The sequence below is a fragment of the Camellia sinensis genome, chromosome 7 (assembly GCF_055761805.1).
Source record: "Camellia sinensis isolate YWXY chromosome 7, ASM5576180v1, whole genome shotgun sequence".
Lineage (NCBI taxonomy): Eukaryota > Viridiplantae > Streptophyta > Magnoliopsida > Ericales > Theaceae > Camellia > Camellia sinensis.
The window spans coordinates 53,436,862-53,574,644 of record NC_138967.1 but is presented as its reverse complement, the minus strand read 5'-3'; the positions used below and the strand labels follow the sequence as shown (position 1 = coordinate 53,574,644).

The window sequence follows — 137,783 nt, the reverse complement described above, 5'->3', positions numbered from 1 at the left end:
AAACTTTATTCCGGTGTCTACTTCTCTGCTTCTCCTTGTACGTACCTTATTTTTTTCGCACTTTCCTTACTATTCTCAAGTATATTTCCCTTGCTTTAGGTAATTGTAACTTTTCTTTTGAGCAACTTTTGTTTTTGTCGACCCAAGGTGCCTTCTGATGTAACTGAACAAGCTTCATTTTCTAAATCTATGTCTTTTTTCTTTTTTCTTCTAAGTGTTTGGAAGTTTGCCTTTTATAACTACTTTGTGTATGCTTATTATCTTCATTGTCTTGTATGTTCCCATACTTAGATTTTTTTTTTTATCTTTCCAAGTCTGATGTCACGACCCAAACCCTGCCCTACGGGTTTAGCACCGTAACCGGCCAGTAATCCGAGATTACCGAAGTCCTGCCTAACAGTAAACCAGTAAAACAGAGTACAGGGCCTGGCGGAAGCCAATACAGTAAATGAACAATGTCCAATGAGCTGTGACAGTCTACACATACATGTACAATCATTCAGAATAGGGATCTAATCCCTATTAAACGGTATAGTAACAGTCTATACAGTCTATACAGTAAACAAAATAGTTACAGGGACAGACAGGGAATATTAAAACACCCCAAAGTCGAAGCTTGAACGGCTTAGAACCTCACAGTGAGGCACAGTGGTTGGCTGACAAAACAAAAGCTTGCCTGACGCTCCTAGCAGCGGTCCAGTGCCTGAACACCTACATATATATATGAGCAGTGAGCTAAAGCCCAGTGAATAACATAATACGTAAAGAGGTTTAGGATGAATGTCTTTTCAATATTTAAACAGTTCATTGATTCAGTATATCGGTCAGTCAGTTTGTGGCTCATATTGATGCCGTAACAGTCATTTAGAAATAATAGTAATCGTACGTGGCACATCCGTTAGCAGTACTAGTAGCAGTGTCAGTACAGTAGCAGTAACAGTAACAGTACAGTAGCAGTAACAGTAACAGTACAGTAGCAATAACAGTAACATTTTCAGAAAACAGTACAGTTCTTATGGACTCAAGAGGTGTCTCGCACAGATTCTAGAGGTGGCTCACTCTGTAGCACTTAGTTCCGTGCAGCACTTTGCTCCAAGTTTCACAGATTATAACAGTCATATGTGGTACATCCAATAGCTAAACAGTACAGTAGGTCTTAATAGACCGGGTCTTAATGGACCAAACAGTGAATGATGGCCATCATATCAGTAAACAGTAGTGGTTCCAACATGGGAACCGACAGAGATCTCTGTAACAGTAGTTGTCAGTAACAGTAGTTGCTAAGGATGCCACAATACAGTTCAGAATATAGGTCATACATTCATTCATTCAGTTAACAATACCGTTCAGAAACAGTTCAGTTTAATTGTTCATAAGATAATCAGTTTGAACATATCTTTACACAAATGTTACTCACAGAGTTCTGGGCTATAGTAAGCTAGAGCGTCTCTTCAGAAGTCAACCCTACACAGTCAACAGATCGAACACACACTAAGCTACACAGTTGGGAAAGATAATAACTTAACTCCTAATTTGCCTTGGTGTGCTCTACATCTATGTCCTCATTAAGATGTCTTAAACTAGGCCTAAGAATGCCTAGAATGGGAAGAGGATACAAAGATGCACTCAGAAAACATTTTCAGAAAATCAGAGTTCCCGCTCGAGCGTGGGTTTCCCCGCTCGAGCGGACATACTGAAAAAGGTCTCCGCTCGAGCGTACATTAATCCGCTCGAGCGGACTGTAAAACAGTGCAAGATGCTGGGAGCTCGAATTCTCCGCTCGAGCTTCACTTTCCCCGCTCGAGCGGGAGACCAAAATCTGGAAAATCCAGATTTGAACTCCAATGCTCAAATCAAGTTTCAATGCATCAAATTCGATCCTTTTGGGCTAATTTTCTGAAAAACACTTCAAAACTCATAATATAACATGTTTCAAAGATCAATTTGAGAAATTAAAGCCCAAAGGTAGTTCAATTAAACATGATTCCAAACCAAGTTTCAAGAACAACAATTCAAATGTGACATGCATAGCTTTAATCAACTTCAAAGCTCCAAGGTAAGTTCAAATGAGTCTAAACTTCCAAAAACATGATGAATTCATGATCTACTCTCAAGACATGAACATGCATGTGAGGAATTATGAACTACAACCTCAAAACTTAGCGATATAAACATGCATGCAACAATTAAGCTTCATTTCAACAACTTAAGCTAGTTCTATACTCAAATCACTACTTTTGACATGAATCATGCAAGAACAAGCTCAATTCATAACAAGAGGGTAATTACATTACCTTAGGTCTTGTAGTTCAAGAAATGAAGCTCAAATGGGCAATCTACACTTCAAATCTTCAAGTTCTCTAAGCCAATTCACAATGAAATCAAGTTATCTCCTCTCTCTCTCTCTCTTTCTCTCTCTCTCTCTCTCTCTCTAGTTCGGTTATGCTCTCAAAATGAGCTGAGGAAATGTTTTGAATGAAGTGTAATATGATTCAAAGATGGTCCATATAGTGGGCCACTAAGTGGTAGAATAGTAAATAAGTCTAACTCTTGTAATTGACCACTATTTAATCTAATTTAGTCATACTAAATCACATTTTAGATAAATATGCCAAAAAATCATATAAATTCCAATGGTCACAAACATCAATTAATTTCAGATTCGGCCGCCGATAAGGCCTTCAATCTGTAGTTTAATGCATATGACATAAACAGATAATTTGGCAGTCAAACAGATAGACAATGCTTTTAAACAGATACAGTCAGTCAGTCAGTTCTGGATTTCAGTCAGTTCGATTACCAATCGTAATCAGTCTCAGTTTAGCAGTAATCAGCGACGAGGGTTGTTACATCTGACAACTTGGTTCCTTACCTTGGATCAGAATATCTAGGGTACATTATCTTGGTTTAGAACTAATCAATTATCTCGGATTAACATATCTCAGATAATATCTCTAACATTTGTCTTAGATAACTTAAACTTATAAATTTTTTTCTAAAAATTTTCACGAGTGTTATACTCATTCATGCTTCCTGCCCTCTAATGTGAACCTAAGTGTCCCTTATGTTCACATAAAGGATTCATCACATGATTATTGCCTAAGTCTAACTTAGACATCCATGACCGAGGTCATCGTGTTTGGCTCGCCCAAACTAAACACTTAAGGCTTGACCTTAGTGTACTAAAGGTTGGTTTGGGATGTTCTAAAAAAGTGTACTTTTTGACTTATTGGCTTATATGGGTTGGGTTTGGATTGGGTTTTATGTGATGTGTTAAGATGATGTGACTTAAATAGGATAGTGACTTTTTAACTTTTTGTATTATTTAGTGTACCCCAAACCAAGCCTAAGAGTACTATCTACTTCAGCTTTTTGCACAAACCGACCAAAACATGGCTAGTTTCGCCATGTTTCACATTGAAACATTGCCCTATACTTAGTTCAACTCTACTAATATGGCATATCTAAGTTAATTGCCTTGTTCACTATGGGAACATCGCCTAATTCTTGCCTAAATATAATTTAGACATCAATGATCGAGGTCGTCGCGTTTGGCTCACCCAAACTAAACACTTAAGGCTTAACCTTAGTATACCAAGAGTACTAGCTACCTCGGCTTTTTGCACAAACCGGCCAAAATGTGGCTAGTTTCGTATTGTTTCACATTGAAACATCGTCTTTTACTTAGTTCAACTCTACTAATATGCCAAGTCTAAGTTAATCGCCTTGTTCACCATGGGAATATCGCCTTAAGACTTTTTCAGTCTTACCTCACAATCATAAACAACATTTTGTAATGAACAAAGTCGATAATAGTATTTTATTAATACTTTAGCTGAGGTTATTGACATTATTATAACCGAGGTCCAAATTTCATCAAGCCACATTCCAAGGCCTCGACAATCTCTTATCGTCAAGATCTTTTAATCTCAAGTAAGCTTTATTTTATCTTAACTCTGTTTACCTCCGGTAAGTTATGATCTTTTCAAAATCGTTTTCCTAAGTCGAACTCCTGTCTTCTCGGACCTACTTATCTAGGCCAAAATCTTATCTTCTGGATATAGGATCTGCTCACTTAGGCTAAGCTTTTGGCTTCTCAGACCTATTCATCTAGGCTGAGATCTTGTCTTCTAAGACCTGAGATCTGCTCACTTAGGCTGAGCTCTTGTCTTTTCGGACCTACTCATCTAGGCCGAGATCTTGTCTTCTAGATCTAGAATCTACTCACTTAGGTTGAGCTCTTGTCTTCTCAGACCTATTCATCTAGGCCGAGATCTTGTCTTATAGATCTGGGATCTATTCACTTAGGTTGAGCTCTTGTCTTTTAGAATCTGGAATCTGCTCACTTAGGCTGAGCTCTTGTCTTCTCGAACTTACTTATCTAAGCTGAGATCTTGTCTTCTGGATATGGGATTTGCTCACTTAGGTTGAGCTATTATCTTTTCAGACCTACTCATCTAGGGCGAGATCTTGTCTTTAAGGATCTGGGATCTGCTCACTTAGGTTGAGCTCTTGTCTTCTTGGACCTACTTATCTAAGCCAAGATCTTGTCTTATAGGATCTGGGATTTGGGATCTGTTCACTTAGGCTGAGCTTTTTTCTTTTCAGACCTACTCATCTAAGCCAAGATCTTATCTTCTGGATCTAGGATCTGTTTACTAAGGCTGAGCTCTTGTCTTCTTGAACCCATTCATCTAGACCAAGATCTTGTCTTCTGGGATTTGGGATATGCTCACTTAGGCTAAGCTCTTGTCTTTTCGGACCTACTCATCTAGGTCGAGATCTTGTCTTCTGGGATCTGCTTTACCTAGGCCATGCTCTTCCATCTTGGATTTACTTCACCTAGGCCATGTTATTCCATCTGGGATTTGTTTCACCTAGGCCATACTCTTCCATCTGGGATCTGCTCCACCTAGGCCATGTTCTTCCATCTTGGATCTGCTTCACCTAGGCCAATATCTTTTTTTATTTGAAGGTCGTATTCATATCCTCGGGAGTGCTCATGCCCCTTATTTTTGCATTTATCCCATTTAGAAGGGTCTTCATTCCGTCAATGTTGACGCATTCTCTATCTTCACTGAACTTGTCATTGCCGACATGTTGATCTTGCACGATAATGGCTATCTATTCTAACTAAATTCCCACAGACAGTGCCAAATTGTGGGTGTTGCTTTCCGACCACATAACAAAACAGGAAACTTAGCTGGAGAGCACACGGCAAAATAGATTAAGCCAACCACCTATCAACACTTTAGGGCACTCCACCCGAGGGCACTCTGACGATCAAGTCAGTCACTTATCTCTCAAAGATATCAAATCAAGTATTCACTACACAAGTAAAAGCATCACAAACAAAAGTATACCTTAGACCCATAGGGATGCCTCACTTTTATAATGATCAGTGTCCAACTTCTTCTAGAAGTCTTACTTCACGAGACTCTATCTTTTATAAGGATAACATCTATCACAACTCACACTATTCAGATTAGATGAACTTCCTCAAGAGTCCCATCTCTATCCAAATAAGTAGCTTGATGTTATCTAGGACTCTTGTCCTCTATCCGAATATCTCAGATTCCGGCATTACCATACCAAACCTTGGCAACACTGTAATCACCTCAAAAAACATGACTCGTCTACGTGGCACCTTAGCTACGTGGCGTCATTCTCAAAATACTTCCGCACAAGCTTACACATCAAGATGGCTTTTTTACTCTTTTATTCCTCTCTATGTGAAGTTGCAACCGACTATCCCCAATAAAAATGTCATCTTCAAGCAATATAGGTAGTGGGGAGCACAAAACTTGAGGTTCATCAGCAAGAAATGTCATTGTGGGAAAAAAACAATTGTAGCTTACTTTTCGTGCTCCTTTCGGATATGATAATCTTACAGGCGGGACTCCCGTAGTTCTGAATTTGATTCCACAAGTGCAATATGGAATAGATAAACACAAATGAGTCCAAATCCGGTAATTCTTTTGGAAAATCGATTTCAATCAAAATGCCAAAAATGGACTGCTTTGCCAAATTATAGAGTCGCCACCTAAATATTTTTAAAAAATTTAGGAAACCCGAGACTCATGCCAAGGGCCACTTGTTCGTCATTACCAAAGTGTCTCGGCTTGGGAACTTAGGTATGAGAAGGGAATGTCATGAATTGAGCACCCTACTCGCCCAATCAAATATTCGCCTGTACTAATTATGATGTGATTCTTATTTACATTATATACTCTTATTCCACTTTATTAGGCTAACATTGCTATGTGTTACACACAAGTATAGACTAATTAGCAAAAGTTGGAACACTTTGATTTTATGTTTGTTTGAAAAGAGATTTTGAATATGTACCACTTGAAAAAGTGATCCCATGTGTACATATGATCAGATCATCCCAATTTGAGGAATTATCCTTCATCCACAGGTATTCAAACAAGTATATCAATTAAGCACTTAGCTTCATAGAAAACATGCTTGATATGGCAACAATCACACACATGTGATATGCTAAAGCAATAAATGCTTACCCCAATATCTGAGGCGAGCCAAAAGAAATAAAACAATTAGAAAAATGCATGATCCTAACGATGCGAATGACTAATGCAACACATGTAAAAATGTAACTAATAGGTTCGGTTGTCTAATATATCATGTAAATCATTTTGATAGCATGCGGTGGCGCATGTATTCAAGGAAGTGATAAATGACAATGCCGTTAGAATGATGAACCAAACCTTATATATGCAAGACAGATGGTTGTAAATCATGGAAAATGCTAAAAGAGACATAATGTTTTATGCTATCCATTATAAGCGGGTAAATAAAAGGGAGAAAAAACAGGGATTTGAAGAAATACACGCATTATTACATATTTGCCATCGCGCAGAAAGATCCGAATGAATCTCCTAACTAACTAAGCTAATTATTACAACGCCACAAATTAATTAACTACTCTAGCTAATTAATTAAGTACAACACAAAAACTAATTAGCTATTCTAACTAATTAATACAAATTAATTAAACTACCTAATTAGTTACAAGTCCACTACTTTAGGTACAACATACTACTATTAAGCATAATGTTAATGAACCCCAAGAGACGAGGGATGGTTCATGTATGAATGTAGATTTCCACCCGAAAAATGCTCTATGTTCTGCTGCTAGAATGCTTTTGTTGCACAGTCAGAAAATTGAACTATTTTTTGCCTTAGCCTTTGCTCTGTTCTGCAGGAAAAAGGGCATTGCCTGGCTGAAAAAGGTAGCCAACCGGCCAGAAGAAGTGGTCGGCCGTACATTAAAGTAGCCGGTCGGCCACTAATGTTTGATATTGCCCTGTTGCAACAGACATGAAACAGAGTATTTTCAAAGGATGTTTGTCCACCCTGCCTCTTCTTTTCATCAGACAGATCAAATAAGGGGTAGGCTTGATTCACAAGCCATCAATTGATGCAAATTCATTGCATGATAACTTATGAATTAAGGGATATAATTTTGATAAATGACAAAGAAAGACTTATGAAACTCCTTCCTATCATGGAATTGATCAAGGGAAGTGGTTGACCTTGAATCTTGAGCCATTTTCATCACTAACAAGTATGAAATGATTCAAGATTCAATGGGTTCAACTAACGTCTGATTGAACCTCAAACTTGATTTTATTATCTTGTTCCATTTTAGCCTAATTTTATTACCTCTTTCAATTACCTTTCCATTCATTAATCATTTTAGCCCAAAAATGATAGTTAAGTCCACTAAATGGAGAAGAGTGTCAAACAAGAAGTTGTTTTAGGCATGAGAGAGATGTCATGCCTTTGATAATGAACCTTCTAAGAGATTAAACCATTAAGCACAAGGATCTTTATCTCAAGCATAAGTATGGAAAACACTAAATAAATGCTACTAACTCAAATAAGTTGGCGTCTAATACGTAAAACACCAAACCCATAAGGACCATTACACTAGAAGCATGCTATATAAAGTATAAATGAAACTAAAACATAAAAACAGTCCTAAATTAGGCTGAAACAGTGTTGGAATTAAAGTAAAAATAGCTAAAAAACAAGTTAACATAATGGAGCAATTAAGCTAGCAAACAAAGCCAAAAGAAGGGTGGCTAACCCCTCATTTTATGGGACTTCAAGATAGCATTTTTAGCCTTTGAAAACCTCTAAAAATCAGTGGGAAAAATCTCGAAAAAAAGTTGATAAAGATATGGGAAACACAAGGGCAAAAGCTTAGGAAGTAAGGTTCAAAGAAAGGTAGTTAAGCCCTCTACCTTTGATAGCTTTTAACCACAAGTTTCAGCCCATAAACACAGTTGAAAAATAGCCCAAAAACAGGAAGAAAAGATAGGAAAGAAATTGTGCAAAAGAGCTAGGACTTATACCTCTTAAAGAAGAGTCACCCTTTGAGTTCTAAACCACCAATTTCACATGCTCAAGAGCTAAGATGCAAGCTCAAATGCCTCAGCAAAGGGACCTCAAAAAAAAATTTGGTTTAGGAAGGCTAGGCAAGGTATGTATAGGTTGCAAGATAAAGAGAGAGATTTTTTTTTTTAAGAATTTGGCTTCACCAAAATTTTCTAACCTAATTTTATGAGAGGGGGTCAAGTATATATAGAAAATTATGTTAGGCTCTCAGAAATATCAGTATAGAAACAGCTGGTGCAGTGCATGCACCTGTGGAGACAACTGGCACAGCTGACAAAAATATCTAGTTTTACTGACACAAGTGGCCGACCAGCCATTAGTTGGACGGCCGTACACTCACTTCTGGCCGACCAACCACTAGTTGGCCTGTAGGCCTCTGGGTGGTTAGGCTTGAAAAACTGTTGTTTTGGTCAAAACATGGTGCAAGGTTTGTAGGCTTTTGAGGCTCAAAATCGAGGCTTTCTGTTGAGGAAATTGAGCATTTGACAAGCGTATAAATTCATCATCAGGTGATCGATCGGTGGCGTTCAAGTCTTAAGGGCGGTAAAAAATGGGGTGTTTGCAGCAACCATTAAAGTGGTAGAGTCTGGGAAGCCTTCGAAAGGTATGTTGTACTATGTATGTAAAAATGAGAGGTTTTGGGGGTGTGATTTTTGGGTTTGGTGCGGCCCAGTTGAATTTGCTGTCACCTATGGAAGAGATAATTTGCTCCCTTGGGGCATTAACATGTCAATGCCATAAAATAATCATAACCATTTATTTATGTGTGTCTCACATGATCCTGCACAAATGAATGGCTTGGATTATTTTGTTGCAATGCCACAAGCGGCCCAAATAGTTTTGGAAAATTACAATTAAGTATAAAAGGTTAAATGTAATTATAGGGGTAGAGTGCAACTCTTATTGTGAGTTTCTTGCATTAGGAAAGTTACAACCATTGTGTAATTAATTTTAATCTATAGCACTTAATTGTAATTTTTTCAATAATTTTCATTTGGAGTTGGATTCCCTCTCGTCGAGGGTGCTGTGTCCGAGCTCATGAGACTTACCATAGGTCCTATTTCGATAATTTGAATCATTCATTTTATAGGGTCATTCATACCTATTATTTATAAAAAAAAAAAATTAGGTTGATCTAATATTTATGGTATTTGTGTCTAAAAAAATGAATAACAAATGTGTTTTTAAAAATAAGCCTTTAATTTTGTGGCAAAGACTATAAATTGAATAAGTAATAATTATCGGGCTGATCTAATTTTTTTGTATGAATGATATATACAAAATACTATACAAAATAAACAGTTCGAATTGTAAAAATAAAATCCATGATAATCATATGGAAACGAGGAATTTGGATCCTCTTCTTAACCCTCAGTAGTGCTTCTTGCGAGTGACAACCCATATGGGGTCATGTCGCCCACGAAATGATGGATGGCTGAGATCTGTTGATTAAAAACAAAAAAACAAAAAATAAAAACAATTTTATCCAAAACGAAGCAGAACAATGATATAGAGAGAGGGACATGAACAGAAAAAAGAGAGAGAGAGAGATAGGGACACCAAGCAGAATGATGATAGAGGGAGAAGCACAACTACCGACAAGTTCTCCATCGTCCTCTACGGTCTACCATCGTTGTCCGTTGGAGAAAACCGAAGAGAGAAAAAGAAATCTTTTGAGAAGAAGGTTAGAGCTCAACCATTGTTGTCCACCAGAGCTTTCTCACGCCGTAGATTGAATCAAGTTCATTCTCCAAACTCGCTATTAGGGTTTTGATTCAGAAACTATATTTGAAATTAAAGAATTAAGGCTTTGATTTGGAGAATTTGGTTGTGCATGTTACAGTATGTTTGGATTGAGGGATTTGGTGAGCAAAGAAAAGAAATTGTAAGAATAGGAAACCCCTTCATTTATTTTGGATGATTAAGTATGTGAGAAATGATGAGAGATGGTGAGAAAATTGGTTTAATGAAACTTTTCCAATACCAAAATTACCATATAGTAGAAAAAATTGAAAAAAAACAGCTTATTAATATGGAATGCTATTTTGGTAAAATAAAACAAAACACTTTCTTTTATTTTCTCTTATTTATTATATCTAAACATGATAGGTGAAAAAAGTTATATTTTCTTTTCTTTTATTTATTCAAATACAATGGTGAGAAATTATAATAATTTCCTTTGTTTTTTTTACTTGGGTGAGAAACTACAATTATTTATTTTCTTTTTCCATCTCACGATTCAAATGGAGTGTCAATAATTCTGTATGGAAGATGTTTTCATAGTTGCAGCAAAGAATAGTGATGGGTTGGATTAGGATTTAGCTTCATATGGTTGAAGGTTTTATCTGTTACAAAAAAATTGAAGGAACATCCATGCCCACTTGCATTTTTTTTTTTGGTTTTGTATCTGCATATCTCTCTCTCATTCGTTTTTTCTTCGGTGTTTTGCCTCCTTTTTTTTTTTTTGGGTTTCAATCCCTCAAAACGGCGTCGTTGTGATTCTCACCAAAACCATCCAATTTGATTTTGTTTTTTATTTTTTCTCTTTTAAATCAATAGATCGATCTCAGCCGCTCATTTAGTGGCGGCGTGGCCCAATATGGGTGATCGCTCCGTAGCGAGCACCGCAAAGGGCTCAAGAAGAAAGGGCATCAACCTCCAATTCAAATTGAAACAAAAATGGGGGAATTACACTGACACGTTGTCAGTGAAAAATATTTACAAAAAATAAAATAAAATAAAAATCATTGTCAATATCAATAATTAAAATTAAACTAAGTTTGACATCTTCAAAAAAAAATTAAAAAGTCAAAAAGTCACTATCTTATTTAAGTCACATCACTTCTCTACTATATTACTTTAAACTCAACTCATATTTCATAAAAAATTAAAAAATACACTTATTTTATTTTATAAAAAGTCAAAAAGTACACTTATTTAGAATATTTCAAACAATTCCTAAATTTTTTCATTTTTATTATTTTTTTTAAAATAGTTTTTTCTACAGTTGTGTTAGTCCCCCCAAATAAATCAGTGACATTGTATTCTCCTCAACATCATAGCAATTTTGAGAGTGGTCTGTCACCCATGAACGAGTCATATGAATACCACCAGAGAGAGACCCACACTTTACAACTGAGAGCTCATAGAGTAGTTCTAGTTGTTGTTGATGACAGCACTTCCCTCTCACTCTCGCCCTTTCTTCACCAAACTCCTCCAATTCACCCACCAACAAAACCTCCAACAAGGCCAAGCCTTACACGCCCAGATTATCCTAACAGGTTCCTCTTCTTGCATATACATCTCCAACACTCTCATCAACTTCTACGCCAAGTGCAAACGCTTGACCCAAGCCAAGCTCGTCTTCGAAACCATACACAACAAAGACATTGTCTCATGGAACTGCCTCATCAATGGCTTCTCTCAACTGGGTTCTCCCTATTCCTCCTCCTCTGTCATGGACCTCTTCAAGCGCTTGATTAGAGCAGACAACTCCCACCCAAATGCTCACACTTTCGCCGGCGTTTTCACTGCCGTGCCGAGTCTTCTGGACCCTTCTGGTGCTGGGGAACAGGCTCATTCAGTGGCTGTCAAAATTGGGATTTGTTCAGATGTTTTTGTGGGCAGTTCTCTGCTAAATATGTACTGTAAAGTGGGTATTTTGTCAGATGCTCGCAAGGTGTTTGATAGAATGCCTGAGAGAAATTCGGTTTCTTGGTCTGCGATGATTTCTGGGTATGCTATGCAGCGGCTTTCTGCAGAATGTATGGGGCTTTTTAAATTGTTGATGGGTTTAGCGGAGGTGGGCGTGAATGAGTTTGTGTTGACCAGCGTTCTTAGTGCGTTTGCATTGCCTGAGCTCATTGAAAATGGGCAGCAAATTCATTGTCTTGGTCTTAAAAATGGCTTGTTATTGATTGTATCTGTTGGAAATGCTATTGTGACTATGTATGCAAAATGTGGGAGCTTAGATGATGCTCTTCAAACGTTTGAGTTGTTGAGCCATAAGAATGCTATTTCGTGGTCCGCAATGATCACTGGTTTTGCACAGTCTGGGGATTCTGAAAAGGCGTTGGAATTGTTTTCAAAAATGCATTTTTCTAGGATGATGCCTAGCGAGTTCACCCTTGTTGGAGTCCTCAATGCTTGTAGTGATATTGGTGCTTCTGGAGAGGGAAAGCAGGTGCATGATTATTTGGTAAAATTGGGATTTGAATCTCAAATCTATATCATGACTGCTCTTGTTGACATGTACGCAAAATGTGGTTGCATAGTAGATGCTAGGAGGGGTTTTGATTATTTACAAGAACCCGATATCGTTTTGTGGACTTCCATGATTGGAGGGTATGTGCAAAACGGGGAGAATGAAGATGCTCTGAATTTGTACTGTAGAATGCAAACGGAAGGTGTCTTTCCTAACGAGCTGACAATGGCTAGCGTCCTAAAAGCCTGTTCGAGCCTTGCTGCTTTGGAGCAAGGAAAGCAAATCCATGGCCGTGTCATTAAACATGGATTTAGTCTTGAAGTTCCAATTGGAAGTGCTCTCTCGACTATGTATGCAAAATGTGGAAGCCTTGACGATGGGAATTTGGTCTTTAGGAGGATGCCCATGAGGGATGTGGTCTCATGGAATTCGATGATATCTGGGCTTTCTCAAAATGGACATGGCAACGAAGCTCTTGAACTTTTTGAGGAGATGCGGTTTGAGGGAACAAAGCCGGACTATGTTACTTTTGTGAACATTCTCACTGCTTGTAGCCACATGGGATTGGTAGAGAGAGGTTGGATTTACTTCAATATGATGTCCATTGAGTTTGGTATACTCCCAAGAGTGGATCATTATGCTTGCATGGTTGATATGATGAGTCGTTCTGGGAGGCTCGAGGAAGCAAAAGAATTTATCGAATCGACAACTATCGATCATGGAATGTGTTTGTGGCGAATCTTGTTAAGTGGTTGTAGGAACTATGGTAATTATGATTTAGGAGCCTATGTAGGAGAGAAATTAATGGAGTTGGGTTCACAAGAATCTTCTGCTTATGTATTGTTGTCTAGTATCTATACTGTGTTGGGCAGAAGGGAAGATGTGGAACATGTGAGAAGGATGATGAACCTTCGAGGGGTAAATAAGGAACCTGGGTGCAGCTGGATTGAGTTGAAGAGTCAAGTTCATGTATTTGTCGTTGGAGACCAAATGCATCCGCAAATTAAAGAAATACGCGCAGAGGTTCGAAGATTAAGCAAGCTAATGAAGGATAAAGGCTACCAACCTGCTTCTGATTTACTTTCTGCTGATTTTCAAAGTCGAGATGATGGAGAAGAAAGTACATGTTAGGAGCAAGCATTTATTTATTCCATTTATTGGAAAATGACTCCATTTTCCCCCAATTTGTGAGGGCTTTATTTATTTATTTATTGTATACTATCCAAAATTTCGTGATTAATCATGATTCATAACCCCAGATGATTCTACTTAATGAAATTTCAGATGATTCAAGTCAAACTTCCTTCCCGTCCCCAAAAGGAATCCATTTCTTTCTCTTTCATTCAGGTGAAGATGCAGAATAGCATTTCTTTCTTGTTAATTTCCAAGGATTCATTGAGTTGCCCTATAGTTGACATGGTAAGACAAATCAAACTTAATCATTTTTGTCATGAACAGTTATTGTAGTCATTTCTTGATGTTTCAAGTAAGCTCATGATTTTGTTTCTATTCCCTTTCCCGCTTCATCAGTTGCCCAAGTGTTTTTATTTAATTGAATTCTTCATTTTACCCCAATATTTTGTATGTGTTAGTTTTCTGTAAACAACAAGAGTTAATCACAATTACCATCTCAATGCTTGTACTAAAATCTCATTATTTTTTTGGTACAGATGTGTATATTTCTTTGCCTAGGAGGAGGCAACATTCTTTCCATCATCCACACCATCATCTGCTTCTCCGCTGCTCTCTTCCTCCACGAAACACTGCCTCCCACCACCACTGAAGAAACTAAAGAACAACCACTCATTTTCCACTTTTTTAAAGTCGTGGCCATCATCGTAGCCTTCTATCTACTAGCATTCGATGTCTCCGGTGTTCATGGCCGCATGATTTGTTTAGTATTCACTGTCGGATTACTTATCCTCCTTGCAAGTCCACAGCTTGTTCCCCTGTACTTACATTGTAGTCATGCCTAACTCCAATTCAGATGCTGAAGCACAAATCAATGAGCCATTGTTTGTTGAGGAGGTTAGGAAAGATGAAGATGATGTTGTTGAGGTCAAGAGATGGCCGAGTATTGGAGAGGATTATACGATGTTTGAAGCAATGCAGACTTATGATTTTTGGGTGTTGTTGGTGTTCCTTCTTTGCAGGGTTGGGACAGGGATGTGTGTGATAGACAACATGGGACAGATGGGGAAGGACACTTGTGTATGATGATGTTTCCATTTTCGTGGCGCTTACTAGCATTGGGGGAAACTTTGGTCTCATCATTTCAGGCATGGTGTCCGAATACTATATCAGGTATAATATGATCACTCTTTGCATCATTGCTCATTAACATTACTACAATTTGTTGGAAACACACAAACACTTAGTCTGATCTTCCAATCCTTGTTTGCTATGTCATTCAGTGGAAGTCCAAAATGACTCATGGGATCAAGCAAGGGTGGGTAAATGACCTAAAAAACCTGCAAATCAAATTAACCTGACCTTTGTGAGTTGGGTTGATTCAGTTCTTAAAGGGTCACAATTTGGTTCTTAGTTCTTGGTTGATTTGGTTCTTAAAGGGGCACAGTTTGGTTCTTTATAGTCAGTGGGGGAGCCAAAATTTTGATTCATAGGGACATTATTGAGTTGTATCTCATGAGGCCAATCTCAATCCAACCGAATCCAATTCATTCGGTGATAGGAGGACAAAAAATAAGTGTTATGCCAAAATTATATGTTTCTTAATCAGTCATTTATGAACTCTATGGATTTTTAATCAGCCATTTATGAACTTTATGGATTCTTAAACAGTAACTCATCCTTTTAGACCAAATGAAAATTCTCTGAAAATTGGCCTTTTAGACCAAATGGGCAGCTTTTGGTTAAAAATGATTACATCTGGAACAAAGGTATGAATCACATAAAAAATTAGCCATCAATTCTAACTTTTCCAGCGCAGTAGAATACAGAGGGTTTCTTATCTAGTGCTAGTGCATCTGTTTTGTTGTTATGTATTATTAACTCCTACTTTCTTAATTTTGGGTTTCATTTAATTGTTTTCTTCTAAAACTTGCTTTTGCAATTTTAGGAATTGATAATTGAGCAATGGGAGAAGAATTATTAAATAAAATGTATTGTTAGATGTTCTTTGGTGGTGATGTCAGACAGTATGTCTGCTTTGTGATGTAGTTCTTGATATTAAATGTTTTATTGATCTTCAATTTTATGGAATGACAACGTTAAGTTATGCTTGTGATTTATTTTATTTTAGTTTTCAGATGCTAAGCTATTCCATTGCTAGGAGCTTTGCCTGGTGATACTAATGCTGATGCCAAAGGAGAATACTAGTTGTTATTGGATTTTAAATTTTTTTTTTTTTTTTTTGGAATTATAGGACAATATTGTATATTTACAATGCACCATGTACATATTTATATTATAATATTGGGTAAATTACAAATACACCCCTAAGGTTTACTTGAAGTATATATAGCCTCTCGTAATTTCAAAAATTACAAATACTCCATTGTCAGAATTTTTTATTTAATATAATTAATTAAAAAAATAAAATTCATAATTGCTCTCATATACAATAATAAAATTACTTAAATTATTAATTAAAATATATTTATAATATCATTAAAAACTGTGAATTGACTTGATGATTTGTTAATAAAATGGCCGTCGCAAAAAATAAGGGATTGTGCAGGTTTTTTGTGATGGCATGGGCCATCGTTAAAGGTCTATTATTTGTGACGGTAGTGATTGTTGTCACTAAAAAGTACATTTTTTTCATTTTTTGTGACAGTTAACTGTTTTGGGCTAAAGTGCATTTGCGATGGTAAGTCACTTTTTGCCCCGCCCCTTTTTGTCTTTCCTTTTTTCTGTCGTTACTCATCTCAAGAGGCTTTTGCAACATCTGGTACATCTTTTGCAACGGTTTGATTCTGTCGCAAAAAATCTAATTTTTGGTAACAAACAATGATTTGACCTGGTCAACGATTAGCCATTATCAATGCCTATATTCTTCCAACACACAATTGCCAGGTAACATTTAGTTTAGGGAAAGATGTTGCAGCCAACATATATGCCATTTGTCCAATTCTTAGGGCTTAGAGAAGGAAACAACTATACACTTAGGTGGAACACTGTCCCATTTGAGGTGGTTGAGTCATAAATCCTAGAAGAAAGTTAAGTGGGCAAAGGAGTGGGAGTTACAGGTTCTGACACAGAAGATGAAGAGAATCACCATCAGAAATGTGGCAAGAGGGTGGTAATCAAACGGAAGAATTAACTGATTGCACATGCAACTATAAGTAGCAGAAAATAAGGCATGGCAAAAGTCCCAGCACCAACCAACAAATTCTACTTTTCAGCACTTCATTTTGGCACAAAGCCTATATTTTTTACATTCCATTGCTTCAGAAGTTTAGGATGTCTACTTAGCTTTTGTAACTTAGCTTAGTTGTAGTTTTTAGACTATCAAGATTTGTAAACACTTTCCGTTCATCAATGAAATTGTTCATTGCGTTTGTTTAGTTAATCTTCGAATTCTTCACTTGAACACATATTTAAAACAGTAAAGTCTTTTCCATTGAGACGAAAAGAATTTTTTTAGAGTTTTCCCTTTCGCCACAAACTTTCATTTGATTTAGAAGTTAGAACTGAATGCACCACTCACTTTCCACTTGGATTGCATCTAATCTTGGCGCGCCTACAATTCTACTAAGGCCTCGTTTGGGAACCCTCTTTTTTAGCCAAAAAGTAAAAAAATTACTAAATTAACCAAAAAGCCAACAACCCATACAAAAAAGTCAAAGATTCTCTTTTCTCTCTACTTTTTGCACATTTTTTCGTAAAAAGTCAAAAAGTCATCCTAAACATACTAGTTTTTTTTAGCTCATATTTTAGCCAAATAGCCAAAAAATTACTAAATTAGCCTGTTCCCAAACGAGGCCTAAACCATTTATTATTTGTGCATTCGAGATATAACATAGTGTTAAAGAGATACAATAATTAAGATTATTTGATGGTTCATTTGAAATTCATACCCAATTTTGTTCGAAAATGAGGATTTATATTTTCGTATATTAATATCATTGAAAGTCATTTTCGTCAAGGAAATTTTTTTTTAAACACATTCGCTTAATTTGGTTTTGGCTCAAATTAACTATGTAATTAAGGATTAAACTATCCTTGTTGATATGCTGACATTACTATATTGTCCTTTCAAAGGAAAAATAAACCCATAATAAAATTTTGTGAAATTTCATGAAAGTGAAGCCCAATTATTAGTAATTAATATTTTATTACTTGATTAAACAATGGTACAAAATATTTAAGCTATCTTATCTTATACTAATAAAGATTAGCATTAGAATGTATAGATTTCGTGTAGATTATGGTTACTGTTACTATATAGAATAAAATTATACGTATAAATTGGTATATTAATTAGTGTATTAACAGTTGATGTGACATAATTTTAGAAGATTTAGATTTTTGTAATTTGTATAATAGGTGGAGTTCATAGTTTTGAAATGGTGATATGATAACATATGATGGTACACTAATTGGTATACCGATTGGTAAGTGTAGCACCACTGTACTATATATTATACAAAAAAGAAAAAAGTGCTTAAAAGTCTTAAAACATAACCCCCTAAGGTGGTATTTGATAAAGTTGAAAATTAAAAATTAAGTATTGAAAACTGAATACTTAATGTTTTAAACTGAAAAGTTATTTGATAAAAATTTAAGTGCTGAACTAAAAATAAATTATTTAATATGTGTAAAATCAAATTTTAAATTTATAAATCATATATTTCAATTTTTATATTGTGATGGTGGTAGTAATAGTGGTGGTATGATGGTGATGGTGATGGTGGTAGTGGTAGTGGTAGTAGTAGTGGTAGTGGCATGGTCGCGTTGATGATGGTGGCGGTGGCCATGGTAGAGTTAGCTATGGTAGTGGTAGCAAAATGATAGTAATATTTATGGCAATAATGATAACGTTAATGAAAGTGGTGGTGGCATCGTGGTAGTGGTGGTAGCAGTAGCGGTAGCGATAGTGGTGGCAGTGGCATGATGTAGTGGCAGCGGTGCTGGTGGTAGTGAGTTTATAGTAGTGTATATCAATACGTATGTTTAGTATTTATAAATTCAGTCATAATTAATTAAGTTTTATATTAAAATTTTCTTAAGTTTTAACTTACATTTTAAGAGGCACTTAAATTCTTAAGTAATACCAATTGTGATTATCAAATGAGATTAATTAATTATTGAGCATTGCTATTAACCCCTACTTTTCGTCTTAGAATCCCCACCTCATTTATTTATTTATTTTAATTCCAATGTTGTCCCAATCTAAAATTCCACTTTTACCCTCATTTCTAATCTTCTAAACCTAATTTTCCAAACTCTAACTTAACCCTAATCACCTCTGGCAATACCACCATCTCCAACCACCTCTAATTGCTGCAACCACCACCATCTCTGACCACCCCTCATCACTGCAACCTCTACCATCTGCGACCACTCTTCACTATCACAACCACCATTCCTTCCGACCATCCCTTATCACTGCAACCTCTATCATCTGTGACCACTCCTCACCATCACAACCACCATTCCCTCCATCGTAATCAGCCATCACCTCTACCGACAAGCACTCTCATCTCCTATTGCAGATCTGAATCAAAGAAGAGAGATCGACCCATTCAGCACTGTGTTATCGAACTAAAAGGATTCGCTCAGCACTATGTTTCCAAACATCCAGGATTCGTTCAACACTGTGTTGCCAAACATTCAAGATTTGTTCAGCACTGCGTTGCCGAACCCACTCCACCATCGTGACCTCCCTATCCATTGTGAGAGAGAGCAAAAGAGAGAGAGAGAGAGAGAGAGAGAGAGAGAGATGAAAACCTAAGGTAGCATTTGGTAGAGTTTTCTAAACATGATTTAAGAATAGAGTTGTATTTTGAGTTTGTGAGTTTTGAAATTATAATTTGAGTGTAGAAAATTTGTTTGGTTATGGGTTGTTAAAAGAGTTTTGAATTGAGTTTTGAGTTGAGTGTTGAATTGAGTTTTTAATGTTTGATGTGACATGTGAAATAAGAAAATTTGTTTGGTTATGAGTTTTGAAAAGAGATTTCAAAACTTAATTCAAATTGTTATAACTCATAACCAACACATTACTCAAAACTCTATTGAAAATTTTGATAAACACTCATAAGCAAACTTGTTTTAAAATTCAATTAAAAAAACTAATTATTAACAGAAAATAACATTAATCAATTTTTTAAATTGAAAATATTACAAAGGCAATAATTTTTTTTTTCAAAATAAATATTCAACAGAAAATTAGTCTACAACAGCACAAACACGTGTATGTATGTATGAAAGAGTTACCAATTTATTTCTTAAAAAAAAGAGAAAAAAAAAGAGAAGCCACTGTAGCGGTCAACCGGCTGGACATCTGGGAGGATGTCCGGGGGGACGACCGGTAGACTAAAAAATTCAAAAACTGTACGAAAATGTGAGAGCTTTGTGTTGGAAGTTTGCTTTGGAATGAGGTTTGCCAAACGTGAAACAGAAATGTGTGGTGGAATTAATTTTTGAAAACCCCATCCAAATGCTTTGTTCACGTGAAGAGGTGGAATTGTGATTAGGAAGCTGTACTAAACACAGCCTAAGGTTTTCAAAAGAAGATGAATAAGGAAAGAGAAGAGGGAGAAAGAATGTAAGAAATCACTCACCATAACCTGTGATAAAGGTTTTAATGGTGGTCATTGTTGATGGGTCTTTTCTCTTGCTCTGTTTCTCACTCATACTTGATTTGAATGCAAGAAAATAAAGAGAGACTCCAGATTAGAGAGAGAAGTAGAAGGGGTTAGGGTTTGGGTTTGGGTTTGGGTTTGGTTTTGGGATTAGGGATATAGTTGGTATTAAAGTGGGGGTTCAAAGAAAAAATATAGGGGTTTCATTTTGCTGAGTAGGGGTTTAAAAAAGTGAGTGGACCAAAGTAATTAGGTGGGGGTAAATATCAGCCTTCCAATTATTACTGTGGAAGGTAGAAAGATTCTCCACAGGAAAAGCAAGATGAGATTCTCCTTCCTTTACTCTGCAAAGAGAAACCAACTTGTTAGTGATCACTCCCGACTAGGAATGGTCGGGAGGACCCTTCGACAATCAAGTCAGAAATATGATTGGCCATATAATATTTGGTCAGGAAGAAAGATTTTCTTTTCCCTTTTTGTTCCCTCTTTCGCTTTTCCTTATTCTTCCTTTTATAGTGTTATTGTCTTGGCCTCAGCTGTTAGATTGGTATCTTCATCTAAGGGCTTTGGTTACTACCAGACTTTGGTCGGGCAAGTGGCCAGATTGCTTTGATCCTTTACCATTGGATTATCTTGCTGTGTGCGGCTTAGATTATGTCAGGTGTTAGTGGCCAACTTGCCGATTGCTCTATCTGTTCGATTAGGTTCATCGGATGGTTATGTCGTTTGAGTTGGTTAGGCCTATGCTCCTATCTCTAACGATTGTGATCCTTGCCGTTGATTATGAATGAATCTAAGGGTATCCTTGCATTCTACAGATCTCCTTCTAGAATGTGATTTTACTCAGGCTTTGGTTACGTGACACTGTCCCCTCGTCTGATGGACCTATTGATGATTTGGGCTTATCTCTTGATTCAGGTTGCTTGGCTGGACTTGAGCTTTGGGCCAATACCTCTGGGCATTGGGTCAATGTTTTTACCTCTCCACAATTACTTAATACATTCAATTTTAAGAGCTAAATCAAATTATCAAACAGTCCCTAAGTTAACCTCCAATGTATGGGCTATTACATATCAATTGTTAATTTGTTTATAAGAATCAATTAAGACCCAACTCCTTACAACAACCATGTTGGGAGATCTTTTAAGAGTTTTTTCAGACTTATTTTGATAATGCAAACCGTTCTATTATAAGATTTGTCGAACATATCATCAATAAAAAATCAAATTAATTAGACATCTATAACCTTATGATTAGGTGCTAATTAAAAAAAAATTATGTTAATTATCTATTTTTAAAAAACAAAAATAAAAATAAATGTGATTTTGTTGTGGAGCTATAGATGTCAAATTAATCTGATTTTTTGTATGAATAATCTATTTAACGAAACTTACTGTGGGGACATAATTTTTGGGTGGCGACACGTGGCCAAGGTAACACCGAAGTGACAGCCGAGGTGCCACGTATCCTGATCATGACGCCGATGTAATCTCGGTTAGGCCGAGGTTATCTCCGAAGATGCCAGAGTCTGGGATAAGCAGATAAAGGACAGGAGTCCAAGAACGAGAGAAGGCTTCAGTTTGGATAAAGATAAGACTCTTAGAGAGTTTATCCCAATCCTACTGAGAGTCCAAGATTAGCAGTAATCCAGAGTCCATTGGAACTAGGCTTCTATTGGGACTAGAATTGTGTTGGCTATAAAAGGGAGACACCCTCGTGGGTCTAAGATATGCTTTTTGTATTATGAATAGTGAGTTAAGCACTTTTTGCTATCTTTGAGAGATAACTGACTTGATTGTCGGAGTGCTCCCAGGTGGACGAACCACCGCCAGAACTTCTTTTTTCTGTTGCAGGTCGTTCGGGCGAGATCTATTCTGCCAGTGTTTGCCAGTTGAGTACTAATTTGGCAGTGTGGTCAGAAATCGACTCACACAATTTTGCGCCGTCTGTGGGAAGGAAAGGAGAATAGATGGCCAACAACGGACAGAAAGAGAAGGTTGGGGATGACACTCCTATTGAGAGTGGGAAACCTATTGACCTTGGCGTCGAAGAAGACAACTGTAACAAAGAGACTCGTAATAAGAATTACGGAGAAAAAGATGTCGGCAAGGAAGACGACATAAAAAAAAAAATCAGACTGAGGCGGGTATTACAACGAGGACGACCTCCAGGTATGGAAAGATAGATGTCTACGGAGGGACGATGAGGTGAAGGAACTAGCAAACAAATTGGCGAACCTACAATCGGTCGTCAATTTCATGATACAGAACAACGTTATGCAGCCACCGTTCCTGTTGCAAGATACGTCGATTCCAGTGGCCAAAAAAGATGCCCAGACAAGGGGGTAGAGGACAATTCCTGCGACTCCTCAGCGCGATAGAACCAAGGAACACTGTCACCGGCCTTCAAGGGAGGTCGGACGAGGAGAATCAAGAAGGGGAGATTCACGGAGGACGCATCGCACCAAGGAAGCTGACCCCAAAGAACATCGGCATGTTCAGGGGAAGGAGCTGTGTTTCGACGCAACTAATGGAGAGAGGTCCAAAAGGACTCATAACGATACTGGGAGTAGTACACCAAAAAGGCTGAAATCCGTTGATAGCCGAGCTCCCGAACAGACCAAGGAGGATTTGAGGGGTTACTTCCAGAGGAAGCAACAAGATGCCGAGGTAACCTCTCCGGTCAAGTCTTGAGGCCCCGAAAAGGTTCAATATGCCAAGGTTACAGATATATGACGGTAATTCAGACCCTAACTTTCACATCCGCTTGTACCTGAACTCAATGGCGTTGTACACCGGGAACTAGCCGTTGCTCTGTAAGGTGTTCCCCTCATCCTTTGGAGAAATTGCATCGGACTGGTTTCACAAGTTGCCGACAGGAACTGTGAAAACCTGTGAAGGCCTGGCCGATATGCTTGTGGCCAGGTTCGTGACAAACAAACTACAGCCATTGAGGGTGGACGCCCTGATGACTTTGAGAATTGGCGAGGCCGAAAGCCTTAGGGCTTATGCCAAAAGATATTATGAGGTGTTCAACTGTATTCCCGGATGCAACCAGAAGGTGGCAGTCGTATCTTTTAAGAACGGCCTGAAGGATGATTGTCTGCTTCGAAAGTCATTGGCAAAGACATTGCCAAAAAGCAAGGAGGAACTTATGGCCAGAATAGAGAAGTATGCCAGGGCTGAGGAGGACACGCCGAGGACAAAGGCGTCGAAACCAGAGAAGAAAAATGGCTCACCGAAGCGAGGCCGAGGTGATGGTGGATGCAACAAACCAGAGACATGATTAAGGGCTGCATAGGCAGTCACAACCGTATTCCGAATCCTTATCTACAAAGTTTTGGAGAAAATCTGAAATCAGCCCTATTACAGAGCACCAACTAGGGTACCAGGCGAATTTATGGGAAGAAGCCTTGGCAAGCACTGTGCTTACCACAATGAGGCTAGACATCTAACTCAGGGGTGTAGAGCCCTGCAGACACATCTGGAAGACCTGGTAAGACAAGGCCATTTAAGGGACCTGGTGGACGAGGCCAGGACAAGGGAAGAGTAGGCAAGACTACCCCAGGCACCAACAGCACCACCCCCGCCCCGACCCCCACCAGCACCACAACCGCAGGTAGGCGGACCTTGAGTGATCAATGTGATTCACTCGAAGGTGAATGAGAATGAGATAATGGGGGAAACCCAAAAAGTAAAACATCTACAACATGTGTATCAGGTCGGGAAGAAGAGACCTAGGGCAGACAAGAGCCAGGGACCAGTGGCGTCCTTTATTGAGGAAGACCTGGAGATGGTGCAGTATCCACACAATGATGCCTTGGTAATATCCCTCTAGATTGGAGAGTGACAAGTAAAGTGCATCTTAGTTAACCAAGGCAGCTCTTGTGACATTATATATGTCAGGTGTTATAAGGAGCTTGGCCTTCACCAAGATGACTTGGAGTAGTCCAATGGCCCAATGGTTAGGTTCAATGGAACGCCGACGTGGTCTTTGGGAGCAGCAAGTTTGGAGGTGCAGGTTGGCACCAAGAAGGTAAAAACAGAGTTCATCATAATCAACACCCCCTTCCCCTACAATGCTATCCTGGGAAGGCCATGGTTACATGCAATGTGGGCTGTTCTCTCAATATTACATCAACTATTGCGATTCCCAACAGAGCATGGAATAGAGGAGGTCAGAGGGGATCAGTTGCAGGCAAAGAATTGCTCTATGGCAGCAATGAAGTATACCTTTAACATAAGAGAAATAGAAACAGCAGAGATCGATGACGAGAATGTGGAAGCCCTGGATGACGTCGGCAAAGAGCCAATCGAGAAGAGTGAAGAAGCCCTAAAGAAAATCCTTGTCCAGCAAGGGGATGAAGAACGCTTCTTCCTTATCGGCTCGGGCTTAGCCGAGGAAGAGAAAAAAGAGTTAGAGGCGTTCCTGAGAGCAAACCTTGAGGTGTTTACATAGACACCGTACGAGATGCCAGGCATTGACCCCGAGGTCACTTGCCACAGACTGGATGTAGACAGGTCGGCCAAACCTGTCATCCAGCGGGCAAGGAGGCTGACACTAATGCATGTTGAGGCAGTGGAAGAGGAAGTAGATAGACTTTTGGAGGCCAGAGCCATTCGAGAGGTAAATTACCCGACATGGCTATCAAACACAGTGGTTGTGAAGAAAAAGAATGGTAAGTGGAGGGTCTGCGTGGACTTCACCAGCCTAAATAAGACTTGTCCCAAAGACAGTTTCCCATTACTCAAGATTAACCAATTAGTGGATGCCACTTCAGGGCATGGAAGGATAAGCTTCCTGGATGCCTACAGGGGGTACCATCAGATAACTATGTACCCCCTAGATGAGGAAAAGACTGCATTCATCACCCCAAAAATGCTATATTGCTACAGAGTAATGCCTTTCGGGTTGAAAAATATGGGAGCAACTTACTAGAGATTGGTAACCAAGATGTTCAGACATCTGATTGGCAGAACAGTAGAGGTATACATAGATGACATGGTCGTGAAGACCAAGGAACCTAAGGATTATCTGGAAGACTTAAAGGCAGTCTTTGACATCCTTAAAACATATCGGCTCCGACTCAATGCATCAAAGTGTGTATTTGGAGTTGGGTCTGGTAAGTTCTTGGGATTCTTGGTAACCAGAAGGGGCATTGAGGCAAGCCCAGATCAAATCAAGGCCATCTTAGAACTAAAAAGCCCAACGTCAGCAAAACAAGTGTAGATGTTGACTGGAAGGGCTACAGTCCTGAACAGATTCATAAGCAGTAGCTCTGATAAATGTAAGCCTTTCTTCAGCCTAGTAAAAAAAGTCACAGACTTCTTATGGACTGAAGAGTGCGAAGCCGCCTTGGCCGACTTGAAGAAGTATTTGACCACAACTCCAGTTCTCTCAAATCCAGTACTTAGAGAGGAACTGTTCTTATACTTGGCAGTTTCAAAGCATGCAGTAAGTGCAGTAGTAGTCAGAGAAGAAAAATGAGAGCAAATGGCAGTTTACTACGTGAGTAAAACCCTGGCGGATGCAGAGACCAGGTACTTACCCTTGGAAAAGTTAACACTGGCTTTAGTAATGGCTTCCATGAAGCTGAATCATTACTTTCAAGCCCACAAAATTGTGGTGTTAACTGAACATTCTTTAAAGTCCCTGTTGCAGCAAAGAGATCTGACAAGCAGAATAGCCAGATGGGCAGTGGCCTTGGGCCAAGTCTTAGCCGACTTCGTGGCCGAGTTCACACCAGACGCCGTCATACATCGGGCTCCGTTGAGCTGAGCTATACAACGTCTAAATGAGAAAGAAAAAACCCAGCAGGGGACAACGGAACAAAGGAACAAAAAGAAACTCAGGTCCTGCAGTATTTACATCGGCGACTCCTTTCGGTTGTTTGTTGATGGGAGCTCAAACCGACAAGGAACGGGGGCAGGGGTAGTACTAGTATCGCCAAATGGGCAGATACTGGAACAATCCATTCGTTTGGGGTTTAAGGCCTCAAACAATGAAACAGAATATGAAGCACTAATCGCACAGTTAAAGCTGGCAGCAGCCTGCGACTCCTAACTTATAGTCAACCAGGCAATAGGCGAATATGCAGCCCGAGATGAAAGGGTGTCGGACGGTGGTAATGAGCAAAGAAGTGCAGCAAAAGCCTCACCGGAAGGGGAGAGTGAAGGTGGTTGTAGAAAGCTTCACGAGAACAATAATGGCGGATTTGAGAGAAAAAAAGTTAGAGAAAGAAAAAGCTGGGAGCTTAGGAAACCACGAAATGGCAGCAAAATTACAATCAATGTGCCTAGGGCGACGTGCCTGTCAGACGGCGCACGCACGAGTGATGCGACCTCATGGCGCGTGTCAGGTACAGCTCAATAGGGGGAAGATGCGTGGCCGAAACGGTTGAAAAACTTTGCGTGCCAGCTCATACGCGCGATGAAACTCTTGGAGACCTTGTTTTAACAAAGCAAATACCTCGGCTAGGAGGACGGTTTCGGCTAAGAAACTTGAACGAACTTGGTTATTGGTTCCAAAGCATTGATGAAAACAGACTATAGGTCTTGGTCATATTGAGCCGACGAGTTCTGACTTCGGCAATAAATGATGAAGCGAGTTTAGCCAATGTTCTAAATGAAAGAAATAGGTTCCATCACCTCAGGATGCCGAGGTAATAGAACCTAGGGGGCAGTTGTAGGGATATAATTTTTGGGTGGCGACACGTGGCCAAGGTAACACCGAAGTGACAGCTGAGGTGCCACGTATCTTGATCATGACGCTGATGTAATCTCGGTTAGGCCGAGGTTATCTCCGAAGATACCGGAGTCTGGGATAAGCGGATAAAGGACAGGAGTCCAAGAGCGAGAGAAGGCCTCAGTTTGGATAAAGATAAGACTCTTAGAGAGTTTATCCCAATCCTACTGAGAGTCCAAGATTAGCAGTAATCCAGAGTCCATTGGAACTAGGCTTCTATTGGGACTAGAATTGTGTTGGCTATAAAAGGGAGGCACCCTCGTGTGTCTAAGATATGCTTTTTGTATTATGAATAGTGAGTTAAGCACTTTTTGCTATCTTTGAGAGATAACTGACTTGATTGTCGGAGTGCTCCCGGGTGGACGAACCACCGCCGGAACTTCTTTTTTCTGTTGCAGGTCGTTCGGGCGAGATCTATTCTGCCAGTGTTCGCCAGCTAATTACTAATTTGGGCAGTGTGGTCAGAAATTGACTCACACACTTACAATAAAAACAGTTTGACGAGATAAACCCCTATGGGATCTCACAACATGGTTTTACCAACCCCAATTTCAACTCCTTGCTACATTGATTTGTGGACAAATTTAAAAGTGAGATTTTAAAAATTTCAAGCATTACTCTATCCAAATATATATAACAGGTGTTTGGGAAGTGACTACCTTTTGGCTTTTTTATATTTTGACTATTTTAGTAGATTATTTTAGTTTTTCTATTTGGGAAGATGAGTTGGCTTTTTGTATTGGGTAATGTATTTGAAAGAGTGTTGTTATTAATACTACATCAATTATTTTGGACCCCTCAATTTTTAGTTTATTTATTTATTTATTACAATAATAACCTCAAATAAAATTACTAAAAATGACATCATTAATCTTGGGACACTCCATCTCATAATTACACTCACACACCACTACATCATGAATTAGGATTTATGAGAGTATCCTCCTCCATCACCATTCATCCATCTTCCCCAAATCTTACCTTCAAAACTTACCCACCCTCAAAACCTTGAAAACCCTTTGGCAGCAATATTCCGACGATAACGGTAGCAACCATTTGATTACCTACACATCTCCGGCAATGATAATGAGTGGAAGTTTTTTCGGTAACCACAACTCCATGAGATGAGAGGAGTACAACAATAAAAGTTCAGAGGAAGTTCATAGCTTTGCTGGTATTCTTAGCTCAGAGGAGATTGGCCCTGTAAGGGTAAATTTCTTTAAAAAAAATTGGCAAAAATAATAAAATATGTTCGTCATTTTTTTGGGATTGAACTACCGAACATATGACCAAAATTCAGGAATACAGGCTTGAACATTGTTTATTTGTTCGGAAATTGATAACCGAATATTTATTATTTGTTTAGGAAATGATAACCGAACATTGATCACTGAAGAAAAGGATAAGGCGAGAGAGAGAGAGAGGGAGAGTAATCACATTTGACTTTTCTTCTTCTTCTTCGTGGGTCTTGCTAGAGTTTTTGGAAAAGAGATTTTTTTGGGGTGTGGGGGGTGTGCATTCAATTAAATGAGTGAAATATTTTCACAAGGATAATTTTGATATTATTTGAGAGGAGAAAAGAAATTTTAAGGGTTTCAAAATTTATAAGTGGGGGTCCAAAATAATAGATAAGGTGCTAATAACACCACTCATTTGAAATGATGTTGAGATGCCAAATGACAAAAATATCCCTACAAAATAGTTGGAATTTCCAAATAAGGCCTACAAAAATAGGGGCAAAAATGTTATTTTGCTCCCTATCCCACTATCCTCATGGGAGCTTCTATTTGTACACACCCATTACACTTTATACACATCTTTTTTAATAAATAATTGGTTCGGAAGTAGTATTCCGAAAATAAATAATTGGTTCGGAATTAGAATTCCGAAAATAAACAACTTGTTTGGTAGTAGAATTCCGAATTTTTTTTTATTTTTTCGACATTCAACTTCCGAATGTTTTATTTGAATTGTGTATGATGTCCATAATAGTAATTTCACTTGGAAATAAAATTATAATAAAAATAATTATCATTAAATATGTACAAAGAGGGGAATAGAGATGTGCAAATAAAAGCTCCCTATCCTCATCAGTCTGCAATGTCTTTAACCCTCAAATTGACTGGATTGACTTTTTGTCGATTTGGGGGCTATTTTCACCCCTAAACTAAGGTTAGGTTTGGCATCCCTTAAAAAAGTCAAAAAGTCACTATTCTATTTAAGTCATATCACCTCTCTAACACATCACTTCAAATTCAACCAAAACCCAATCCATATTTCATAACAAGTCAAAAAATACACTTATTTAAATCATCCCAAACAACCCCTAACTTTCCAAACACCTCCATGTATATTTAATCAAGAATGATTCTGGAAGCTCTAGACATTCAAACCAAATATGATGAATTTTTATTATTTAAAAAAAAAAATCATCCACTTGCTATTAAAATTTGAAATTTAATGTTCAAAACTTTAGTTAACAAAAAGAACTTAAGAATATCCTCTTATGAAATAAAATTTAAAATTATTTACACAATGACTCTTAAATTATTAAGAAGTATTATTTTAATCCCTTAAATTATAAAAGCGTAAAAATATAGTCCCTAAATTATTGAGAAGTATCACTTTACTCCTAAACTATAAAGGTGTATAAATAGACTTTCTAAATTGTGAAAGTATACCAATTGGACCGACTAACGGAAGGAGTCAAAGTGAAACACATTAATAATTTTAGAGATTCATTTATACAGTTTTATAGTTTAGAAGACAAAATAATTCTTCTTAATAATTTAAAAAATTTATTTATATACTTTTATAATTTAGGAGGTCAAAATCATATTTCTTAATAATTTATGATTCTTCATATAAATAACCCTAAAACTTATAAAATTGTACTAAACAAAACACTTATAGAATATACACCTATGATTTAGGAAATTCTTTACCAAAATAAAAAGCTACTATCTTAAGAAACCTAACACCCCTAAACACCAAACCCCAACCCCCCCCCCCCCTCTTTCTCTCTCTCTCTCTGGGATTTGCTCAAAAAATAAAAAGCCTACATGAAGGCCTCGTTTGGGAATAGGCTTTTTTAGTAACCTTTTGACTTTTTGGTTAAAATGTTATATAAAAAAAATTAGTATATTTGGGATGACTTTTTGACTTTTTACGAAAAGATGTGCAAAAAGTAGAGAGAAAAGGGAATCTTTGACTTTTTGATATAGGCTGTTGGCTTTTTATTTTTTTAGTAATTTTTTGATTTTTTGACTAAAAAAGACAGTTGCCAAACGAGGCCGAAATATCCCCCATTTGATTATCCCCCCTCTCTCTCTCTCTCATACACATACAAAGGGATTTGCTCCAAAAAAATAAAAAACCCACACATGAAATATCCCCCATTTGATTATCCGAATTAAATATAAAGATTTAAAAAAAATATATAATACCTTAGGATAAAGATGAGATATAATATATTACAAGATATAAAATATATTATATATACTGTAGGATCACTTATACTGTGTTTAATTAAGATATGATATATGATTGGATAAGAGGAGAGGAGATAACAGTGACTGTTGTGCCTTAATTTGAAGTGTATTATGGGCTTATTTTCATGATCTGAACCGTGCGTTTTGTAGGATTTGTTGAGTACTTCATGCCTACTAAAAATCATATTAATTGGATATCAACAACTATATGATCGAATTGCATATTTTTTATGATATTTCTCAAAAGAAAAACTTATTATTTTTTATGATATTTCTCAAAAAAAAAACTTGTTGTTTATTTTTTGGTTATCGATCATATAGTTATTGATATTCGATTAATATGATTTTTGGTAAGCATGAAATACTCAATAAACCCTACAAAATGAACGGTCGGATCATAAAAATAAACCCATAATATATCTCAAATTGAGACACAACAGTCACTGTTATGCCTTTAGCACAGTAGTGATCCCATTTCCAAGTGGAGAGTGATTATTTTTGACATTTGGATAAAAGATGAGATATATCCGATAGTGAGAATATACAATAGCATAGAGGTAGTATTGCATATCATTCCTTTTGCATCATATGCTATCCGGACTTCCTATATGCGGAGTAATCAATTACAGGATATAGAGAGACAAAAAAATATGTAAAAACCATCTCATATTATATCCGGTCCTACACCCATATTTAGCCTTTATATTTGGTAAACAAACAGGGCTTAAAAAGAACCTCGCTCACACGTCTCCATTGCTTCCACTCTACAACAGAAAAAAGAAAAAAAGAAAGAAAAAAAAACATCCTTTACATTTCTCTTTCTCACTTTCTCTACCAAAAAGGCCAGTTTTAAGATTTCTTTTGGGTGTTTCGCATTTACTTTAGGATTTCAATCGGTGTTCCTTGTCAGCAACAAAACAAAAACAACTAGCATATGTGCTGATGTTGGTGGCTCTGCTATGCTTCCTTCAACTTCTATGCTGATTGGATAATGGTTGGTTGTTGAGTTGAATTTCAAGATGGAATTGTGTGAGAGCATTTTTAATGTTTGGCCAGAAGGAAAAGAACCTTATGGTACTATGCACGTAGTACTTTTGGTAAATAAAAATTTGCAACATGGTTCAGTCTTTTGTATTCCAACTGTTTAAGGTAAGTCATCACGTATTAATTGTAAATTTTTATTGTTTTAGTTGATTTTTTTTTATTTATAAAAAGAAGTGTGAAAAAATAAAAAAAAGTGATGTGATTGATTGTTTTAATATTTTTGATTATTGTAATTAAAAAGTCAACATGCCAAACACTTGCTGAAGGCTTAATTGACTTTTTGTAAGTAACTTTCTAATTTTTTATAAAAAAAATTGTATATAAAAATAGAAGAATAATTTGATAATTTATAATGATTTTTTGATTTTTTTTTTATTAAAATCTAATATTTCCAAACAAGGCCTGAATAATTGGTGGCTCAATGCCGTTTGGTAACACTTACGTTTTCAGTTTATATTTACAAAAATTTAAAAAACTCAAATAAAAACTTGTTTGGTAAATTTTTTATTATAAATCAATGGTCTTAGTTTATAATTTGGGTGTAAACTCAAAAAATATGTTTACGTTTTGAGTTTTTTTTTTTTTACCACCCAACATTAGCCACTACTGCCCACCACCCGCCACCACCACCCACTCGCCACCACTACCACCCACCACACACTCGCCACCACTACCCACCCCTCGCCGCCACCACCACCACCACCCACCACCCGCCACTGCCATCCACCGCCCGCCACCCCCACCCACCACCCCCCACCCACCACCACCATCATCCACCACCCACCCACCACCACCACCCGCTACCTATCCGTCACCACCACCCGCCATCCGCCACCGACCTCCCACCACCACCCGCCGCCACCACCACCCACTCGCTGCCACCCACCACCCACCTGCCACCACCACCCGCCACCTACCAGCCACCACCCACCACCACCTGCCATTCGCCATCCACCTACCACCACCACCCACCACTCGCCACCACCACCACCACCCACTCGCTACCACCCACCACCCGTCACCGTCACCCACCCACCCACCCACCCACCACCACTCGCTCGCTACCATTTTCCACCACCGTTTTCCGCCACCACCGCCCGCCATCATTTTCCACCACTGTCTTCCGCCGCCACCACTCATCTCCACCCACCACCCACCACCACTTGCCATTTCTCACTCTTTTTTATATTTTTAAACATTTTATCTAAACCAAATGCGTTTATAGTTTATGTTTTTCTTAAAATAAACAAAAAATAAATAAAAACTAGTTTATAAAATTTTTATAAATATAAAGTGAAAACATAAACGTTACCAAACAGGCCCATGTGATTAGGTCCCTTAATTTATTATCTAAAGATCTTGTATGTTATAAAATTTTTGTAAATATAAAATGAAAACATAAACGTTACCAAACAGGCCCATGTGATTAGGTCCCTTAATTTATTATCTAAAGATCTTGTATGTGTCAAGGAACCTTAGACCAGGGTTGAAGTTATTAGACTTTGCGAATATTGCTCATGTATCTGTGGCTATGACTAATATTATACTCTTTTTGGCTGTCAATTTGATTAAAAACAAAACACAGATTGATTCTATACCTGTATTACTTAAAAACCCATGGTTATATTATAGTTTGTTTGTATCTTAATACATTTTTTTGTTCTTGTTTTCACTGGTCAATCTTAATTAATACATTTATCTCGTCTTTGTTGATTTATCTTCTTTATGCAAAAATTATGGTTCCTCACTATTTTAATTACATTTTTTTTTCACATTTAGTATTAGATAGAGTATGTAATCTTGAATTTTTTTTTTTTTTTTTGTGTTTATATATTTTATGAAATCGAATGTGTAATATCTCTAAAACTTAATATAAACCATAGTTTATAATATTTATTTTGCTACATAATGTGAGCCCTCAAGTTGGTGTAAATCCCATCACATTATTTTTGCTACTAAATTTTTCTCACAAACAACAGATTCAGGGCCTCGTTTGGGAACATGTTATTTTAGTAACTTTGTGGCTAAAATATGAGATAAAATAAGCTAGTATATTTAGGGTGACTTTTTAGTTTTTTACGAAAAAATGTGAAAAACGAGAGAGAAAAGAGAATCTTTGATTTTTTGATATAGGTTATAGACTTTTTGACCTTTTTAGTAACTTTTTACATTTTTAGCTAAAATGTTAACTTGCCAAACGAGAGTTTCACAAATTTTGTAAGCAAACATGGAAACTGAAATTTCTCTACACAACTTAAAAAATGTTTCACTTTTCAATTTATTTTAATTTTTAAATTTTAAATTCAATTAGATTCTTCACAAGCTTATTTGTCAAAAGAAAACAATTCTATGTATACATATTGCATATACCACAATTTCTACTACATGATAATGTGTGTAGAAATGCCAACGAAAGGCATGACAGAGATAAAGAAATTGTATTACACTTAAATGAATAATAGTGAATAGTAGTAGAATTATTATTATTATTTTAATGATATTGTGTTTTATGTTACCTACATTTGTATAAATTTATCTGGGCATAGTATGTTTTTTTTTTTTTTTTTTCAGTTTCTAGTAATAATTTAAATATAAAATTTAAAAGCATTGTGTTAGGTCCCTATGTTGTCAAATCCGGTGACAAACCATTGTGGTGGTTCAAATGTAATTTTTTGTGTTTTTGTTCTGTCCGCTCGAGCGGAGACTTGTGAGCTCGAGCGTCAATTAGCAGGTCTCAGTACTTTGACAGGGCAAGCACAAATACTGGTGGGTGTGATTTTACGCTCGAGCGGATTATAATACGCTCGAGCGCATCTCAGCTTATTCACACGCTGTTTTTGGTCAGTCCGCTCGAGCGGGCTGTGGTGAGCTCGAGCGGAGATCGCGGATCCAGATTCCTATTTAAAGCTGTTAAGGGTGTTTTTGTGATGCACGTTTTCCTAGATCTGATCTAAACAAACTAGGGTTGTGTTTAAAGTTTTCTTTGGAGATTTTTCATAGTTTTTCTTGATGTTCTTGAGAGAGTTCTGAACTTATGCATTGAGATTCATACATCAAGGAGGTTGCTTCTTAAGTTACAAGAAAGTTCTCTTCGGTGGATTCCGAAGATTAAAGCGTAGAATTCAAAAGGCGTTTGATTCTACGCAGTCGTTAATTCGACAAGTGGGGTTGTGGTGTAGAATCAACTTCAAGATCAATTCCGTGACGAAGGTGTGGTGAAAAGAGTTACAGAAGATTCAGAGACAAATTGACTGGGTTGGGTAATTTTGTATTGTATCTTTGTAATCTTTTTGTTCTTCAGTAGTGGATTGATAGTGGCGTTTCGCCCGTGGTTTTTGATTACAATTGAAGGTTCTTCAATTGTGGTTTTTCCACGTAAAAAATCGTTTGTGTCGATTTATTGTTTATTCTCAAAAACAAACAAACTAAAATCACTCTCGTAAGTGTTTGATGATTTTAGGTTGAGTGTTTTTTGAATTAATTGGGTTTTGGAATAAGTTTATCTTGATCTAATCACAAATCACGTAGGATTTTCAATTGGTATCAGAGCAGGTCACTCTTTGTTTTTTCAAAACTATAGGAGTGTGATTTTGTGTGATTAGTATCATGGATTCTATTCGTGAAGGTAACTCGACTCATAGACCCCCTTTACTTGACGGTACAAACTATTCTTATTGGAAAGCTCGTATGAGAGCATTTTTAAAATCCATCGATGAGAAAGTTTGGCACTCCGTAATCTTTGGGTGGAGTGAACCTACAATCACCGTTGATGGGATTGATATTCCTAAACCCCTTGATAAATGGGACACAACCGATTACCAGAATTCGAGTTGGAACAGCAAAGCTCTCAGCTCCCTCTTCTGCTCTGTCACACCTGAAGAATTCTGTCGAATTTGCACGTGTGAAATAGCAAAAGAGGCGTGGGATATTCTTGAAACGATTCACGAAGGTACTACCTCTATCAAAAGGTCAAAACTTCAACGTCTCACGTCTGCCTTTGAAACCCTTTTTATGCGCGACGATGAGACGTTCGATGAATTTTATGCAAAACTCAGTGATATCGTGAATTCTTGTTTCACTCTCGGTGAAAAAATCCCGGAAGCAAAAGTTGTTGGAAAAATTTTGAGGTCCCTTCCCGAGAGGTTCCAACCAAAGGTGACAGCCATTGAGGAGGCTCAGAATGTTGATACCCTTAAGCTCGATCAATTGGTTGGAAATTTGCAGACTTATGAAGCCCACCAAATTTCTAAGAAAAAGCAAAAAGAAAATATAGCTTTTACGAGTGCCCATGAGACTGCAAAACCTCCGGAGACTGAATTTGATTTAGAGTCTGAGATGACGGCTATGCTTACAAAACAGTTTAAAAAATTTTTGAAAAAGAAGCCGAATTTCAGAGCCCCTATTTCAAAAGATAAGAGTAATGACAAACCCAAAACTGTTCCACCAAAATTTGCTCAAACTACTGAAAAAAAGTTTGTAAGGGGACCAGGGGTCAAGTGTTATGAATGTCAAGGGTTTGGCCATATGTCTCTTGAATGCCCTTCGAAAAAGAATCGGAAGAAAGTCTACACCGTAACTTGGGATGATGAAAGCGGGTCGGAGCAAGAACCCGAAGAGCCTGAATCCGGTGAAGATGGGGATAGTGCTTTCATGGCATTTTGGTCCACTTTCTCTCAAACTCTTCCAAAGCCTGCAGAGTTAGCTCTTGGTCAAAACCTGCATCATGCTCCTACCTTTGATGGGAGTAACTACCTGTTTTGGAAAATCAGAATGAGAGCTTTTCTGAGAGCTTTTGATCCAGAAGGCTGGCAGGCCATTGAAGAAGATACAGACAGGGCTGACAATCCGAGCAATCAGAGAGCCCTGATCACTATTTGTGGGGCAATTTCTCCTGAAGAACAGCAACGGGTTGTTCAGTGCACAAAGGCTAAAGAGGCATGGGAAATTTTGAGCCAATTCCATGAAAGAGAAAATTCTCCTTCACTACCATCCAGCAACCTTCCTGTCTTAGTTGCTAGATTGGATGAGGTCAAGGAGAATGAAGAGCAAAAAGAGGATGATGAAACATCTGAGGATAATGATGAGATCAATGGCGATGAACTACAACAAGCCTACGAAAAGCTGTACGAGGAATCTTTGAATTTGTCCAAACTCAACGACAAACTCTCCCTCAAGCTCAAGACATGTGAGAGTGAGAATGTCAGGCTGAAAGAAGAACTTGTAGCAGCAAAGCAGAATATCGTCAAGATCTCGAGTGACAGGCAAGACCTATGTGGTAAATTACTATCCTGTGAAACTGAAAGGAATGAACTTCTGAAGGTGTATTCCACATATGAAGAAAAGCTTAAAAGTCTTGAGCTGTCACAAGCTAGATTGGAAGAGATAGTCTGTCAAAAGGATGAAGAGCTTCGGGTTGCTAGAGCCACTATTGCCATGTGGAACAAAGGTTCCAAATCTTTAGAAGACATCCTCGGGTCTCAACAAATGGGTTGCGACAAAAGCGGGTTAGGCTATGGTGCAACAGCTCACAAGGGTCAGGCCTCTACTTCACATGACAAGAAGACTCAAGCAAAGGGAAAATTGAAAGTAGACCAGACTGATCTCTCTCTCCGTCTACCTAAAGCTGGTAAAATCAACAAAAAGGAGGTAAAACCGGTTTTTATTTGTCATCACTGTGGTAGGTATGGCCACATTCGTCCTTACTGTTTTGAACTGTTTGGTAAGGTGTCTCAAAAGGGTAGAAATTCTAATACTTTTTGGGTTAGGAGACAACCTTACATGTCTAGGCTGAACACCAAGACTAAAAAGATTTGGATTAGAAAAGAGGATTTGACTTGTTTTGTTGTTCACACTGCTCTAAAAGCACGTGAGTCACACATGTGGTATCTTGATAGTGGATGTTCTCGTCATTTGTCCGGTAACAAATCCTACTTCACCTCCCTTGAAAAATATGAAGGAGGAATTGTTACGTTTGGAGATGGCGGCACTTCGAGAGTCATTGGTAAGGGCTCTATAAGTGTTACTGGTCTTCCCAAGCTAGATAATGTTCTACTAGTTGATGGTCTTAAAGCAAATCTTTTAAGCATTAGTCAAATGTGTGATTCCCATCATGAAGTATTGTTTTCAAAAAATAAATGTGAAATTTTGGATAAAAAGGGAAATACTGTCTTACATGGGGTTCGCACATCTGATAACTGCTATGGGATTGTTACTACTAATGATCTCACTTGTCACTCTGCCATCATTAGTAACATTGACTTGTGGCATCAAAGATTAGGTCACATGAATTTCAATGATCTAACTAAGATAGCCAACAAAGAGCTTGTGAGGGGAATACCTAAACTAGGTAAGAATTTGAGCCATGTGTGTGGACCATGTCAGCTTGGCAAGCAAACCCGTGCTCCTCATAAAAAGGTGAATAGCTTTACAACCAAACGTCCTCTTGAATTGGTTCACATGGATTTAATGGGTCCTACTCGCACTGAAAGCATCGGAGGTAAAAGATACATTTTTTTAACTGTTGATGATTTTACTCGATTTTCGTGGGTAAATTTTCTAAGGGAAAAATCTGATACGTTTGATGCTTTCCAGGCCTTAGTCCCTAAAATCCAAAATGAACAGGGTGTTTCCATTGGGCGTATCATAAGAATCCGAACTGATCATGGTCGTGAATTTGAAAATAGTTCGTTTTCGGATTTTTGTGATATGCATGGAATCAAGCATGAATTTTCTGCTCCTATTACTCCACAACAAAATGGAGTTGTTGAGAGGAAGAACAGGGTTGTTCAAGAAATGGCTAGGGTCATGCTCCTTAGTAAGAAACTTCCTCCTAAGTTTTGGGCTGAAGCCTTAAATACTGCTGTGTATGTCATAAATCGCGTGTATTTAAGGCCCGGCACTTTACAAACTCCATATGAATTGTGGAAGGGTTTGAAACCTAATGTAAAATACTTCAAAACTTTTAAAAGTAAGTGTTACATCTTCAAAGATAGAGAGCCTTTGGGCAAATTTGACTCCCGAAGTGATGAAGGTATTTTTCTAGGGTATTCAACCACTAGTAGGGCTTTTAGAGTCTATAACCTGCGAACTTCATCTTTAATGGAATCTATCAATGTGGTTATAGATGACACAGGTGCACTTACTCCAGCAACAAATGAGGATGATAATGATGAGTCTCCAATCTTGGATACGGAATCACAAAATCAAGGAGAAGGTGCGGATCCATCACAAGAAATGGTTACAGAACCATATTCACAGGTAAGGTCAAGTCCAAAGAGTGCTCCAAGGGACATCACTCCTGTTGCCCCTGTCACCGCAAGTCCTGAGCTTAAACCATCAGCTAGGGTGAAACTAAATCATCCAGCTCAACAGGTGATTGGAAGTGTCTCGGATCGAATGAAAACCCGAAGACAGATTCGGGATGAGGTATCACATATGTGTTATGTTTCATTAATTGAACCTAAAAATTTTAAAGAGGCCTTGCTAGATGATAGTTGGGTCAATGCTATGCATGAAGAATTAGGTCAATTTGAACGTAACAAAGTTTGGACTCTAGTTCCCAGACCTAAAGACATGAATGTGATAGGTACCAAGTGGATCTTTAAAAATAAATCTGATGAGAATGGTACAGTTGTTAGGAACAAAGCTAGGTTGGTTGCTCAAGGCTACACACAAGTAGAGGGTGTTGACTATGATGAGACGTTTGCCCCAGTTGCACGTCTCAAATCTATTCGTATTTTGCTTGGTGTTGCATGTTTTCTTGGCTTTAAATTGTTTCAAATGGATGTGAAAAGTGCCTTTTTGAATGGGTACTTGAGAGAAGAGGCATATGTTGAGCAACCAAAAGGGTTTGAGGACCCTAAATGTCCTAATCATGTCTACAAGTTAGACAAGGCTTTGTATGGATTGAAACAAGCCCCTCGAGCTTGGTATGATAGGCTTACTACATTTCTTCTTGACAATGATTTTCAAAGGGGTAGTGTGGATAAGACTTTATTTGTGAAACATACTAAGTCTCATATTCTTGTTGCTCAGATTTATGTTGATGATATTGTGTTTGGATCCACTGCTGAACATCTTGTGAAATATTTTTCGGATTGCATGACACATGAATTTGAGATGAGCATGATGGGAGAGTTGTCTTATTTTTTGGGTCTTCAAATTAAACAGTCTCCTTCAGGTATATTTGTATCTCAGTCTAAATATGCGAAAAATCTTGTGTCTAAGTTTGGTCTTGAATCTGCCAAACATGCACGCACTCCCATGAGCACCAGTCTTCACCTCTCCAAAGATTCCTCTGGTATTGATGTTGATCCTACCCTTTATAGGAGCATGATAGGGAGTCTTTTGTACCTCACAGCCAGTCGTCCCGATATTGCCTTCAGTGTAGGTGTTTGTGCCCGTTACCAAGCTAGTCCTAAAGAGTCTCATCTACTTGCTGTCAAACGCATCATTAAATATGTTAATGGGACCTTAGGGTATGGGGTTTGGTTTTCCACTGATACTACAGCCGAAATTACTGGTTTTTCTGATGCCGACTGGGCAGGGTGTGCTGATGATAGGAAAAGTACCTCTGGGGGGTGTTTTTACCTTGGGAATAATTTGGTTTCTTGGCATAGTAAAAAGCAGAATGCCATCTCTCTTTCCACTGCTGAGGCTGAGTACATTGCTGCAGGGAGTTGTTGTGCACAAATGGTGTGGATGAAGCAAATGCTTCATGATTATGGAATAGAACAGAATACCCTCACTCTTTTTTGTGATAACACAAGTGCCATAAACATTTCAAAAAATCCTGTCCAACACTCTCGCACCAAACATATTGACATCCGTCATCATTTTATTCGAGAGTTAGTGGATGAAGGCCTTGTTGTTTTGGAACATATCCCTACTGAGCTTCAAAAAGCTGATATTTTTACAAAACCCCTTGATCTTCTTCGATTTGAGTTTCTTAGAAAGACCTTGGGTGTAATGCTCAGTAACTAGATTGTTTCCTGTGTTCGTGAGGTGAGTGTGAGTGGCTGACTTACTAGTCTTAGATATGTTAATCTCATTGTGTTTGAGTCCTGGTATCTTTGCTCCAAAATATTCAAATGAACACTGCTCATGTTTCGTACAAGATTTGTTTTACATCTTTGTTCATAGCTCATTCTGAATGCGCATACTCATTTACTTCGTGATCTCATTCTGTACACATTCTTGAGCTAAACTGTTGCAGGGGTTTCCGCATAAGTGATCAAAGTTCTCTATGGACCACTAATAGTGTTTCGTGTACTTTTGCGGAGAAATTGACCTATACTAGTATATCATGGGTGATGTTAAATCTCTTAACCATCTACCGCCTTAGTTCACTTCCATGGTTTCTCCCTCAGTACATGATCTCCGGGCATTAGGAAAAGGCTACCTCAGAGGCACTAACCAGGCCATCATTTTAAATTCATTCTTCTCTGGTTGGAATCCATACTCTTGAGCGTGCATGCCACCAGTGAGTGCCCACAAGACAAAAAAAAAAAAATGTCTGAGGGGGAGCTTCCGCATTTACTTAACAAATACCTCGTGATTCCTGGTGGTTTGACTTTTCTCTGTGATAGTCAGTTACTCGTGTCGGAGGTCCAGCCATCCGATCACTACTAGGATTAACTCTAGCTTTATGGCTCTCAAGGATTGCACACACACACATTTGTTTACATGAGCTCTCATATGTGTTTTTGAGTTATGCATTCTCATGATGCGTGTGGCTTTGATTTAATACTATCTGTGTTGTTCATGAGCTGGTGTTTCATCTCTTTTTTAAAATTTGCAGGACTCATAATTTGATGGATTTTCTTGTCTTTGTGGTTGAGTCTACACTTGCTCTTCTTGCTTGTTACAGGACTTTCTAGGTGTGTTTTGTTTGAAAAAAAAAAAAAAAAAAAATTCCGCTCGAGCGGACTGTTTTACGCTCGAGCGCGTTTTTCTCTCTTGCAGCAGTTTGTTCGTGGTTTGGCAGTTCTGAGAGATGGATTTTTGAGCTCGAGCGGCCCTTTGCACGCTCGCGCGGGAGTCTGCTTGCATTGTTTTACGCTCGAGCGGACCAGTTTCATACTTAACTCCCTCTCTCGACTCTTCGAGTCAATTTTTTTCCCCTGTTTCATTCTCTTGATCTAGGGTTTGTTTTGTGGCTGCATTGTGGTCGATTTTTCCTCACCTCCACCATCCTGCCCACCGATTTGTTCTTTGGTAAGTTTTACCCTCTTTTATTTTCGTTGATTTTTGTTCCTTTTTGTTTTAGTGGGTGTTGGGTTTGTGATTTTGTGGGGTTTGTGTCTCGTTTTTGTGATTCTCTCTCTCTCACACCTTGTCCTCGTCCTATTGTCTGATTTTTTTTGTGTGTTTTCTTTATTGTGTCTGGTGTATTCGGGTTTATCTGTGTTCCTGCCTTCATGTCTTTATGGGCTGTTGATGTCACTGTGCGTGCGTATGGGTCTGGTCTTGAATATATTGCTTTGATTTTCTCATGCTTCATAGTTATGTGTTTTTCTATACCATGCTCACTTTGTTCATGATTGATCTTTTGCATTGTACATTGAGGATTTCATACCCTGTTTTTTTTAATTTGGTTATTGCACTAATGATTTGCTTTGTTTTGGTTTGGTGTGGTTTGGGTTTTTGGTTTGTTGGTTTGTTGGGTGTTATAGTGTCTTTTTCGTCATGTCTGCCCCTGCTCCTAAACGCCGAAAGGCCACCGTCTCTCGCCCTACCTATAACCCTGCTAGGTTTCAGTCGGCCGCTCAATCCAAGTCCTTTCACAAATCTTTTGTGACTCGCGCAGTTCATTTAGAACGGAATGTTCAACCTGATACATTTGAGTCCATCCAAATTCATCCTTTGTTCGACCCTCTAGGTGGTGACCTTGTTTTATTGTTTTCTGGGCGTCAGAATCTCGATTGCGTTCGAGAATTCTATTGTAATATGGAGGGTATTCGTGATTATGAGCCAGCTTTCACTACATGGGTTCGGTCAAAATCCATTTCCGTCACTCCTTCTTTGATTCGCCAACTTCTTTAGATTGAGCAAGTCTTTCCCCAATACTATCCTTTCCCTGTTCCTGATTGTCCTACTTGTGACTTTGATGATGTGGCTTTGGAACTGTGTGGTGTTGCCTGTCATTGGCCTAAAGGAGGTTTGATTAAACAGTATGAACTTTTTCCGGAGTTCAGACTGCTTAATCTGATTGTCTGTGCCAACATCATTGTCACTACACACTCATCCGAGGTCAAACAAGACCAAGGATTCATTTTGTCCTGTATTGCCGGTCACCGGTCTATTGATCTCGCCTCTCTTATTATCAGAAAGATGATCAGTGCTCATGGGCATAAAAAACTTGGCCTTCCCTACGGTTGCTTGGTCAACCGAATTTTGTCTGACCTTGGGACCCCTATCCTAGAAGATGATGAGTTTGCCTCTCCTTCTCGCCCTTTTACCAAGAAAACTGTGTCTCAAAGTCGGGCCCATATTAAGGGGGAGTCATCCCGGGTTGGTCCTTCTGCAGGAGTTGCTGCTGGTCTTGCTGAAGAGGCTGAGTTTGATGCCGCCGCAGCCGGTGATGATGATGAGGCTCCTGTTCCACCTAGCTCTTTTCCTGATCAGCTTCGGCACTTTGAGGAGGCTATGATCCGGAGGTTAGACTTTCTTGATGCTCGTTTTGATGCCTTTGATGGTCGTCTTGGTCAGCTGGAGCAGAATGCCGCTCACACTACTTCGCAGCTGGACCACATCATTTCCTTACTGACGCTTCAGCCGGCCCCTCCTCCACCTGGTGCTTGATTTCTTGCTTTCTTCATTCCCGGTCAAAAAAGGGGAGTGATGTGTGGGTCGTGGACCACGCGCCTAAGTGGATAAAGTTGAATGAATGAAGTCTTTCTCTAGTTGTGTGTTTTTCTGGTTTTAAAAAGAGTGTTTTATTTATTTGTTTTGAAATTTTTTATAGTGCGTGTGTGTAAGGAACAATGGTTAGAAAGGTTTTGTCCGGGAATTGACAAAGGGGGAGATTGTTAGGTCCCTATGTTGTCAAATCCGGTGACAAACCATTGTGGTGGTTCAAATGTAATTTTTTGTGTTTTTGTTCTGTCCGCTCGAGCGGAGACTTGTGAGCTCGAGCGTCGATTAGCAGGTCTCAGTACTTTGACAGGGCAAGCACAAATACCGGTGGGTGTGATTTTACGCTCGAGCGGATTATCATACGCTCGAGCGCATCTCAGCTTATTCACACGCTGTTTTTGGTCAGTCCGCTCGAGCGGGCTGTGGTGAGCTCGAGCGGAGATCGCGGATCCAGATTCCTATTTAAAGCTGTTAAGGGTGTTTTTGTGATGCACGTTTTCCTAGATCTGATCTAAACAAACTAGGGTTGTGTTTAAAGTTTTCTTTGGAGATTTTTCATAGTTTTTCTTGATGTTCTTGAGAGAGTTCTGAACTTATGCATTGAGATTCATACATCAAGGAGGTTGCTTCTTAAGTTACAAGAAAGTTCTCTTCGGTGGATTCCGAAGATTAAAGCGTAGAATTCAAAAGGCGTTTGATTCTACGCAGTCGTTAATTCGACAAGTGGAGTTGTGGTGTAGAATCAACTTCAAGATCAATTCCGTGACGAAGGTGTGGTGAAAAGAGTTACAGAAGATTCAGAGACAAATTGACTGGGTTGGGTAATTTTGTATTGTATCTTTGTAATCTTTTTGTTCTTCAGCAGTGGATTGATAGTGGCGTTTCGCCCGTGGTTTTTGATTACAATTGAAGGTTCTTCAATTGTGGTTTTTCCACGTAAAAAATCGTTTGTGTCGATTTATTGTTTATTCTCAAAAACAAACAAACTAAAATCACTCTCGTAAGTGTTTGATGATTTTAGGTTGAGTGTTTTTTGAATTAATTGGGTTTTGGAATAAGTTTATCTTGATCTAATCACAAATCACGTAGGATTTTCACATTGCATTATCATCTTTTTAATAGTCACTTTTAATTTTTTTTCCTCATTAATTTTAAGCATAAACTATTCCAAATACTCCATATATATATATAAACATTAATAGCATCCCTATGTTTCATTTAGATGGAGAAATATACTTTGGTAGCAAATTCAAATAAATGCCTCAAATTAATAATTATTGATATAAATTATAAGATTAATAACTTTTATATTAAAGTTTTGAATAAAGATGTAGGAACAAAATTTTTATATAAAATTTTTATACAGAATGACATATGCTGGATAATTCTATTTGTATACCACATAATAATCTCAGTGCACATTATTTATATCGTTCGAATATAAAATTTTGAATAAAGATCAAATATTCAAATATAAATTTGTGAACAAAAGGTAGTTTGTTCGAATATAAATAGTTGAACAAAATAAATATCTCAACAATTCATTTTTGCTCTGAGCATTTTACTTTTGTTCAAAAATTTATATCCAAACGATGCAAATGGTAAGATTTATTGGGGGTATGTGAATAGAATATTTTTCATTTCATACACAAAATTACAAGATTGCCCCTTCTACATTATTGTGAATATGTTTTTGGTATATAATCTGAATAAAGTTATACTCATAAATTGATATATCAATTAGTGCACTAACGGATGATGTGATATAATTTAAAAGGTTTTGAGTCTTTATAGTTTGTATAATGGGTGGGTTGTATAGTTTTAAAATAATAATATTATAATATATGATGGCACACTAATTGATATAATTTTGTTTTGTTTGTAAATTAATTTTATTTCTAAAATTTGAAAAGGAAATACATAAATGTGAATTTAGTATGCAAATGCAATGGTGAATAATAATTATCCAAACCAATGGGGATGTTGAGAAGGCAATGAGCTGCCATTCCCATTTTAAAGACTAACGCGGGATGCGGAGCCAATATTTAATTGTGGCTATGTAACGGACACAACCCCCTTCTCTCTCTCTCTCTCTCTCTCTCTGCAATCTCTTCCTTTCTCTCCCTCTTTCCCAATTCCAGATACTGAATTCAAGAGAGAAGAGAAAGAGGTTGAGACACAGAGAAAATCCCAATACCCATATCATCATCATCATTATCATAATCGTAATCAATCTTTAAGCATAAGCATCATCAACACACATCTCAAATCTGTCAATTTTAATATGACAAAGGCAAATCTATAGCCCCATTAAAGGCATTTCTTGATTCATATCTCTTAACTGTTTTGTGTTTCTTTGAAATGGGTTGTTTTCTAAATTTTGTTTTCTTGTTTCCGTTGTTTGGATTTGGATGCAGGAATTTGGATTTGGGAAAATTGGCTCTGCAGGATTTGATAAATTTTCTCTCCATTTTTTCCTAAAATGGAGGGATTATCTTCTGAAAATATTCATGGGCTTGTTTTGGCTATCTCCTCCAGCATTTTCATTGGGTCTAGCTTTATTATCAAGAAGAAAGGTCTTAAAAAATCTGGGGAAACTGGAACCAGAGCAAGTACAATTTCTTTTATCTTATTCCTTTTATTCTTTTGTTTGTTTCGAATTTAAATACATAGATTTGTATATACATTTACATATCTATAGGCTTCTGTGTATTCACACGCCAAATCAAAAACTTAAAAGTAGATACAGAAACATGTGTGTGCAGATGTGCTTGTTACTGTGTTATTGAACATGCATACATCGAATTGTGTGTGTAAAACCAATATTCATATTTGTGCATGTATGTGTTGTTAGGAACGGATACACCTAACCGGGGTTGTTGAGATACGAAACACAAATAGAAATGATCATGCATTTTTTTCCCTTTAAATTTTTAGTGGGCAAATGACGATCAAGAAAGATGCACACATTGAGATAGGATTATCATATTCAACATTTATGTATACACAATAAGGGTTTTGGTACAAATAGTTTTATACTTGTTTGGTTTACAATGTTATTAGAATATAATGTGGCAAAAACAAGGAAGTAAATAATAGAATTTAGGGAAGCCCAATGAAAACAAAGCTCCTAAAGCTCAATAGAAGTAGCAAACTATATATATATTTTTTAAAAACTTTTTGATGTTTAGTACAACAACCTATCCCAACTCTTTGGTTTTTCCTGTAATTTTTTTCCCCCAGGAAATGCTAAATGTTTTGGGGAAAAAGTTCATAGAAATGTGTGAAAATGTATAGAAATATGTGAGTTTTTAACTATTTTGGCATTGTCCCCACCCTAAGGACAGCATGACTGTTGTTAGCTAGCTTAGCATGACTCTTTCTTTTTAAATCTCTGTTATGTTGGAAATATACAAAACTCCTTCTCTATTCTTAAGGGGCATTCTATTAGTTAAAGTCAATTAGAGTACTTATTTTTGGAAATCCATGAAGACCAAATTTTTCTTTAGGGGGTTTTGGGGAGGGGTGGGCGGAGCTCACTTGGCCTTATGTTGGTTCATATCCTCTATGTCCATTTATTATTTTGTGCTCATTTGAGGTTGGATACCTAATTTGGGTTGACCTTTAAACATGTAGCAGTGGCTGTACCATTAGAATGAATCTTTACAATCGGTAAAACTGTTTTGTTGTTGTAACTGTGTCATCTTTTCGTTCAGGTTCAGGAGGACACTCATACTTGCGGGAACCTTTGTGGTGGGCTGGGTTTATAAGCAGTAAGTACTAATAAATTGTTCAATGTTTTTTTGAAAGATACTTTGCGTAATTGTTTTCAATTCAAGTGAATTTTTTGAATATTGAATGATCATCGAAAGATTGCACTATTTGGATTCGAATAAATTTGGTCTTTTCATTCTAGAAGATAGAAGATATGAATGTTATCTCTTACATTGTGAACAATGTAAATCTTACTTTACATTTGTCCAAACTTTTGATTGCATTGACAATATTGCTCATCTCTTGATGAAGGCCAATTTAATAATATTTTTCTTTTTCTTCTTCACCTTTTATATAACTTTTGAACAAAATGGTCCCTTCGTTCTAATAGGTAAGGTTAATCCATAGCGACTTGGGTGTCATGGGTTCAAACCACAAAAATAGTCTCTCTGCACATACAAGGTTGTGTACACCTGACCCTCCCCAGATTTGCAATGATGGGAGTCTCACACACTTTCAAGTCACGGGGTAACCACTTTGTGCACTATGCCAAAGGTTAGGTGTGTACCCAATCTTTTCCCTCCCAAACACATATTAATGTGTACTAATTGGGCATTGTTTTTACTCCATCTTTGTTTTCAACTGGCTGTTGTACAACTTTGAGCAAGCTTAGGACAACACATTGACAACTAGGGATTTACTCCCCACTAGTAGCAAGCCCAAGATTAATATAAGGCAGCAGAAAAATTGGACTTTTGAGGCTGAATTTAACTGATTTTTGTGGCTGAAAGATGGAAACAATACCAAGGATTTTAGGGTTTTTATGTAACAACTAGAAGGGTAGGGTTTCGAGAATAAAACGACAAGAATTTAGGGACTATTTTGGGTTTGTTCCTACAATACCTGTGAACAGTAAAATAGAGTTGTTTGGGTTCCTAATGTTTCAAGGACAAGAGGCCTGAGAAAGTAATTTAAAAAGCTTGTCTTTAATGGTGGAAAGGATGATAAATAGCTTTCGTGTTCAAGGGCGGAATGAACCATACTTGCCGAAGATGAAGATGATAGAGAGTGGGATAGCTAAATGTATAGCAATTGTTTTAATAGCGTCCTCAATGATTGGTCTCAAAATGATAATCCTAACCTAAAGTAATTTTGGCATGTTACAGTGCTGAATGATTTAGTTAGGCCATCCTGTTCCAATGGTGAAAATATCATTTACTCTATAATGAAAATTATATTTGTGGGTCCCATCATGGAAGTGGTATAGAGAAAAAGATTTTCCAAATTTTAGCAATGCTATAATTTGACAAAAGAAATGATAGACGATTGAAAATAGTTTTTTTTTTTTTTAATTTTAATTTTGTAGAAATCTTAGCAATTTTTGATATTAGCAAATATTTTAGCACACCAATAGAGATGCTCTAAAAATAGACAGTGCTTGTATGTTATTTTCAAACTAAAAGTAATGACCAATTCTTAATGGGAACTAACAAGTAATTTATAACTTTAACGTGGCTTTAACTTGGCTTTAGCGTGATGTGCTCCTGTTCACCATTTTACCTTATGAAGTTCATTTTATTCATGAAATACTAAATTAAGACTTGTAAGAACAACTCACAAATTTACAGGAAAATGTGGAAAAATTAGCACACCTTAAAAACCACTTTGAAAGTCTTATGAAAGCGTGGCAAAAATCAGCTAATTGAGCATACTTGATTTGGACTCCAAGTGTAATGCCCAGGTTTTGGAGTAATGATTTAAATATATACAATTGTTTGGCCTGGCCACGTAGGCTATTAGAAAAGTGTTGAATAGTTAAATTTACTCCAAAAGTGTTGAAAAGTCAAATTCAATATTTGGTATAAAAATTATATTGAATGAATGGCGCCCATTTATTTAAAAAAAGGACACGTGATTGGAAAATGTGATTTTGGCTAAGAAGTACGGACACTTCTAAGAAAGTGACGTATCCGTGTTGGACACCGACACTCTTTGGACACTTCTCCGACACGTGTCTGACACTCTTCAAAATGTGTTCAACACTCTTCAAAACGTGTTCGACAGTCTTCAAAACGTATCCTATTTTTTAATATTTTAAAAAGACCCAGACACTATTTGGACACTTGGAGAACACGTGTGTGTATCTCTTATACACACGTGTCTATCAATTAGACACATGTGAAATTAATTATAAGTTTGAACAAAACAACTTAAGATACAATAATAAAACAAAAGTCATATAAATTTATAGGAATTAGTGTCATATTGCATTTTTTTATTATCTTTGAATGATGTATTCATATATATATATATATATATCATATAATAAATATATAGGAGTATATATTTCATGCGTGTCCCCCATGTATCATGCTTTGCATTTTTTGAAAATTAACGTGTCGGCGTGTCTGTGTCGTGTTGCGTGCCTGTATCCATGCTTCTTAGGATTTTGGTCAAAATCAAGTCAAGGGTTTAAAGAAATTTCAGTGGCACGCCCGTAGTAAATCAGACCTTCAATCATATTGGCCCAACGTGTATATATATGCCTGTCAGCAGCATACAATCACTCCCACATCCAAGTATTCATAATGATAATTAATTAAAACTCACTTAGGATAATTATGCAAATCTCCAAGATATTACATGCCTACATATATATATCAAATTAAATTAATACAATCCCACAAGGTTATATAAGCAAATTTAAAAGGAAGGAGCCAACACATGTCCATACAAAAGGGTTTATAATCCTATAATGATATAATTCCCCATGGCACGAATACATTCAAAATTTTCACAAAAAGGAGCTCTCTTGTATCCTACATCATTTGTGGTCCATGTGGTACAGCTGGAACCTTTAGTAATAAAGGGGTGAGCACTAATATGCTGGTTCTGTAGGAAATGTCTAACAATCCTTTGTATTCCTATGGTTGGCATGTGTGAGTGAGCATGGACACAAAGTTCAATTATATGGTTCAAAACAACATTTTATATAGAAAAGATAAAATTACCACTTACTATCTTTGAAACCCGACCACTATTTTAAAGAAATAAATTAACTTCCTCATTTTCCCCAAACTCAATTCAATACAAGTTCATATTAAAACCACCATACTCAATCACACTATTCACACCCACCCAGGATTTGCATGCCTTCCTCGCACCTTGCCTTGGCATAGGTCGAGTCTTCCGGCTTTTCCCATTTATTTTTGCACAACCAGATGTTTAAGGGCACAGTTTTGTTAGGTAATGATTTGGAAGGTTTGTTGGGACTTTGTTGATAGTTTTTGGGATAATGCTGATATCCCAAATATGAAATTCATTTACGTGGTTAGGATTTAGTTTTGCCTTGTGTGTACCACTGTAGTCATATGTTTCACTAATTATGCTTTCTAAGTTTCAGTTAGATACCAGGGTCGTTGGTTTGGTTCTATAAATATAACTGCAGTGATTCTCATTTTGAATATCTGAATGAGGTTGTTCGGCTCTCTTCTTTTTGAGAGTCATTTATATTGGAGTTTTATGTCATATCATGATTAATTATCCTTCTTGGTTACTGTTATATCCTTAATTATGAAAACTATTTTGGCGTTGTCTGTACTACGACAGAATTCTCTAGGTCTAATCTTACGTTATTTTTAAGCAAGCAGTGATGAATTTCCTCCCTTCGCTTCCAGTTTTCATCTTTCTAGCATTGTATGAAAATCCACTTTTCTAATATTGTATCTGTTTTAATGCTGAGTTTTTATGACTTGTAGTGATTATCGGGGAGATAGCTAATTTTGCTGCTTATGCATTTGCTCCCGCAATTCTCGTAACTCCTTTGGGAGCTTTAAGTATTATCGTCAGGTATGTCATCAGATAGAATTTAAATAGAAGATCCAAAGAGAATCCTTTTGTTGCATACAGCAGAAATAATATTTTTAATCTATACAACTTTCTATGCAGTGCACTGCTAGCCCATTTCATTTTGGAGGAGAATTTGCACATCTTCGGTATGGTTGGATGTGTTCTCTGTTTAGTGGGCTCTACCACTATTGTTTTACATGCTCCTCAGGAGAGAGAAATAAATTCTGTTAAGGAAGTGTGGCACCTAGCCACCGAGCCAGGTATCTAAGAAATGACAATGTAGTTGCCTGAATGGGAAAATATCAAAAAAATGTACTTATAAAGACAGATATCAAGACCATGGTAATATATATATATATATATATATGTATAGATGAAAATGTAGAAAAAATATCAAAAAGATTTTTTTGTTTGCTCTCTCTCTCTCACTCTCTCCCTATTCTTCCAAACCCTAACCACCATTACCATCACCACCAATCGCTGCCACCACCATTCGCTAGCCGCTAGCAACCGCCACCCTCTTGAACCACCGTGACCCCATGACCAATCACAACCCATATCCATCGCCACCACTATCAACTACCCACCTCCACGCCACCCAAACTCGCAGATCTATATCAGATTTGTGGTTGTTTCGATCGCATAATGGTGGTTTCGTTGATCGATTTTGTTAATCATGCCAGTGTTATAGTGGAAGGGAGAGAGACTGGAGTGGTGATGGGTTGGTGAAGAGGGGGGTGGTGGTGATGGTTTTGGAGACAGGTGAAGGGCGAGAGGCTGGGGTGGTGATGGGTGGCGGTGGTTTGGGTTGGTTTTGGGGTGGTAATGGTGTGGTTAGGGCAGGTGGCCGGTGGTGGTTGTGACTGGGTGTGGTGACGATGGTGGTTAGGGTGCTTGGTGGTGGCGGCGATGGTGGTTGGGGTTGCTTGGTGGTGGTGATAATGGTGGTTAGGGTTTGAAAGAGGAGAGGAAGAGAGAGATGGCAAATAAATTTATTTTGCTAAACAAGGCACAATGTTTTTGACATTATTTTGCCAAATCCATCTCCATTGATGTTATTATTTTGTTTCCATCAAGTTGAAATTAGTTTGTAGAGTTTCCATTTATTGATATTTTTCCCTTACTTAATTGCCTGGTATATATCTTTACATTCTACTTTGTAATCCATACTCTTTGATGTAGGTTTTAAGAAACTTGGTCTTTATAATTTGCATAAAGTTGTCAACATTAATTTTTTTGTATGTATGTATATATATTCCTGATCTTAAAGTTATGTTTTGTACTCATTAAAATATGCACAGGCATAACTCTATCGTAGACTTTAGTTCCTTTACTACTGCTTATGTATATGTTCTAGATCAAATCAAGGCTGATGCCTAGGGGATCAAGTACCCAGAAGCTATACCTTTCTCTTCTAGTTTAATGAACCCTTTATTTAAACCCCCAAATAGTAATATTTATATATCTATAATACTTTGACTAAAACATTTGTTTCAGATTTGTAAATTAAACTGAAATAGCGCATATGCCATTGGAAAAAAGATAATAGCTCTGAGACTAACGCATAAATGGTAGATATGATGGTGCTATTAAACAACTCAACTAGATGATTCTTAACAGATTTACAGTACACTATCATTGTATTATCTCTAATATGTCTCAGATACATATGAACCAAAATTAGGGCATCATAGGACATGTGGAGTACATCAATCTGAAATGTTAGCCTCACTTAATGGAACTATTCATACCTTCTTGTTTACACTATCCTTACATCTTTATATCTAAAGATGAAATTGTTTGACTGACAGACAGTTTTTGTTTTTCGGTATCAACAGGTTTCCTTGTCTACGCTGGCATAGTTTTTGTTGTCGTTCTTGTCCTCATTTTCCTATATGTGCCACGTTATGGGCGAACCCATATGATCGTTTACATTGGAATTTGCTCGCTTACAGGCTCTCTTATGGTTCGCACACTATCTTTATAATCTTTTATGCATCTAGACCATAGTTCTGCCCTCAGTAGTTCTTGTACACTAGTTTTTTCTTCTTTTATGTAGGTTATGACTGTGAAAGCTGTGGGAATTGCTTTGAAGCTCTCATTTTCAGGATCAAACCAATTTATCTACTTCGAAACATGGTTTTTCACTTTATTTCTGATTGTTTGTGGTATTTCGCAGGTGAACTATTTGAACAAGGTAATTGATGCTCACTGAAAAGCTTATACTATGGTAAATTATGATATTGCTTTGAAGTATATAACATAAAGTCAATGTTGTAGTGCTGACTAATATCATGCATGCATGCGTGCATGCTTGCGCACACACATGGACAGAGATCCAATTTGAAAGCCTTAAAACTTGAAGGCATGAGGAAAAGATGGATTGGAAGGACTGCCTATTTTTGAGTTTGATATGCTATAGAATCTTGAATGTAGGCTATTACAACTTTTGCTTGAATCGGGTTGGAAAGAGATTGAGAGAAGTGGAAGAATATTATTAGGAAGAGGGAACTGAAGGGATGGAAGATAATTGAGTGAGGTCATATTGGCAAAATTAATTTGGTTTCGTAAGCTTTGATAACTTCCTCCCAAAATATTTCATCATCACATTGTTACACAGTCTTGGGTAGAACTCACTCCAAAAGCTAACTATTAAGGTGACGGTGCCCTCACGCTTATGTGTTTAATATTACTTTAGTACTCAGGCGATGTGGGAGTTCGCTTCACACCCCCCCACATCCAATGTGCTCACTCGGCAGCACCTGCGGCTTGTAGGCTAGGGACATGCACCCTACCCATCCTTTAGTACTCTGGTTCTAATACCATGTTACACGGTCTTAGGTAGAACTCACCTATAAAGCTAGTTATTAAGGTGAGGGTGCCCTCATGCTTGTAGGCTTAATATTATTTGAATACTCAAGGCGATGTGGGACTTCGCTTCACAACAACCATATTTAACGAAGCCATATTGAATGGGTTGGGTTTATGTTCAATTAGGTTTCCGTATACCTTACCCAAATTCTACCTGATTTGATATTTGGTAGAACTGCTTGCAGTGCATAAAGGTGGGAAACGCTGTTGGTAACTCTTTAGGTATCAATTCTTGGAAATCCACTGACTGTTGCTTAACTTCTTTTCAAATATTAGAATCCTCTTCTTATGGTCATTCACCATGCTTCTACCACCAGCATATATTTCATAATTGTTTCTTGTTTCTTCTCTTCAACTTGTTAAAAATATTTGTTGGATAATTTATGGAGGTCACCAACTCTTTGTCCTTATTGAGGTGGACTATGTCATGATTAAGCAATCACGACATTCTGATTAGTATTGAATATTCAATGGGAAAACTTGACCCTGCATTTCATCATAGTTCTTTCCGAAAGTGCACTAAGCATTGAACTTCATTAACAATTTATATATTGAACATTGCTATACAAGTCCAAAAAATTAGACCCAATTTTCAAGCTCAATCAATTAGGATATCTAAGGTAACACTCTCTCTCATATCTTCTCAATCATCAACCAATCATATCAGTTACACATCATTGGGACTATGAGTCTAAAAAGTGGGCTTATGTATCATTTTCCTTATATATTTTAATTTCATATAAAATATTAGTGAATTTTGGTACGTCTCGATTTTCCTAACCACAAATCTCTCCCCATTGGTTAGTAACATTTCCTCTTTTGCTGCTAGTGAGATAGTTGAAGTAGACGGCCAACTTTTGTTGACTCCTGATATCCTCGGTTGAGTCCACTGATGCTTTCTTACCCAGATCAGGTTATTATGGTAACTGCTTTCTGTACTTTGTTGAGCCCTTTGATCATCAAATAAGCTATCAAGAACTCCATACTTTTAAAGGTGTAATCATGCCCTTCGATCTCTTGCATTTCGCAGATATGTGATCCATGCAGTCATTATCTCATTTGAAGTAGATAAAACTTCTTCTTGAGCTATATGTCATGATCTCATTTTAAAGAGAAACATGAAAGATACAGGTCACAAGCTGCTTTTATTTCATGGAGGTCAACAAAAATTAGCTATCTTTAAAATTAAAGAACTCCACAGTCAAGATTTATTGTTTTAACCTTGAAACTGATGATACAGATCATCATGTAATTGGATGACACTTCTGTCTCAGTTTCATATTGTCCAATCTGCCAAATTTTGGCTTAGTTGGTAAGTTTGTTCCTTCTCAAAGCAGATCCATTCCACCACTAATGAGTTGTTCCACCAAACATAACCTTCATGAAGTGCACTTTGTCATTCGCGTATACAATTGCTTGTCTTGAAAAAAGATGATTGCTTGTACCCTACAGCTGAAGTTGCACGGCCCTATCCCCCCCTAATAAAGATAGTGACCGGCCAGTAGTCTTAGACTACCGAGGCCTAACCAAAACCAATTCCTATAATATTTGGGCTATAATCTATTTAAATAGCTGAAACATTCAATTTCCTTAACCTAATTATCTCACAACCATCTATTCAGAGCAAGTGCTTAAATAAATGAAATGAAACATTTAGTGTTCTTTATTGTACCTTCCAAGGCTCAAACACAAAAAGAGTGCATAATTTTACATAGTGAAGAACGACTTGTTTTTTCCAAAACTGAATATATACAAGTTTTCAAACTTCTTCTATCCTACAACTAGGCATACAAGTCGCCGCATTTATATACTTACGCACTTAGCATGGAATCCCCGGTCATCAAGCCTCACCACTATTACATACATATATAGAAAAGGGTTGAGCTAAAACCCCCCAATGAATAGTGATATATCAAAGCCATTTGGAATAAACAAGGATATCTCTAAGCAATTTATCATAATTAAGGAGAAGCTTATGGAAGGTTAACTTGTATTGGATAGATAACATGTCATAGGCATTCTCATTCTCAAAACAATGATCATGTCCATCTAGAGAATACTAAACTTAACTGGGTTGACTCCTGCTATGTCAAAACCACCACAAGTGGTAAGAGCTCTTCACAACAAAACTGTTAGTATATTTTTACATCCCCTAATAGTATTTGGGACCAAAATTGGAGATGGCATCTTTATACATTGAACTTGGCAAATATATGATATTTTTAAGTGATAAAACATTTATTATTCGAAGAACATAGCATGAGTTTAAGTTCCAAAGAATTTCTATCAAAAATAAACTAAGATATATCACCACTCATCACCTCCTCTCAAGAGTAGGTTAGTTCCACAAAGTAACTTGATGTAACTTGCTTTCTCATTGTATGTTCGCCCTCCTCTTCAATGTAACTTGTGAGTTTGTGTGTTCGCCCCGTTGTATTTTGTTGGGATTGTTAGCCCTCCTCTTCAATGTAACTTGCTTTCTCACAAATTCAAATAGTTGCAATGTCCTGCAAAGAATTCTATTATTGAATGTTCTCTTATCAATTTAGCCTAAAAGGTAGTTTATTCAATTATATATTTTGGCAAATGTGTAATCTTTTTTTTTTAATTTTTCATCTTTGCAGGCACTAGATACATTTAATACTGCTGTTGTTTCTCCTGTCTACTATGTCATGTTCACAACCCTCACCATCATAGCCAGCATGATCATGTTTAAGGTGATTCAACCCATATGTTTCTGGTTTCTTTGAATAGCTTTTCCTTTTTCCCATGTTTTATCAATATTGTTAATCTTAAATAGGGGGATTTTATATGGTCACACTTGCTGAGGTTTTGTTTGTTGACAGGAAACTTTGCATTTCTTTACAATATATTATCATCATCATATGCACATACTTTTTTTTCTTTTTCTTTTTTCTCTTCTTCTATTCTATTAACCGGAAAACTTTGCTTTTCTCCAAAAAAATTATCATTGAGTTTCGACCTTGATCGTAACTGCACTTAAATACTTTTTTCTTTTCCCTCCACAAATCTTTACTCAAACCTTTGATCAGTCACAACCTAAATAGTTACCTTTGTCAGGAACTAAAATTCCAACTCCTTTTTAGGATTAACACCCCTGGATACCAGTGGAACTAAAGCTTCTTGAAACTTTTCATATTTGGTTGCTTAAGTTTCCATATTAGTTCACTGAATTTTATAAAGGGTAAATTACAAATACACCCTTGAGGTTTATGAAAAATGCAAATTATTCCCTCAAGTTTGAAAAATGACAAATAGTTCCTCATCAGAGTCTGTCTTAACATAACTACCAGAAAATGCAAAGGTGCCCTTTAATAGCAAAAGAAAAGTACCCTATTACCCTCATCTCATTCCTCCCCCAATCCCCCACCCATTGTCTGTGGCTACCACCGCCACCATATCAACGAGCCATTTCTATCCCATCATCACGCACCACATTTTCTGTGTAAAAATCCCTCAAAGGAAGTATGCCAAGATCCCCAAATTCAAGTCCCTAGCCATTTTTCACATTCTATTACCAATTTACCGTATAACCAACTTACAATATCATATTCTGTTCCTTGCAAATGTTTAATCAAAACCTAAATCACTGTACAAGTGTTTTTTCTCTTCACTCTTTCTGTGTCTTTGCGATTGATCACGGACAGCTTCACACTCTACTATTATGTTCCACCACCAATTTTCTCCCTTCTCTCGAATAACCTTACTCCTCCAATCTTGCCCTTCTCTCTCCATATCATTCTTGTACATTTCTCCTAAACCCGTTAATGTAGAACGGCGTAGGGGAAAAGAGAGAACCCACAAATTGGCCACATTCTAAACACTCACAATATTATAAATCAAACCCTCAAAAGTTTTAATACAAAGCCTAAAATTTATAGGCCAACAAATGTAATTGGTAATATTTATTATTTTACTATTATTTAGTTAGAAGTTAAATAACAAATAGTTTAGTTATTCTTTATTATGTTTTCAAATAGAATTAGGATTTGGTATCCTATTACGTTTTTGGTTATTTGGCCTATAAAAATTAGGCTTTGTAATATTGTGAGTGTCTGGATAAAAAATTATTCAGTTTTTTTTTTTGGAGATCTATAAAAAATTATTCAGATTTTGATTACTAATATTGTGAGTGTTTAGGCTATGGCCAATTTGTGTGTTCTCTCTCCTGTCTTCCCTACACCCTTGTACATCACCGAGACTCCGCTTGATCTTCATCAAAATACCTACTTTTCAACTATCTCCTGAAACCTATCAAAACTCACAAACCAATCCAAGCCTCGGCCTCACCACCTAATTGACAGTGAACTCACCATCCACCACTAACACACAACCATCCTCATAATAACCCATACAAAGGTGGGTTGATGGTGTGGGTGGGCGGGTTTTACCAGTAGTGGTGGTTGATTGTCATTACCAGGAACAGTGCGAAGCAGTTGTGGCGGAGAGAAGTGTTGAAGAGGAGGTTGTTGTGGGTGTTGGGGGTGGATTGTGCAATGGTGGGGTGCTGGTGCAATCTAGGTCCAGTGAGAGAGAGTTACCTTCTACTATTTGAACATGAGCTCATAAGCTCATATAATGAGAGATCAGGTTTTGCTTAGCACACCTAATGCACAATAAGCTTTGTTAACATGGAGATTAGAGAAGTTTATAGCTTTCATTACTTTGGCACAAATGATGGGTGACAGAGAGAGGAAGAGGGGGAGAGTGAGACTAAAGGGCGATGAGAGAGAGACAGATGGGGTCATAGGGTTAATTTTGGAATTTTGAAAAAATTTGTTGATGCCATCACTACATTCGGTTAGGTCAATTAACGGTGGTGGACTAACGGAGTGGGGAAAGTCTAACGCAATTTAAAATCTTAGGAGGTGGGATCTATTTTTCAGAACATGAGCGAGTCAAATGTATTTTTCCTAAATCTTTGGATTGTATTAGTAATTTTCCCTTTTGTAAATGACTGTAAATTGTATATATTCTCTTGCATAGTATTTCCAAAGTACTTACTCATAAAATCATGTTTTCTATGTTTTTCTTCTCTGTGTCGAACTAATTTATCAAGGACAAACATAAATAAATATATATATATATATATATATTGTGATTGTGTAGCATTCGCACTTCTCACTTCTCACTTCTCACTTCTTTCATTTTTTTCATGGTTAATGGATTTTATCTTAAGCTTACGGTTAGTTTTCTACCTTTCGTGGTTATGTATTCAGGAATGGGACGCTCAAAATGCAACACAGATAGCAACTGAACTATGCGGTTTTTTGACTATTCTGTGTGGGACATTTCTTCTTCACAAAACCAAGGATATGGGAGGAGGAAGTCCAAGTCAAATAGCCATGGCAAGCCCTGTATTTCACACAGTTCCGAGTGTGAACATGAACGGGGATGCAGACTCGAATTCAAGACCTACGCAAATTTGAAATGTTTAAACAATGATGTTGACATATCGTTGTCTTAGAAAGGGGAAAATTTGAAAATCTAAAGAAGCTCGTCACAATGTAAGAGGAGAAACCGTGTTCTCGACGATACAAGTTGGGTCAAAATGTAAAAAAGAAAGAGAAAATCATTTCATGGATTCTGATAAGTATAGGGATATGATTTGTGTTGAAAATGTACGTTCTGTTGTCTCACTTAGCAATGGGTTTTTTAATTTTTTGGTCTTTTCGTTAATACATTTTATAGTGTGAATATCTTGGAAATTGATCAGTAAATGTTATGGGGGGATTTCTTTTGAAAGAAACTACGGATGTGAATGAAGAAATCTATACAAGTATTCTATGTAAGTTGGAAGGGAAAGTTGGCATCTTTAACAATCTTGTTCAATCAACCTCATGGTGGATTTCTGACTCCATATCAATATTGATTGAAAATTTCTCAACAGTTGCATTCAATGTTAGGATTTGTGAAAGCAAAGCTATCCCATTCACTTTTAGTTATCTATAATTTCCTTTTGTTTTAGAGCTTTTAAGAAGGAACATTTAGCTTTATGCAACAAAGTGAGAGGCGTCACCATTGATTCTTTCCTATCTCTGAAATATTCAGCACTTTGCAGGTCCATATGTGTACAACTTTTGATAATAATTGACCAAAAGCAAGTGTAGTTCACCAGTTCCACCGAATGTTCCTATCTTTCGGCAAAAGATAATATGAGTGTGCAGTTATGCTGCAGATGCTTCACCATAGAATAGATTGTATTTGTAGTTTGTCCCCTTCATCTTCTGTTGGATTTTAATACAAAAAGCTATGAGAAGAAATAGTTTTTGAATATTTAGACAATGACAGTTATCATATGATTTCATCTAATTAATTACAAGTAGAGGTGACAAATAAAAAGATTTAGATGGGTCAAAAAGATTTATGATATAGTAGATTGAACTCATGAGTTTTAAGGTTGCCATTGTTTTTTGAAAACATCGGAAATATTATATTAATAAAACAACAAGAGTACATAAACAAGACCTCAAAGGGTCATCCCAACCAAACAACAAAACAAAATACAAAAAACAAAAAGAAAATCCGCAAAAAAAAAAAAAAAAAAAAAATACAGTTGCGATTTAGGAAAAACCATCGATCTGCTCAAAGATATGGTTTGGAAAACAAGATCTGATTGAAAGCTTGCCCTCCCCGTCAACATTGTCCCTGTCGCTGCTGCCCATTGTGGATGCATGGGTCAACTTGGCTGTGTCCACTTCAATCTACATGTACAGTTTAAGATGGAATTTCACTCAAATTTGTTATTTTAAGTAGTGATTTTTGTTAATTTTAATTGTATTTATTGTGATTTGTTAATTTTAATTGTATTTATTATATTTTCTCAAATAATTTTATAAAATGCAATGATATTTACATTTCACTTCTATTTTATTACACTTTCTATTTTTCCTCTTTTATGTTAAAAATATTTTAGATCTTTAATTATGGCGATCAACTTGGTGTCTTCGAGAATCTCCAATGGAATGAATGATTGCCAAATTATTACTTTCAAATCATGTTACAACGTTGCTTTCCTAAGCCAATATTTGTTTGTCCCACCAGATGGTGTGTACCAGATTTACCATAAATTTGCTTTTATGATACAATAAAGCATGATCTAAAGATTTGTCTATTGGCATCTACATAAACAACATACTAGAATGCACTTGATATGATTAAGAGAACAAAGACAACTGATAATCAAGTTTGTGAAAAATGATTATATAAAAAAGAAGGAAAAAAAAAAAAAAAAAACTTGCTTTAGAATGCTTTTAATCAAAAAATCAAAATTGAGAGAGAGAGAGAATGGTTGAATGTAATATGAGTTTTGGACGGAATGAAATGGTTGGGGATGATTGTTAGGATTAGTCTAACCATGCGATATTTATTGTCACGCAAATTAGGACATCTAGATTTGAGGGTGCATATAACATTTATCCCACATAAGTGGAGGGGATGATTGTTAGGATTAGTCTAACCATGCGATATGTGGTTTTTATATAATTTAAGTTAGTTTATACACGTATTTTGGTTAGTTTAGTAGAATTTGAAATAGACTGAAAAATTTAATATGTGTAAGATTTGATTACTTAATTGAATGAAACTATAATTCTTAAGACTATAATAAATAGCCATGGGGCTCTAGGTTTTGATGACGTTGAGAGTAGTGAGAAGAAAATAGCGATGTAAAGGGTGAGAGAAAAAATAATTTGAGGACACCGGGGTGAGCAAAGGCTTAACTACCCTTGAGTATAGGGTTCAGGTAGTGATGTGAGTTTTTTTTTGAATATTTTTACCATTCACATGTATAAAATCTCTCTCGTAAGAATGTAGGCAATTTCGGGTCAAACAATGTAAATCTTTGTGTGATTCTATTTTTGCTTTGGTGTGTGTGTGGGTGTGTTTTCATTTGTGTTTGGTGGGATGTGGAATAAATTCTAACATCGATAGGCCTAGATGAATTTAATCAGATGGCTTATGACTCTTTATCGCTCCAATTCAACTCAGATTAAAAGTTGGTTACTAGATTGGAATGTGTACAGTATGGATTGTACATTACACCAAATGGGTGTATGATTGGATGCACCTGATGACAATCGAGTGCGATTTGATCTGTTCGATTGCATGTATACTAGTTTAATGGCTGCGATCGCACCATTCCAAATTGGATACACAACTATTCGATTGGTTGGTTGACTCACCAAGTGATGTGCTATATCACTGTTATGCGAAGTTGACTGTACTCCATGTAACTACTGCCACAATGGATCTACATCATGTCATGTATTATAGCGATCCCAGTTTTGACCCGACTCTGTGGTATTCCGGACTCGGGTTTAATGCTTTCATTTTGTTGTTTACTTCTTCCTTCATTTGTATCTCTTTGAAATTGGCCTTTGGATTATTGTGGTTGTGTTTGGAACAGGTTGGTTGCTTGTTTTTCCCAAACCTTGTTGTCCAGATTTTTGCTCATTCACTCGAGCTGCCATTCTTGCGCTCGAACGGGTTGTGTATATTTTGGTCCTCCGCTTGAGCGGCCTTTTTTGCGCTTGAGTAGGATGTGCAAACTCTCAGTACTTTGCACGTCTGCAAAAGTACTGAAGGGATGTTCTTTACGCTCGAGCGGTGTTTCCTACGCTCGAGCGGGTAGACTCTCGAGCGTCCTTCCTTGCGCTCGAGCGGAACCAAACTTTGTGTCTGATGCTCGAGCGTCAACTTCCCTGCTCTAGCAGACTGCGTGTATAGCAGATCGCGAAAAGCACTTTTTACATCACTTTGTCATATCTTTTCATCCTAAACCTTAAAGTTGAGAGCCTCTTTCTCTAAAATTTACCTTCTCTCTAGATTTCCACTTAGATCTAGTGATCTATCCACCCTACTTCCTTTGATAAAAGGTAGAGCTTCTCAAGATCTTCATTTTGAATTGATTGAAGTTGGATTTTGACATTTTTGAAGTTCCATCCTTGGTTGGCTCATCTTCTCTTTTTAAGGTAGGGATTTTCTACACTTTGTTATGAGTTTTAGCTTAGTTATTTGTGATTGTGTAACAATGGTGGTATTTGGGAGTAATTTAAGCAAACCTAGGGTTTGGGTGAAATGTAAAAGAGGGGTTTTTGGTGGAAATGAAATAAATGAACATGGGGTTTGAAAATGAAGTCTTGTAGTGTCAAAATGGCTGATTTTGGTACTTGGGTTAATATTTAGAAAAAGTGGACTTTTGCCCTAAAATGACTATCACATCTATCTTGTATAAATAGTTGAAATTGGTGTTGTAAACATGGAATTGAGTGAGTATTGGAATGGATGGTGGAATTAAAAATGAAATGCCTCACATCCTTGGAAATTTTGATCAAATTATCTGTCTTGAGATTGTATATCAGTTTAGAAATATCTGTATTGGGCTATTGGTAAATGATAGCTTTGATTGTTGTAGAAATTGCATATGGATTAGGTGAATTGCAACTAGTTCATGGTTGAATATCATTCAATATGATCATGCTGTGAATACATTGTATATGTATGATTATTTGGGTGGAAAAAAGGGATGTACTCCGTGTGTGATTATGTGTTTATATACATTGCATATGTATGATTGTTTGGGAGGAGAAAGGGGATGGACTCCATTATAATTAAGTTGGCCAGAGTGTCCTAGATGAAAGTCCCAAAATTTATATATGGGTGCTGATCCCGCGGACGAAATATCCGTAAAATGGTAATTGGGAGTGCTTGTGTGTTGAATGTAAAATTGTTGAACCATTTAGTTGTAGTCTCATTTGGACTGTTGAAAAATAATAAAGTTGGCTCATGTATTGAAATGTATAGAAGGGAAATGAAACGAAATATGGACTTGATAGTTTATGACTATATAAAACGTGAATGTTTTATCACTAGTATTGTACATGCACATTGCACTTATATTTTTGTTAAACCTTATATACTGTGTTAGATTGTTTCTACTGGGCTGTGGCTCATCCTATTTGGGAAAAACCATTTGTAGGAAATAATGGCATGCCTCCACCAAGGCAATAGCATTGGAGGGACTTCTTTTGGAAAGCAAGGGCTTCTATGTTTTGTTTCATTACTTGTGTAGCCTAGGGCTTTAATTGTAAGAGGTAGTCTCATTTTGTTGTAACCAAGCTAAGACTTGGAAAGGTGTAAGCCAATAGGGTGTTTATTTATGTTAAACTTCTTTTGTATCATTAACTCTATGTAATGAAATGACTATTTACTCTGATGTATGTGGTGATTAACAAATGTTTTGGGTTGCATTTATTGTATTATTTTGAGGGCGTTATAATGGACGTAAACACTTTCATAACAAGTAGAAAAGCGCATTGTGCTGATGCGTTGGTACCAAGTACAAAGTACGCTACATAGCTTGCTGCCTACGCTATGCATGCATGCATGTGGTGAGAAAATCCATTCTTATTGTGCATGTGCATGCATACTAATATCCTTTCCACAATTCCATGGTCAAACGAATATTTCATGGATCATTTTATTAAGCAGCTCGGTGTTGAAAATAAGCTGGTGATCAATGATTGTGTTCATTATGATAGATTTGAGATTGTCGACGACATATCTAAAGATGGTGAGACGCTTTGGTAGGAAATGATGATAGATCTAGCGAGGGTAAATGGTAATAGAGATGACAATAAGAAATGGTGGTAAAGTCAATAACGATGTTGGCAACGATCTCCACAATAAAGAGAGGGCGAGAGAAGAGATCGTTAGAGAATGATAGAATCGATGAGTAAGCTGCCGACAATCTCCATTATAAGAGAGAGCCGAGAGAAAGAGATGGTCAGAAACATTTTTAGAGGATACTATAATGGATCTCTCAATTAAAACATTGCTATATATATATATATATATATGGAAGTACAAAATTATCCATAAAAAAATGTGAAAATAAAATTTATGTCTTTTACAAAAGAGAAACATGACATTGGAAGAGTTTAAAAGATAGTAAACATTTAGCTGTCCTTAAAAAAAAAAGAAAGTATATAATAAATTTTGGGTCATTTTTTGATAAATTATCTTTCTAAGTATTTTATTCTATCTAATCTATATTCTTTTTGAGTATTCCATTACGTCTGGTTTAATATAATATGACCAAATTATCATTTTTAATTTTTTGCATATGTTTCTATTTTAGAAGTAATACGTAATAATAGTCTCTCATTTTATGGAGAAAATCTCTCCCTCATTTTAAAAAGAAAATCTTTTCCTTATTCTATGGAGAAAATCTTTTCCTTATTCTAAAGAGAAAATCTCTCCTGCATTCATGGAGAAAATTTGAAATTATAAATTTTGAACCTTTTTATAATTTGAAAATTTTAAAAATAACGTAACAAAAAATTTAAATGAAAATCAAAATACAATGTGAATATTTACAGTCAATAACAAACATACAACTAACTTTTTTAAAAATAAAACACATACTAAAGTACAATATGAATGTTCACAATAAACAATAAACAATAAACATACAACTAACTTTTGAAAAAATAAAATTCATACCAAAATACAATGTTAATGTTCACAATTTATAATTAACATACAACTAGTTTTAAAAAAAATAACTCATACTAATGTAAACATTTACACTGCAACGTAAAAATATAAAACAATATTGAAAAAAGTAAAAATTAACTATTTTAATTGCTCAATGGTAACAAAAATGATAGTTGCAACTAATAAGCATAGTAACAACTCACCTCTGTTGCCTCATGTTCAACACTTTTTGAGAAAAAAGATATTTGAGGCTCTTGTGATCTGTGTACAATTCAAAGTACTCCCTAAACAAGTAGTGTCGCAACACTTTCAACGCTAAAACAACTGCTGCCAACTCTAAGTCATGAGTAGGGTATCATCTCTCATGAGGTTTTAATTATCGAGAAGCATAAGATACAACCTTCTGATGCTACATCAACACATATCCCAACCCAGTTCCACTCGCATCAGTAAACACTACTAACTTTTCTCCTTGTACCAGTATAGGTAACACCAGAGCTGTAGTTAACCGCTGCTTTAACTCCCGGAAAGCTTTCTCACAATCTTTTGTCCATAAGAAATTCACATTTTTGCGGGTCAACTTGGTCATGGGTACTGCAATAGTGGAAAACTTCTCTATAAATCTCTTGTAATAACTAGCTAGTCCTAAAAAACTTCTCACATTTGTAGGGTTCGTGGACTACTTCCATTCTTTGACCGCAACAACTTTCTTAGGATCTACTGTTATCCCTTGATTGGATACAACATGTCCTAAAAATCAAACTTCTTTCTCCCAAAAGTGACACTTACTGAACTTAGAGTATAACTGCTGCTCCCTCAAAGTCTGCAATACAATTTTCAAGCGTTCTCTGTGTTCCTCCTCATTCTTAGAATACACCAAGATATCATCTATGAGATAATCACAAACTTATCTAGATATGGTTGAAAAATTCTGTTAATCAAGTCCATGAAATAGGCAGGAGCATTGGTCAAACCAAAAGGCATTACAGGAAATTCGCACACAACCTATACTGGGTTCGAAAAACAGTAGCGGTATACTTTCTTCTAACACACCCATCTGATGGTAACCCGTTCTGAGATTAAACTGAGAGAACATGGCTGCCCCCTTCAACTGGTCAAACAAGTCATCAATTCTAGGTAGTGGATAATTGTTCTTGATAGTCACCTTGTTCAACTCTCTGTAATCTATGCACATACGGAGAGTGCTATCTTTCTTAGAGACAAAGATCGCAAGTGCTCCCCATGGGGAGTTACTTGAATGAATGAACCATTTCTGAAGCATCTCTTCCAGCTGTTTTTTCATCTCCACAAGCTCCTTAGGCTCCATTCTGTATGCCGCCTTAGAAATCGGTGCAGTTCCTAGCATTAGGTCAATATGAAATTCTACTACCTGTCGAGGTGGAGGTCCAGGTATCTCCTGGAATACATCCTCAAACTTACGCACCACATCTACCTCACTAATATCCTACTTAGGCATTTCTACCAAGCATAGAAAACTCGTCATCACCGACTCTTCTCCATTGCTAGAAGTGTAGGTAAGCCGTGCCATACCGAGAATATCTATATTTACAGTCTTTCTAGCACAATCTAGAGTCACAAAGTGTTTTCGCAGCCAATCCATACCCAAAATAATTACAAACCCCTCAAACCCTAACACAATTAGGTTCGTATACAAGACTTTGCCCGCAAAGTCAATCTCAAAATCTTTACATATCTCATAAAGAGTAACTGCCCCTCCTAAAGGGGTCTCAACACGAATAGGTCTGGACAAGGAAATAGTTACAATATGTTCTCTTTCTACAAACTGTGTAGATATAAAAGAATGAGAGGCACCAGTTTCAAAAAGTACTCTAATGGGTTCTTGATAGAGATTAAAAGTACCTTGCACTTTGTCAGTTCCTGGCATCATTGCAAATGCCTTGGCCGGAGCTGCCTGACCTTGTCGCGCCTACTGTCTCTGAGGGTAATCCTTGATTACATGCCCCAACTACTAACACCCAAAACACTTCCTATTGATCGGTTGAGGTGCTACTGGTCTGAAAGGTGGGGACCTTTCTAACTGAGATACAGGAGGACGATAACCTCACTGTGGCACTTGCTGCCGTTGTCCTTGATAACCTTGTGGGCGTGAACTACCCTGTCTCTGATAATAGTGCCCTTGGGGTTAGAAATTACCCTGAGGCCGGAAATTACCCTGAGGTCTGAAATTTCCCTGACTACCCTGTTGCTGTGGCCTCTGAAACTGCTGACCTCTATGCCCTTGATCATAGTGTCGGTATCTGTTCCTATCTCTCTGCTAGAAGTGACTCTCTCTAGAAGTCTCTCCGACCTTGGCCTTTCCTTCTTTAAACTGCTTCTCATTTTCCTTATACTTTAGTGCCAAGTCAAGAACTCTGTCAAACGGTTTAGCATCAAAAGGAATAAGAGACTTACACAGGTAATGATTCAATCCCTTAATAAACTTCTCATTCTTCTTCTCCTGCGTGTCGACCAAGTAAGGGGCATAACGAGACAACTCATTAAACTTGGTGACATACTCAATCACTGTTCTACCCTCTTGAGTCAACTTAAAAAATTTATCACTTAGTTGAGATCAAATAGCAGCAGGAACAAACTTCTGGTCAAAACGAGTCTTGAAATCAGCCCAAGTCAAAGTCCTCAAATCTAGACCCTCTTTCCACGAGTTCCACCAAAATAGGGCTTCTTCCTCAAGCTGATGTGTAGCCAACTCTTGTTTTGAACCTCGGTGAGCTACATACGACCAAGCACCATCTCATATTTCTGAACCCAAGCGTCAGCTGCAATGGGTCCTCCATCTCTAGAGAATTTTTGACCTCCCAAAGAACCAAAATCTTTGTTTTTCTTCTCAAATGGATCTCCCTGCTGACTTTGATTATTGTTCTGCACAACTTAAAGTAATTGAGCCATCATCTCTCCCACATTAACCTGCATCGTGTTGGTTGCCCCGGTAGTAGCCGCCGTTGCCACTGTCGTTGCCGTTGTCGCTGCCGCTGCATTAGCAGTTGTTTCTTCCCGTATACCATTGGGCTCAGTGCTTCTCAAATTATACCTTCCAGCCATCACCTTCAAGTTAAACACACAAGAAGAATTCGTTCATAATTACTTAGAATAAATTCAACCACCAACCTAAAATAGCTAACCCATGTTTCCACAATTCGAGGATCACTGATACCAAACTGTCATGCCCTAAAATTTGGACAATTAAATATTAAATTAGGACTAAACCCCAATTAATATTCCATCATCCAAATCCTAGGGGTGAAACAAAAAAACTAAACGCCAACCAAACCATTCACCATAATTTCATAACTGACCAATACCTCCAACATTAAAGTAACAATATGTAGTCAAAATAACTTAAATAATATATGGTTACAAACCATGCCAAATTATCCCAATACTAAAGTCATAAAAAAAATAATAAATACATAAACTAATATCAACCCTAAGCTCATGAAAACAAAAGAAATCCAAGAGACATGTCCAATAACTATAGTTATTCTACGTCACCACCGTAGCCCCAACTAATCCTGCAAAGGAAGCTCGGCTGCGCTCAAACAGAACGCACCTGAGTTGCCAAGAGACAAAACGGGTCAGTATATAGGTATACTGGTATGAGTATAAGATTTAACACCCACGTGTCTATCATACACAAACAAAAATACATTTAATTCTTGTTACGGGACAAGACAAGTAGTTCGAACCGCACTGAGACGAATAGGTAGTTTCTCAAGATACGGTGGCATTTAGTGTAACGCCCCGTATTTTATTACTCGGATAACCTTACCAATATTCATTAATTAAGTCCATTTACAAATAACATTTGATCATTGGATGAAATGATGAATAATTAAATATACATATTCCCTCTCGTTATACAACAATGACATTTACATACAAATAAAAGAAATGCCCTGAGTCTTACAATAAAAGAAAGGACACTGCTCTTTACAAAAAAATAGCACTCAGCCAAATAACAAATGAAGTAGTACAATCCATCACTAAATTACACTTATGAAATGGTAAAAAAAAAATCATTGTTTGATCTTCAAATCCGAAAAGCATTCCCTGTACACATGTACAGGCAGGGGGTGAGTAACTACTAGCTCACCAAACAATCTCATATTAAAATATTAAAAGATATGCGAGTACCAAAATAGTCATACATATACGTGAAATCATATCATGTCAAAACCATAAGATTCTATTACCTAATCTCTTGAACCTAATTTATTTTAATTAACCACAACTAGTTAATTTAAATAAATAAACACGCTTCAAAAGCAACATGACATCCTTTTCAATTCATTTAATTACCCATTTGTCAATGGAATCAAATAGTTAAACAATTCATAATGACATTTAACAAAGCATCAATACATTTTATACAATCTTATGAGATGAATGCATATGCCATGTCATGCTCAAAATATTTTTCTCATCTTTTGAAAATCTTATGCACAATGCCAATTTGAAACATATTAATCCAACAATTTCAATAAAATTTCAAGGTGGTAAATACGACTCAGATAATCCTTAGGCTGGTGTCTGCAAGTAGACTATAGAAGTACTACCACTTTGTCATTTTTACTAGTATTAACTGGAAGGCTTGACACCTATAATCTGTCATTTTTACCAGTATTAACCGAAAGGCTCGACACCTATAATCTATCATTTTTACTAGTATTAACTGGAAGGCTCGACACTTATCATCTACACCACCTTTCAAGACTTACCACGGTATTTACTCTAAAATCATTTCATGAAAACTTATTTCCCAACATTCATTTCTCATTGCAAAGTTTTCAAATCAAATTTCAAAACTCATCATTATCAAATGAATTGATATGCCAATGTAATGGTTAATAACACAATGCAATATTTCTTCCACTTTCAATACTTCCACACAATATTCCCATTATAATCAAAATTCTCATTTTTCATAAATATTTTTATTCCAATTCATCCGTGGGACAACAAAATTCCCACACTTAGAGTAAACTCAACCATTTAGTCACTTCAAGACTATATCAACATTTTTAACAACAATTTCTAAAACTTCAACAATTCTCATATTCCATGAAAGCCATCATTTATATGTAAACAAATAAACAATTTTTCAAATATCATTTATTTTGGCACACAAAATAAATATAACAACATCTTCAAAGTTTGTCAACATCTTTCTTAAAAACCCCCATTTACTAGATTTTCTCACCAAAACCACTTATCTTCATTTATTGAAAGAAAGTCACCAAAAACATCTCTCTTCAATCCTCATAGTTCAAAACCCTCAATTTCTATTTTAATAGGAACAAGAAAGTAAACTCATTTAAAAAAAAAAAAAAAATCTCTCATCTTCTTGAATCAACAATCAATTTTCAAAACAAATCAAAGGATGATTTCAAAAATCATCTAGATCTTGCAAAAAACATACATATAACTATATTTCAACATAACCATTTTTCATGCCAAGCTATTTAAAGAGGTAATATTGTTACCAAATTCTCTACCAATAACAATTTCACAACTTTTTCTAAAATTACTTGACCAACAAGATATTTACATCAAAAATTATGAAATATGCCCAATAGTAACAATTTCAAGGTTATGAGTTTGAAAGTCCACATTTCACATTTTTATTTTCATAAAAATGAACACAACTTAATTATCAACATATCATCTTTTATAAAATATCATGAATATAACTGTGCGGGGAGCAAATATTCAGGCAAGCCCGCACTCCTTTCTTCCAAGCTCCGTTTCTGTCCGATCACCTGCGTGCACAACAGCAGTGAGCTACCCGGCGGTGTGTGGCCAGAAAACCCCTCCGACGATCAAGTCAGACACACACACAGAGGGATAGAGAGAGGGAGAGAGGACTGAGTTGAGTGTAAGTATTTCTCTTACCAAATGTTCGTGTGTCCAGCATGGGGGGCGCAGACTTGCTTATATACCTTCTGCGCCCCAAATTTACCCCCAGTGATCTCTCGACACGTGGTTCTGCTATCCCATCTGTCAGCACAAATCTTGCTGAACATCACCTAACCCGACTGCCAACCCATTCTACTGGGAGCTCGGCAGCCGGGTTGAATCTTCTCGGCTGTCAACGGCCATGTTGCGTTTCATGCCCAATTGCTTCCCAGAACTGAGATCCTTTCCAGCCGTGCTCGGCAGTATTCCGGCGAAGCCGACCTTGAGATTGGTCGTACCGGTCAACCCAAGGCCTTCTAGTCGGGATTCTGGCACAAGCTTCTCGGCCGGGCTAACGGTGCGTGCCTTTGACCGAGCAACGCAAGTTGCACGGTTATCACCTACGCAGATCCAAGTAGCTCGGTCCATCTCTGAGCAGCCCCAACTCCGGGCAAATCCAAAGCTATCGCGGCCCAACGCACCATTGGGCCTCCAATTTGCTCGGCCTCTAACTCGGCCCATATCCGGCTCATAATTCTCCTTCTCAATAACACTTTTAAAGTTTTTAATCCCAAGACAACTCTATAATCCTAACTTAAGCAGTTACTCAATATTCATCAACATAAATTTATTTTTCTCAAAAATAAATTCCAAATTAAATATAAAAAAAATATTTCAACTTAATATTTCTCAAAATAAATTATCTAATCATAATAGGATGTAAATACAATCCATACAACTATTAAAATTAAAATTTCAGATTTTTAGCAACAAAATTTCAACACAAAGGTGGTCTTCCCAAATCAACCTCAAAATACCACTTTTCTTGACATTTCAACATAATCATTCTTCCAAAAATTACCTAACAAAAATCTAGAAAAAAAAAAAATGCAATACCTCTTATAACGATATATTTTCTCAAAATAACCCTAACATAGCTTTGATGTAAAAATATGAAGAAAATCTCTACCTCAAATATGAAGAAAAGCTAATCATAAAATACAAACATCACCTAATCATGAATCCGAGAACACCATTGTGAAGATCGCGACGAGCTCTCCAACTTTCATTTACAACACTTTTGCAAAATCTCACTCTAAGGACTCCCATTTGAAACTCAAAGATTGAGCAACAATGGAGAAAAAAGAAAGGGAGAGAGAGAGAGAAAGACACGTTGAGATAGAGAGAAAGAGAGCCGAGCTCTCTGCCAACCCAATAAGAAATGAAATGAGATGAAAAGGAAAGGAAGATGAATGATGGCCAATACAAAAAGGGGGGCAACCCATGTGGGTTTGTCTTCCCAAACCTTGGTATTTTAAAAAATATATATATATATATATATATAACTTTTGTAACAATACTTTCAAATTTTATAATATAAATTATAAAATGATATAATTTTTCTTACTACAAAATATAATATTTTTGTACACCACAAAATATAATATTTTGATCACTACGAAATATATACATTTTCATTCTTTATAAAATATATAATTTTTCACCATATGGTACACACCATGTAGCGATCCCAGTTTTGCCACTTCGCTGAGTATGTTGGGGATTGAGCTGCCCAGTCAGCTCGTGGGGGTCCAGGGGGTAGTGCCCGTTGGTGGGTCCTAGGGCAGCGCTTTGGTGGGGTTAAGGGACAGCGCTCCCGAAGTAAAAATGCAAAATGCATTAGAAGTTGCTTGTCCGCTCGAGTGACCGTTTATGCATTCGAGCGGAGAATGTTTGGTTTCAGAAGTTTGACCTGTCTGCAAAAGTACTAGGAAAATGTATTTGACGTTCGAGCGGGGCTTTCCATGCTCGAGCGGACCATGTTATATCAGTTTGTGAATCTGATATTTTACATCACTTTTGTATATCTCTTTCTCTCTAAAAACATTTCCTCTCCCTTCTCTCTACAATTTCCTACGCCAAATTGGATCAAAATCTTGATTTCTCAAGATCCATTAGAGTTCTGCCATAGGTTCTTCATTAAAGTTGGTTAACCTTTCGAGGGCTTCGTTGTGTGCGGTGAAGATCGAGTTTCGACATCGTTGATTTTGGGGGTTTCATCTCATTTCTTCTTCAAAACTTTAGGTAGAAATTTTCTTAGAGTTATATATATATATATATATTTGCAAGATTTAGATGATTTTCCAAATCATCCTTTGATAGTTTTGAAAATTGATTGTTAATTCAAGAAGTTGAGCGATTTTAAAGGTGGGTTTGTCTCTTGTTCTTTTAAAATGATCTTATGAGTTTTGATCTTCGTTGATTGAAAAAAAAATGATTTTGAAAAGTTTTCTTTCAAAAGATTTGAGTTGTATAGTTTTGGTGAGAAAATCTAGAATTTGGAGATTTTTTTAAAGAGACTAAAAATCCATGAATGATATTGTTATATTTATTTTGTGTGTCAAAATAAATGGATGTTTCAAAAATTTCTTATTTATCTTTATATAAATGATGAATTTCAGAGAACATGAGAATTGTAGTTCATTTTGAAAATTATTGTTCAAAACGTTGAAATAGTCTTGAAATGACTAATTGTTGAGGATACTTGAGAAGAGGGAATTGTCCTATTCCTTGGATGATGAATTGGAATAAAAGTATTTATATTCATTTTGTGTTATTGGCATATCAATTCATTTGATTACATTAAATTTTAAAAGTTGATTTGAAAACTTACATTGAGAAAAAAATGTTGAGAAACAAGTTTCTATGAATTTTTTTGGGGGTAAATACGGTGGTAAGTCTTGACAGGTGGTGTAGATGAAATTAAATAGGTGTTGAGCCTTCCAGTTAATACTGGTAAAAGTGACAGATTATAGGTGTCGAGCCTTCTAGTCAATACTGGTAAAAATGACAAATTGGTAGTACTTGTATAGTCTACTTGCAGACACTAACCTAGGGATTACCAGAGTCATATTTTCCACTCTTGAAATGAATTGTTAAGTTTTGAAGAATTGAAATTGCATGACATCATTGAGCATGATGGTTTTTGAAGATGAAGATGTGATTTTCTTTTAAAACGGCATAGCATGACATGTACATTTCATCTCTTGAGATTTGTATAAAATGTATATACTTTGTTAAGAATTTCCTACTGGGCTTTATACTCACCCTACAGGATTTTTGTGCAGAAAAAGATGTGGTGATGCCGCCTAACTAGAGGCAAGGAAATGTGTGTTGAGAGTACGAGACTCTCATTTTGCTGTGACTCTGTGTGTAAGCCAAGAGTTGTATGTGTGTGGATTTGAATAACTGTTTTGTGTAACCAGGCTCAAGCCTTGGAAACTTGAAAACCCTTTGAGGGTATTTATTTGTTTATTTACTTGTTGATGGATTAATGTATAGTTGCACAAAGAACTATTGTATCGTGTAATGTAAGTTTGGAGATTTATATTCGGTTTTCCTTGAAAGAGCCATGATTGTTGTATTATCATTTGGGCTAGAAATTTGAGGCGTTGCACACCATAAAATCAACTATCAAATATTTATTATAATCCTATATAATAAATAACAACAACTCCTAAGGTGGTTACTACCAATCACCTAATTAAAAATGGCTAAACAGTTAAACATGAGTAATTAAACAAACTCAAATTAAATTAAATCTAAATCATGGGTCTTACCATAAATCAAACATGGTCCAATTATATACCAAAATAATCCCAACAAATTTATCTCAAATCCTGGTCCGAACACCCAAAACTCAATCTCAAATTCTATTATAAATTAAATTGAACACCAATCAGTCCGTGAATTTTTATAAAATAAATACTCATAATTTAATTCTGAAATTTTTATACAATGTGCTAGACTCATATGAAAACATATAAAAATTTCATAATATTCTGAGATTGGGAACTATTTTTAAAAAATACAAAATCGAATTGTTTTTGTATAGAATTTACACAACAATCAAATTCAAAAATTTGCTCAATTAAATTATGCACTGGCTATTTAAAAATAAAAAAATTCTGGGTCATTACTTTTAGTTTCTTGCCCTTACACAACGAAATATAAATTGAGTATAAAATAGAAAAAATAGAAATAAAATATGGTCTGTCAGCCCTGTATAAAATAATTAGTAAGACCCACTATCCTGTAAAAAATAAAGTTAGTATAATTTAATCATAAGTAACTTGTTGAAGAAGTATAAAAAATGCACCGTTTTATGCTTAAATAATTCGAATTGACCAAAACTCAAAGAATAAAAATTGTACAGAATCAAATTTCCTAAAAGACAATAAGAAAAAATTTAACAGAAACTGAACAGGTTGAGAGAAACTTGATAGAAGAATCTAGACGGAATTCAATCGAAAAACTTGAAACTGAAAACGAACAGAAACTGCCCTAAGATGATTGTTTTCCGGAAAAGTTCAAAACATAAAAAGTGTGTAGAATAATGTTTTACTTTAATTTATGAAAAACCAATAAAAATGAGCTCGTTTTGTGGATTAAAACAGCATCTAAAATCTGTACTGCCAAAATGAATTAAAACTACTATAATCAAGATCATCCGATTATAAGTTATAATCGATCTTTTTAATAAAAAGTTTAAACACAAAAGTTGTCTAGAATCATGTATACATGCCTCTGCTCAAATTTTATAATTTATTGAGGTCGTTTATTATTTTTCAGAATATAAAAATCAACACAATTCACACTATACCAAGAAACTCGTAATTTAATTCATTGTACCTTAACTCCACAATTTCAACCATTCACTTCCGGCCTACACATATATCCCATGTGCCTCCCGTATACCTAACACTACTCCGAAGCCAAACTGGTACGGGGATATCATCCCGAGTTTGACCTACACTCCTCGGATGGTTAGCATATACGTACGCACGTAAAGGAAAGCACTCGTCTACTCATGAGAACGAAGCAACAATATACATATACAAAATATCTCACTCATGAGAACAAACATAACAATGCCAAACTTAAGGCATTCAAATAAATCTCATAATCCTCACTTTTTTTTATACACTCTTTTTGACTAACACTAAAAAAAAATAACAATCTATGGAGTCATGGTGGAGTATAAGGAATTTATCTATGGATTTCTAATTAATTTTAATTTCATATAACCATGAGTGTGATTACAACCATAAAATAAATCCATATAAAAACTCTAAATCTGGCATACATAATTAATCAAAATAATTAAAATCAATCAATCAACTAAAAACCCTAAACCTTACATATACAATTAAATAAAATAATTAAAATCAATCAATCATCTAAAAATCCTAAACCTTACATACACAACTAATCAAAATAATTAAAACCGATCAATCATCTACATACAAACATGAAATCAATTCAACATCAAATAAATAAATAAAAATAACAAATTAAATATAAATTAAGAGAAATAAATTTTGTATTCACAATAATTTTTTAAAAATTAAAAAAATATTCAAAAAATTAATGAAACCATCAAAACAAAACTTTTCTTCCTCTCCTTTCTATTTCACACACAAAGCCGCTAGACCTCTCTTCTTCTTTGATTGCTCTCTCTCTCTCTCTCTCTCTCTCACACACACACACACACACACACACACACACACACTCCGTGGGGCCAATTTCCCTCTTTGTGCCATTTTGAACATTTTAGTCCCATTTTAGGGTGTACTTTTATCTTTATTCCCAAAGTAGGGTAAAACGGTTTTTCAAATGCCGTTTTTCAGAAACCGGCTTTCACAAAACCGTATTCATCGATTAAAATAATAATAAAATTTGAAATTGGAAACCGGCTTTTCTAAAGCCGTTTTTGATTAAGATTTTAATTATTTTGAATTAATTAAAAACGGTTTTTGTAAAACCGTTTTCCAATTAATTTTTTTTTAATTTATATTTTCAACATAAATATTTTTTGGTCAAAATTTTTTTTTTAATAAAAACCGGTTTTAGAAAAACCGTTTTTGCATTAATTTTTTTTAAATAAATATTTTATGACCAAATTTTTTTTTTTTAAAACCGGTTTTAGAAAAACCGTTTTTTAAATAAATATTTTATGACCAAAATATTTTTTTTTAAAAACGGTTTTAGAAAAGTCGTTTTCGAGAAATTTTTTTCTTTTAAAAACGGTTTTACAAAAGTCGTTTTTGAACCAAAAACATTTTTAATAAAAACCGGTTTTAGAAAAGCCATTTCATTCCTTCTTCTCCCTTACGAAAGCCGTGTTTGATCCAAACCAGTGTTTGATCCAACCCATCTTCTTCTCCCTCTCTCAGCCGAAGAAGACCGACGAAGAGGCCGTGTTTGATCCAACCCATCTTCTTCTCCCTCTCTCAGCCGAAGAAGACCGACGACGAAGAGGCCGTGTTTGATCCAACCCATCTTCTCCCTCTCTCAGCCGAAGAAGACCGGCGACGAAGAGGAAGCACACCACCGGCGGAACACCTTCATCAAACACCCACTTCAGGTTTGTATCGCATAAATGAGGGATTTCATTTTAGATTTGGGATTTTAAATTTTGAAATTAGGGTTTCAGATTTGGGATTTTAAATTTTGAAATTAGGGTTTCAGATTTGGGATTTTAAATTTTGAAATTAGGGTTTCAGATTTGGGATTTTAAATTTTGAAATTAGGGTTTCAGATTTAGGATTTTAAATTTCGAAATTAGGGATTCAAATTTGGGATTTTAAATTTCGAAATTAGGGTTGTAAACTTTTCATTCAACAACGCCAGAATTTTTTGAATAATTTTCTCGTCAGTTCCATGATATAAAAATGATATTTGTGAATAATTTTTCAAATTAATTTGATAGGTTGTGATCACATATATGAAAATAGTTTCCATGATATTTTAAAGAATTTTGTAAGATTGACGAAAACTTAGTTAATATTAGGAGCTGTAATGATGAATAAATCAATCAAATGCCTATATTTAGATGAATAGCATGATGATTCCAACCATTTCTTCCTAATAACAAGCCAATATCTTATTGAAGACCTAACAACCACCTTCAAAATGAAGTATGTCTTGAGATTTATCATACAGAATGTGATTGAAATAGAGATTCAAGGAAAAGAAAGAGAGAGAGAGCTTACATGTGCAAATGTAGTTATATAAATGTATCAAGAATAAGAGCTGCAAAAGAGAAACCCAAAGAAAAAGAAAGCTCTCTCACAGATACAAATTGGTGTGAGAAGCGAAGCAAAGATAAGCTCACAACCAATATAGGAGAGAGAAGTGCAAAGATGATTCTTCAGTTCTCTCTCTCTTTTAGAACAAAGCTCAAGATAATCAACAACAAATGACAGTTTTTCTAATTAATTTGAGAGAGAGAGAGAGAGAATTGCTGAGTTGGGGATTATCAATGAGAGTGTGGTGGATTAGCTTAAATAGAATGGAAAGGAATGATTGGTAATGATTTGCTCTAGTTGAAAAGTCAGGTTAGGGTGTCAAAGAGGGACAAGTGCACATAGAAACATATAATTAGAGAGAGAGAGAGAGAATCCATGTGAAAGGAAAGTGAGGTGGATTACGATGATAGAAGAAGAGAAAGAAATGGATGGTAGAGATTGGTTTTTGTAGAAAAGAGGTAGGGGTGTTAAAGAGGGACAAGTGCACATACAAACCTATAGAGATATAGATAGATACAAAATAGTCAAAAGAGTATTATCGGCCACGTTTTATATTGATTCATTCAACTCTTTATTTGTTTCTTAGCTATTCACACATGCATCCCTACCCTATCATTACACAAATTTTTCTCCTATGTTTCTGCCCAACTTCCGGATATGGTAAGAAACACTCCCCATGCAAATATGTCTCCAATCTCTCTCTCTCTCTCTAGAACTTACGTATATCGCACGTCTCTCTCTCTCATCAATTGATATACGCGGCAAATACAATTCTTAACTTGAGAATTTGATGCATATCGGATACATGCTTGCTATAGAATTTTTGAAATTTAGGAAAAACAAGATAAATGTTAAAACATTAATAGACGTAATACGGCATGTCTTTAGAATCATGTGAAATTTGATCGAAATATGAAAAATGACATGGCCAACAATATTCATTGCTTCGTCATGGCATACGATGAATTTTGAACAATTTTTAATGTTTATGTCTTCAATTTTGTAATTTTGCTAGTTTTGAAAATAATTGATTCACATATAACTCAATTTAAACGAATCCAATTGGTACTAGATTTTTTTTTGTTCATAACATGTATTTTTCATTGTAATTTTTAGATTTGAGCTTAACGCAAATATTTTCATTTTTGATAATTTTTATAATTCCTTTGATTTAAGATTGATGAGCACATATTGTTTTTTTCATTTTATCTTTTAGCTTAATTAGAACCTCGTTCTATTATAAATAACTATTGTAAACTTTAGAAAAAAAAAAAAAACCAATTTATTTTGGAGAATTAGTATTATTACCAAAGAGAATATCTTTTTATTAAATTTGTTGTTGTTGTTTGTGTTCGAATGTTCATCTCATTACCTTCCCTGCATCAATACCTCTGAGACCAATTACCGTAAGGGGCCTATGGTGGCTGTATTGCTGTCAAGGGAAAGACAGGGCAAGGGTAGTTAAGTAATTCATTTTACATCATGAAGGACAATAGAGTAATTTACTTATCAAAGTTAACATCGTCAATATTCTACTTGTTAAATATAGTAACTATATATTTTATCTATTATACATACCATATTATATTCATTACTATACTTAGATTTATCTCCTTCTATATGAAGCAATCTTGTATACATTATTACAACATTTAATATGATACAAATTTCTCTTTCTCTCTCTCTCTTGCATATTCTAATATAGTATCAGAGTTAGGTTAACTACTAAGTAATTTTTTGTATAAATCCTGCGTTGGGATTGATCTCTCATATTAGTTAATCAATACGGCCGGATATCAATCCAAATATATATATATATATATATGTATTTTTGAGATCATATTAGTCAGTCATTACGGCCGGATACCAATCAAAAAATATATATTTTTTTGTAAGTGGGTTGAGGAATGATTAAAAACAAAGGACAACAATGAGTTGCTTGGAGTTTTTGGTGATTGAACATCACATTGTTGTCCTCGAACCCCCTACGGCCATTGATGGACACTTGGACTTCATAATTTTCTGAGACTTTACCTGTTGAGTGATCAACATGGAATTAATATGCCAAATGACCGAGGAATGGAGGGCTATATTTTAGAAGATTTAATTTTAATTTCTACATTTGGATTTTAAATTTGTCAATAGAAATGGCAAGAAAAAAAAGAAATAACAAGATAAAAAAATTCATAATTCTACAAGTTTGGGAATAACAAATGCCTTCAAATAATAATATAATAGGTTTGAGAAAACTTCACAACAAACTTAACATATTTTTCCTTGTATTTTAATTACTTTTTTGTTAGTACATAAAAAGAAAATTATAAATATGTGCAAGAAAGATCCTCAAAACACATATAAAAAGAAAAAGCCCACATCTACAAAGGGAATCAAACCTTTTTTGAAGAAAGGAAAATTCTATAATTCAGAGCCTCTAGATATAGAAGTCTGGCCCGTTTGGGCCAAGCCCTACAATAAGCCCACAATTTTCTTGTATGAGCCCACAGCCTAGCCCAACCCATTACATCGTATGCAATAACAACAGATCTAAATCGAGCCCACAGCCTAGCCCAACCCACTAAGCTTTTTTTTTCTTTCTTTGTTTGTTTGTTGTTAATTTTGGCTAGTACTTTGTTCGGTGGTACTGTATGGGTGTGCTTATGTGATGTCAAACTTGGGTTATAAATTGATGTTAAAGAAATCAAATGTTGTTATTAAAATGTGATAATTTTAATAATCTTCTCTAATAGGATCAAAATTCCGTTTCCCTACGTTCTTTCGGTTAGGTTGGAAATGAAAATAGAATTGGAAACTTTTTAAACTTTTTGAAAAGTTTAAAAAACAACGAAAGGATTTGAAAGTGTCTGAAAATATTTAGGAAAAAAAACAAAAACTTTGATTGATGTTAATAAATTCTCAATAGTTAATTACTTGAACATGTTGAGTGTTATGCATGCTTAGTTGGATAAAGGGGTTTCCCATTTTAAGAAAAGTATATTTAAATAAATTGCGAAATTCTTGTAACAGTAGGCATGGAAAAATAAACAATCGGTGCATTGCTCCTTAATGGATTTTATACTACGAGCACAATTGGTAGCTAATTTGTTCTCACAATAAAGTCTCAAAAAATCTTTTTTGGTTGGTCTTAATTGTTGTGGTGATTTTTAGCCAAAAGACCCATGCCTAAAGGCACTCCTGTGTAATATATGTGGTGTTTGGTCTCAAATGTGCTTACTTCATTATTTTGAAATAATTGAGTTACTTTGAATGCAAAGTGTAGGTATGGAAGTTGTGAGCATTATGTTCTATTGGGGTGGAAAGATTTTGAGCAATCGCGATGAAGGTGTGTCCTACGACATCGAACCTCAGGGGTTGTATAATGTGTACAGGGGGATAACATTGTCCGAATTGGAGGCTATGATGGTGCCGAAGGTTGGTACGCATGGGGAAATAATGCGATTAGATTTTAAATGTAGACTCCCATGTCGGGGGCAGTATAGGTTGTTGCCAATCAAAGATAATGAGACCTTAAGTAATGTCTTAGACCTCCCACATAAATTAGGCCCTGATTATTTTTTGGAAATCTATGTGGAGAAGGAGAGCAATTTTGGTAGCACAGGGATGCCATTTCCGGTGGGTGGGACATTCACTCAAATGTTGACACAATTGCAATCCCCTGACAATACACTTACACAGTCTGCACACATGTTCCCTGCAGATTACCCTCTATTCAATCATTCTCAGAGTTACAATGAATTAAATGCATCACAGAACGTAGATGGTTATTACAGTGCCGGAGCAGGTCCAAGTGCTCCGACAACGTATAATCCGATGGTTCTTACAACCCCATATCCCCACTGGAATGAAGAATGTCCACCGGTTTGTAATGTTCAACGTACACCGGAGACGGCTGTCCAAAATTATGCATACTCCGATGATACAGTGCCATTGTCTGACGAGGTTGGAGTAAGTGATGAAGATTCCGTGGAAGATTTGGATGTCGCATGGGAAGGTGCAGACAATGACTCCGGCGATGATGAAGTTGGAGGGCATCATGATATGCAGGAGGTACACACAAATGTCCATATCCCTTTCTACCATAATTTGCATTTGGACAATGATGGTTCCATCACTAGCCGTGATGTTGTCGAACGTTGGCCATTGTGGGACTTCGAAACTGCTCATTTGGAGAAAGGAATGATATTTACTGATAAGAAAAGACTAGTGCACGCTGTTCAGTTGTATAACCTGAAGCGCAATCGAGAATGCAGGGTTGTAAAATCCAAAGGAAACAGTTGGGTGGCCGAGTGCAAGCACGGCTGCAACTGGAGGGTTCGGGCAACGAAGTTGAAAGACAAAGATTTCTTTCAAATTAGAAGGTTTGAAGCGCCGCATCAGTGTGTGTACCCCAGAATGAATAGGGACAATTGTAACCTCAAGTCCGAGGTCATTGCTCATTTCATCAAGGCACAAATTGCGGTAAGTGCCATGGTAGATAGATTATTGCTTGCTGCTTCTTCATTCTGGTTGCTGCCGACTGTGTGTTGCTACTGCTGGGTATGAATTTTATGGTCTTAAAATAGCTTTGGATGTGTCAATGTCTTAATAATTGGTCTTAAAATAGCTGATAATTGGCTACTGCTTCTTCATTTCTAGATTGATCAAGGTCTTAATAATTGATCTAGGTTAACATTGTTCACTAGCAAAATGGGCATATGAAGTTGCAAAGTTAGACATAATTTTTAAAATCTTCTCCAGAGGCTTTTAGAAGTTCAAACCATTCTGACGACATGTGAATTTTTGAATTTTTTGCACACCTCATAGTTGATGGTGAGGAGGTTTAAGTTTAAAAAGTAGTAAGTAATAACTAATTGTTAGTATGTACCCATTTCAATTGCATATTGGTCCCTTGATCTCTGGTTTTTTCCTTTGTAGCCCTTTTGTTTCATATCTGCAGGTGACTGATTACCTCATTTTTTGGGGGTCTTTTATAGCTTCTTGCTTCATCCCCCACTGCAAAGTCTCTATGTCTACAGTATAATTCCACAGAACCAAATTCAGTAGATGAAGAAGGTTAACCCACAAACGCTGGTCAGCATCCCTCCTGTGGAAACCAATTCCCTCAACAAAGAAAGTTGCTGGCTCAAAATCCCACCAGTGGTGATTGACGCAAATGATTTGTTATGTGATGATCAAACTGCAATAGAATCCTAGCCTCCAGAAAATAGTGGAAAACATGAGGGTATTCCTGTGACAAATGGAGAGTTAAGATCTAGGGAAGATATAACTGTCAATGAGAGTTAGAAATCTGCCCGGACAGCTTCTTCTGCAGCAAAGCAGGAACGTGCAAAGAATGGGGTACAAAACAGACCTGCAGTGCCAAGTTACATGGCAGCAACTGAATCTGCAAAAGCAAAACTGAAAGCACAAGGCTCGCCAAGGTTGGACCAAGATGGAATTGAGAATCATAATCTCAGTAGGCGTCATTCTTTGCCAGCTTCAACTAACAAGAAAACAAATTCGCCGTCGCCAAGGGCACAGAGACCAATACATTCGGGTGGAAACAAAAGTGATAGATCTATGTTGTCATCTAGAGATGGAAATGGTAAGAAATGAAAGAACTCCAACCAACCTGCTAAAAAGTAAGTTATATTCGGCTCTTGCATCTAACATAGCCCACATTCCATACAGGCATCTCATTCGCTCTCTCTGTGTCTATCTCTCATGTTTTTATGTCCTTCACACTCTCCTTATTGTTTCTCTACTTTTGTTCAAACCAGGAATTCCAAGCTTACTCATATGCTGCAGAGCTCTCTAGGTGAGGTTCTTTGGTGTTTTTAGTATTTTGCTTCGTTGAAGTGATTTTTGTGCTTTAGAATCCACTTTAAATGCTGTAGTGCCACTTATAATCTGCCATGCCGCTGTTGTTCAGAAAGTATACTTTTCGTAATGAGAAAAATGAATGAGTAATTGATGTGCTCAATTGTTTATAACTTAATTGTCGGGAATTAACTACATTGGATCCTAATCTAAAATATAAATTTTTGCAACGGAAAGTCAATTTCTATCTACTGCCTTTTGTTCAAGTAAAAATTACTGGAACTTGAAATGCAGCAGGAGATTGCAAGACCCTGATGTATGTCCAGATCAGCCCAAGTGCTACTGATTTGGGAGAAACTCTGTGCTCACTTAATTTTGCTAGCCGTGTGAGAGGGATAGAGCATGGACCTGCTCGTAAACAGGCAGACCTCACAGAGCTTGTCAAATATAAGCAACTGGTATGCAGAAAGATAACTTCTTTTCCAAGAACTATTATTTTTTGTCAAAAGCTGTTACAACTCATGATTATAAATTTAAAACATGCAGAAAAAGCCAAGCATGATGAGAAGGAAATGAAGAAATTGCAGGATAGCTTGCAGTCGTTGCAATTACGACTTGGTTCTACAGAACACTTCTGCAGAAGTCTTCAATAAAAGGTATTGTTTTAAGGCAATTTGTATATGGATGTTCTAACAAAGGAAATGGATGTTTTATTTATTGGCTTGAAAGATAGGAATCGAGTTTTAAGCCAATTGTTCTTTGAATTACTCAACAGGTTCGAGATCTTGAGAACCAATTAGCTAAGGAGAGAAAAACCAGACTAAAACAAGAAACTAGAGCTTTGGCTGCTGTTTCTGCTCAGTCTCCGGCTTTGTCAGCTCTAAACCAAGCACAGAAGACCATAGCAGAGAAAAAACCACCATTGGGTCCCTCAAGATTGAGATTGCCTTTGCGAAGAATCACCAATTTCTTGCCCCCGCCAGCACCACATCACAAGACCAGCACTCCCACTTCTTCTATTCTCCCTGTCTCAACAGATGACAAGGAAAACATATCGAACACAACCAAGACAAAGGCATCCTTGAAAGCAAGACGTGGATCCATTGCTGTAGACCTCCTCCTCCAGTAACAAATCCAGATTTGACCAATGCAAATTGTACAATATGTTTGAGATATCAGACAGGAGAAGGATGCAAATTTAGGTCTTCTAAGAAAAAAATGATAACTATACTAAACGCTCTTCTGCAAGAAAAATAATAATGATTCTATTAATTTTGGGTCCATGTTATATTTCTTGTGTTAACTTTTATGTGTTATGGCTTGTTGCAGGTTGTGTTGTCCACTCTTGCTTTCACAACATTTGAGCTTCCCCCTAATGGGGCTATTGGAACAAGAATATTGGAGTTCCTTTTTCACTCAAGGCCTGATTTGGTGAGAATTTTATTTATTTATTTTCGTTAATGTCAGTAAATCTAATCCTGAAATGCACTACCATTGTTGTGTCCTGCCTTGTTTTTGGTGGGAAATTTGGCAATTGAAAAACTATTGTTGTGGAGTTCTCATGTTGTGATTTTGCCAACTACTTTGAAATTTTTTGTCCTATTCTACTTGCAAGCTTAGTTTAGATGGGGCAAATTACAGAAGTACTCCCTGATAGGCAATTTATTGAAATGCACCTGATTTGTCATGAGTTTTCTCAAATCTGAAGTAGCTAAAATTGTTTGGGTTCAACCAAACCCCTTGAAAACAGTCCCCCTATAATGTGATACCAATGGTGAGACAATGGTCCGTTGGTAGGGCCCATATGGATGTTTTCTTTCTCCTTTTCTGAGCATAGACTTTAAGGTGTCAATCCCCATATCAGTATGTGAGTTAGTTACTGCTGAATCATTTATTATGTTCATCTATATTTCAAATTCTCTACAAAACTTTTTGTTGACACTTGGATAAACTTATAGAAATTGTATTTACCATGTGGTGATCCATGTTTGAACATTGAAATTTCATGTATTTGTTTGATGTCTTGATTTCAAAAATTTGTATGTGAACATCAGGAGTGTTGATGAGGCAATAGTGATCGGTGCTGCTCTTTCATTGTCTTCTTCAGCTTTTGTCCTGCAGGTAATTTTTTGTGTGTGTGTGTGTGTGTGTTTTTTTTTTTTTTTTTTGTGACATGGTTAATACCGAAAATTTGAAGTTTTATTGTTTTCAGATAATTGAAAACATTTTGGTTAATTTGGGGCGACATTATTTGGATTTTTAATTTTTTTTTTTGTTTATTTACCTGTTTTTTGCTTTTATGTATACTTCCAATTTTTTTTTGTTCTTTTTTTTAATACAAAAATTCAATTGCGTTTATGTTTGGTGGTGATGAGATAAGTTTAAGCTCTGTTTGTTTGAACTGCAAATTAATGGTTGAAATTTTCACATAGCGAAGAGGATGTTTTTGAGGTTCCAATTGTGTTCATGAATATCACGTCGATATGTCATGAATTTTGCAGGAAACATTTCTGTGTGTTGTTGTTTTATTTTATTTTATTTTTTTGTTAGTATGTATCAGTTTAGTTGGATTTTTTTGACAAAAATATTATTCCCTTGGCAATAAATTGAGCCTTCAATATTAAGCCTTTGGGCATTTTTGAATGAGGCAATCAAATTAATACAATGCTCTCATTGGATTTGAAAATATTAATTTAATATGGGTGGCTCAAGTTCCATTTGGCATCAGGCACTTTTGTTGTCAGTAGTTTCGACCGAGTTCCCTTTCTAACTGCCTCATTGTGGAGACATTTTAATCTGAGTGAACTACTTCCCAGGGAAACATTAAAAGTTTTCTCAGAAAATTATTTGAATAATGGGTGATATTGGAAAATTTTATTTAATTGGAAGTTGGAAATGGAAAATTTTATTATTCAATTGATTCCGCCCCAACCCCCCCTCCCTAAAAATGAGTGCTTACACTGATATTCAATTATTTCATTGACTAAAATTACTAAATGGACAAATATTTTTGTGCAACTTCATTGAATGAGGTATTTTTTTTCTCTATTCCTTCGATAGGCAGTCTTGTTGCAGGGATTGTGTCGAACACATGCTATTCCCTTATCTGAATCATGTTGTGTTTGGGATGATACTCACACATATTGAAGTATCCATGTAGACTCTTTTTTTTTTCTTTTTTTTTTTAGAAAGTGTTAAATTGTTGACTACTGACTCATCTAATTAAGCTGTTAGAGAGATGAGTAAGTATATTTATGTCCTCCACACATCTCCTCACGTGTGTCAGGCTTTCCTCCATAAGTGGGTCAAAGACGTGCAAGTATTATAATTATCAGGATGATCATGGAATATTTTTCTTTAAAGATGATATATAGTAGTTGTTTGGCATGTGTTAAAATAGCACATACTATTATAGCACATTATCCTATTTAGGTCACAATCATCTTATTTAAGTTACATCACATCTGTACCACATCACTTCAAACCCAACCCATATTTCATTTTTTTCATAAAAAGTCAAAAAGTATACTAATCTTGTACTTCTCAAACAACCCATAATATGGGTATGATCCTTTTTGTTAAGTACCTTAGTATGCTCACTTTTCTATTCTCATAACGGAACAAAGACATTCTTAGGACTCATTTTTGTTAATCCAGAGTTTATTTGAGGCAGCTCTTTTAAAATGCTTCTGACTTCTAAGCTAAAGCAAAGGTGTTTAACTACTTATATATAAATCAACAAATGAAAAATATGATAAATGTAGGCTGGGGTTAGTTCAGTTATCTGATAGGGTTTATGTTGTTTCTTCGCATCTGCAGACAAGGACAGGGAATTGGGAGATGCACATGCAGAAATCAAGGCATTAAAGTACTCTGAACGTGTAAAAGAGAAGGCAGTAGAAGAGGTATTTTAATTGGTTTTAGCTCCAAGAGTTTGCTCATATCTGTACCTTCTCCAGTTAATTTTTCTATATCAACAAGCAGGGTTACCTATGTGTTGATGGATATGAAATCGTGGCCTTTCTCTGACTCTATGGTCAATCCTCATATTTTCTTACCAAGAATTTCTAGTTTTGATGGTACTTCTTCAGCTGATTGACAATGACAAATTTCGTTGCAATAGAACGAGAACTTATTTTTCTATAGCTCTAATAACTCATTTGAACAACATGAATTTTGTTAATCACTAATATTCAACTAAAGGAGTCAAGAAACACTAATATGCATCATTTCTTGAACTTGAACATGTTTTAAATTCAGATATCCATATTCTATTGAGAGCCCTCCCGAGGAGCTGAACTACATTTTCATGGCTGATGTGATGGGAATCTCTTTTGAGAGGCTTCATAATTAGGCTTGTTTATTCATCTCCTTGCACCAAAAAATATATTCTATTAGAAGTTCACAAGATTAACAAACTGAGGAGCATCTCAAGTAATAGGATGCGGCAGCTAGTTGTAATGTCCCAGATCTAAATTGTGGGTCTACTTTGAAAATTTGAGCTTTGGTTGAGGATAGGAAAATGCCATTGTAGTTCACTTGTTCTGCAATAACCTATAGGTCTCTATCATTTTGAGGCCTCATTAAAATTATGATGGATTGTTGAGCAAGGTGCCTCCTTGGGCTTTTTCTTAATGGTTGAGCTTGCATTGCATGTCTTGCTTTTTGTTAGGCATTTTCCCTTTCTTCATTTGCCTTTGAAGGATTCCACATTCTATTTTTTTCGTATTTCCAAAAAAAAAAAGTGTGGTTTTTATATAGGAGAAATAGAAGTTTAACGTAGGGTTTTCAGAACTGCAAAGTGTGCATTCTCTATCTGTTTACTATTTAACTAATCTTCCCACAGTAATTGTTTGTGTGTAACCTTTGGTCTTTCATATTGAGCTTGTTGAAGTGACATGTCTATTTTTCAGTCAATACATCTCAAGGTGCATATATTGTCCTGATGAGGCTGGCTAATGCATAAACACTTCGTAGTGAAACATTTCATCAATCAATACCAATTACAGATTTATTGACAGTATGTCATTTGCAAAGTTGAATATCTGGCGGTGAAATAATTTTCATGGATGTTTGTAGGCCTTGTCACTCACCGTATGTCATCTTCACTTACTATAGTTAGTTGATGAAAGAATGGAGCTCTTTGGCTAAGAAGTAGGATTTTGTTGTTTTTTTTGTACTTTATCCTTAAATTTGAAATATTCATCTTCACTTGAAAGAACTTGCTAATACAGAAATCAAGCTCAACACCAAAAGCTTGGATTAAATAGTCTTGAATTGATTTTTGACACATTCAAGGATTAAGTTATAAGTTAAATTTACTCTCTTTCTGAATATATTTATAGTGATGTTGCTCATTGATTCTTTTGGTCAACGCCATTGTAGCTAACTGGAGAACTGAATAAAGTAGATGAGAAGCTAAAAGCTACTAAAGCTCTTCTGGAAAGCAAGGTACTTTGTGTTGTGATTCTGTTTGTTGAAAGCCAGCTCTTCGCAGAAGTTGTATTCTACATGTGCTGATGGGTTTACCTTAATTTTCTAGAACCTAGAGATTAAGAAGATAAATGATGAGAAAAAGGCAGCTTTGGCTGCACAATTTGCCGCAGAAGCAACCCTTCGAAGAGTCCATGCTGCTCAGAAAGATGATGAGATGCCTCCTATTGAGGCCATAATTACTCCACTGGAGGCAGAGCTAAAACTAGCTCGGTTGGAGGTAAATATCGACTTCTCCAACAATGACTTCATAACTTTCTTTCTTTGCTCTTGAGTCATGGCCATGGTGTACTTTTTCCTAACTAAGCATGGTCATGCTGTACTAATAACATCATCCATGCCTACATATCGTGATTGATGTAGAAAGCGTTAGGAAACACTCTCGTTGTAGCTCTGATGCCAAAGTTGATATAGGATGGTATATCAATTGGTATATTCGTTGTGTTATTCATCTAAAATCATCTGAGTTAGTTGTCTAATTTTTTCCTTCTCCATAAGCTAACTCGACTTGTTAAATAAATTTAACCATATTCTGTTTAAAAAGAAATCAAGCTCTGCATTTTTTATTACTTACCTCACTGGTTTTTGTTGCAGATTGATAATGTTGGCATGGATACAGTGATGTTTTTGGGCCAGATTGATGATGTTTGCATGGGCGCAATTTACATTATATTTTTTTTTTATGGAAAACATGTACAGCTGATATGTTTTGTTATTAAGTTTTTTTTTTTAGTTTGAATTGTAATTGTTGGTTCGGATAGTATATGTATTTGTTAGATTATACTATATTTATGGATTCTTATTTTCTTTGATATGTACGGTTAATAGTTAAGTTGTGTATATGATTGAAAATTGAATGCTATAGGTTGTGGAGAAATATATTTATTGAATGGTTGAGAATTGAATGAATGAATGGATGGATGAATAATTTTGTATATGCACAGGTTACATGTGACAAATAATTGAATGAAATAATTTTGAATGAATAATTGAATGAAATAATTTTGTATATGCACAGGTTACAGGTGAGAAATAATTTTGGATGAATAATTGAATGAATGAATGGTTGTGGAGAAATAATTTTGTTAATGTGGTTCTTATATGAATTCACCTTGTGTAGGTTCTACTTACTACCACAATGATTCTGCCTTGCGTACGACCACAGTGGCCCTGACAGATAATTGTTTGAAGGGAACGACCATATGTCAAATTTTAGGGTTTAATGTTAAGGGTTGGTGTGGACGGCTTGTGTTTTCACCATCTCAATGCCTGATATTTCCTGCTCCTAAGCCTTTCTTTTGTTGTAAGTATGAATATACACTTCAGTTAGCTTTTTCTTCACGTCTAGCAACCAAGTTTCAAATTTATTTTGCATTTCTTCTCAGGTGTTGTCCCTGTATTTCATCCCATTTTTGTCCCTCAAGATGTTGACACATTTGATGTTGAAGCAGCAAACATTGCAATGCCGAGTCTGTCACCTGCTCAATCTAACAAATAATCTTTGCTTACTCCTCTTGGTCAGCCTTTAGGTTCTTCTCTTTCGGGGCCATCAGGTCTCAACCCTCCCCCCAAAATTTTACAAGGAAACACCATGACAAATTCAATTGTTGAGGTATTCAAGCATGCTGCAGTGTGCCTTCAGCATGATCTTCTCAATGTTTTGAAGTCCAAGGATTTTCATGATCATGAGTCTATGATCCTAGAGGCCTGTTTCATTTTTTGTTAGATGCTCTGTTTGTTGATTCTCAACCCTTTAAAGAACAAGCGGAGGAATTTATTGGTTGTACAGCATAACTTGATGAAGTAGAATTGTCTATTAACAATTTTGTGTATAATGATAAAGGCTTGTTCCTTTCTTTATGGTTGCACATCTTATTTATCTTGAGCTCTTTTATTCTGATTTTTATGTTGAGCAGTGACTTTCAAATCCTTTGTAAGACCAATCCAATCCAATCTTTGTAAGACCAATCCAATCCAATCCGATCTCTCATTTCTAATTCCAAATTCAAACTTTTTTTGAATTCTCAGATCATACCAGGAATTACAAGAGGAAGAGGAAATCAGCCTTGAGAAAACATTGCTATATATAGCACATGTAATTTGAAGTCCGATTTAATAGGGTTTTTGTTTTGAGTAGTTGTTGTTAAGGGTAGTTTATATTTTATTGAACTAGTAGGGTTAAGTGTGTTGGATTAAAGAAGTTTTGTTAGGCTGAATAGAGAAAATTAGGGTTAGGGTTTATGATGGAAGATTGATTGATAATGGTGCGGCTGTTGGGATTGATTGGCCAATTTCCCTGTTTGGGGCATTTTGAATATTTTAGTCCGACTTCTAGGTTGTATGTTGTGTCATATCTTCGTTACTGGAGTGTAAGACAATGTTGTTGTTCATCTAGCGTACGGACGTATTTTAACTATTTGTTATATGAACCTGAAGTTTATGAAATAACTATATCTATAAGTACACAAATCCATTCATTGAACTATTTGTAGAATTACAAGAACTATTCAAAAACAATTGAAATATCTCCTTTCATTGATAACATAGAGCATAAGCATTACAAATCCATTACAAGATAAATGGTTTGGTCATTCATCCAAACAATTTCATTCATTATCATCATCATCTGACATCTCAACATCAGATTCATACATAACATCCATGCTCCAGGCGAAGTACTGGTGTGCATCATCCATTAACCCATCTTCGGCACGCTCATTTGCGGTCTTCATTAGTGAGGACCTTTGCAAACGTTGGGTCATGCGATTAACTTCGTCGCGGATACGATGCAATGCCCTTTGCAACAACTGTGGAGTGTCAGTTGGCATACGCATAGCTAACCGACGAGGAAATTTAATATTAACTTCACGACATAACTCAACGAGAACGTTTGCTCGAGTTATGCGAAATTCCCACTCAGCTCTCATGGTATTGATGGTGGCACGCGAGTAACGCAAATTTGGATTTAATGGGTATTGAAATTCATCTCCATCTGCAACCCAATAGCGACCCATTGCTGAATATAGATCAACCACCGTATATCTCATGATGATATCGCTCGAAATAGCTGTAAAACTTTTGTTGTGGTATGATGCGATATTTATACCATATATATATACATGGTAGTTGTATGTATGAAATTATTGTAAACAACTATGCATCAGAGTTGTCATGTCAACTTTTATGACCTGAAGAACTATGCATCAACTTGATAGGAGTTGTCACTTCGACTTTTATGAATTGCATAATTTATTGCTATTTCAAAACAAAAAGTAAAAAATTTGTGAAAAATTATTTCAAAAATTTAATAGAGCGAGTGCAAAAAATTAATAGAGTATTTCCTGTTCAATCACATGCATGCCACTGGCCTTATACAGTGCATTCGGATGCCAGGACTCCACTGTTGTCAAGTCATGAACGAATCTAAGGCATGTAGCATCGGCTGTTGTGCCGCAGATGGTGTCAGCCTGGCTACTGTAAAAATGTAACTTTACCTTCTTTCAAAGGCAAGTTGAAAATTAAGAGGTTGTTTGGGATAATCTAAATAAGTGTATTTTTTGTCTTCTTACAATATGTTTGTACAATATATTTTTCTACCCATTGTTCAAACCACTTTTTCTACAATTTTTTTAACTTTTATGTATTTATTAATTTTTTTAAATATTTTACGAACAAAATTTGTTTACTTTTTAGGTGTATTGAAATATTTATTAATTTATTGTTATTTTGTTCTGACACCCCCTCAAAATTTTTATGAATTGCATAATTCACATGGACACAGTAGGTATGGTACGATAATAAATTGTACTTCGGCGCAGTGATACGTCCAACATTTCTTAGTGATGCTCGATAGTGGCTTGAACAGGCGTAATAATTTGGATGCTTTATTTTTTCCTCAGATGCTATGTGACTTTGTGCAGCGATGCAGTGATGCATCTAACTTTGTGCAGTGATACAGTGATGCATGTGACTTTGTGCAGTGATGCATGTGACTTTGTGCAGTGATGCATAGATGCATGTCACTTGATGCATATGATTTTATCTGACAACCACGTCCGTGACTACATCACAGGTACACTTCGTCACGAGTACTCAGGATTGCATGAAATGCATAACATGTCATAATATCACGGGTATCACTTCTTCTATAGTGCCCCAGCATGCATTATCGTCACTAGATCATCTCTAGTTAACCCCCACTATGATGTCTATAAATACCGATACCCCTAGTATGGTGTTTGTTCAAGTCATAACAATAGTAATATATATCTACAATTACTATTATTATTTGTTTGTTCATTTTATGAACAATGTCTTCAAGAGGTGCAGGAAGTTCACGCCAACAAAGAAATCAGAAAGTGTGGCTGCTACCTCCATTTACTTATGACTACAAGAGCGAAAAGTACTCGAGTCCGAAGGATTATTATGCTGGTATCCGAGCAGAATGGGCGTTTAGGGTAACAGAGCAAGAAGGATTGTTTAATGATCTACGTAACTTTGGGGCACCGGTACCTCATCGTCGTTCATTAACCATGGCTAGACGAAATGTGAGTGACTATGAAAAAGCAGTTAGCAGAATTAAGAAGGAGAACAACAGAATGTTGATGCGGAGATGTCGACATTTCATGGTTCAGCTAGCCACCGAAATGGCAGAAGCAAGCAACAGAGATTTGACAATGATTGAGCGAAATAATGTCTTAAACAATGAAAAATATCTCTCTGACTACTACATGTCAGATGAGGAATGAGAAATCAAACACCTTTATCTTTCATATATGTTTGTATGTTCTCTCGTATCTTCGTTACTGGAGTGTAAGACAATGTTGTTGTTCATCTAACGTACGGATGTATTTCAAGTATTTGTTTTATGAACCTAAAGTTTATGAAATAACTACATTTATAACTGCACATTTATTAGTTCATGACTTTCTTTAATAAATTGCAATAAGTTAATGAATGTTCTGAATTAATGAATGGATTAATGTATGTTGAATTATGTGAATACTTAAAACACATAAAACAGAACAAGTAGTTCATGACTTTGGTTTTCTCTATTTTTTCCTCAATTTATTTTTATTACAATGGCAACTCATCTTTTATTGATATATGTGGGATTCTTAATTCAGAAAGTCACATGGCAACAGTGAATTCATTGATTTACCTTCCAGTGAGCATGCCTGTATTTTGTCCGTATATGCTGATGGATTGTCAAGTCATGTGACTTGGTGCACAGGCTTTGGTCTTCTCTATTTTTTCCTCGATTTATTTTTATTACAATGGCAACTCATCTTTTATTGATATATGTGGGATTCTGAATTCAGAAAGTCACATGGCAACAGTGAATTCACTAATTTACCTTACAGTGACCATGCATTTATTTTGTCCGTATATGCAGATGGATTGTCAAGTCATGTGACTTGGTGCACAGGATTGGGTTTTCTCGATTTTTGCCTCGATTTTTTTTTTATTACAGTGGCAACTCATCTTTTATTGATATATATGGGATTCTGAATTCAGAAAGTCACATGGCAACAGTGAATTCACTGATTTACCTTACAGTGAGCATGCCCTTATTTTGTCCGTATATGCAGATGGATTGTCAAGTCATGTGACTTGGTGCACAGGCTTTGGTTTTCTCGATTTTTGCCTCGATTTTTTTTTATTACAGTGGCAACTCATCTTTTATTGATATATATGGGATTCTGAATTCAGAAAGTCACATGGCAACAGTGAATTCACTGATTTACCTTACAGTGAGCATGCCCTTATTTTGTCCGTATATGCAGATGGATTGTCAAGTCATGTGACTTGGTGCACAGGCTTTGGTTTTCTCGATTTTTTACTCGATTTTTTGATTACAGTGACAACTCATCTTTTATTGATATATGTGAGATTCTCAATTCAGAAAATCATATGGCAATAGTGAATTCACTAATTTACCTTACAGTGAGCATGCCCTTATTTTGTCCGTATATGCAGATGGATTGTCAAGTCATGTGACTTGGTGCACAGGCTTTGGTTTTCTGGATTTTTTCCTCGATTTTTTTTATTACAATGGCAACTTGTCTCTGACGCTGAGCTTTCGGATTGTTCAGACTCTGAGCCACCTGCCGATTTAAGCGCGAATTAGGTGTTAATGTCTACACTTCGGCAATATAACAACTTGCATTAATATGTAATGTCTGTGTTAGACTAAGTGTTTCCCTAATGAGTTTGTCAGATTGTCTACCTAATATTTGTCTGTCTAACTATTATGTTTATGTATTGTGTGTTCAGTTCATCGTGTCTAGGATGTATGTATTGTGTGTTCAGTTCATGGTGTCCAGAATGTATTTTTGTGGGAGACTTATGTCTGTACTACCTATGTAACTGAAAACTGTTAGATTTGCAACTTCAGTTATGTTGTTTTCACGCATGTATGAGTATTTAGTAAATTAGTGACTTCTTATATTATGTATTAAGTTTTATTACAAAAATGTTGACAAAATTTATTTGTGGAGAAATACACTTTTATTTGTATTAAGCTTTCAATGTTCATCAAATTTTTGGCCCCAAATAGTGAAAGCGTGTTTTGTAATAGCGCTTTAGCCTAATTTGGAAATTCCGTCCAAACTAGGCCTAGTTTGGGAATTAAGATAATAATTTGGCTTAATATGGGAAAAGCCCCCAAATATAGTGCACATTAAAAAAATAAATAAATATTTAAAACATAAAATATTTATTCCCACTCTAGGGTGGGTTTTGTAAACACTTTGAAATTTTGAAAATTTTTTAAAAGTGATTTTGGAATTTTTTTTTCAAAAAATTTGAACTACAAAAATTCGTTTTTTCTGTTTGTTTGTATTTTTGGCATTTAGTGTATTTATGCTAGGTATGTTTAAAAACTTAAAATATTAAAAAATTCAACAAAAACAAAAAAAATTGAAAAATAAGAAAATAGAATTTTCTAAAAAATGTTTTAGAAAACTCAAAGCAAGCGTTACGTTTTAATTTTTATTTTTATTTGTGCTGTAATTTTCTAAAGAAACCCATCTTTGAATGCATTGAAATTGCTGCTCTCTTACTCATCTTTTCATTCCCAAGTCCAACCTTCCCACATGAGAAAACATAATTAAAAAAAAAAATTTCTAAAACCATTTTTTATTAAAAATATTTGTCGTCAAAAAATATTTATGTTGAAAATTTAAATTTAAAAAAATTAATGTAAAAACTTTATATTTTAAAACCACTTTTTATTAAAAAAAAATTTGGTAGTTTTCATATTTAAGTTGAAAATATAAATTTTAAAAAATTAAAAATTAATGTGAAAAACGATTTTTCTAAAACCGTTTTTTATTAAAAAATATTTTTGGTCATAACATATTTATTTTAAAAAAATTAATGTAAAAACGACTTTTCTAAAACTGGTTTTTATTAAAAAAAAAATTTGAACAAAAAATATTTATGTTGAAAATATAAATTAAAAAAAAAAATTTAATGTTGAAAAACGGCTTTTCTAAAACCGGTTTTCATGAAAAAAAAATTTTGAACAAAAAATATTTATGTTGAAAATATAAATTAAAAAAAAAATTTAATGTTGAAAAACAGCTTTTCTAAAACCGGTTTTCATGAAAAAAAAATTTTGAACAAAAAATATTTATGTTGAAAATATAAATAAATAAAAAAATTTAATGTTGAAAAACGGCTTTTCTAAAACCAGTTTTCATGAAAAAAAAATTTTGAACAAAAAATATTTATGTTGAAAATATAAATAAATAAAAAAATTTAATGTTGAAAAACAGCTTTTCTAAAACCGGTTTTCATGAAAAAAAAATTTTGAACAAAAAATATTTATGCTGAAAATATAAATAAAAAAAAATTAATGTTAAAAAACGGCTTTTCTAAAACCGGTTTTCATGAAAAAAAAAATTTGAACAAAAAGTATTTATGTTGAAAATATAAATAAAAAAAAATTTAATGTTGAAACCGGCTTTTCTAAAATCGGGTTTCATTAAAAAAAATTTTAGAACAAAAAATTTTTATGTTGAAAATATAAATTTAAAAAAAAAATTAATAGGAAAACGGTTTTACGAAAACCGTTTTTAATTAATTCAGAATAATTAAAATCTTAATAAAAAACGGCTTTAGAAAAGCCGGTTTTCATTTTCAAATTTTATTATTATTTTAATCGATGAATACGGTTTTGTGAAAGCCGGTTTCTGAAAAACGGCATTTGAAAAACCGTTTTACCCTACTTTGGGAATAAAGATAAAAGTACACCCTAAAATGGGACTAAAATGTTCAAAACGGCACAAAGAGGGAAATTGGCCCACTCCGTGGTTCTCCGTCTCTCACAGCTTGCTCTTTGTTTTTTTTTGTTTTTTGTTTTTTTTTTTCGGTATTAACTTCTAAACCTAGTTGACTACTTATAAAGGCTTATTTTGAGAAGATAGTAAAAAGTAATTTTTTGGCTTTTAATCAAGCTTTTGGCTTTTTTAGACAAATGATTTGAGAAGTTGGTAAAAAGTGACTTTTGACTTTTTTGATTAATGTTTGTTTATGATGTCAAATCATAATAAAATGACCAAACTACCCCCCATTTATTTAAAATATTTACAATTTCATCTATGTAACACATTTTGACCCATGAAGGTAAAATTGTAATTTTACCGTTGGCTAAAAACCAACTTCCCAAATGAAAAAAAAGACAAAAAAGCCAACTTTTGGCTTTTGCTACAAACCAAAAAAAGTGACTAAAAGCCAACTTCCCAAAATAGCCCAAAATATTATCTATATAATAACCTAATTTCTTATTATATTATATTATATAAATAAATCACATATATAAATATTAATATCTTATATAAAATTTAATAAATCACATATATAAATATTAATATCTTATATAAAATTTATATCAATAATTTCTTTTTTAATATATATATATATATATAAATATTTAGATTAATTATATATAATTAACTAACACATTAAATTAATTAAATAACACATTAAATTTTTATATAACTACACAATTAATAAAGTCAAAAATAAAATCAAGTAATAATAAATAAATAAAGACTTACGAAGAAATTAGGGTCGCTACAGAAATCCAAAAAAAACTCAATCACTCTAAAAATAAAAAAATATCATCCACATCCTCATCTTCATCATCATCTTTATCATTATCACTATTATTAACAATCTATACAATTTCACTATTTCACCAATCCAAATCAAACCAAACTTACCTTTTGAAGAATATATTTGTAACAAAATTGACTGGACATAAATAGAGTTTCGACTTATAACAATAGAGAAACATAGAGTTTCGAATACAGAGCAACAATGGACAAGTACAGAATTTTGAACACAAAGTGACAATGGATGAACATAATATTATTTCACTATCATGTGTAAACTAGAGTTTCTAAATTCTACCAAATAGAGAGTTTTGAAACCCTAGCACAATGAACCAATATCACAAATGTAAATGAAACTGATCAAAAAGAAAAACCTGAATAACGATAATTATCAAAATAGAGGTAGTAACAAAAAAGAAATGTATATATTATTTTTCAATGGAATACATATCAACCATAGACATAAGAGTATATTAGTCCAATAAACAATATAAATTAAAAAAAAAGGACCTCATGAAATAAAAGTATAAATACATGAACTAACAACATTATAATTTTTCTTGGTGAACTTATTGGTTTAGAACACCTCTAAATGAGATTTATCAATAAAAAATCCTTAGATAAAAAATACCTATAAAATATGATAAAATACTTGTAAAGGCTTGAATTTAATTTTGAAAATTTTAACGGTTCACAATTGGGAAGTTTAAGATTAAAAAATATCAATTATCATTTGTAAATCATTATTAAAAATGTAATTTTGGTCTCTTCACATTATCATTTTCAAAAAGAAAAAAAATACATTTATTTTTTATTTTTTATATTTGAAGGCTAGGAGCTCCTCACAAAACTATTCCATATATTTGTCTCGAACATTCACTCAATTTACACTTCTGAAGTCCCGACATAGCTTACTTTCCCACTCTCTTTCTCTCTCAATTTCCCGAGAAAATTCTCTCCAAACCATCCTCACACCCCCTTCCCAAACCCTACTCAATCCATCGACGCTTCACAAATCCTCGGCTCTTAAGGTCAGTACTCAGTGTTCTCTTTCTCTCTTTCTGTATGTATATTAATAATCTGTATATCTTTAATTCTGATATTTGGTTTTGTTCTGGGTTTGTCGATAAATCGCTCACCTTGGTGTGATTGTTAGCCATTGAATGACTATAGAATCTGTAGAAAATTTTGATGATGCCTCCTCCAAGAAGAAAGAAATGGACGGAGGCAGAAGAGAGAACCCTAATAGACAAGTACGGTGAGATGGTTTGTGATGGGACTTTAGGGAAAATGAAAACCAGAGAGAAAAAGTTCAAACCCATTGCTTTGTATGTCAATTCTATGCACTACGTTCGCGACCCGATCACCTACCCGTGGCAATGGACTTGGAAGGATGTGTCTACCAAAGTGCAGAACATGAGGCACCAATATTCATTGGTGAAGCAAAAGATCAAGAAGCATGAATTTGTGGGTGATTCGGCGGTGGAAGAGTTTGATTGGGTTGAGGGGTTAACTCATTGGTCAAATTTTTTGAGGTATAAGGAGGTTTTTGGGGATGTGGCACTTGTTTTTAATGGTAATGATTCAATGGTGGTTGCGGGAGAGAACAATGAAAATGGTGAGGGGTTTGATGGGAGTGGTCATGGAATGGAGATTGTGCAATTTGGGCATCTTGGTCATGGAGGGGATGGTGATTTTGGGGTGGGTTTCGATGGGGGTGATAATGGGGTTATGGGTTTGGACTTTGAGTATGATGGGGAGGAAGGAGATGATACCCATAATTGTAATAATAATAATAATAATAATAATAATAATAATAATAATAATAATCATTCAAAGGTGGATGGAGATGATGGATTTGTGTATGAAGATGTTGAGCCGAGTGGGTCTGATACGAGGAAGAAGAGGAAAGTTTTGAAGGGGATGGGGAAGAGGCCATGGGGGTTTCTTGCAAACCAGTTAGGGCAGTTGAGGGAATTGGAAACTCGATTTGAGCATCGGGAGGTGGAGAGAGAGCGGGAGAGGCAAAGGAGGGAGCATCTCCGAATAGAGATGGAGCAGGAACGCGAAAAGAAATGGGAAGAAAGAGAAAAGGAGAGGGAAGAGAGGGAGAAGGGTAGGGAGAAGTTGAGGAGGCAGAGGGTTCGGGAGTGGGAAGCTATGGAGGAGGAAAGTGAAGAGAGGGAAAGAAGAAGAAGAGAGGAAGAATTGATTTATGAGAGGGACTGGGAGGAAAGGATGAACCGGAGGAGATCAGAATGGAAGAAGAGGATCGATGAGATGTTGGGCCAGCATCGAGCAGAAATGGGTCAAATTCAGACTCGAATCCTTCATGAACAACAGAACCTTACCAATCAGTTCCTTGGGATTGTTTCACAGTGGACTGGTCATCCAACTGGGCTCACTGATCACACTGGAGCTAGCAATCATTATTTGTCACAAATGATGCAGAACTTGCACCATGTGAATGGCATTGTCCATGGCGACACAAGAGTTGAGGGTGACAATCAAGATGATCAATTCATTGTTGATGGATAATATCACTCTCCATCACTAATTTCCTCTCAGCTGGCTCAAATTGAAAGTAGCATGCAGGAATGTGGTGGTGAGAAGAAGTGTAAAGGTCAGAGATTTGTTATGTGTTTTACTGTTTACTTTCAATTAGGTATTTATTATATCAGTCTGTGTAGTTTGAGTTTTTGCTTTAGTTTTATTTTTTGGTCCAATAGTTTTCATTTTAGTGAATAAGGGATGTAGATTTCTGTGTTTCAATTTTTTATGTAACTATTCTTGAATATAAATTCACTCTTTTCTAAATATGCTACAACTTCATGGTTCAATTTTTGTTTAGTTTTCTATACTTTGCCTCCCTTTTATATTGCTTGAAGAAGAAATAAAATGGAAAAGTTCATTGAGCAATTTTGTTAAAATCAAGTAAAGCATGATAGTTTTTGTTTTTTTGTTGTTGATATTTTTTTGTTTAGTTTTTGGGTTGTGCTTACAATTTAAGGAATTAAATGGCAGGTTCACTTTCCACCTAAGAAGCACACACATACACATGTGATATGATATGGGAACATTGACATGAAAATTTTAAAAAATGTAGAACACGACACAAGTAGTAGACATGAAAAAAATATAGTTTTATATATTTATTATATGTCATATATAAGGGTCAACATATATTATGTCATGTAAATGAATATTTAATTCAAAAATGATAACAAAATGTAATGTAACACTAATTTCCAAAGTTTAAAGGAAGAGAATATGTATAATTTTACATTTTTTTCATTTAATAATTGGATTCCAATTTATTTTATTCAAGGTTTTTATTTTTTAATATATATATATATATATATATTGGATCAGTGACAAGAGAAATTTTATTGAGAGGATAAAAAAGGTACAATCAAGAGGACAAGGAGTCCACCACAAAAACTAAAAGAACAAAAGACTTTCCCAATGGAGACTGAATCAGACTTAGTTATGTAGGTGCTAAAGTAGTTCATTTCATTGGGGTTTCCTCATATGAGGTTGATCGTGCACTATGATCATGTTGAACTCTATCTACAAGAAATGATCTTTCTTCAAGCGGAAGAAGGATGATTTAGCATAATTTGAAGTAATGTACTTTTTGTTTGTTAGCACCTCGTAGGTGTTAACAATTCCTTGGGACTATTGGACTGGAAAAACCTTTGAATTAACCGTGGTGCACTTGTGGGAAACTCGTTGCCGAGAGCCTGTGCACCCCTGGGGATTAGTCGGGCTTTAATCTGGACACTCCAGTACCAATAAAAAAAAATTGTACTTTTGGTTTGTCCACACTCTTTGTCCACCGCCAGGCATTGTTCTTGTATTGAGGAAATAGAAAAAAGTGTTTTTAACTAGTTTTGAAAACAAGTTTTGATTCCCACCTCCCTCTGGTCACCCCCCACCCTTCAGCCACCTCCCCTCCTACCACCCTACACCCTTTGGCAACTCACCAAACATGTATTGTTTTTGTTTGTGTTTTGAAAACATGTGTGTAACAAAAGCAAATAACAAAAGCAACATGTAACTTTTTACTATATTTGGTGACATCACCAATTATGTTACTGGCATTACTGAACACAATCTTACTTTTTGGCTTAGGTGCTTCTTGTACGGTTATCATATGTGAATTTATTGTTGCAACAGGTAGAAAAGGTAGCTGAGGGTTTTCATTTTTTTTTGCCATGTCCTTTTTAGTTAAACTTCATCATCCACATTAGCATTGGTATTATTATTATCAGTATTAGTCTTGCTGCTGTTAGTATTAGTGCAGTTAGGGGCAGGGGGAATTTTGCTGTATGCTTCTTGAAAGTTATTGGGAGGAAATTACTTTTTTTATAAGACGTGTAGTTTGATGGTGATTACTTGCCTATGGGATGTGAAGGAAACTGACTTGACTTGCTTTTAGTAATTGACTTGCTGTTGCAGTGCACTTTATCAAAGAAAATCAAGTATTTGTTAGTGGACTTAGTTTCACAAGATAAACTTGGATTTTACCATTGTTTGAATAATTTTGCTGCTGGTAAGATAGTTGTAGTTGTTTGTCATGAGTAAAATGAATTTGTACTTCTTAAATATGCTGTTTATGGTTCATAGCTTTGTGGTGCACATTTGAAAATTGTGAATTTAGAAAGAAATTCGATACATATGGTTTGATGATTTAACCATTGAGGTGGTTATTGGATGTTTGAAATGAAAAATCACCATCCTAACCTTGTGAGATTCCTTGTTGCATCATTCAGAACTCAGATGTTCATTCTTTAATTAGAAATAGCTTCATTTCTTGGCAATGTAATGTTGTTGTTGGGCAGGGGGTTTATCTGGGGATTTTAGACTCCATTTTCTTGCCGTACAAGCCTATCTGTAGTATTGTCATCCTAGAATTAGTATTTGATAATTTTTTTCGTGTGATTCTGTTAATCTTGTACTAGCTTTTATTTCTTTCTTCTGACAGTAACAGAGCAGGGTGATATTCTTTGCTATTTCTATGATAATAAATTGCTTTTGTAAAGAAAAATAGTAAAGGAAGAAGAACTAATCAGCTATGTTTTAAACAAAAGAATTTCTATTCAGAGTAAATGGGGGTTTAGAAGAATGTTTCGTCATATGAAAGTGATGTCATTGTTAGTAACCGGTAAAGCCAGAACCACTCGACCTGTGCTAGGGTAAAGTGCAGGGAAGGCACGCAAATCCCAGGTGTTTGTGTGTTTTGTGGGCGAGTTAGGTGGTTTGATACGAGTCTTGGTTTTGAATCAAATTTGTGAAAAATGAAAGAAACGACTTACCTTTAAAATATTGTGGATGGATGCGCTGATAAAGTAATTAGTAACCCCATCTTGTTTTATAAAAGTTTGTTTAAACTATATGGTTTATATCCATTTGCACTCGCTCATGTCACTAGTAATATTTGAGAATTTTAGCAGTTTTCTATTGAGCTAGTTGATTGAAGCTCACCTTTTGGAGGCTTTTGAATGAGGTAACCTTGTAACTTCTTTTAGGCTGTATCTAGATTATAGATTTAGGTAAAAATTTAGAAAGAAAAAAGGTGGGTGAAATATATGTGAAATGTAGTTATATTTCATTCATGTTTCACTTGCGTTTTCTCTCTTTTCTCAAATTCCTATTCAAAATCCATGATCCAAACACATTCTTAATAGAAACAAGTAGTATTATTTGTGCCATGGGGCACAAATTTTGTTGTATGGTTATGAACTCCATGGTGTGGGCATGTATTATTCTTGTTCCTAGGTTGACTTAATTAACATTTTGAGGTTGTATAACTCCAATTTGGTTTACATTTGGGTATGTATATTGGCTAATGGTAGATTTATTATTTATTTATTTTTTAAGAATGATGAATGCATGTATGACAGTATGGTTGTATGATTGATAAGGGAATGCATGTATGAGAGTATGCTTGTATGATTCTATTGAGGCGTATGGTTTTGTTGGCCAAATTAAGTTGAATTGAGTGAATTGAGTGAAGAGATTACTAGTGTGATGGTATAATAGTATAAAGTTGGAGATATAATATAAATCGTTTTTATTTATGAGTAGTATGTGGTATTTGTTGGAATTAATTTTATAAATTTATATAAATGCTCTCAATATATAAAATGTAATTTTGTTATTTTTATAAAGTGCAAGTATAATGGTATTTTCAACTTCAATACCATGTAATTGGGATTGCTAATACCTACTTGGAGGGGTAATTCCATGGGGTTGTTAGTCCTATAACATTGTTCCAAAACAAATATGATTTATGTGAAATTTACTGAATTGTTAGTTTAATTCCACTACCTATATGATCTATCAAAAATATTTGAGACTCCCTTTCTCTTCCACCCCCTTTGACCCCCTTTCCCTCCCATTGGCCATTTTTTTTTCTATTTTTTTTCTTTTCCTCCCCCTCCAATCACCACCTGCCACGTGTGTGTGTGGGGGGTGGGGGGTGGGGTGGTGATTGGAGGGGGTCTCTATCAATGCTCATGATCCATTTGTTCCCAATCGCACTTTTAAACAAATGTTATTTTTATATTTTTGGGTAAATTACAAATATTGTCTTCTGAGATTTGTTTAAAATATAGATTGCCTATTGTAGTTTGAAAAATTACAAATATTCTATTATCAATTGAAGAAAATGAATTTTCTAACTACTTTCTTATATAATAATAAAATTATTTAAATTATTAATTGAAATAAATTTATGATATTATTAAAAACTATTAATTGCTTTAATGATCTATTATTAAAAAGGGTCATTTGTTATGAAATTAGAAATTTCAAGAGCCGGGATATAATTTTTAGAACTATATAGCGTAATTTGTATTGAAAGTAAATTTCAAGAAATATTTATAATTTATCTTATGTTTTAAAGAAGGGCCTATTTTCTACCATCGTTTGATTTAGTGGATCATTTCATAATGTTGCTAGAAATGTGATTTTACTGATTAATTATCCCCCTAAAAATAAAGGAATCTTTTATTGAGTATGTAATTGTTAAAAAGAGTAACTCTAAATATTACTAAAACCATACCGGTGTATATTTTTAAAACCATACAAGTACATTATTAAAACTTTTTAACAATTACATATCCACAATATACTTGTCTGGTTATTGTGGGATAATTTTGCTCTCACAAGTCACAATAGAAAGACAGTGGTGTATTTTGCCCACACAATATAATACGTGGATTATCTTAGACTCTTTTAAATTGCATAGTGATATATCACATCATGGAGATAGCTTCTATGCAGTTCACATAGCAAATTGAAATGTACTGTTAGGTTTGTAGGGCCAGCATGAGTTCTATTTTAATAATTTAAATATTTTAATGTATAGTGTTTGTTGAGTATTTTATATTTATAAATAATCACGCTGATCGGATATTGATGGTCCCTTAATTGGACCACATTTTTGTTAATAATTTATTTTTAAAATCATATTTATCATTGACAAAAATGTGTTTCGATCAAGGGGCTATTGAAATTCGATCAACGTGATTTTTTACAAACATAAATTATTCGACGAGTTCTACATATTAAACGTTTCGAATAATCGAAACGAGACCTATGGTGAACTCTACGGGTCCAACAGTACACTCCAATTTACTATGTGGAGTGAAGAGAAACCTCTCCCATCACATATATATTAGCTATATGTAACCACTCATCCCTATCATGGATTATTTTTATCAATAGGATAAGTTGAAATCATGAGTCTCTCATGATCATACCACCATGAGTGCTCAAATCCAGATTTAAAACCCGACCGATGGTTATGTAAGAGAGGATAAGGAAATATTGTGGCTGAAGAGTTTTAGCATGGAGAAATGGTCTTATCCATCAATAGATATATAAAACAATCAAAACAAGAATATTTTTTTTTTTTTTTGATTCCAAATTAGGTCTTTGCTTGATAGACGATATTCTTACATTTTTAATTTCAGAATAAAAATAGTCCTTGAAAGATGTCTTGATTTTCTTATTTCAGAATATTGCAGCCGTTTTTAACATTCAGTTGTTTTAATTTCGACCAAGCATTGTCTTGGCTTTTTGATTTCAAAATAATGTGGCACCATTTTCCAACGATTTTAAATCTAACCAGGGTTGTCTTGACTTTTTGATTTCAAAAAAATGCACTATCATTTTTTGGCGATTAGTCATTTCAAATGCGATAATAATTGTTTAATTTTACAAATACAACCAACACGAACAACTCCAATTGGTAGCTCGAAATATCAGAGGGTCGAATGGCTCGAAATCTCAAAACGATGTCATTTTAGGCTTTTTTTGTATTCTCTTACCGGTAAGAGAATATTTTCGACCCATTCGACCATTCACTTTCGAGTTACCAGCCATTTTCCCAACACGAATGGCCTTCGTGAGAATTTCATTTCTACTGTGACAAGATCATTTAATCGTGTTGGCTGTATAAATTGTATAAGCCAATCACGATTCAATATGTGGCATGAAAATGATAATTTGTAGAGTTAATATAAGTTGCCAACCATAGTCAGACACGGGTCAGCCCATGTTGGTAATAATGGGTCTGCGTAGCACCGGAATGATGGAGGGATATAAGATGATGTGGGCTAACGGTTACTCACAAGGTTCAAATTCAAAATCAGGAGGGAAGCCTAACTGCAAATGTGGCATAGTGGGACTGACTGTGAGAGAGCATGTTTAGCAATTATGGAAGGACAATTCGACGGTTAGAAGCCCACTTTAACGGTTATCATTGAGAATTATAAATAGCAGAGAAAGCTCCAGAAAGAAAGATCCAGACTCAGATAAAAAAACTAGTCTTATTTACTTTATTTTCCCTTCTAGTTTTTACAGTTCTTTACATATCTGTACTTCAAATTCCCGTACTGCACTTCATTCATAGGAGTAGTTTCAAATAGCTTGTTGCTATAAACCTCTACGAGGCTGGGTCAGATCGTTTAAGTTTTTCATTTTACTTAATGAAATTCTGAAATTATTCTTCAGTTAGTTGCTATTTACTAAATTCTCCTAAACAAGCCACCAGTAAAAGTCCTCTTCATTGAGGTTGAAAGAACTAAAACACAATCGTCTGATAATTGGTTGGTAATTAATCTTCTGTAAGGATTGATTGATCTTTGCTGACAGGCTTAAAATTACAATACTAACTTTCGAAAGCCAAAAAAGCCAACATATAACTAATTGAAATGGCTAGATGGAGGAGGCAAGGAGAAAATGGATGCCTGGAAGAAGGTGTGGAAGGAGAGGTAGAGGTACCTGATCCAGAAGATAATGTGATAACACATCCTATGGGAGCACTTTTCTCATCAGAACCTATGGTCGAATAGACCAGTAATTCAGAACATGCACCACATGTTCAAAATATTAGACGAGGCCATGGAATTGGACCATCCACTGTTCTATCTACTCAGCCAATGAATCCATGGGGAGGCCTAGTAGATGCCATGGGACATCAGTTAATGAACACAATGGAAAGATGGGCAATATCCTTTATGGATCGGATGAATGCCTATCAACCAACTAACACAAGGCATATGGAGGAAAATTCAAATGTTCCTCAGCAAAGATTGGCAAGAGATAAACAACCTATGCAAAGTAATGAATATACTAATGGTCAGATTAGTAATCAAAATTATGAAAGACTATCACCTATACCTCAGTCTTGGTATGAGCCTCTTTCGAGGCCTATGGTAAATCAAAATATCTCATTACCTAACAGTGAAGCCATACAAATTGGTGGATCTGGGCCAACACAAGAAAATGACATGAGAATGTTTCCAAATCCCATGTTCGAAGCCATTCTTGGCACAAGGGGGATCACTAATCCCTTGTTCGAATTCACGCCCGGGGGGTTGGAAGGGTTTCCTGCGGCTGAAAGAGAAACAACACCTATTCCTCCTATTACAACACCTTTCGCAGGATAGGCTCAGAGAGGTCAACCATACCCTCAACAGTAGCCAATACCACAAGGACAGCCAGTCCCAAATATACCTCCCTATGGACCAAGAGGACCTCAGTGTAGACACCCCATTTTTGACAGCCTTTTAAGACTTGGATGTTCTTGCAGGTACATCTATTGACGCGTTTGATTGCTCGCCCAACGCTCGAAGTCATCGGCAAAATGTCACAGCTTTGAGCATTTCAAACCCTGCATCCATTTTGTCTCATCTTTGGACCATGCCTAGGTCTTTTCAGCATGAAGTTTCAAATGGCTTGCCGGCCATCCTTGGAGGCTGCTGGCCACCACTTCTCCTTTCCCGGCCATTGATGTGCCCTGCCGGCCATCAATGAAGCCTTGCCGGCCATCACTGATGGCCGACCAGCCACCAGCGTTTTCTGCAGATATTTTGTGATATTTTGTGCCAATTGTTTGCACAGATTCATGCATCTTCCAACACGTGTATGGCTGGATGTTTGTGAGGAAATTTTGTATTTTCTATATATAAGACCCCTTTCTCTCATATGTGGGGGTTAGAAAATTTTGAGACATAACAATTTTCTCTCTCTCTCTTTTGCAAATTTGTGTGTGTTTGCTTAGTTTCTTTACACTTTAGCCTACATCTCCTAAACCAAATCCTCTCACCTTTGAGCTGATGTTACTTGGGGCCTTCTTGGAGCTCTTGAAGGTGGTTTTGACTTGAACTTGTGCCTAAAAGTGTTCTTTGCTTCAAGAGATAGAATACTAGTCTTGTTAGCTTGCTTTTAATACTTGTTTTTCTATCTTTTTTCAACTGTTTTGAGACTGGTTTTGAACTGTAAAAGCTCTATTTTTATGGCTTAAAAGTGTTGGTTTGAGGCCATTTTTGGTTAAAGGGTAGCTCACCTTTCTTGCTTATTTGCTTGTAAAGGTTTTTGTGCCTTTGTTCATCATTTTCAAACCAACTTTTTTGGGCCTTTTAACCACTGAATTTCAGAGGTTTTTTAGTGGTAAAAAACTTATTTTGAAGTCCAAAATTGGAGGGGTTAGCCTCCCCTCCTTGTGTCTTGTTTGCATGCCTAGTTAACTCCATATATTAGCTTATTGTTTTAGCTTTTTGTGGCTTAAATCCAGCATGTTTTAGACTATATTTAAGGTTGTTTTGCCTCTGTTTTTGGTTATTTGTTTCATTTGAGCCTTGCATGGCATGGTTGTAGTGTTAATTCCTTCACTAACTTAGTGTTTTAAGGCTTTAACTATCATTGATTTGAGTTGGTTTCATGTTTTAATGCTTTTAGTACCCATTTTCAGCACCTAATCATATCTGCAACCTCCCTACTTTCTTGATTTAATTTTTGTTTTGAAAGTGGTTTAAACCATTTGCTTGTTTAAAGCATGAAATTGAGATGTTTATGTTTAATGGTTTAATTCCTTTTGGGGTTCATTACCAATGGCACAAGGTCTCTTTCATGCCTAAAACAACCTTTGGTTTGAGCTTTCTTTCCATTTAGAGGACACTCACTAATGGACTAAGTGATTATGGAATGACTTGGTAATTAAAATGTGTAAACAAAATTGGCAAATAAAAGAGGCAAGATAAGTATTCTTTGTGTTGCATTGCATGTGTTCAAACCGGACGTTAGCTTGAACACAAGAAAAATGGGGCATTTCATACTCAAAAGTGATGAAATGTGCCACTTTCCTTGGTCTCCATCGCCCTTGATCATGCATGATAGGGTGGTGGTCATTCGAGTCTTATTTGTGCATTTATCGAAATTGTACAACTTGGATCTTTGGCCATCATGCAATGAAATTACTTGATTGGTGGTTTTGGATCCAAGTGTGTCACTCCTTTGAAATTTTGAGATGATAAGGAGGGAGACAGTACAAACAAATTCTTGGAAAAATCCCCATTTTTCTCTGTTTGTACTCTGTTGCAGCATGGTGATCCAATGCATCAGTGGTCGGCAATGCACCACTAGTGGTCGGCAGTACATCATTTCTGGCCGGCAGCACACCCTTTTGGCTGGCAGCAACCATCCATGGCCGGTAGGTCACTGATGTAAACCTCAGCAAATATTTGGTAAGGTGGAACATAAAGGTTCTAGAAATGTTCAACCGTGTAAATAAAGGCTTTCGAAAGCAAAACGGTGGCCTTCCCGAGCGAGAACTGAGCATGTGCATTTTCCACTTCCCGAGGTGGAGCAGTGGTAGCATAGTTTAATGTCTTAATTGCTTAGTTCGTGTATGTTTGTTTTGTAGATTAATTAATTAGTTTGCTAATTAGTTAAAGTGTTGTAATAATTAGTAATTAGCTTAGCTAGTTATTCATTTGGTGTGTAATATTTAGTCTAAGTAGCTTAATTAGATTAGATTAGCTTAGCTCTTATTCATTCGGACCCTCCTTTGTGAGGGCAAAATGTTGTAATAAGTGTGCGTGCGTGTGCATATGTCTTCCAACCTCATGTCTTTCTCCCTTTTATTTAATCGGTTTCGATGGTTAGATTAGGGACATATTTCAATTAGCATATCGCATGCTTGCATCCATTCATTCGTATTGCATGTACTGAGGCTCGGCGCACCATTCAAACTGCATTGCTATTTCAATATACTTCTTTGAATACATGTTTAATCACATGTTATTTAAATCGATCCATATGCCATATTAGTAGCTGAGCCTATTAATTGCATATTGCATGTGTTGCATTAGGCATATTGTATAGTTAGGAATCATGCATAGTTTTCTAACTCATGTTTTCCTAGCTCAGAGTACTAGGTGAGTTTTTATGCTTTAGCATACTTGCATAAGTGTGAATGTTGCCATGTCTAGCATGCTTGCCATGAGGCTATGCGCTTAAATGCTAAACTGCATGAATGCCTGTGGATGAAGGCTTGTTGTTTGAATTGGAACAATTCAACGAATGTGCGTTTTAAGCCCACTTTGTTGAGTGGCAAATCATGTTTTAAGCCCACTATGTTTAGTGGCAAAACCGCAAACTTTAAGCCCATTTGAGGTGGCAAATTCAAACCATTTTCGCATAACAAATATGAATTTGAATTGTTTCAAATTAAGCAAACTAGTCTATACTTGCTTGTGCGCATCACATAGTAAAGCTAGTTTAATAACCAGAACAAGAACACATAATGTTTATAAAAAATCATATTATGATTAGTAGAGAACGATCTTTGATCGAGTGAGCGGGGGTGCTTAATTCATGACCTTCCCCTCTCGTACCTAAGTTCCCGAGCCGATGCAACTTTGGTGATGACGGACACATGGCCTTCGACACGAGTCAGGGTTTCCTAAATTTTTTCAAAAATAAAATATTTAGGTGGCGACTCTGTATCTAGAAAAGCAGTCCAATTTTGACATTATTTGATTTAAAATTAATTTTTCAAAAAGATTTGCCGGATTTGGACTCTGGTATTTATCAGTTTCACATTGCACTTGTGAGACTAGATTTAGAACTGCGGGAGTTCGAACTGTGAGGCCTTTTTTTCAAACCTTCCGAAAGGCGGGGCGCGAAAAAAAGGTGTGCCACACTCAGGCACAAGGTTTTCCACCAAATCCTGTGTTTGTTCCTCCAGTGGTAGTCCAACAAGTACAAAATATATTTCCTAGGGACTAAATTGCTGATATTGTCAGAGAAATGTATGGACCTATGGCTTGGGGGGTTCAAACTCCCGTGTATAAGAAGCATACCCAAAATGGATGGATAGGGTGTATGAATGCCCGAGGGGTTTTAGAATACCAGACTTTGCTCTTTTATATGGGAATGGAAACCAGTCAATAGTAGAACACATTACTAAGTTCGCTGCCCAATGTGGTGAATTTACCAATAATGATTACATGAAGTTAAGACTTTTTCCAAATTCTCTAACTGGGGCAGCTTTTGTATGGTATATTAACTTTACGCCTGGCTCTATCCAAACTTGGCAGCAAATGGAGGAGGCATTTCATGCCCAATTCTTCTAAACGAAGCCAGAAGTTTTCATGGCAGACTTGGGAAGGTTGAGTCAAAGGCCCGAAGAGAAGACTGTTCAATTTATTGCCAGATTCAAAAGAGCACGAAACAAGTGTAGGGTCATTCTATCAGAGCCTGAATTTGTGAGATTGGCTCAAAATGGTTTAGAGTTTAGGCTTCGAAAGAAGTTCGACTCAACTGAGTTTTGAGACTTAGTGGAATTAACCTATAAGGTGTCTAGATATGAATCATTACTTGAGGAAGAACAAGATCGAAGTAATGCATCATATAAGACTTATTATAGAGATCCTAATTATGAGATTGATGCAGCAGAGATTGTAGGGAAAGAGCCTGTGATCTGTGAGGCGTTAATTCATAAGGACATTACAATAGACCAGCAGTTTAAAAATAAAGACCTTCATAGGAAATACTCTTTCGATTTAACAAAGGCAGATGACATTTTTGATCATTTACTTGCAGCGAATTTCCTAAAGTTACCAAAAGGAGTTAAAATTCCTTCTCTAGAAGAACTTAAAGGGAAAATGTATTGTAAATGGCACAATTCTTGGTCTCACTCAACTAAAAATTGTATTGTTTTTCGGGATAGGATCCAAGAATAGATTCGAAAGGGGATTTTAAAATTCCCAGCTAAAGCAGAGAAAGCTATGGGGATTGACACTAATCCATTTCCAGAGATTAGAGAAGTTACAGCCAATGTTATTGTGCCAGACTTCCAGAACTTATCCTTGAAGGAATTGGAAGAGGTTAATGTGCAGATGCATGTTGCCAGCTAGATTACTATCAAAAAAGATACCAGAAGTTCACTAGCGAATGGGCAGGGCTTTGCAGACCAATGGGAGGACTCTAGTGAGAAGGCACTGGATGATGACTCTTTAGAGGCAGCTGTCATGCAAAGGATGTGTCCCAGATGCAGGTTAAGTTACAAATGGTTGAAAGGGCTCCCAATTGATGGGAAACAGTATTACAAGAATGTGTAGAGACGTCCTAAACCAACCAGTACCTACAACAAAAGGCCATACCAAACTAGTCCCAAACAATAGCCATTCTTGGCTGGACCAACAGCCACTAGAGTGCATTCCAAGGGCAAGAGACCTCTACATTAGTTTAGACCACCCAACTACTACAGGATGGAGGGCAATCATCTTGAGAGAAGGACTGAAGTGGGCTTAAGTTATGGAATCAGAGCCAGAGATTGGCCTTTTAGGCCAGCTTCAAACAAGATGGAAGGTAGCCACCTTGATGGAAGGCTTGAATTAGGCTCAAGACAGGGGATCAGGGCCAAGCAGTGGCCTCCACAAGCAGCTTCGAAGCTGGCTTCAAAGGCAGAAAGAGCTAGTTCAGTAACTGAGCTAGTGAGTTCATAGGTACCTGGAGTTCCAGATTGGTTTGTCATGCAAAACAAGCTTAAGGAAATGCCTACCTAGAGAAGTGTTGCTGGAGACCAGGGTAGGATGGTTAAACCTCCCTTAGGTGTTACTGAAGCACCCAAAAACAAAGGAACCAAATATGGTTCCAGTAATTTCTAGGTCCCAAAGGAGGAAGATCCAGCGAAGGTACCCTCAGTACCAAAAGGATCTGAAGGAAAGTGGGGAGAGTTCTTCATTGGCTTAGCCAAAAGGCCAGATAGAGAAAAGAGAAAGTCCAAAATTGGACCATAGTCCAAAATCAACTCCTCAGAACAGAAGAAGTTTCAACAAAGAGCAATTGGCTAAAGTTCACTCTGAACTGAAAGCCAAGGAAAGATCCAGCTTAGCAGGTCTTGAAAAAGCTTTAATGGAAAGTGACAGTGAGACAGAAGGAGAAGTTGACCTAGGTTAAAGGAAAGAAATGGTTGAGGAGGAGATATTTGAAGCCTTCATGGCTGAACAGACATTTTTGGTTGAAAAACTAGCAGGAACAGACCATTCAAAGGAAGTCACTAGTACTAAAGTGCTAGAATGCAGCATGAAAGATGCTTATGAAATAACTGAACAAGTTAGCTTGGAAAGGAAGCAAGTGCAGCCAGTAGTTTAGTTTGGCTCATTTCCTCTAGTGTCAGTGAATATGGTGCATATACTACCACAGGAGTTCCAAGTTGAAGATGGAAACCAAGAAGGTCAGGCGATTGACCCTATTCCAGTTTCTAGTGAAGATTCACAGGTTAGTATGGTTCAAGATGAATCGGAAGTGGCCACATCGATAAAAACTGAGAACGAGAGTGAGGAAGAAGTGAGTATTAATCTCTTATATCCTTTTGAGTATCCTACAACATCCATGACACAGCATGTCAAGCCCTTGTATATCAAGGCTTTTTTTGATGGGATACAGATGAATAAGGTATTGGTGGATAATAGAGCAGTAGTGAACCTGCTTCCGAAATCCTCTTTAAAGAAACTAGGGAAAAGGAACCCCAGATTAATCCCAACCAGCACAACCATTGCTGGTTTTACTGGGGATAAACAGATGGCTCAGGATATTTTTCCCATCAATTTGATTGTGGGAACCAGAGATTGCATGATGGCATTCTTTGTTATTGATAGTAATGCTAAGTATAATGCCTTACTTGGTAGGGATTGAATTCACACCAACAAATGTGTGCCTTCCTCTCTACATCAGAAGATAATGATGGCCTTGTGCAATGGAGAGACAAATGAGATCAATGCAGACCTTTAACCTTTTGTCGCTTGTGCTGACTTTGCAGAGGCCAAGTTGTATACTGAAGGAGTGACACCACTCAGTATATTGAGAAAACCTGATGGTTCAGCCGAAGTGACGGCTGATGAGGAAGTAGCACACCTGAAGCACTTGGTACAGGAGAGTGCTGATGAAGAATTCGTCATCAAAGATGATAATGATGCTTGGTTGTAGGCAAGAAGATGAAACCCAAGAAGCCAGACCCTTAGCTTTAGTCAAGTTTTCAGAATTGGACTTAAAAGCAATAGTCCAAAATGTTCAGGAACAAAAGAAGGAAGCCATGGTAGTTGGCAGTAAGCAAAAACAACAACAGGTCAAACCTTTGACCTTTGATAAATACTGTGCATTGGACATCGAAACAAAAGTCCAAGAAATACAGGAAGAAGAAACCTTACGGACAAACTTTGTCTATGAAGAAGGCAAAGATGTTGAATTAGAGAAAATGAGAGCATAACAAAGCAAAGAAATTGCTTCGAGGACAGAAGAAATCAAAAGAGAAGCATTAGTGAGTTCTCAAATACAAGACCCCTTGAAAGAAGTTGATTTAGGAGAAGGTTCTACACAGCAACCCATTTACATCAGTGCTTGGTTAAGTGCTCTTGACAGGGACTAGTTATTGATGGTCTTAAAGAGATATAAAGATTGTTTTGCATGGTTTTATAATGAACTGCCAGGATTGGATAGGTCATTAGTGGAACATAGGCTCCCTATGAAGCATAATTTCAAGTCATACAAGCAAAAGCAAAGAAGGATGAGTCCTGAAGTGATTCAGAAGGTCAAGGAGGAAATTTTTAGGCTTCTTAAGGCAGGCTTTATTAGAACAGCTAGATATGTTGAATGGCTATCCAATATTGTGCCTGTGGTTAAAAAGAATGGTAAAATGAGGGTATGCATCGATTTTAGAAACTTGAATTTAGCAACTCCAAAAGATGAGTATCCCATAGTAGATTTATTGGTGGATAGTTCAGCAGGGTACAAGATTTTATCTATGATGGATGGGCATTCTGGTTACAACCAAATCTGCATTACAGAGGAGGACGTCCATAAGATAACATTCAGATGTCCTGGGAACATTGGCACCTTCAAATGGGTTAAAATGCCATTTGGCCTAAAGAATGCTGGGGTTACATATCAAAGGGAAATGAATCTTTCATGATCTCATTGGAGCGTATTTAGAGTGTTACATTGATGACATTGTAGTAAAATCGCAGTCCATGGAGGAACATTTGTTTCACTTGGAAGCAGCTTTCAAAAGAATGAGAAAGTTCAAGTTGAAGCTTAATCCTCTCAAATGTGCTTTTGGTGTATCAGCTGGAAACTTCTTGGGCTATGTAGTACACAAGAAGGGAATACAGATTGTTCACAATAAAGCCAAAGCCATCATTGAAGCCAAGCCTCCATCAAGTAAGAGAGAAGTACAAAAATTCCTCGGATAGGTTAATTTTCTTCGAAGATTTATTTCTAACACTGCAAGGAAAACTAAAGTATTTTCTTCCTTATTAAGGTTGAAAGATGAAGAGGAGTTTGTGTGGACAATAGAGCATCAAATTGCTTTCGAAGGAATTATAGCCTACTTGGCCAAGCCTCGAGTGCTGATGCCACCAAAGAGTGATAAGTCCTTGAAGTTGTACATTGCTGCACCAGAAGATTCATTGGGAGTTTTCTTAGCCCAGGACAATGAAGAAGGCAAAGAGGAAGCAATTTATTACCTTAGTAGGTTTTTAAATTCTTGTGAATATAAATATTCAGCTGTAGAAAAGCTGTGCCTTGCATTGTATTTTGCTGCAATGAAACTAAGATACTATCTTTTGCCTACAATTGTCTTGGTAATTGTAACCACAGATTTGGTTAAGTATATGTTATCTGGACCTATGTTGAGAGGAATAATTGGCAAATGGATATTAGCCTTATCAGAATTACATCTAGAATATGTCCCCCAAAAGGCAGTAAAAGAACAAGTTTTAGCTAATTTTTTGGCAGATCATCCATGTCAGACAGAAAGCCAAGAGGTAATGGATCTTGGTATGGTTAATATTGAGCCATGGCAAATGTGGTTTGATGGATCAAAAGCCAATGGTCTAACTAGAATTGGTGTGGTGATTAAGTCACCACAGGGGGTAAAAACCACACATGGTTTCAGAGTTGATGAAATTACGTGTTCCAATAATCAAGCTGAATATGGAGCTTTAATAATGGGACTGGAAATGCTTATTGGATTACAAGCTCATGCAGTTGATATATTTGGGGATTCTCAATTGGTGGTTAACCAAGTGAAAGGAATTTTCAAATGTCAAAGTGCAAGCATATTGCCATACTATGTTGTTGCATTACATTTGCTTTCTTAATTTCAGATAGCAAATGTGACTTATATCCCAAGATTCATGAATGACAAAGCCAATGATGTAGCTCAGAAAGTTTAGAATTTCAAGAAAATGGACGACAATCAAATGAACATAAGTCAAGCAACATATCAAAAATTAACACCACTTTTAACTAAAAGGAATGTGGTATTAGAAGTCAATCATAATGACTTACAAGATCAAGATTGGAGGCATCCAATAATGCAGTACTTAACTGGCCCATCTTCGAAAGCCAGCAGAAAGATCAAATTACAATGTATGCAATACATAGTGTATGGTAATGCTCTTTACAAAAGGGGAGCAGATGTGTTGTTATTGGAATGTCTAGGGTTAAAGGAGGCATTGGCAGCCATGGCTAAAGTTCATGAAGGCATCTGTGGTACTCATCAGCCTGGTGTGAAGATGAGATGGTTGCTTCGAAGACATTCCTACTATTGGCCCACCATCTTTAAAGATTGTATAGAATATGCTAGAGGTTGCCAGGCATGCTAAAAGCATGGCATGATAAGACATGTACCAATAACTGATTTACATGCAGTTGTGAAGCCTTGGCCATTTAGGGGATGGGCTATGGATATGATAGGAAAAATACATCCACCCTCTTCGAAGCACCATTGTTTCATCTTAGTGGTTACAGACTACTTCACTAAGTGGGTCGAAGCTAAACCATATAAGGATGTAGACTAAACTGAAGTTATTGGATTTATTAAAGATTTGATTCACAGGTTTGGCATCCCATAGACCATAACTGTGGATAATGAGACTGTATTTAATGGAAAGATGGTAAAGTCTTTCGCGGCAGTGTTTGGAATTAGTCTTGTTAATTCTACCCCTTATTATGCACGAGCAAATGGTCAGACAAAATTATCCAATAAGTCTTTAAAAAAAGGAATATAGAGAGTTGTGGAAGACAATCCTAGGGATTGACATAACTTGCTGTTAGATGTATTGTGGGCTTATAAGACTTCTCCAAGATCAAGTACAGGGGTTACTCCTTATGCCTTAGTATATGGGCATGATGCAGTGTTACCTGTGGAGATTAACATCAAGTCCTTGAGGGTGAGATGCCAGGATCAATTAGTTCCTGAGTAGTACCATCAGAGCATGTTCTTAGAATTAGAAAATGTGGATGAGATTAGAATTTTGGCATTAAATAGCATTCTTTTTCAAAAGAAGAAAGCAGTCAAAAACTATAATAAGAAACTCAAGCACATTAGCTTTGATGAAGGTGATTTGGTATGAAAGACAATAATTCCAATAGAAATTAAAAGCCATAAGTTTGGCAAATGGTCACCTAATTGGGGAGGACCTTATTAAGTTCATAGAGTCTTGTCTTGGGGAGCATACCATTTGGGAAATTTGAATGGATATGTACACCCTAAGAAAATTAATGGCAGGTACCTGAAGCTTTATTATCCAACTGTATGGGAAACACAAGGAATATAGTAAATGCTAAACAAGAAAAACATGAAAACACTCAAATAATAAATAAAGAATTCATTTCATAAGGAGTTAAGTATATACAACCATAGATTGACTCAAAAGTCAGTACAATATTTTAGTTGTTCCCTTACAATTGATTCTCTGCTCTTAAGGGATGGAAACAACCGAATGGCTATAGTCATCTCCTACCTTTGATCAGCCAGTCCTTGGTTGGTGATTTGCAGCTTTGTGGTAGTTCGATCCAAAGCCAGGTTAACTGCTGATAACTCTTCCTCTAGTTGTGCTTTCTTCTCCAATAGTTGGGATCGAAATTGGGAGACAGAGGAATGTTGTTCTTTCAATTCAGACACCTCAGCATGTATATGGGAAACAAATTCCTGGTCTCTCAACAATTTCTCCTCTGTAGCTTTGGCAACATGGCAGATGTTGACATAAAAGTCAATGGTAGCTGCTGCCTGATGTAGACACCCCATTTTTAACCGTCTTCAAGACTTGGATGTTCTCGCAGGTACATCCAGTGACAAGTTTGATTGCTCGTCGAGCGCTCGAACTTCGCGGCGAAGCGCCACAAGTTTGATCTTTCCAAACCTTGCATTAGTTCTATCTCATTTTTGGACCATGTTTTGGTTCTTTTGGCATGTTGCTTTTGGAGCACTGTCGGCCATGGTAGGGCACTGCTGGCCATGGGCTCTAGCTTGCCGGCCATCACTGATGGCCGGATGGCCACCAGTGCATCAGTAGATATTTTTAAATATTTTTTTGACAGCTGCTTGCACAGATTGGAGCATCTGCTTGCACGTGGATGGTTGGATATTTTCAAGATGATTTCGTATCTTCTATATATAGAGACCTTCCTCTTGCATGTAAAGGGTTATAAAAATTTTGTGAGCAAAATTTCTCTCTCGCTCTCTAGAATTCTCTCTCTCTTCCTATTTTGTGCTTGAAAGTGGGAATTCTCTACACATTTGCACTAGCACCCTTAGCCAAACACCTTCATCTTGGAGCTGAGGTTCTTGGAGGCCTTGTTTGAGCTCCTAAGGTTGGTTTTAGCTCAGAGTTGTGGCTATTTTGTTATTGTGCTTCAAAGGTAAAGCCTACCCCCCTTTAAGCTTTGTTTTTGTTGGTTGCTTGGCCATCTCTTTACACTGCTTTGACCTAGTTTTTCAACCATAAAAAACTCTGTTTTTAAGGTTTTAAATTAGTGGTTTAAGCCTTTGTTGAATTAGGAGGGTTGTCTTCTCTTTTGCTCTTTGGCTTATGAAGCCTTTTGTGCCTTTTTTTAAGCTTTTAAAACAACTTGTTTTTGGCCTTTTAACCACTGAATTCCAAGGGAATTTCAGTGGTAAAAAGTGTGTTTTGAGGTCAAAATAAGAGGGGGTGGCCTCCCCTCCTTGTGTCTTGTTTGTATGTGTAGATGGCCTAGCATGTGAGTATGTTTTTCCACCTATTTGTGACTTGATCTTAGCATGTTTTTGTTACTGATTTAGCATACTTTAGTTCTGTTTTGAGCCTTCTTGGTCATATGGGTCTTGCTATGCATGGTTGTAGTGTAAATGGCTTTACTAGCTTTGTGTTTAAGGCCTCTAACATGTTGTGCATGTGTTGCTTGCATGATGTAGCGTCATTTAGCATGTGATTTTAGTGCATACATCTTTGTCACACTCTCACATATCTCACTCTTTCATTGCTTTTGCAAGTTGTGCTTTGAGCATTGTTTGTGGCTAATAAATAAGCATGTTTTTCTTGCCTTCTATGCTACCATTTCAGCATGTTTTAACCACTGTTTTGGCATGTTTAAGCTCTATCTAGAGCTGGTTTGGTCATTTGTGCTTGATATTGCATGCCTTTAGTGTAGTGCTCTTCACTAGTTTATTGCTTTTGGCCTTTGAGCATGTCTTGCATATGTTGCTTGCATGATGTAGCACTTTTTTCATGCCATTTCAGCATTGAAAATTCTGTAACCTCTCTCATTTCTTCACTTTTCATTTGTTTTGAGGGTTGGTCAACCTTAAGGTTGTGTTTAAGCTTGAGATAGAGCTTGTGCTCAATGGTTTTAGCTCTCTTTTGAGGGTTTTTACTAACCAAAGGCATGATCTCTCTCATATCTTAAGCCATCTTTTGGTTGACCCCTCTCTTATTAGAGGACACTCATCTTAGACAAATTGACTAAAGAATGGCTTGGTAATGTTAAAATGTGTAAAGAAGAATTGGATAAGTAAAACATGACCAAGATAAGCATGTTGTGTTTGCATTGCATTACGTTCAATCAGACGTTATATTGAATACAAGGTAGATTGGTCCATTTCATACTTAAAGTGATGAAATGAGCCAATCTCCTTTGTCTCCATCACCCTTGATCATGCATGATAGGGTGGTGGTCTAGAGTTTTGTTTTGTGCATTCATTGAAAGTGTACAACTTGGATCTTTGGCCATCATGCATTGAAAATGCTTGATTGGTGGTTTTGGATCCAAGAGTGCCACTCTTTTGATGTTTTGAGATGATAAGGAGGGGCATGGTACAAACATATCCGTGGAAAACCCTCAATTTTCCTCTGTCTGTGCTCTGTTGCAGTGTGGCAATTCAGCACACCGGCAAGCCACTGGTGCATTCCTCAGCAGTGAATTGGTAAGGTGGAGCAGAAAGTTCTTGGAGTAACCCTGCAAACAGAGCCTCTCAAGAGCAAATCGGTGGGCTTTTCGGGGCGAAAACCGAGTGCATGCATCGTCCGCTTCCTGAAGCAAAGCTGAGGCAGTGTAGTTTAGATATCTTGCATGTTTAGTTAGCATGAATTTGTAATTTAATTAATTAGTTTGCTAATTAGTTAAGTATTATAATAATTAGTAGTTTGCTAGTTATTCAATTGGTTGTGTAATAATTAGTTTAATTAGATTAGATTGAATAGCTTAGCTTAGTGTAGCTTAGCTTATTCGGACCCTCCTTCGCGAGGGCACAATGTTGTAATAAGCGTGTGTGTGTGTGTGCATATCTTCCAATCCCATTTCTTTCTCCCTTTTACTTAACCGCTTTCGATGGTTAGTTTTAGGGCACGTTTTGATTAGCATACCTTATGCTTTGCATGTTTGCATCATTCATTTGTCTTGCATACACCGGGCTCGACGCATCATTCAAACTGTATCGTATTTCAATACTTATTTGAATACATGTATTAAATCGTTGCATTCATATGCCATCTTAGATAGCCGAGCCTAATTAGTTGCATTAATGCATGTGTTGCATTAGGCATCTTGTATAGTTAGGATCATACATATTTCTAACTAGTTTTTGTTTTGGCTTGGAGTACACTGTAAGTGTGAGTGTTGCCATGATAGCATGCTTGCCATGAGGCTATGTGCTTGTTTGATTAAACTACATGAATGCCTGTGGGTAAAGGCTTCGTTACTTGAATTGGGACAATTCGATGAATGGATGTTTTAAGCTTGCTTTGCGAAGTGGCAAATCATCATGTTTTAAGGCCACTTGAGGGTGGCAAATCCGCGCTTTAGCCCACTTGAGAATGGTACATTCAAACCATTTTCGAAAACAAACATGTGTTGTTTTGTCCAATTCTCGCAATCTTAGTCTATACTTGTGTGTGCGTCACATAACAAAGTTAGCTAATAATCAGAATAAGAACACATGTGTTTATCAAACAACATATCATGTTTAGTAGAGGCCGATCCTTTGATCGGGCAAGCGGGGGTGCTCATTTCATGACCTTCCCCTCTCGTACCCAAGTTCCTGAGCCGAGGCAACTTTGGTGATGACGGACACGTGGCCTTTGGCATGAGTCAGGATTTCCTAAATTTCCCAAAAATAAAATATTTAGGTGGCGACACTGTAATATGGCAAAGCAGTCCAGTTTTGGCATTATTTGATCTAAAATCAATTTTCTAAAATGATTTGTCGGATTGGACTCTTTAGTGTTTATCAGTCTCACATTGCACTTTGTGAGATTAGATTCAGAACTTTGAAAGGAGTCCGAACTGTAGGAGACCAATTCGTGCCTCTCTGAAAGGGCGGCGTGCAAAGAAAGTCGAGTTTACACTTGAGACAAGTGACTTGAAATAGCCATGTTGGATTGCGCAATGACCTTGCAGCACTGGAGGAAACCATTCTTGATAATAGGTCTTTGCAAGGCTTCGAATGAGATCCTCGACAACAATGTCAACAACTCCAAACAGATGCCCAAGTCCAGTGAAGGTGAGGAAGCGCTACTGATGGTTGAAGAGCTCTCAAAAATTTCAAAGAGAGAATTAGCCAGAACTAATGGCTCAGTTTCATTACTGGTTGTTGGAATGGTAGAAGGCATGTCAAAAAGGCTAGCCAGTCTAGCTCCGAAAATGTCCATCTCTTTCATTGACATTGGTGGTGTAGAAAGGACTCTAGTGGAAGGAAGAGATGGATACATAAGGATAGGAGAGGAGGATGAAATGTCCCTAATAGTTTCCATAGTCTTGGCCCCCAGTAGGTCAAGAAAAGAAGGGCTGGAGTTGGATAGTGAGGGTGGACAAAGAATTGGTGAGCTACCAGTATATTCTCTGAGGGAATCATCTATCACTGGAGGTGAAGTAATAACTGGGATCTCCTCAGGAGGGGAAAGAGCAACAAGGATTGTAGGGAGAACAAATTGGGCTGAGTTAAAGTTTAGAAGAGGAAAATATGGAGTTAAGCCAAAAAATAAAGATATAGGAATGCTTTGCCTCAAAAAAAGTGTGAAAATAGTAAAACCAGGAAGTGAGAGTATTGCCTGAATGGGCTGTACACTTAGAGGCACTTTAGTGTCAGTCTTCTTTTTCTTTTTTGAGGGTGCTTCTAATAGTCGTTCAACTTCAGATGAAATTGAAGAAGTCCTTATTGAAGCAACAAGAGCAAACTTTGTGGTAGCAGGAGTCTTAGCTGGGGTAGCATAAGCAGTGGAGAAAGTAATAACTCCAGTCCCCTTGGACTTGGTTTGAGGCACATCTAGTACCATTAATAGGTCTTGAGGAGCAATGGCCAAGTGCATCTCCATATTGGCCATCCACCAATTCTGGTATCTTTTCAGTGCATTGCTGTGGGGAGTGAAAGGTAGGTATTCAAAATCAATTAAGTCTTGGATAAACTTGGAGGTTGCCTCTTCTAATCTAGATCTTGGAATCTTTAGTTCTCTGCTTACAAGGTTTGAGTTAGATTGGCTGTAGAGAGGGATAGGGATCCCCTGAGAGAGTCCAAATTGCCTAGCAAATTGGGCAGGGCAATAGGGCTCAGAGATGCACTTATAAGCTCTAGGATTCATAGTGCCAATGAATAGCTCCCTCGGGATCAAAATAGAAGCCCACATATTTTTGTGCTGAGGCCTAGAGCAGGACCTATCACTCAGAAAGGCCCTCAGCCAGGTTGGGCCAATATTAGCTTCGAAGGGATAGAAGAAGGTGGGAGAAGAAGGGAAAACTGAGAGTTGGTGAAAAAAAAAAAAGTAAAAGGCAAAGTTGGAAGGATAAAGAGAGACATTGGCTAACTTCATACCATAAGTGGTAGGGTTTGGCATTAAAAACTTTAGACATTTAGAGCGCAAATCAGTGAAGTATGCAAAAAGCCAGAGTTGGAGTATCCAAAATGGGCCTCCTTGATTGGCATCCATGGGTTTTTTTTACAAAAGACGGAACAAGCTCTATAAACATGGCCTAAAACAAACGGAGCTAAGGCCACCTGTTTATGCAAAACAAAAGCTTTGGCAAGAGGGACAAACTCATGCATAATCCTCTGAGAAGAAGTACAGAAAAGGAATTTGCAAAGCCAATACAATAAAAAAGAAAAGAATTCCCTATCAGTCATAGGGCTTTCCCTTTTGTTCTCAGCCTTGACAAAGTCACTATAGGATGAGTTCAGAGGGGGAAGAGAAAAAGGGATGCTAAGGTCAGGGTAGTCTGGACCAAAGGGAGTACCAATAGAGGATAACCCTAACAGATGGCAGATGTCAATGACAGTAGGAGCCATCATACCATATCTAAATTGGAAGAAATTGAAAGCAGAATTCCAAAAACAAAGAGCAGCATGTATTAAAAATGGGTCCTCCGAAATGGTGAACCTGGATAATTGAAGGGCATCAAAGAGGCAAAGTTCCTGGAGATCCAGTGTTCTAGCAAGAACGACTTGATCATACCATTCCTCCTATTCTGGTCTTACTGTGGGCCAGCGGCGATGGGGTCGGTTCACTCTCCAGCTTCCCCAATTAAGACCACCTTCATGAATGAGGCAATGGTCCTCCAAACGCGGGTACAGAGTTGGAAGTTGAGTAGGGACCTCTTTAAAAATAGGCCCAAGCACATATTCCTGTTGCTCATGGTGATGGGGAATGAAAATATGCCCATCAATAGCACTTTTCTCGCCAGCTTTGTATTTTTCACACTCTTCAGCAATGATCCTTTTTAAGCCTACGGATGGACTCACACGCTCTATGACTAGTATCTTCGAGGAGGAAGAAGCCATTGATAGAAGTTTTCAGAAGACGAAGTTGAGAAAGAGGGTAAAGGAGAGGAGAAGTTAATGGAGATGAAGGGTTTGTGTGTTGGGCGAGCAAGTAAATTAAAAGCACGAAAGGAAAGGGTTTTTAAACCTTTCTGTCCGAAAAATGCCCAATCATTTTAAATGGGTACAATTCATAAAGACGTACTAAAGGTATAGATGCGAAAAGTTTCTCTCAAGAGTGATAATTTGGGAGGGAAACGTATCTCAAAAACTTATATTGGCTTTGAAATCAAATATTTGGCTTCGAAGCCAAGCTTTGGCTCCAAAGCCAGGTGACAAACATCCAGTTAGGGCTTTGAAAGTAGGAAGTTGACTTCGAAGTACGTTTCATACCTAAGAGTACAAGAATGCCCAGGTGTTTGTTTACTTTAAGGGTATTAAAGACTTGCTTTAAGGTTTCTTGTTGAAAGTAAAATCCTTCGAAGTAAAATTTGAAATACTCTGCAGCTAGAATTTGTTTGTTCTAGACTTCGAAGTGGCAAAAAACCAATATTTGGTTAAGTAGTGAAGAACACAAAGGGACTCACTTTTTTAGAATAAAAAGTGCAATCCCTAAGGGAAGTTTCCATACTTCGAAAAACGTAGACTATTTTTTTCGAAGCAAAAATAGTTAATTCAAAATTGTTGATTGTGTTAACCATATGATTGGAATGAGAAGACCTAAGGCAAAGATTGTCAACTACACTCCATATGTTGGAGATGTTCAAATTAGGTTTCTAGTATTCCATTAGAAATGTTCAAATCAAGTTTCGAAGGACAAAATTGGTGAATTCAAAGATATGATTTTGTTTGATTTGGGCGAATAGAATGGTTACAAGTATGCAATTGGAATATAAAATTAGGCCATGCCGAATAAAAAAAGGAAAACCTAGCTTTATTAATATGAAAGTAATTACATTAGAAAGCCTTCTTGGCTACAAATTCAATTTCATAAAAATACGGAATAGAAAGAATAACAAGGTCATGGAATTTGTTCCAACAGTGATCAATGAATTTATGTTCCTTTTTTATTCTGTCCTCTATTCTCTCCAAGCTGGGTTGCTGTAGCGGATATGTTCTTATTTGATGAAAAAGTCATTCAGTCTTCATTTCGAACTCTTTTTCCTTCAATCCTTGTTCTATCTCATCCATATCTAGATCATCCCAGTATGTAGAATCTTTATTCTTGAAGTCGTTATATTCGTCAATAAGATTCTCTGCTTCATACTGGGTGTGAATTTGATGGGCTGAGATTTGGTCCAAAGATTGAGTGGTAGCCAAAGAAGTTTGGTACCAATGGAGAAGTAATGAGAGTAACATCTGAAGTTCTGCTTGAGCAATGGGGTTGAGGACATGACCTCGAGTCATAACGTCACAAGCCCATCGAAAGTTCTTAAGAGGAATATCACCTCCAAGAACATTGAAGGGAAAGTGAGAAAAGGTGGCAAGCAGAAGTTGAGCTTGATATCGCTCAAATATAGTGAGAAGATCTGGAGGTTGGTAGGAAGGAAGAAACTGATTCTCAAAAGTCTCAGTTCTTCCTTCCAGTGAGGGTTTTGAGGAAGAGGAGGCGTAGGAGGGTCCATCCCAAAGGAAGAAGCAAATTGGGGGTTATTCACACATTCTAGCCAGTCAGAAGAGCAAAATTTTGCCTTATGGGCTAAGAATGACGGGTTGTATCATTGTGTTTCCTCTGGAAGAGGAATTGTTCGCACTATCTTCGTAGGCATGGAAGATGAGTACTATGCTATAAGTAAGTTGTCTTCCAAACTGTATTAGCGATCGATGGATACAAAGGGGTAAACCACCAATCTCCGAGCAAAATGAGGGAAAGACAGAGGATCAGCGAATTCGACGAATCGATGGTTAATTCGCTCTCTTAGCTTGGATTCATTAGGTTCTGGCCAGCTTCTCCAGCCAGAAGCTTTAGAAGAAAAAGAGGAAGCAGCAGCCTCATTCCATGCAGAAGGTTTTGTGGCAGAAGAAGAGCTTCCAATATCCATTATTGCAAAGTCTTAGACTAAAGAATTGTGAACAATAGGTTCTTGATCCAAAGGTCAATGAATTGCAAAAGCTTCCATGACTTGAATAAATGGAGATGGATAGTGTAGACAGCGCCCGGGGAGGGGCCTCAATGCTACAGTTCGGACTCGATTTGTGTCACGGTTCTAAATCTGAACCAAAGAGTCCAAATCTGGCAAATCGTTTTGAGAAACAAATTTTTGAAAAAGTAGTGCCAAACATGGACTGCTTTTCCAGATACAGAGTCGCCACCTAAATATTTTAAAATGGGGGAATTTAGGAAACCCTGACTCGGTGCCGAAGGCCACATGTCCGTCATCACCGGAGTTGTCTCGGCTCGGGAGCTTGGGTACGATTGGGGAAGGTCAGCTATGAGCACCCCCTTTCGCCCGGTCCGAAGACCGGCCTCTACTAACCGTGATATCCAATTTTGAAAACGTTATGTGTTCTTAATCCAATTATTAGCCTAGCATTACTATGTTATGCGCGCAGCAAACAAGTATAGACCAAATCACCCAAATTGGAACAAAACATTTTATGTTCGTTTTGAAAATGGTTTGCTACTCGTAAGTAGGCTAAAATGCAGGTTTTGCCACCTTCAAGTGGGCTTTTGGAAAAGATGGTTTTGCCACTATCTAGTGGGCTTAAAAATCGCAGTTTTAACGCATTATCCCAATTTAAGCAATTTGACCTCCACCCACAGGCATTCAAGCAGTTTATCTCATTTAAGCACTTAGCCGCATGGCAAGCATACTGTCATGGCAACACTCACACGCATGCTGGATGCTAAAGCAAAAATACTTACATCGTACTCCGTGCCAAAACAGTAAACTAGTTAGCAAACATGCATGTCCTAGTTCATGTTAAAAGTGGCTAATGCATCACATGCAAAATGCGATCTAGGCAGGCTCGGCTAGCCCTAAACATGGCATATGAAATGCGATCAACTATCACATAGTCAATTTTTGATTTGAAAAACATATGCGGTTAGCATGATGTACCGAGCCTAATGCATGTAATACAAATGCATGGATGCACACATGCATAGCATAAGGTATGCTAAATTAAACGTGCCCTAATCTACCATCGTAAGCAGGTAAATAAAAGGGAAGAAAGACGTGAGGTTGGAAGACATACACACACTCACGCACACTTATTACAGATTTGCCCTCGCTCGGAGGGACCAAAATAATAATACAAATTAATTAACTACACCAGCTAATTAATATTACAAATTAACTAATTTAATTAACAAATTGAATAAATTAAATAAAGCGGGAAAACGCCTCGGGAAGCGCGCCACCATGCGCAAGCTGCCTCTGTTTTCCTCCCTTTCCTTCTCTGGAGGTTGTCAAAGCCTCAGGACTGCATCCTTGGACAGAGGGGATCATCACCGGCTGATTGAAATTTCCACCGGCAGTGTAGTATGGCCATCGGCACAAAATAGGGTCTGTCGGCAGAGAAAATTGTGCCGGTCGGCACATTACACTGCCGGTCGGCAGAGTATTCCTGCAGAACCTGCAACTCACAGCAACAGAGGGCAAAACAAGGCATGGCAGCACAATTCAAAGCATGTATGCACCAATCATGTCTCTTATCATTGTGATGACTCAAAGGGACATGTGCCTCGGTTCTCGGACCACCAATCACGCATTTCCATGCATGATGGCCCAAAGAACCAAGTATGCAACTTTGATTTCAAATGCAATGCAAATCAATCAAACAAACTCCCAATCCTTATCACCCAAATCAAGGGACAAGGAATGCATGTTGATGCAATGCAACCTAAGCATGTTAGCTATCATGCAACATGAACAATGCAATGTAATCATGCAAAGCTTACAAGCAAACATGCAAATGGATGGCAAGATGGACTTATACATGAATTAGGCAACTCTAAAAAGGCCTAAAACAGTAGCCATAATGGCCAAAACAAGAAGCCAAAACACATGCACACATACACATGATGGAAAGGCCTACACTTAAGCACAAAACAAACAACATTCAAGCACACTTGAAAGGGACAAACATGAACAATTAGCATGCGTTATAAGCTCTAAAATCATGTTATAAAATGATGCCAAACCAAGCAACAAATCAAGCCAAGCATGCACCAAACATGGTCTAAATACTTGAGGCGAATCATGAAGCTTTGAAGCGTGTTTTATCACAACAAACATGGCATGCATTGAGCAACTAAAAACAGATTTTTAGCATGTTAAAACAAGGCCAAAGGACTCCTTAGATGACATCTAAGTGGCCCAAATTCAAAGGCATACATCATGACCAAAACATGGAGCATTGCAACACATGCTTTCAAAGCATTAAAGAGGCATGCAAGGCAATCAAACAAGCATGGAAATAGGACTGAAATGGCATACAAGGCGACCCCAATTCATCAAATTCATGCAAAGATGTCATGCTACACATGCACATACTCAAGGCCAACAAGCCCAAATGCAAAGGAGCCATATAATGCAAGCAAAGATCAACCCAAACGACTATGGACAGATCTAAAACATGGCAAAATAAGCATATAATCTTCACAAATACAAGCCTAAAACATGCTCCAACAAAGGCTAACAACCTAGACATGTCAAGGCACAAACATGGCATTACAAGGCAACTATGCTAAACATGCATGAAGTTCCAAAACCAACTTTAAATCATGTTATATCATGGATATATAAGCATGAAAAACAAACCAAACATGCTCAACACACACTCAAGCATAGGCTTCCTTAAGAGGCCAAAATGTGTCCTTTTCAAGGACAACAAGGAGAGGGGATGGCCCTCTCCTTCTTGGGACTTCAAAGGATCATCTTCACCACTGAAATCCCTCAAGATTTTGGTGGTGAAGAGACCTCAACACCAAAATCCCGGAGCTAACACAAAATGGCTCAAAATGAGGCCTTTTGAGGCCTAAGGGTGGTCAACACCCCTCAAACAACAAAACACTCTTAATAAACAATAAAGAGGGCTTAAAAATAGAACTTTTTTATGTTATACAATAATCACAAAAACAGCTCTAAGACTAGTAGAAAATTGATGCAAAAAAGGGGGAAAAAAGGACTAGTTTCTCACCCTTGATGCCTTCTTCAACAAAGATGCTCCAATGGCCTCCTTGAGCTTGAATCCAAGACCAAAACTTCAAAACACACTCTTTAGAACCTCATCTCCTAGAGGAAGGTGAAACACTAGGTGTTTGTGTGCAATAGTAAGGCACAAAACACCTAGTGAACAAAATGAAAGGGAAAGAGAGATAGATTGTGTATGTCTAACCCTAACCTTAGAAAACCAGAGCTCTTCTCTGTATTTTCCTCTCTCAAAAATGTCTAAGCCTCTTTTTTTTTGCCTTAGAGAGAGCTCCTCTCTATATGCCTCTTGTAAAGCTTACAAGACAAGCTTTGCAAGAGGGAGATCCCTCCATACACGTGTATGGAGGGGAGCAAAAGTTATACAGCTGTCCAAAAATATCTGCAAAAGCAGATGAACAGCAATCGGCCAGCAAAAAATGCCATCTTGGCCAAACAAAGTGCCGACCGGCACAAAAAAGTGTTGACCGGCAACAAATAGTGCCGACCGGCAAACTACATTGCCGGTGGCAGCAAAAACCAGCCGGTGGCATCTAGCCAATGCCGGTGGTGGGTGGGGATGGTCTACAAGCCCCACCCTGCCTCTCAAAGGCAAGATGCAAGTGTTTGGTGCAAAACCAGACACTAAACGGTCGAGTTCGGGGATCCTGAGGCGGGGCGCGCGAGCCGAGACCTCCGGGAACTCCAAACGAACACAAACATGGAAGATCACCGTGTGTTCAAACAGTGACGTCCAAGTCTTGAGGACGGTCAAAAATGGGGTGTCTACAGTTGCCCCTCTTTGACAGAACTCGAAAGTCATAACAATGACGGGAGTGAATGTCAAAGCCCAGAGACGACCCATTTTTGACAAGGCCGAAGACTTAGACAAACATGCAATACAAATAAGATATGCGCCCGGAGGCAGGGGCAAAATGCAAGACAATGCACGGAGCCGAGCATAACTTATGATCATGCAAAGAAAGCTGTAACGAAGCAAACATGCAACAGTTTTAAGCTAGCATACCAAACTACACTACAATGCAGAAAGGATGTAAGAGAATTATGGAATTCTCAATACGTCTCACTCGGGAGATACAATACCTGTGCGGCTCGTCTGGTTGCACCAGCTTCGAATGAACCGTACATACAATATCGTGCCTGCAAAGAAAACAAACTTAACAGGTACAATATGGTTAGCAACATGCATGACAATGCAAATGTGGATGCAAAACGATATGCGATATATACAAAACAATGTATAAACAATGCAAATGCAGATGCAATGTAATTGAAACAATGCAAGCTACATGCAAAGCAATTGAATCGTGATCCAATCACGAGCGGTTCGGAACCACATCTATGTCAAATAGATTGATGGAGATAACAAGTCTGTCTACCACAGAACGGTCAACTGAACTGTGAGCATTGTAGACAGACGCAAGAACAAGTATTGGGTGGAATTGACATAAGTGGGGAAACAACCCGCTGGAGAAAGGACTACGATCCTAATGCCGGATGCAAAAATTACACTACAATGTAATGGATAGATATGGCACGCAGGCCAAACCAAATCTTGCCTAGGAAAGGCATGCATACATACAAGCCATGTGTAACACAGAAAAGGTGCCGCAACCCTCAACCAACATATCAACGTGGAATCGGCGCGATACACATACAGAACTGTGTTTTAACATGAAAAGTAAGGGCACATACCGGACCAAGCTCAACCTGGAAAGGCGCAAGCCATAGGCGGAAGGTGATGCAATGAATGCATGCAATCTACAATGCAATATCTACAAATATGCAATGGAATGGATATGGATACAATGGATATGGCACGCAAGCCAAACCAAATTTTGCCTAGGAAAGGCATGCACACGTACGAGCCATGTGTAACACAGAAAAGGTGCCGCAACCCTCAACAAACATATCAGCGTGGAATCGGCGCGATACACATACAGAACTGTGTTTTAACATGAAAAGTAAGGGCACATACCAGACCAAGCTCAACCTGGAAAGGCGCAAGCCATAGGCGGAAGGTGATGCAATGAATGCATGCAAACTACAATGCAAATGCATGACAATGCACTATGATGCAATGACTATGATTGCAACTTTCCCTATCTTACCAACAGGGTGATATACTAGGTTGGTTCAGTATCCAGAACTGAGGCGTAGACATGCCGTCTCAACCTATGGGGCTTCCATACAGATTTCAAGCCGAGGGTAAACCTCTGGGTATTTAAACCAGACTTTAGTCTCGGAACTCCCGAACCTTTGCGTTCTAGGCATAAGCCGTTCGAACTCTAGTTTCCACCGTCCCAGTTGGTCTTCTAGGAACTCATCGCAAGCACAGACAGGTGGCTTTACCAGACCACCGAAAAGTCGTTCGGGCACGACAAACACCGAAGGAATTGCACCTTCAGAGGATTTAAGGTCTCCTAGACCGGGATGCAAAATGTATGCATGACAATGCATGTTTTTTTTTTGTTTTGAAATGCAAATGATGCACGTGATGCATGTTGCATGGAATGCGCGACTACACGCGGCTTAAGATATGTACAAAGCAATAGTGTGCACACCAATGCACTAAAGGTCTTGCACCTTCCAAGGATTTAAGGTCTCCTAGACCGTACGTGTTTAAGGTCTCGCCAGACCGTGCGCGTTTAAGGTCTCGCCAGACCGTGCGTGTTTAAGGTCTCGCCAGACCGTGCGCGTTTAAGGTCTCGCCAGACCGTGCGCGTTTAAGGTCTCGCCAGACCGTGCGCGTTTAAGGTCTCGCCAGACCGTGCGCGTTTAAGGTCTCGCCAGACCGTGCGTGTTTAAGGTCTCGCTAGACCGTGCGTGTTGCACGACGGTATGATGCGCAAAATAGCGCGATGCGTTAGGCAACGCGAGTGCACAGGACAGTGCGATGGAATGCATGCAAAATGCAATGAGATGCGCAAAATAGCGCGAAATTGAAATGCACAAAACAGTGCAATGCGCAGAACAGCGCGAGGTTTGAAATGCACAAAACAGTGCAGTGCGCAGAACAGCGCGAACAATTTTGAAATGCACAAAACAGTGCGATGCGCAGAACAGCGCGAGGTTTGAAATGCACAAAACAGTGCAGTGCGCAGAACAGCGCGAACAATTTTGAAATGCACAAAACAGTGCGATGCTAAGTGCGACATGCATGCCACATGGAATGTAAATGGGCTTAAATGCACAACAACGCATGTATGCCGGAATGCATGACACTGCATGGAATGGAAATGCAATGATGATGCATGAGAAATGTGCACGACAATGCAAAGGGGTGCGTGTTGCAACGCATGTAACATGTGCATAACAATGCAAATGTGTGGCGCGTGACAGCGCGATGTAATGCACCGAAGTAGTGTGACGAGCTCGTGCAACACACATGGGACAACTTTTGAATTCAAAAGGATACAAAAAGGATACACCTTGTACGAATTCGAGTGCCACGCACTGGAGACACGGCCCGCGGTCAAAACGGAGGCCGGTTGAGCGTCGGAGATGCACTTTCTTGCACTTTCTTGAGCTATGAAGACCCAAAACAATTCAAATGGCCTAAACAAGGCTGTGGGAACCCCAACGGCAGAAAGGGGAGGCCACCGTCTGGCCATCGGCACAAAAACAATTCCATCGGCACAAAAAAGTGCCGACCGGCACAAAAAGGTGCCGACCGGCAAACAGTTGCTGGTGCGGGGCAGTTTTGTCTTTTCACTTCGGGCATTATAAAATAGGGCTTGAAAACCCTATTCTTCACTTTTCCACCGCCGAAAATTCTTGCCCTCTCTCTCTAGAGCATTTCTTTCTCATTTTTCGCCCGTTTCTTCGCGTTCTACGCTCGTTTCGTCGTCGGATTCGCGATCCTCTTCGCGTTTCGGACATTTTCCACCGATCACATTCTCGTTTCGGTGCCTCGTTTGGCGTTCTAGCCTTTTCGGGGTTTGTTCCCCTCACTTTCCTCTTCATTTCCGTGCCTTTTCACATTCCGGCCTTCCCGGCCATTTCCGACCCTCTCGGGAGTTGACTTTTCAGTTGACTCTTCGCATTTCGGCTCGGTTTTCCTTTTCCGGCCGTTTTTACACTATTCTCTACATGGCGGACGACATTCCACGTGTCGGGACTCCCCCGGACCACGAGATGGATCCCGGGGTCGAGGTGTTACCACTGAGCGAGCGCCCGTTCGACCCGGCGACCTATCAGCCGGCGATCCACGTTCTGCCCCAGACGGCCTGCGTCAGTTCCTGAGCTTTGAGAGGTACGCGGCCCCTGAGCTACTACTACGCGAGCCTACCTCCCACCTTTCATTCGGCACTCCCGAGGTAACTCTTCATCTTCTGCTTTACTTTCTGCAATGTAGGATACAAAACTGCCATAGTTAGCTGCATTCTTTAATTGCTGAAATCTGATATGCCGTAGACCATAGTTGACTGTAAACATACATACAACTGATATCTGCTTGAGACTGACACATGCACACACACTGCACTAGCCCTGAATCACCCAAACACACGGCACACACTGTATTTCACTGCATACACACTGGTACCCAGTATTTGTCTGAATCTGTTAGATTTGCACACACGCTACATCTGTTCTGAAACACCCAAACACGCTGACACAGCACACGTATTTTCCTGTAAGCACACCGGTACCCGGTATTTGCCTGAAACTGACAAACTTGCATACATGCCATATCTGTCTTTTCAAAACTGCATTTTGAATGTTGTCTTGCCATTGTTATTTTCTGTTTGCAGGAGGGTTCCCATACCATCCGTGGGTATGGGAATACTGGCGCACGGGAGTGGTATGACGAGCTCCCTGATGCGGTCCAGCGCATCGTGGACCGAGCGGGCTTCGGCACCTTCTGCCGAGGGCTCTCTAGGCTCTCCACATGCAGACCTCTCCTTGCCGCTCTGGCGGAGAGATGGTGGGACACCACCGATTCTTTCCACTTTTCTGCTGCAGGGGACATGACGATGACCCCTTATGACTTCTCGATGCTCACAGGCATCGGGGTAGGGGGTGATCCGATCCCTTTCGACACTAACATGGACGAGTGGACCGCCGCTCAGGTCCATCTACTGGGGGAGGCGCCACCGCTAGCTCGTCCAGGCTTCGTCCGATACTCTTGGTTCGAGGCACAGTTCAGGGTCCAGCCCGCACTGGGGGAGGAGACTCAGATGACCGAGGAGGACGTGGAGAGGTATGCCCGCGGCTTCCTCATGTTCCTGTTCGGGACTACTATCTTCGCCGACCGGGCGAACACCGTGCCTCTCTGCCTTCTCAGCGCACTGGTGGACGTCCGAGACATCTTGCACTACGACTGGGGCGGCGCTGCTCTGGCCACCCTGTACGGCTATATGAGCTCGGCTTCTCGCGGCAGCGGCCAGCTGCTCGGAGGTTACTGGCGGGCTTGGGAGGTACATTTCTTCTCCACTTTTCATTTCTGTCTCGTACTTTCTGTACTCTGTATACTACACACACTGTAGTCTGCTTTACACTCACTGTATACTGTACACACGGCACACACATACATTCTACTTTACACTGACTGTACACTGCTCACACTGTACACTGTACACAATACACGGCTCAACACACGGCTCTGCCATTTCTGCTTCATTCTGTATATCCTGCTTTATCTGATGGTCATACTGACATCTGTTTTGCAGCTGTGGGTTTACGCCTACTTCCCTAGGCTTGCACCTGTGCCAGTTGCGGAGCCTCCTCCGGCTGTTCCCTTCTCGAGTCGTTTTGACGGGAGATGCACCCGGCGACCACGGGAGACGTTCGGCTTCTTCCGCCGATATTTCGACACCATCACCCCCACGGAGGTATGCTTTACTTTCAGTTCATTTAGGCTTCGCTTTCCCACTGCATATTTCAATAACAGTAGATAACAAACTGTCTGTCACTTTCAGATCACATGGCGGCCATGGGCTTCGCTGCCGTCGGCGATGCGGGGTCGGTTCCCTGGTGCTGAGGAGACCTCGCGTTTTCGGATTCTGCTTGAGGGCCCGGTCTGTCGGGCTTGGTACCTGGGGGAGCGTTTTCTACGCCAGACCCTTGGGTTACCTGAGCAGATAGTCCCGGCTCACCCTCCTGCAGAGATGAGGGAGACCGAGGGGCTGACCACTGAGCAGCTGGATGATTACTCCATCGGCTGGGAGGAGGCCGGCTTCCGAGGCACCGGCGACTATCAGGAGTACGTGCGGATGTCCCTGATGCGTCCCTTGAGCGGCCGTCGAGCAGAGGGGGCCAGGCCTGTAGCATCGGCGGCTGGGGACGGAGCGGGAGCAGGGGCTGGATCTTCGAGGAGGGCCCGGGTCCGTGGTAGGGGCGGAGTGCGGGGAGGACGAGGAGCTGGCTGGCCTGCCCTGCCTGCTGCACTGACTTTCCAGGGGCAGGGTGGGTCGACCTATCAGATCCCCTTCGCCCCTCCACCGGCTGGTCATGAGTTCATTGACATCCCCGACCTACCTCCGGTATGCATCACTGCACTTCGTACAGTTATTCATCTCAGTCTATTTCATATTCCACAGAATACTAATGCATCTGATTCTTTTGCAGGCTTCTTCTGGGTACACCCGTCAGTCGTTGGCGATGAATGCCTCGATGATGGGGATGCTCCAGCGGACTTTTGACCTCTTGGCCGTCTACAGCATACCGGTATGTCCTTCTGACACTGGCCTCAAACCATTCATACACTGCTTTGCATAATCTGATGCACGGCACAACACCTGACATACTGATCTCGCAGCATCTGATACACTGCATACACTGCATTCTGCACTGTACTCTGTACTGATAAACTG

The 137,783-nt window shown here is 37.2% G+C and overlaps 5 protein-coding genes, 2 long non-coding RNA genes and 1 other non-coding gene across 18 annotated transcripts; 7 read left to right on the top strand and 1 right to left on the bottom strand.

The window, feature by feature from the left end:
• The first annotated feature begins 11,446 nt into the window (after positions 1-11,446).
• Positions 11,447-16,108, top strand: LOC114321857 (Tetratricopeptide repeat (TPR)-like superfamily protein). 4 transcript variants are annotated; one of them, XM_082877942.1, is made up of 4 exons: positions 11,447-13,818; positions 13,916-13,978; positions 14,302-14,935; positions 15,894-16,108. In XM_082877942.1, exon 1 carries the CDS (start codon positions 11,597-11,599, stop codon positions 13,760-13,762), a length of 2,166 nt encoding a protein of 721 aa, XP_082734068.1. In that variant the 5' UTR covers positions 11,447-11,596; the 3' UTR covers positions 13,763-13,818; positions 13,916-13,978; positions 14,302-14,935; positions 15,894-16,108. The 4 variants fall into 4 exon arrangements, with proteins under 4 accessions (XP_082734068.1, XP_082734067.1, XP_082734066.1 ...); XM_082877940.1 differs by having other exon boundaries at positions 11,460-13,818; positions 13,916-14,050; XM_082877938.1 differs by having other exon boundaries at positions 11,460-14,050.
• A 29,428-nt stretch (positions 16,109-45,536) lies between these two features.
• On the top strand, positions 45,537-59,739 carry LOC114321865 (putative magnesium transporter NIPA2). Of its 7 annotated transcripts, none has more exons than XR_003650459.2 (10): positions 45,711-45,851; positions 45,953-46,147; positions 47,252-47,308; positions 51,008-51,098; positions 51,198-51,358; positions 52,937-53,064; positions 53,158-53,295; positions 54,799-54,882; positions 56,594-56,686; positions 59,210-59,739. XR_003650459.2 is itself a non-coding variant. In XM_028269100.2 (9 exons), the coding sequence occupies exons 2-9, from the start codon at positions 46,018-46,020 to the stop codon at positions 59,417-59,419; spliced, it is 1,008 nt and encodes a 335-aa protein (XP_028124901.1). In that variant the 5' UTR covers positions 45,537-45,851; positions 45,953-46,017; the 3' UTR covers positions 59,420-59,739. The 7 variants fall into 7 exon arrangements, 5 of the variants coding, with proteins under 5 accessions (XP_028124901.1, XP_028124908.1, XP_028124905.1 ...); XR_003650461.2 differs by having other exon boundaries at positions 54,799-54,891; positions 59,210-59,248; XM_028269100.2 differs by lacking the exon at positions 54,799-54,882 and having other exon boundaries at positions 45,537-45,851.
• Positions 59,740-65,898: 6,159 nt separating this feature from the next.
• LOC145795812 (uncharacterized) lies at positions 65,899-68,570 on the bottom strand. The gene is made up of 7 exons (XM_082880724.1): positions 68,436-68,570; positions 68,259-68,390; positions 67,819-68,055; positions 66,997-67,293; positions 66,528-66,906; positions 66,279-66,377; positions 65,899-66,083 (listed from the first exon to the last, which is right to left on the bottom strand). The coding sequence occupies exons 1-7, from the start codon at positions 68,568-68,570 to the stop codon at positions 65,899-65,901; spliced, it is 1,464 nt and encodes a 487-aa protein (XP_082736850.1).
• A 15,563-nt stretch (positions 68,571-84,133) lies between these two features.
• On the top strand, positions 84,134-84,784 carry LOC114321908 (uncharacterized). The gene is made up of 3 exons (XR_014335334.1): positions 84,134-84,153; positions 84,292-84,329; positions 84,626-84,784. It is a non-coding gene; the product is annotated as an uncharacterized LOC114321908 (long non-coding RNA).
• Positions 84,785-84,849: 65 nt separating this feature from the next.
• On the top strand, positions 84,850-89,174 carry LOC114321921 (uncharacterized). 2 transcript variants are annotated; one of them, XR_014335333.1, is made up of 4 exons: positions 84,850-84,987; positions 85,107-85,533; positions 85,661-85,762; positions 88,151-89,173. It is a non-coding gene; the product is annotated as an uncharacterized LOC114321921 (long non-coding RNA). The 2 variants fall into 2 exon arrangements; XR_014335332.1 differs by having other exon boundaries at positions 85,107-85,762; positions 88,151-89,174.
• Positions 89,175-89,714: 540 nt separating this feature from the next.
• Positions 89,715-90,636, top strand: LOC114258452 (uncharacterized). The gene is made up of 3 exons (XR_014335331.1): positions 89,715-89,782; positions 89,874-90,044; positions 90,419-90,636. It is a non-coding gene; the product is annotated as an uncharacterized LOC114258452 (transcript).
• Positions 90,637-93,727: 3,091 nt separating this feature from the next.
• Positions 93,728-94,732, top strand: LOC145794653 (uncharacterized). The gene is made up of 2 exons (XM_082877059.1): positions 93,728-93,896; positions 94,154-94,732. Exons 1-2 carry the CDS (start codon positions 93,851-93,853, stop codon positions 94,570-94,572), a joined length of 465 nt encoding a protein of 154 aa, XP_082733185.1. The 5' UTR covers positions 93,728-93,850; the 3' UTR covers positions 94,573-94,732.
• Positions 94,733-99,790: 5,058 nt separating this feature from the next.
• On the top strand, positions 99,791-101,786 carry LOC114258437 (uncharacterized). The gene is made up of 2 exons (XM_028198390.2): positions 99,791-99,977; positions 100,103-101,786. The coding sequence occupies exon 2, from the start codon at positions 100,138-100,140 to the stop codon at positions 101,482-101,484; it is 1,347 nt and encodes a 448-aa protein (XP_028054191.2). The 5' UTR covers positions 99,791-99,977; positions 100,103-100,137; the 3' UTR covers positions 101,485-101,786.
• Positions 101,787-137,783: the final 35,997 nt, after the last annotated feature.

Coding starts and splice junctions, on each gene's coding strand:
- LOC114258437 (XM_028198390.2), top strand. CDS start 100,138: ATGATGCCTCCTCCAAGAAGAAAGAAATGGACGGAGGCAGAAGAGAGA.
- LOC114321865 (XM_028269100.2), top strand. CDS start 46,018: ATGGAGGGATTATCTTCTGAAAATATTCATGGGCTTGTTTTGGCTATC. Junction 47,309..51,007: donor GTGGGCTGGGTTTATAAGCA/GTAAGTACTAAT, acceptor TATGACTTGTAG/TGATTATCGGGGAGATAGCT. Junction 56,687..59,209: donor CCAGCATGATCATGTTTAAG/GTGATTCAACCC, acceptor TTATGTATTCAG/GAATGGGACGCTCAAAATGC.
- LOC145794653 (XM_082877059.1), top strand. CDS start 93,851: ATGCATATGATTTTATCTGACAACCACGTCCGTGACTACATCACAG. Junction 93,897..94,153: donor CGTCCGTGACTACATCACAG/GTACACTTCGTC, acceptor CAAGAGGTGCAG/GAAGTTCACGCCAACAAAGA.
- LOC114321857 (XM_082877942.1), top strand. CDS start 11,597: ATGACAGCACTTCCCTCTCACTCTCGCCCTTTCTTCACCAAACTCCTC.
- LOC145795812 (XM_082880724.1), bottom strand. CDS start 68,570: ATGGCTGGAAGGTATAATTTGAGAAGCACTGAGCCCAATGGTATACGG. Junction 67,294..67,818: donor TTAAAGAAGGAAAGGCCAAG/GTCGGAGAGACT, acceptor ATATCTACACAG/TTTGTAGAAAGAGAACATAT. Junction 66,907..66,996: donor CTAGCAATGGAGAAGAGTCG/GTGATGACGAGT, acceptor GATGTATTCCAG/GAGATACCTGGACCTCCACC.